General features: G+C 45.4%; 1 protein-coding gene and 1 long non-coding RNA gene across 3 annotated transcripts; one reads left to right on the forward strand and one right to left on the reverse strand.

Moving 5' to 3' along the window:
* Positions 1-500: 500 nt before the first annotated feature.
* Positions 501-87151, reverse strand: RAD54L2 (RAD54 like 2). 2 transcript variants are annotated; one of them, XM_039480802.1, is made up of 22 exons: positions 86907-87151; positions 53593-53796; positions 24229-24427; positions 22545-22684; positions 20016-20150; positions 19418-19653; positions 18245-18427; positions 17799-17932; positions 16298-16494; positions 14952-15294; positions 13867-14044; positions 12796-13047; positions 10780-10898; positions 10341-10459; positions 9065-9164; positions 8646-8851; positions 7754-7929; positions 5658-5854; positions 4575-4771; positions 3424-3513; positions 1944-2036; positions 501-1631 (listed from the first exon to the last, which is right to left on the reverse strand). In XM_039480802.1, the coding sequence occupies exons 2-22, from the start codon at positions 53738-53740 to the stop codon at positions 640-642; spliced, it is 4434 nt and encodes a 1477-aa protein (XP_039336736.1). In that variant the 5' UTR covers positions 53741-53796; positions 86907-87151; the 3' UTR covers positions 501-639. The 2 variants fall into 2 exon arrangements, with proteins under 2 accessions (XP_039336736.1, XP_039336737.1); XM_039480803.1 differs by lacking the exon at positions 86907-87151 and adding an exon at positions 86408-86527.
* Positions 86432-89078, forward strand: LOC120368602. The gene is made up of 3 exons (XR_005582689.1): positions 86432-86712; positions 87818-87978; positions 88337-89078. It is a non-coding gene; the product is annotated as an uncharacterized LOC120368602 (long non-coding RNA).
* The last annotated feature ends 24291 nt before the right edge of the window (positions 89079-113369 follow it).

The raw sequence follows: 113369 nt of genomic DNA on the forward strand, positions 1-113369 counted from the left end.
TCACAGCTCAGCATTCCCTGCACTCCCCATCTCATCCTCCAGCAAGGGCCTGGCACAAGCTGTCAGATTATTGTGTTTTGAATTTTTAAGAGGATGAAAGACAAATCAGTTTTCACATTGACCCCCCACCCCACCCCTTGCCCTTCCCTCCTACACACACGACATATAGCCTGCTCCTCCCCAATCCCAATTAAAAATGCTCTTCATCGAGACCCTCTCCTGGGGCACACCCCCAGCCCGTGCCTCCTTGAGCGAGAAAAGTTCACAGATAAGGCAGTTCGCGCGAGAGGGAGCTCCTCCACACACAGAGATCAACCCAGTGTCTCCAGGCCTGAGAAGGGGCACTGAATCGCAACATCAAGGCTCCCTTTCGGACAACACAGACAGACACACGGACAATGCAGGAGAGGAAGCAAGGGAGGCACTCCTATGGTTTGCATTGCTGCCCCCACTCTTGCAAGTCCGTTCAGGTTTTGTTCTCCCCACCCTCCCTCCCCGATACAATGCAGATCCTTGACATCTAAAAACGTCTCCTCCTCCAGCCCTGCTGCCATAGCCCAGAGGGGAAATCCTGACTCCAGAAAGGTCCTGAAACTTTTGCCTCCTGGCTAAGCTGAGATCTAACAGGAACTGGGCCCATTATTTCCCTGTGATCTCTATTACATCGTCGTCTTTGTCCTCGTCATCATTGGAGCTGCATCCCACCTCTGAGGCCTCCTGGGATTCAAACTGAGGCACCTGGGACCGCAGGAGGCCCCCAGCTGGGTAGCCCGAATGAGGGGACATGTAGCCAGGGTAGGCAGACGCCATGCTCCTGGGAAGGCTGCTAGGCAAAACTGGGGCTGGGAAAGGAGCAAACATCCTGGGCTCAGGCAGGAGTGACTGCGTGAAGGGAAGTGAGTAGCTGGGCAGCATCCCCGTCATAGAGGGGTTTAGCATGAACGAGGGGACGCTGGCGGTGGCTGAGGTAGCAGCAGAGGAGCTGGCGGTGCCGGCTGTCAGCAGAGGGTCAGTAGTCACAGGGAACACCAGCTGAGGGTCTGGTAGTAAATTGGGCAGCTGGTAGTAGGATGAGCCAGTGCCCATGTACAAGGAGTTTCCTGCTTGGGGGGCAAATGGATGGGTTAGGTTGTGGTTTAAAGAAACAGGGGGCATGGTGAACCCACCAGAGACTGGGTACCCGTGTTCGTACGACTGAACAGACGTTGGCAGGTGGCGCTTTTTCTGCTGCCGACGGGCTGGTTCCTCCGGGACAGAGGGCGAGGTCGACTTGCGCTTGTTGCCCCGTAAGTCCAGCACTGAGTGACCATCGGCATGTTGGCTGGTGGCTGGCAGGGCTGAAGAACCTGACGGAGCTAAGCAATGGAGGCCCAATCGCTGCTCAGCTCCCCGGGCTGCTAAGGTGGCCGCGTTGTCTGTCCGGGCAGGACGTCCGTGCACAGTGTTAGTGCTGGGGGAGTTGTGGCGAGACTCCCGGGCAGCGGCTGCCTCGGCATACTGCTGCAGCTCGCTGATGATCTCCGGGCTGTCGGGGGAAATGGGCCGAGTGAGCTCCTCTGTGTTAGGGAGCTTAGGCGATGAGGCACTGTGTCTGCCATTGCTTGTGGATTCCAGAGACAGACCCTGAGAGCCTGGAGGCGACAAGGAGATGGAGTGGGTGAAACAGAGAAACATCCGGGCGCTGGGGAAAGGGAGGACGGGGGGACTGAATAGACTCGGCGTGGGATGCGGGGGGCGGGGAGGGGGCTGCCATGGAATCAGCCAGGGAGGAGACAAAATGTGGAATTTAAAGAAGTGAAAAGAGAGGAAGCTCTTGGGCAGGGATGTAAAGCAAGACCCCTAAATACAGCCCTGGGGAAAACAGTGTGGTGAAACACCCCCCACAGAAACCCAGAGGAGAGCACTCAGGGCGTGATTCCCGTGTAAGGATCTTCAGCCCCTACCTGAGGCAGCTGTTCGACGGTCTTCACTGCCCTTCGGCTTTCCAGTGGTCCGGATAGCAAAAATCCGCCCATCGCTGGTGCGGATGTACGTCCCTGAAACAGACAGGGAGGAAGCAACGGGTCAGACACAGGAACTGCTCCATGCCCAGCTGCTGGCTGCCTGCCTCAGGGAAAGGCTGCAGAACTGGCAGGCAGGCAGGGAGAGAAAAGGGCAGCAGAGAGGACACACCAGCCTCTAATCCCCAAACACTTGATCTCTCGCTCCACATCTGTGAGCACTGCCATGGGGCAATGCTGGTGTCACAGTGCTGTGCCAGTGTCAGAGGCCTACAGGTCCATTACAGACAGGCCAGACACACCCAAACTGTGGCCAGCTGAGGGCGGTGCTGGCAACATGCCAGGGGCCTGCAGACCACACGCCATTTACCTAAAACAGAGCAGATTGTAAAACCAGGATGCAGCAGCTCCTAGGCCTGCACCTTGTCTAGCGACAAGGGCAGCCACAGACTGTGTTCTTGAACACTCTCAGTGCTGGAGTGCCCCTGCACTCAGGTGCACACTGGTTCTCTCCTTTAGAGCCTGTCTCCAGTTTGTCCCTGAAAAATCCCTCCCTCTGCCCCAGGGTTACACACACACACACACACACACACACACACACGGCTCTCCGCTGAATCGTTGCAGGACCTGAATCCCTTCCCGTGCTCCCTTTTCTCTCCTAGGAGAGTCAAACACATTTTCAGGTCATCATCTCTGCCAGTGGCAATGACTCTGGTTCCACTTTCCCTTATGCAGTGATGTTGGTGTATTTCAATGGCACTCAACTAGGCTCTGTTCAAATAACTGAAACATACGGTCCCTGTCGCGAGGGCCCCAACTGATCAGCCCTCCAGTGTTACAGCACTGCGAACAGGCCAAGCCCTGCCCCATCTCTGAGAAACGATGGCTGGCCAGCTGCTCCACCGTTGTTGGGAGAAGGCTTGTGGAAAGAGCTAGAGCTTGCAATACTCTCGAAAGGTGACAAGACGGACTCCACTGGAAGGGAGAATGTGCCGCCACATCTCCTTACAGTCTGACCTGGGACTCTGTTAGTTGCAACTTCTCCACTGGTTGCAACGGTCTAGTAGGTCGAGAGCTATTCATCCCCAAAACATGATAGGAGATTGTGTGTCAACATAATGAGATGGGCAACCCTGGAGCTTGAAATTGCTTCCATCCTCTTCAGAAGGGAAGGATGGCAGACCATTCCCCCCTTGGGCACTGGCGGGAAATTCCAGCATCAGTGGTCTGGTCCCCTTCATCTCCCCATCATGGTTAAACCCACAACTAAGGCCTCTGTTTTTTCTGACTCTTCAAGCTTTGAAGAAGCCTGTTTAGTAAATGCATCTTGCCAGCAGAGCACTGGAAACAGGAATCTGGGGGGATTCTAGTGTATCAGGGCCAGGAGATTAGCAGTTACTTCTTCCCCAAAACAGGGATTTACCTTTAGTCCCCCGAATTATGTGGATGCTCTCACCAGCACTGATTCTCGCCTGCACATCGGTGGATGTGTTTGTGCCTGGAATCACAATATCTGGTGGAGAAAGTCAGCATTTGAGAAGTTACATTATGGGCTCAAGAAGTGTGGGAGAGATCCAGGGCTAAATTCCCTCACCACCCAGCTAGCTTCCTCAATAAATTCTGCTACAGATGAGATCAGGCTTTAATTATGAGTAACACAGAAGGCATAGGAGGCAGAAGTGGAATCCCTTGGGACTGAGAGCCCAAGAAGGAGTGGGGCTCAGGGGAAATGAAAGGCAAGTTGCGCCAGTACACAAGCCCCATCAATTAGAACATAAAAAGTAGGACTGGGCAGAGCACTGGAAGGGGTACCACAGTGCAGCACGTCTGGCTTTTGAAATATGTTTGGCCTGCAAACTGCAAAGGGATCAGGGGGGCCCAATCAGTATTTTGGGGCAGATTCACTGCCCTGTTTTACGTCCTTTGCACACCTGTGGTGCAAAACCTGCTGCTGGGGATTCTGCAGGTATGGGGGAATCCATAACAGGCAGAGCTGGCATAGCTGGCTCCTATGCCTCCCTCCCTGGTAGGCAAAAGTTAGAGAGGGGTAGGGAAAGGGATTGGCTGGAGCCCACTGCACTCTGGCTGTCCCCAGCTGGTGTATGGTCCCCTAGCCACTGTTGCCAGCTGGTGCAAGATAGCACTGCTCTAACCTATGCTGGGGCCAGGACAGAGAATCAGAGTCAGGCACTAGAACAGCCAGAGTTACTCTCTCCCCTCCGTTCCTTGCCATGAGGCAGGGGAGGTGTTGAGCAGCTGCAGTAGAGAAGGGACAGCAGCATTCCTCTTGCCTCCGGTCTGCACTAATGGATCTGAATCCAGCACTTCTGTTTAAAAACCACGGCACATGCTTCAAGGGACACATTTCAGTTCATAATCAGACACTTTTCTTCTTGACACAACCCCCTCAAGGGGCTTAGCCGGCTCCTTAGGCCACAGATGAGACACCATGGCTGTCTGGGACACTGTTCTATCCCCGAAGGATGGACTGCCTGTCTTCCATCTCTGGATCCCAGGACTCTGTCTCAACCAGCTGTGTTCCCAGGGGGTCTTGGTTCCAAAGAAACGACTGACCTGTTGTGGTGACAATCTTCTGAACAAGGACACCAGCTCGCTGCAGATAGTTGATGGGGAAGTTGACAGCAGGGTTGGAACCAGATGCCGAACCCACGCCACCCAACGGGACATGCCGAGGCATCATAGGAATGGGGGTGGACTGAACAGGGCGGACACTTGCCACTGGCTTGTCCTCACCCTTGAAGACTGGTCGCCTAATGGGAAGAGGGAAAAGGAAAGTATCAAACTGAGTTATGTTCTTTTGGAGGGAGAGTCCCAATTGTATTTGGTTCCACCATTCTCAGCCGTTCACATGGGCAATCGTGAGGCTCTGCACAGAGGAAATTGCTCCTGGAGGCAGAAACACCCAAAATGCAAAGCCCTGAAACTCTTTGGTTCTGCTCCCGGTTCTGGAGAGAGGCAGTAGGAATCTCACTGTTCCAGGATCGCTGAGAGAGAATGAAATCACTACATGGCAGGGAGTTTGATCTCTGAGTTAAAGCACAGGACTGGCAGTCAGGACTCCCAGCCTCTATTCCTGACTGTCACTGACCTTGGGCAAATCACTTCACCTCAGTGTCCCCATCTGTAAACTGGGGGGCTTTCTTACTGACGGCAGAGACATGCGGAGTGAAGGCAGATGATGGACACAGTGACTCTGGATATTAGCCAGAAAGGTTGGGGGGGGTGGGGGGAGAGGGCAGGTCTTGACACTCTCACTACCTGTCTGGGCATAGTATCATACTGAGAGATGCAGAATCCATTCTCTCAGCCACAGCCATTGCAATCAGTGACACTCCCCTCCCGCCCCACTGAGAAAGGCTGCAAGTGCCCCCAAGTCTGCAAAGGGAGCCTTCCTCCCTAGTCAGCTGTTTTCCCCACCTTCCTTGCTTCACTCCCCTTCTTCATGGATGCATATTTATAGCTGGCAGGGGAAGGAGAGGGGGCATCACCCACCCTCAGTATTCCCATTTCCAAGGAGCCAAGTGAGAATGCCCAGGGTAACAGGTTAGTCTTCATCTACCCCAGCTGGTTTTCCTGCCCCTGCCTTTCCTCTCGATTGAAGTCCTCAGCAGAACATGGAAAGAAATAAGCACCCACCAATTCCTTTGACTGAAGGCAGGGATGCTTGTTAGGCTCTGGTCACTGGCTGGATAATACTGTGCATAGGACGGACGGGTGTAGGGGATGGATGCTCGCTTCTCTTCCTCATAGCTCTTCTTTGCTGCCTTCTTCTCTGCCTTGGTCAGCTTGTGCTCCTTCCGGTCAATCAGCAGCGACTCATGCTGGAAAGGCTCCTATGGTCACAGCACAAACAAACATACCACAAGAGGGCAGTAGACGAACCCAAATGACAGCAATCCCTCCCTGTCTCCCAGGTAGGATAACATGGCAATTGGCAGGCTCTGGGCAGTATTCTGGGTGGGATCTTGAGGAAGGAGTTCGAAACTAGTGCAATAGGCACATATGGTTACTTCTTGTAAAGAACGTGTGCACGAACTCCACAATGATCTCACCACAGAACACTCCCAGGAACATGCTTATTCACAATACCCACAACACATGCAATATGACAGCATATAAATGGAGCAATTCTACTACTGCACTAAATGCCCCATAGCAGGCTTTCCTTTTAACCATGAATCTCTGTAGAGAGACAGACAGGCAGACACAGTCCTTCATTTCTCCTCTCTTCAAACAGCCCTAACCAAACTACCCCAAATTGTGTTCTTCCTAGATGCCCTACCTACTCCTGAGGGCATTCTGCGGCAAAAAATTAAAAATTCTGTGCACAATATTTTATAATTCTGCAAAATTCTGCAGATTTTATTTGTCAAAGAAATGTGGAAGCTCCAGCACCCACTGGCTGCACAGAAGTGGTAGATCACTCTGCAGCTCCACCCGGGGGACAGACTCAGTGGTGAGGCTGCACCCAACCCTGACAGAGCGCAAAGACTGGGCCTGTCCCAGAAACACCCCAGTGCCCTGCCCCTCTGTGCGAGGTGCACCTAGATGTGGGCAGGCAGGCTCAGCCTGGCAGAATCCAAGTGTGGAGGGGCTTAGTGTGGGAGGATCCAGGCGTGGATTGAGAGGGTTCTGTGTGGGGCCATCTGGGTGTGGAAGGTTCAGTGGGGGATCCAGATGCACAGGGGATCTGGATGTATAGAAGCTTGTTGGGGAGTTCTGGATGCAAAGGTAATGGAATGATGCAGTGGGGTCCAGGTGAAGGTGGTTGGGGCTCAGTGGGTGGGGCCTGGGAAGGTTTGGGTGTGGGAGAGATAGAGCTCGGCAGAGGGTGTGGGGGGGGGTCTCAATGGGGGAGGCAGATGCTGGTGGAGTGGGGCACAGTGGGCTGGCTATCCAGGTGTAGCTGGTTGGGGCACAGTGGGGTGGGGACCTGGGTGCGGGTGGCTCATTAGGGTGGCACCTCAGGGGGGTTCTGAGTGTGGGTGGTGAGGCTCAGCGGGAAGGTCTGGGTATGAGGGTGTCTGGATACATGGCAGTTGGGTGGATGGGGGAGCAGCTCCCTATACAGTGATCCCTCCACCTGCAGCTGAGGAGCGATGGGTGCAGGAAGCGGTGGGGGGAGGGAGGGGAGTTTGCAGAGATTCCTGCAGCTGGGGAGAAATCTGGGTGAGGGTCTGACCCAGCCCCGGATGCTATGCAGGGGAAGAGGAAGTCCTATGCGCTTCAGCTCAGCCGGGACTAGCAGCTGAGCCACCAGTCAGGTCTTCCCCAGTCCCGCCTCCTGCCCCACAGTGATTTACCTCTCTGTCAGCTGCCCTGGGCACCCAAAACATACTGCTGGGGAAGGTCACATGACTGCTCTTGTGGCTTCCCTTTACTTCCCCATCAGAAAGTCGTTTTTCTGCGGGGAAGCAAAGAAATCTGCGGGGGACATAAATTCGGCACATAGTTCCCCCAGGAGTATCTACCAAAGGCCTAAGGAAATCTGCACATGAACCTCAGGTCTTGGTTGGAACAACAGTTTTCCTGATACCTGACACTGATCATGGACTTGTCTCAGAGAAATGCACAGTTCCTTATAACTAATATTGTTTGGAATACTCTTATCTTAACCAAGGCATCACAACACAGGCAGCTCCATTTTCTCCTGGGGCAGACAGTTACTCATTGAGCTCAGTGTCAAACTGGCAATGATATCTGGAAGCAGCATTGTGTGTCTTTGTTCTTACCTTGGTGATAAGGTGAGGGTATTTGAGACAGGCTAGCTGTAAGACAGACTCCTTCATCTTGTTTGAGTCCAATGCCAGCTGGGCAGGATCTGACTCCTCTTCTACGAAGTGCAGCAGGTTCTCCACCTCCCTCCGGGTGAAGTTCAGCACTGGATTCAGATCATCCACAACACGATCTGGAGAAGGGATAGAATGCATCATTCAGAGAAAGGAGGGAACAGTTTACTGCTCTCTGCTGTACTCAATTTCCCAGCTCTTAATCTGTGCTTTCCACAGTACCCTGTTGTGAATATCTGCGGAGGGACAGGGATCATTCCACTGCATTTTGAGACATGGACCATGCAGGTGTTTGAATATTGACACAAATCACGCTAGGGAATGCTTTGCAAGGTGATGTGGGCCATTAACGTCATGGCATACACAAACCTGGAAGCTGAAGATACTGTACATACAATATGGTTGAAGAAGTTCCCCATCTCACACTTGCACATCAGAAGGCTGAAAATATTATGTGGACATTGTAATAAAAAGGCAGCTGCAAAGGTGACGATGAGTAACTGATGAGCCAGAACCACTGAGAAAGACTCAAAAGTTTATAGTGACTAACCAGGGACTCAGGTTTCCAGGGACTACAACCACTAGATTCTGTTAAATTATTTGAAAGTTCTGGATAACAGCTGAGATCCTCATTCTCACCTCCATTACTCAAAAGAGGCTGTACTATTTCCCTGGACTTGATTTTTGTGTATGTGTCAAGATGGGTGTGGGTGTGGGTGTGGGTATGTGTCAGACAAAAGGAAGCATCACCAAAATCATACAGACTCCGTCCATGGACTACAGAATATAAGGAAATTAAGCAAGATTACATATTGGGAAAAGTATTCAAGTCTACCTGACATCCCCTGCTTGGAGACCTGGCGGTCATAGATTTTCTTCTCCAGGGTGTAATCCGAAACCAGTCGGTAAATGTGGCATGGCTTCCTTTGTCCGTAGCGGTACACCCGGCACACTGCTTGTGCGTCATGGCATGGGTTCCAAGAAGCATCAAACACCACCACTCTGTTAGCGCCAATCAGGTTGACACCCAAACACCCAGCTCTTAAACAAAACAAAAATTAAGTTTCAAAATAATTTTTCTTCCCAATCTTCAAAACCTTTATACTTTAAGGAGTTACCATCCTGTGTGGTCTTAAGCCAAATCTTTCAAACAGAGCAAGTGCAAAAAATTCTCTGGTCTGAACAGCCTCCACCACATCAATGAAACCCACTCTTTCACCCCACTCCTCCGTTCCAGGCAGGTGGCCAACTCACCGTGTGGACAAAAGGAAGAGCCAAACAGAGCTGTTGCTCGGGTCATTGAACTGGTTAATCAATCGTTCCCTTTCTGAGGCAGAAGTGCTGCCATCCAGTCCTGGTAAGAAAATTAGAGGGGTATTTAAAAACCCTTTGTAGTGTGGGATCCATCAAAACAAAACAGTTCCCGTCCGGTTCTTAGAGTACCTGCACTGCGAAGAATGCCATTTCCCTGCAGACTCCGCAGAGATCCAGCTAGGGCAGAGCTTCCAGCCATCTCAGGCAATTGAACCAGCTTATCACAACAAGCCCTCAGCTGTCCCAGCCAATGCCCACATCCTCCCAGTCAAACATACACAGTGTAGTCAGCCAGGGAGCTTGGGCTATGGCTAGCTGCAATATTGCATGAGTGCAAAACAGGAGTCTGGCATAGCCCAAGTTCCACAGCGGGCTACAATGCATACAGCTGAACCAAAGACGAGCAGTTGTAGTGCACTAGGATCCTACACAGAGGCTCATCATTCAGGTAAGAAGTCTGCAGTACCAGTCAGAAAAGCCTGAAATACCTGTATTGGTAATAGGCAACAGTATATAATAGACCCATTGAGCTGGGATAGCACAAAAACAACCCAAGTTGCTGGCAAAACCCCACTGGACCAAATAGGAGCATATGCAGAGGAATCAGAGACGAAGAGTGCAGAAAGAGAGTGCATACTTGTGGTCATGGGCAGAACTCACTCATGATGAAGAGATGCTGCCACCCAGACCTTGAGTTAAAAGGAGTTAGAGCAGTTTATACACACCTAGCATGCTTGCCAGGAGCTCTCAGGGACACCATGTCCATCCAGCTACCCTAAACACTCCTGTTGCCCTGGCACAAAAGTCAGCTACTGAAGGGGACAAAGACTAGAACAGAAAACTCACAATCACCAAAACAAGCAGTAAAGATTCTAGAATTAGAAAGTGTCCAAGTGGTGCAAGGGAAGAATGAAGATTTTTTAAAAAGTTTTAAGAAGTGATAGTTAAGCTATTCAGAGAGCCATTAAAAAGAAAAAGGGGGAACTGTGAAATTATCAGTCAGTCTTCATCAAAACTAAAAACACGCACCCAAGATAACTCAGACAAATCAATCTGAAAACAGCTGAGAAAGAAAAACGGATCTGCACGCCCACGGAAAAGCACAGGTAAGTGTGGAGAGAAACTGGAGGAAATCGCTGCAACATCAAGAGGTTAGCCCAGCCGCAGAGGATCAAATAGGGTCCCAGGTGAAGGAAAGAGGACAGTCTGTACTCACTGTAATAGTTGAGATTTCGGACCCAGTTATGAACGCCTTGCACATCTGAGCCTGAAGGATTGGGCATTGGTCTCTTGGCCAAGAACTCCTCAATGACAGACAATGTGGACAGACTCTGGCTGCAAAAATCAAGGTCTCTGCTCAGGAAAGCCCCTAACAGTGTAACTAGAACAACAGAACTCCATCTTTCCCCTGCTAGCAGTCTGAGGGTGCCACGGGATACCCCCTTACCACTGACAGCTATACGGATGAAGAGACTACAAAATCAATGGACAACAAAAAAGATTAAACCAAACAACGGGAAAAGACCAAACAACATTGCATAGCAGTGGGCAGCTGTCATGGGGGAAACACCATCAGTCTCATTCTACCACTGTCTAATCTCCAAACATACCACTGCTCAGGGCTCAGAGGAGCCGCCATTCATACTTCCTCTTACCTGAAGACCAAGATCTTGTCTCCGTGCTTCACACTTTCCTCAATCAGGTGGAACAGTAACACCATCTTGGGCGAGTTCTCCAAAACTCCCATTTGGTAATCACACAAGATGTCCTTGGCCTACCCAAAAACAAGATACTCGGTTACATGGGGAGGTACTCAAGTCACTGGTTAGTTCTATAAAACATACTTTCCATAAGAGGCTCCAGGCTCATGTACCCTATACAAAGAGCCAGATCTCCACATAGCCCTCCCAAGTTCCAGACATATACATCCCCATATTGAGAATAACTGGCCATCGCCCCTGTCATTTAAGTCTGGGGACTGTTAGCTTGAGCATGAAAACTGCTGTTTCCTGTGAATTGTCACAGCAGTCTCTAAGTGCCCTTATAGGACTTCAGTCTACAAAGTCAATGCCCTGAATTGCATCTGGAAGTGAACAGGAAACCAGTGCAATTCTTGGAGAACTAGTATAAAAGGTGAAGATAGCCAGTGGAATCTAGCTGAGGCATTCTGCCAGCTGTAGCTTCCAAGTGATCTTCAAAGGTAGCCCCTTGTGGAGCATGTTACAACAACTCTGTCTCAAGGTGACAGCGGAATAAATTACGGTGGCACAGTCTGGATCCAAGAAGAGAGGCCAGAAGTATCCAGGTAGGTCCAGATGAAAGGGATGGTTTTGGCCACTGCTGACTCCCAAAGCCACAGAGGATCTAGGAGTTTCAAACTGCAAATTTCTTGGGCAATAGGTGGACAAAAACTGTTGAGTACAGGAACAGGAATCACTTCTGCCATAGCCTCAAGATGCCCACTAGCATCAGCACTGCCTTATTCTGCTTACGTTTCAGCCATCTCATTCTCATCCAAGTCCTGATCTCAGCTATGCTGGTGAGAAAACACAGACACTGCACCATCCAGGTCTGATGAAAACAAGGTGTAAAGCACAGTGCCAGCTGTACAGTGGTCACAATTCCCATTAGTAGCCTTTTATACACACTAATCAAGACAGAGAGCAAGACAGAGCTTCGTAGCAGAGATCATCTAGTCCAGTCCCCTGCACTCAAGGCAGGACTAAGTATTATCTAGACCATCCCTGACAGGTGTTTGTCTAACCTGCTCTTAAAAATCTCCAATGATGGAGATTCCACAGCCTCCCTGGGCAATTTATTCCAGTGCTTAACCACCCTGACAGTTAGGAAGTTTTTCCTGATGTCCAACCTAAATCTCTCTTGCTGCAATTTAAGCCCATTGCTTCTTGTCCTATCCTCAGAGGTTAAGAATAATGATTTTTCTCCCTCCTCCTTGTAACAACCTTTTATGTACTTGAAAACTTATGTCCCCTCTCAGTCTTCTCTTTTCAAACAAACCCAATTTTTTCAATCTTCCCTCATAGGTCATATTTTCTAGACTTTTAATCATTTTTGTTGCTCTTTTCTGGACCTTCTCCAATTTGTCCATATCTTTCCTGAAATGTGGTGCCCGGAACTGGACACAATACTCCAGTTGAGGCCTAATCAACGTGGAGTAAAGCCGAAGAATTACTTCTCGTGTCTTGCTTACAACACTCCTGCTAAATACATCCCAGAATGTTTGCTTTTTTTGCAACAGTGTTACACTGTTGACTCATATTTAGCTTGAGATCCACTATGACCCCCAGATCCCTTTCCACACTATTCCTTCCTCAGCAGTCATTTCTCATTTTGTATGTGTGCAACTGATTGTTCCTTCCTAAGTGGAGTACTTTGCATTTGGCCTTATTGAATTTAATCCTATTTACTTCAGACCACTTCTCCAGTTTGTACAGATCATTTTGAATTATAATCCTAACCTCAAAAACACGTTGTGGCAGGTGAGAAAGTCCCAAAACTAAAAGCAAGGGTTTTTTCCACTGGTTTTCTCCAATTTATAATCAGCACACTGCCCCCGACAAAAGGGTCATGGGCCTTTGACCAATTAAGCATTCAGTCCATGTTTATTGAAAAAAAGCCATGAGACTCCTAGCTCTGAGGTTGGTACTCACCCACTCGTAAGTAACTACTTGATTTGCTCTCTCCTGAAAGGGGTTGAAGCCAATGCCCTGAAGGAACTTGCTGTTGGTAGCTTCTCCAACTGGTGATGCCAAAGCATTAGTCTCTGTTTTGACTTTTATTCCCTGTGGCTGACAGCGAGAATTAGTTCCAGCTGTGCCAAGGTCATCCACATCCAGATCCTGCTCATTTGCCAGATTCTCTTTTTGCAGTGCCTCATACAGCACATCTGGGTGATTCCAGATCTGAGAGATGAAGAAAAGGTAAAAAGTAACACTGCACTAGCACAAACCCAACCAAGGTGCTTGTGGATTTACAGCACCTCACATGCAATCAAATGCTAATTCCCCTGCAGGAATGCACCAGCAATTTGTTAATCTAATTATCCCCTTCCAAATTCAGCTGAAAGGGAGTTTGTAAAGCGCCACAAATTAAGCAGGTCTCACCACATTAGAATATTTAATGCCAGCGACTCTGCCTGTGTAGTCTGAAGTCCTCTGTAGTTAACTAGCGTGGACTGAAACTTTGCCTGCTATAGAAGCTAGGCAGATTCCAGTCAACAAGTAAAAAGGAAAGTGCGATTTTGTCACAGCACAAGGTACATGCTGTTTCAACCAAGACATGTTACCAATTTAATTATCTTAAAGCTCCTCTGTTTGGTGACTGATGAATGAACATGCACAAGGCACACACATGTGTATGCGAACACAAAGTGTGCAGCATGTTGTTTGCACTCTGGGAAACAAAGGATTCTCTTGCTATTAAAGGCTGGGACTTGGATCACCTGGGTTCAGCTCCTGGCTCTGCCACAGACTTTTTGCATGAATTTGGGCAGGTCAATTAAACGCTCTGTGACTCAGTTCCCCATTTTTAACATGGGAATAATGATACTACCAGGAGACTATATTACATCATGCACAGGAACTTGCACACTACTGCTTAAGATGCACCAAGATACTGCACTTGTACTATATCTACATCACTCTTCTTGCCAATATTTTGACACAGACTCCTACCCTTTCCCTGTATACTGCAGGAGAAGCTACTCTCTTGCCAATACCCACCTTACAACAGACACAAAAAGCCTTGAGCGGGTTCAATCCCAGCCAGCCACTGTTGCCTGCATCCCGGAACCGGTTCATGAACTCTGTGTAGAGAGCCCGTTGGATTTTTGACAGTCGTACCAGGATGACATGTTCTTCTTTATAGGGAAGCTGAGCCTTTAGTACGTTATGGCCTCTCCTACAGAAGCAATCAAGAAAGGAAGATCAGAAGAGAGAAAGAATGTTCAGGGCTAGCATCTCAGGGGCTGCCTTTGGGGTAAGATTTCTGATGACAGCAAAGAGAAGGAACTCTAGTTGTGAGTGTTTCTAATGCAGGACACTCAGAAGACATTACAACTGAAGCCAAATAAAAAGCACTAAGCTCTATTATCAAAACAGCAAGCATTATAATACCCCAGGATAGTGTTAAGAAAGGGGATGAAGGTCTTGCTAACCGTGGTGCTAAATCAGGAAGGATTCGCTTGTGGCTGAAACGCTGCACTGGAAATTAAGAGACCTGGTGTCTATTTCTGTCTTTGCTAATGACTTGCTCAGGCCACGTCACTTACTCCTTCTGTGCCTCTGGGTCCTCATCTGTAAAATGGGGAGGATTTCTAGTCCCCCTTCTTCTCTCCCCCGTAAGAGTACTGTGATGCTTACACTGTTTGTGATTTGTAAAATGCTTTCAGATCCTTGGATGGAAGATGATACAGAAATGCATCTACCAATCACCTACTAATATTTCTAAAGGAAGTTAGGGAGCACTGTGCTGCCCTCTGCCAGTCCCACAGGACAGTACTGGCAACTTTACACCTGCCACTAAGTCAGGGAGAAGCCCCCAAAGATCACTTCTTAACTGACAGGCTAAACCAGACAAAGTGCCTTTGACAGAAACATGCAGGTGCTAACTTTCAGGTCCTCTCTAAGTTGTCTCCTGTATGTCTACAATCTCCTTAAGGGACAACAGGGAATCCAGGGTAAAAATCAAGCTCAGGAAGACAACAGGAATTTGCTGTAATGAATACACTCCTCAATCAATGTGGCTAAACTATGATCAAGGAGCTGACTGCACAGACTACATTATTGAACACTTGATGTGGACTCACCTCTGCACAAACCCCTCCAGCAGACTATGCAGGACATGACTGCGGTACCTCATGAGACGGACATCCTGCGGCGTGCTGTCAATACACTGCCCGTTCAGGATGGGGCGCTCAAACATGTTGCTGAACTCCTGCCGGGTACCCAAGAAGTCAGGACGGACAAAGTCTACCATGCACCAGTACTCAATCAGGTTGTTCTGGAGCGGGTAGCCCGTCAGTACCACCCGCCGCCTGGAGCGGATGTTCTTCAGGGCCTGGGATGTGCTGGCATGGCAGTTCTTTATCCGGTGTCCCTCATCACAGATAACTACATCCGGGCCAGGGCGGGATAAAGCCTTCTCAATCCCTGAGGGAAAGGAACATTGAGAGTTACCTGGTCAGCTGATGTTCCTGCTTCACGTAGCTCTACAGAAGGAAAAATGAGTAATTATGAAAGTTGAAAAATAATACTAGTTGTTTGTAGTGTTATTGCAGCTGTGCTGGTCCCAGGATATGAGAGAGAGACAAGGTGGGTGAGGTAATACCTTTCACTAGCCCAGCTCCTGTTGATGAGAGAGACAACCTTGCAAGTTTACACAGATCTCTTCTTCAGACCTGAAGGATATTAGAGAACACATTTGAGACTGAGGAAGAGCTCTGTGTAAGCTCAAAAGCTTGTCTCTCTCACCAACAGAAGCTGGTCCAACAAAATATATTAGTTCACCCACCTTGGCTCGCTGAAATTAATTCTTGGCAGGGTGCCAGGATGGCTCTAGGAATTGGGAAAGGGCTACAGGGCCACCAGCTCCAATCTGGCCTAGGTTGGTAGTGACCCGAGTCACTGTCACCTGGTGTTTATTCAGTGGCCTAGGCGAAGCAAGTTGGGAGTCTCAGTCTAGTTCCGAGTGGTTCTTCTTGTACACATCTTTCACTAGCAAAAAGTACTCATTGGCTCCTTTATTTGCAGCCTCAGCAGATAAATCAAGGATTGAATGGGTATGAACACCTTTCTAATTCCAAGAATGATCCTTAGAGAATGGGCCTGGTTCAGATCAGTGATGCTGTTAGGCAGCTACCTATTCTGCACCTGCTCTGCATAAAAACTGGGGGACTTCAGTTTCTAGCTGAGTCGCTCCTGCATCTTTTGCTAGCACTGAATTCATTTAGAACCTACACAGGAATAAGCTGTTAGCAAACATAGTGATCGTGTTAAAGACAACCACCTCTGACGTTGGTGCCTATGTACAATAAACTAACTATTTTCTCCTGCCAAGTGACCATTTGCTTATGGAGCCAGCTGGCCTTAGTAGACTCTCCCAGCTGCAATTCTGTAGACAGGAGGTTATTTCCCAGCAAGACTCGCCTCCTACCTTTCAGAAGCTCCTGTTGCCGGTCCTCCTCATCTAAGTCAATAATGACCGGGCCAGTTTGTTTCTTTGTTTTCTTCTTCCTGCCAGTGGCAAAGGACTTCTTCAGTGAGAGGAGACGGTACATCTCATAGCCCATCAGCAGCACCCCGCCATCTGTCACCCAGTCAGTCACCACCTTTGCACGGGCAGCCGTTGTCCTAGAAAAACAAACGTACAAAAAAATGAGACCTCTTCCTTGGATACATCTAAACTTGCTGAAATGGATGCCTGCTAAGGGAAAGGACCTTTTCAAACAACCTAAAACATACGCTGGCATCAGACCAAACCAGCAGACAAGTGCGATGAAGCCCTTTTACATGAATATCTGGTAGAAACTTCCAACACACTGAGGGTAACATGGCAGAGAAAGGTGAACCATTATAGGATGTTAGTGGCTGCATGAAGAAGTTTGCTGTATATGAACCTAAATCAGATTTCACAGAGCAATGGAATCCTCTTATGGGAAGTGTTAGGAAAGAGACCTCTCCAAAGCACACGTTTGCATGAGGTGCTGATGTATGTGGCTGTCTTACTCTACTACTTATCACACACCTATCCAGCAATCTGAGAGTTAGCTGAATTATTTCTTTTCCCTCCCACCAATATTAAGGACAGGCTCAGATACGAGGCTGTCCACTCCACCTTTCCCATACACCAGAGCATGGTAATCCCCAATCCAATATGAGATGCACATAAGAGGCTCAAAATAATATCAATTGAATAGGAAGTATATTCCTCTCGTGAGGTGAGGACCTCAGTGGCCACGTTTGTGTAAATACCAGGTGAACTATGAGTGCCCTGAGATTAATATAAATCTCACCAGATTGCATGAGACAAAATGACCAAGAGTCAAGCAGAGCTGCAGCAGCCAAAAATACATACTGTGTAAAATGAAAAGGACAATACTCTGCCTTACATGATTTCTCCCTTCTGTGTAGGAATGCTAAGTCATTTAGAAGCCATCAGGCATAGTAAAACTGAGTAAAAGTTAAAATGTCTGCAAGAAGGAATCAGAGAGGAAAGTGAAAATTCCCAGAAAAGCCAAATAGAAGATTCAATAGCAATCATGCATATGGGCCGAGAGGGTGGAGGAAAGTACCCACCACAGACAAAACAATGAACTCCCTACTGGCCAATCCATACATAGCACAAGGTCTGGCATTTGAATTTTTTCATCGCAATGCATGAGGGGAAATGTGGAGCTGAGTTGACAAACATGATGGAGGAGAGTATAAATAAGGAATGAGATAAATTTAACCCCTCATTAAAAGATGCACCTTTTTGATGTATTGAAATCCTCACGAAGTACATATACTGCAGACGTACAGTGGGAGAGAAACTAAAAGGACAGAGCATGGAATCAAATCAGATGAACAGACTGCAGCAGTGCTACAGAGACACTGATAATACAACTCCATGAGAAGCAGATTAATTGCTCAGGAGGGGCATTCATGGCACCTACTTGTGTTCATCATTCAGGATATGGACTTTGAAGAAGCGTGGCTGAATTTCTTTTGGGTTATAGTCAGCAGGGAGGGTTTCAGGTGCAGGGAGCCACATGTTGAATTCTGCCAGCCAGTTCTGGAGAGTGTTTACCTGGGGAGGAAAAAAAATGCACCCAAAGGACTGAGAAAGTAGTTCTCAGACTACAAAATTCAGTCACCTAGCACTTAGAACTCAAAGCTAACTGGGACCTGGGAATCACATCCAACTGTCCTCAGCTAGAAAGAATGGACCATGATACAAAATCTCAAGGATGGAAGGAATGAAAGCAGTGAAAATGCGAGTGAGGGTACCCGAGGGCTCTCTCTAAGGTATGAAGGACCAATCCATCCTCTCCCCACAACAATAAAAAAAAAAACAAGTCCAAATTGGTGGACCTGAGACTGCTTCACACAGGCTACTTACAGGTACAATGGCAAGGACAGTCTTTGCCTCCGTGTGCCGGAAAAGTACATCCAAGAAAGAGATGACCTGGATGGTCTTGCCCAGCCCCATGCTATGGGCCAAGATACACCCAAACCCACTGCTGCTTTTAAATCTCTCCAGGGATTCCACCAGATTATCATACAGGAACCGGATCCCACCAATCTAGAGAAAATAATGGAAGAGTTGCCAAAGAAGTGATGGAAAACAACAAAATGGAAATGTAGCTAGATTGACATATACACTGTATGAGTTTATATGGCATATAAATACACAAGGGGAAATTAGAGATTCATTGCAGTATTTTCAGATACAAGGACCCAATAAAATTCCTTATAAAAATTTTTCTTTAAAGATGATCCTGATCATTCTTATGCTTGTGCAGAGCCTACAGTCTTTGGGTTGGTTTTTTGTTCTTAAATAATTTGATAAAATAATGCTCATCCAAGCATGAGGTAGAGGGGAAAAGTCTCTATTAATACAATGTCATAATATCTGGTTTTGAAACTTTTCCGCGCATCACTCTACTCCAGGGGTCGGCAACCTCTGGCACGCGGTTCGCCAGGGTAAGCACCCTGGCGGGCTGGGCCAGTTTGTTTGCCTGCTGCGTCAGGAGATTCGGCTGACCGCGGCTCCCACTGACCGCGGTTTGCCGTCCCAGGCCAATGGGGGCAGCAGGAAGTGGCACGGGCGAGGGATGTGCTGGCCGCAGCTTCCCACCTCCCCCACTGGTGAGCCGCGTGTCAGAGGTTGCTGACCCCTGCTCTACTCTAATAAGTCTAAATACTTTGCATTTGAAGGAATTTGATTTACAAACAATGAAGTTATAAACATGAAAATATTTGTATTTCTACATATTTTGACAACATAACAGCACAGGCTCTAGGACTAAGACGTCAAGAGCCTGCTTATCAGATAACAATAGTCAAAGAAATATGGGGCTCAGGATCTCCTTTAATTTCTCTCCATCGTTTAACTGTCTGCACTGGGCACTGCCACAAATCCTGGCCACAAGCTTCAGGGAGGCAGCTCTGCCAAGAACATCACTAGCAAACCATCAACCCACATGACATCAACAGCATGGATTTCAGCTCCTGGGATAAGAAGGAGGTTTTGCTGAAGTCCTTGTGTGTTCTGGGCCTCGACTTCCTGTACCTGGTGAGGCTTTACTGCCCGTGCAAGCTGCGGAGCCAGGAAAATGTCCTCTTCATTGGGTGGATGGTTGATGTTGACAATGACCTGCCCCAGAGAATCCGACTGATTGAAGGCGTCATTCACATGAGAGCCACTGCTCTCTTCAGTACCATCCCCATCTTCTCCCTCGTTGGCAGAGTCGCTGCTGTCCACAATCTGGAGGGCCTCATCCTCTCCTGAACTCAATTCGATCACTTCTGTGAAAGAGCCAGAGGGAGGAGGGGGCGTTAACTTTTCACTGGACTTGTAGACAGAAGTCAAATTCTGTTAATTTTCAGCAAAGGACTCAAAAATACCAATTTCAAATGCAGAGCTGAATACTCAAATACAGGGTGTAGCCAGTGCTTGGCCCAACGTGATTTGGCTCATTTTGGGAAGGTTAATTAAGGGCAATTTGGGAGTGGGACTACCAGAATCAGCACTACATTCATAAAAAAACCTTTAGATACATAAAATCTGAAGATAGATAGCTTTGTGGGAGATCTGGCTGGATGCAACTGGGTAAATGGGACCGTCTGGGAGATACATGGATGTGTGATAGATTGGTTGTGAGCCTTACCATCTTTAATGCTATGTAGTATGCCTTTCGTGTCATCTTCACTGCCACTGCTGGTGCTATCCAAGCAGATCACTTCCTCAGCTAGCACCTGAGGTGGAAGCTGAGTGGCCTCCGCTGTTCTTAAAACTATTTCTTCTACACAAAAATAGTAAACAATAGTTAACAATACTAATAATAATTAGGAAAGATACAAAAGTGTTCAGAGTTAAGTTAACATTCCCTTCTACACTTGCTCCAGTCACTCAGTCCTGGGATTTTCCATAATCAACTCTTCCTGTGTAACCTATTGCTATGTCTCAGCTTAGCGGGTCATTTCATTTCCTTTTCCCCACCTCAATGTGCTCAATGCTTCTCTAAACAAGATTCTCATTGTTGGGAAGCTCCCTATTATAAGCCATGTGTGGAGTATATTCCTCACTGAGGGCATGGCTACACTTGCAGATATAGAGTGCAGTGAGTTAAACCCGCCTTTGGAGAGTGCAATAGGGAAAGCGCTGCTGTCTGTCCACACTGACAGCTGCTTGTGCACTGGCGTGGCCACATTTGTGGCACTTGCAGCAGCACTGGGAGCGGTGCATTATGGGCAGCTATGCCAGCATGCAAGTGACTGCAACATGCTTTTCAAATGGGGGGGTGGGGTGGAGTGTGACAGGGAGTATGTTATATGTATGTGGGGGGGAAAGAGTGGGGTTTTGGGGGGCTGAGAGCATGTCAGCATGCTGTCTTGTAAGTTCAGATAGCAGCAGACCTCCCCCTCCACACCCCCCGCCTCTCTCTCTCTCTCACTCGCAGCATTCCACACTAATGGCTTGCCATAAACGGAGCTTTGAAAGGGCATTTCCGCATTCCTACAGGAGTTAAAAACAATGACAAGAGTGGCCACTTGACTTAAGGGGATTATGGGACGTTTCCAGAGGACGATCAGAGCGCAGTAACCCAACACCTCGTTCACACGATGCCTGTGCGTTGTAGCCAAGGCGCAGCAAACGTTATTCCTCTAGCCGAAGTAGAGTACCAGCAGCGCTGTAGCCGCGGAGTCAGAGCGCTCTACATGCCTTGCCAATGTGGACGGAGAGTGAGCTAGCGCGCCCGGGGCTCCTTTATTGCGCTGTAACTCGCAAGTGTAGCCAAGCCCTGAGACTCCAAAGCCCATTTTGTTCCAAAAGCTGAGAAAAACAGGACCATCTTTTAACCATCCAGTGCCATACAACAAGGGGAATAAAGTTCCCTTTTCCTTACTTTGCACTACATCCTGTAGAGAAAGCACAAGTGCTTAGGGCTAAATGGGGCCAGCTGTGGTCATCTTTTCCCGGCACTCTTGTGGTTACTCTTAAGTCTTTATGTTTGTGAATAACATTTTTAAAATGTGAAGAGAGCGTAACTAATACAATGTTGTATCCATGGGTCTGCAGACAGCCTGGAAAAAATAGCTCTGAGAAGTGTGAACTGCCTCATTCATTTCAATGGGTGTTGACTTTGAAGCCTAGCTGTTCTAATTTAAATGTCTACATTGTCCAGTATTTCACTGCTGGTCAAAACATGAAAGAAACAAGTGTGAGCATTTGCACCAACTACTCAGAGTGATGTTTGGTTTGAGTGTGGGACTAGGGCAGGGGTGGGCAAACTTTTTGGCGTAAGGGCCACATCTGGGTATGGAAATTGTATGCCGGGCCATGAATGTTCACAAAACTGGGGGTTGGGGTGTGGGAGAGGGTGAGGGCTCCGGCTGGGAGTGCGGCCAGAAATGAGGAGTCCAGGTGAGGGAGGGGGCTCTGGGCTGGGGATGGAGCAGAGGGGTTCAGAGTATGGGAAGGGGCTCCAGGCTGAGGTACGGGGTTGGGGTGTTGGAGGGGGTACGGGCTCTGGACTGGGGATGCAGGTTCCAGGGTGGGGCCAGAAATTAGGGGTTCAGGATGGGTTAGGGAGGGGTCTGAGGGTTGGGGAGGGGGCTCCAGGCTGGGGCTGAGGGGTTCGGAGTGCGGGAGGGGGATCACAGCTGGGACAGGGGGTTGGGGTGTGGGAAGAGGTCAGGGGTGTAGGCTTACCTCTCACAGCTCCCGGAAGAAGCGGCATGTCCCCCTTCCAGCTCCTACATGGAGGTGCGGCCAGGTGGCTCTGAGAGCTGCCCCGTCTGCACACGCCACCCCTTCAGCTCCCATTGGCCACGGTTTCCAGCCAATGGGCACTACTGAGCCAGCAGTTGAGGTGGGGGTAGCGTGCAGAGCCCCCTGGCTGCCCCTATGCACAGGAGCCAGAGGGGGGACATGCCAATGCTTCCCGGAAGCTGCGTGGAGCAACAGCACACGCGGAGTGGGGAAAGCCCCCCGTCCTTGCTCCCTGTCTGGAGTGCAGGATTGGGGCAAGCCCCCAACCCTGCTCCTCCATGGGAGCTTAAGGGCTGGATTAAAAGGTCTGATGGGCCGGATGCCCATAGTTTGCCCACCCCTGGGCTAGGGAGAGCACCACTTTCTGCTCCTCTTCAGCTGCTACTCTTAAAACTTGCTTTAGTGAACACCCCTCTCTGCTTACCTGGAAGGAACTCTAGCGGTACAGTGGGGATGGCTGCCGGATAATCCTTTCGCTGCTGCTCCAGTCGTTTCCTTCTCTCCAACTCTTCCAGCTGGGCTGCTTTTGTCACAGCCTCAAGCTGATCCTCCCGCAGCAGCTTTCTGAGCACATGGGCAAACACAGAAAATGTTATTTCATTACACCCAGAAACAGTCTATCCTAAATAACTTGGATGGTTTCACAGCTGACCCACGAGAGGAATGACAAGCTCCAGAAAGAATGTAAGCTACACAGACAAAGGACATCATAGCCAAAAGCCATAGCATGACAACTACAATTTTAGGGAAGGCGGCTCGCTTTTTCAACTGCCTGTAACTGCTACTGTTGTGTGAGGAAAGGGCTCATGTTTGACAGGGGCAAAATGCTAGATGGATGGAAAAGGTGAGTGGACAAGTGTGTGTCTATACTGAGATGCCTAGTAGCAGTAAACTTGAAAGGATCTTTCTGTAAACAACAGAGGATATGTATGTTATTTATTTCTATGGTATTAGAGGCCATGTACAGCAGCAATGGCACAACATCAGGGAAATTTGTTAGGAGACAAAGCACATGTCTAAAAGCCTTCAACAGCAAAAGAGGAAATAAGTACTTTCAAGTCACTTTTCTATTCTCCTAGTTCTTTCCAGGAACCATGACCCCACATGCATTCCAAATATGCTTAGGGGTTAACTTAAATACACCACTTTACAGGTAATCCCATGAGTTTTGGAAAGTTCCATTTTTTCCCTTTCAGATTAATGTGAAAGGTGTGAGATTTGCAGCTCTGAAGACTGAATTCCTCTATCCAGAATATAGGTACAGTCTGATCAGTGGCAGTCCAAGATTTCCCCACCCTGCCCTGCCAATTCACTCTAGCCCTCAAATGTAGGCACCTCCTCCTCTATGAGTAAGGAAGTATCTTGGTATCCAGGGCCCACTAAACTATTGTTCCTTGGGTTGAGGCTGCCAACAAGAGGGCTAATTACTACTAATTGCCATGTGAACCAGATCAAGACCACTAATTCTTTTCACACAAGGGGCATCAAACCGCCATCAGCTGGTGTAAGGCTCCACATTCCATTATGACTCCTCTGAGACATCTAGTTCCCCATAAATAAATGTTATCGCAAACATCTTACAGCCCTACATTCTGTCACAGAATATAGGAGGGGATCTAAAAAAATCTCAAATTACTATAATGTAAAATGAAGGAGAAACTGATTTTCAACTTTTTAGTCACTGGCTGTGCCCGGAGCTTTCTTGCAAATAAACACATAAAGCAGTGCAGGGAAAGGATTCATTTTAGGCTACTTACAATATCATCAGCTCTAGCAGAGGAGAGAGACACCCTGAACTCAGGCATTGATTAGAATGTAATGGTGGGACTGATTTTCATGTATTTGGTTTTAAAACCAATATGTGAATTATTTTGCTAATTTCATATATTTGCTGCTGTGGAGCTGAACATGTTAATTTTCTGAGATCTCAAACAGTTTACTTGCACCCCACCACAAGTAAAATGCTTTGGTTTTAAGAGACTGTCTTGTTTGCTACCGAAGCTGGTGGCAAAGGCCTAGAAGCAATATAAATTCAACCGAATAGACTCCACTTTCCCCCATTAAGACTGTGGGACCCCTCTGCCCTTCCCAATTCTATTGCTGCCCACCTTATGTTCCTCCTCATGTGAGAAGGTTTCTGAGCCCTCTTCTTTTTGGTGTCCTCAGAGGCCAGGCTCTTGTGCTGGTTCTGCAAGAGTCGCTCCGCCCGCTCGCTCTGAGATGAGGTAGTTGAAGTAGAGCGTTGCCATTCCCCATCGTCCCCATGCTGAACATGGTCATTGCTGAACACATCTTCCTGGGGCTGGTCTGAAAAGACAGGGCAAGAACAAATTGTAAACAACCATCCCACACTGTCAGGCAGTTTTTTACACACCTGCTAACCCCAGACCAAGCTCAAAGACCAACTGGACTCACTCATCCCTCTTCTGGTTCATTTGATTGTATGTTTCTTTGAAGGCCAAAACTGTGAACTGACCTTTCTGCCCTGAAGATGCTACTGAACACAGTGTTAAAGTTTTCAGGCCAGTATCTGTCTCCTGTGAAAGAGAAGGCTGCACCACTAAAAACAGAGCCAGAGAGAAAAAAAACCCTCTAGGGCCCTAACATGAAAACAAAGTGAACAGATTCTAACTCAGGCACATAGTTTTCTGGCCTGAGACTTCGCTTTCTTCTAGCAGCCAGAATTAGTATTGATTAGGAGAGGGAGCAAAAAGTACCCCATATCCATATATACTGCATTTGGGCAACCGACAAGTCTAGATGCCGCTAAAAGTCAATGTGCGTTAGATGCGTGCTACTAAGGGCTATAAGAACATAAGAATGGCCATAATAGGTTAGACCCATGGTCCATATAACCTAGTATCCTGTCTTCTGACAGTGGCCAGTGCCAGACGCTTTAGAGGGAATGAACAGAACAGGGCAATTATCGAGTGACTCATCCCGTTGTCCAGCCCCAGCATCAGGCAGAGATTTAGGGACACCCAGAGCATAGAGGTTGCATCCCTGACCAACTTGGCTTATAGCAATTGATGGACCTATCCTCCACTAACTTATCTAATTCTTTTTTGAACCCCGTTACACGATTGGCCGTCACAGCATCCCCTGGCAACGAGTTCCTCTTGGGACGGAAGTTCCAACAAGCTTTGTAAAAGGAAAATGGTCCAGCATGCCATGAAAACTGCTGTCCAATTTTAACAGCAGAGGGATAACCTGTACCCCATCTCAGGATCAACTCTGCTCCTCCTATGCAAAGAGTTAAATCAGAGAACTACAGTGACTGGAAAAGGGTCTGCCTTTGAAATAGATACGGGGGGCGGGAGGGTGGAAGGCTGTGACAAGAAAGAGGAAAACAGGCAATATGTCAGTGATACCAGCATCTCTGGAAACTAGTGGAGTCCCCTCTGAAAGGAGAACATTGGCCTGCTAAACCCAGAGTTATGAGTTCAATCCTTGAGGGGGCCATTTAGGGATCTGGGGTAAAAATCTGTCTGGGATTGGTCCTGCTTTGAGCAGGGGGTTGGACTAGATGACCTTTCGGGGTCCCTTCCAACCCTGATATTCTATGATTCTATGCAGAAGGAGAGATGGCTGCGGTAATGAATGTTATATATGGAGATACACCTATCTCATAGAACTGGAAGGGACCCCGAAAGGTCATCTAGTCCAGCCCCCTGCCTTCACTAGCAGGACCAACCAGTGTAACACATCATGCACACAGGTGCCACTAGAGGCTGCCACATTAACACACCAATTACATTAGTCTTGCCACCAATTTATTCCCCTCAAAGCTGGAGTCCCAAGAACAGTATTTTGCTAGCTGAGCAAAGTGAACAGTACTGCAAGCTCAGCCCAGCAGAGATTCCATTAGACATCTCCCAGAACTAACTGCATTTGCCCCCAATCTAAATCAGAATTAGTGCAGGACTTCTGAACACAGCACATCCTGAGCCACAGAATGGGCCATTTTCTATGCATATCCATACTATTAAGCCTTGTCTACGCTAGAAGAATGGTTATCAGCAACAGGTGCCAGCAATAGGTACAGTTTACCTTGTGCTGAACAGGGAACACTGTTTTGCTACAAATGTAGACATAGACAAATTGATCTCAGTGTTATGAACCTGGTGGGTTTTCTAGCATAGACAAGGCTTTAGAGTCTACTACTACAACATGCCTCCCTAAACAAAACAGGCTCACAGACCATGCATTACATTCATTCACAGGGAGAAATCGGTGCTCAGAAAATAAGCCAGTTTCCTGGGCTTCCCAGATAAGAGCTCTGCTATTTGAATAAAGATGCAGCTTGGTCACATTACCCACAGGTCTAACATTGCTTTGTCTTGATTCACAATTATATAACTAGATCAAAAGATTGGATAAAATAGGGCAAAGGGAAACAGCAACAGCAGCAACGTGACCACATTCTACAGGATGAGTCATTAAACCAGTAACTTTCCCAGAGCCAAACAAAGCCATTGGTTTCCCTGCTGCCATCCTACTCTGAGCCCTTGAGACCTGGACACAATTAGAGAGGAAACATAAAGGCATATTCATTTTGGAGAGGGAACCATCTCTCTTTCTGCCCCCTGACAATTACTGATGCAGCACTCGTTCTTCTCTTTGCACTGACTATTCTCCAGCAGAATACCAGTAGAGGGTATTGCAGGGCAAACACAATTCAGAATCTACACAGAGGAAGGTGGAGCTGTATCCAAAACATGTTTCCCTATCTGTCTTTCAGTCTCTCCACATATTTACTTTTCTGCACGTATTTTCCTTCCTCTCTTCTACATTTGCGCCAAACCATCTTTAACACATTAGGTGACACACAGCTGTGCCCAGAATTTTTTAAAAAACCCACTCTTACCTGAGCAAGAATATGTTAAATAAAGCTGTAGGCTCAACACACACAAACTACCAGAAGATACTGGAATCTTGTCTAGGCTACAACCCCCAGTGGCTCTAACACCTGTGCAGCTGAGCTGACATTAGAACCAGTGGGGTTTATTTTTGTTAAATTCCCTACTGTAGAGACAGTTTAGATCTTGTGCTAAACACTGATCTCCCATCAGTCTTGCACTAGTAACACTTTTTCTCTTTGTGACAGAGGGAGTGAAGGAATGTTACAGCAGCACTGCTCCCACTACACATTCGATTGAACTGCTAACCTGAGACAGCTTCAATAAGCAGCTTTTTTCACAATGTAACAATTTGTCAACCATGTTTGTACATCCACAGCTGCCTAACCATATTTACACCGTCAGTGCCCTCTGGAAAAGTCTGGGCAGTTATTCCAGACTGCCTCAGCCAAGAGAGTGCCACCAGCAACATGTGCAGCACTGCACACTGGATAATCCTACCCACCCAGGGTTCCAGAGGAAGGCCCACCAGCCAAACTGGCTGCACTGGCACAGTTCGGGGGGTTTAGCTAAACAGAGTTACAACCTGGATACAGGACAACAGTCATGTGCCAGCCCAGGCAGCTGGCAAGGATGAATCTGGTTTAGCTTCTGTGGTTACTAACCGTGTATCCAATGTGCTGTGTGTCAACACAAACCATATTTAGAACCAACTAGACCGTAAACACTTTAAGACAAGGACCATCTTTTTGTTGTGTGTTTGTACAGCATCTGGCACAACCAGGTCCCAATCCGTGACTGGGGATCCTAAGTGCTATCACTTGTATTAACACAAATAAATAATAGTTATGTCACCAACTGTTTACTCATTCAGCTAAAGACTAGCGTAGATGGAGGCACAATGGCCCTTCTACACTAACAATTAAGTCAAGAGACCTGGTTCTAGTTTGTAAGGCAGATAGGACCGTGACAGTGTTCTGTACCTGGACCTTGGACACACCCCATCTGCATGAGAGATTAGAATCGTTTTCTAACAATCAGAGGACAGCCACATTGTAATTAGGTCTCCTAACTCAGATGTTTAGACCTGCCCATATATGCTCTGTCTGCACCATAGAATTGCACTGTTGCAACTTTTACTGCTGCAAATTAACAGGTGGAAGCTGCAGTGGTGTACAGCATGCACAGCAGGCATCTTCTGTTAGGTGCACAAAGTGTACCACAACCATACACAGCCCCTGCAGCCACTGTTGAAAGCCAGGGGGATTGTTGCAAATATCCCACAATGCAAAATTATAGGTTTTAAGCATTTTTTATTTTCATGTATTTAAATATTCACAGTTGTGGAAAACTATGGGGGGGGGGTGGAATCAGACAATTGTTTAATGCGAGTAGATATTGATATTCAAAAAGTTAAAGCTTTCTACTGTTAAAACACAAACTGTCAACATCACATGTCAAAATATACAAAGTAAATATCCTTAAATCAAACTCTAATAAGTTCTCAAGGAGCATTTTTCTTACTTTCCCAATCAGTAAATTTCTATCATTATTGCTGGATATATTTTTCATGGGTGTGTGTGTGTACAGTGAACCAGCGTTTACCGATATTTACCAATAAAAATCTAATCTTTCCAAGCCTATCTCTGGTGCACAGTATACATTGCACACAGTTCTGTCCTGCACAGCAGCTATAAGTGCACAGAGGAGCATGGACTACACTTGATATTTGCAGACTCCATGGTGAAGAGTCAACTGCTTCCTCTCCAACCCATGGTGTGTATAATAGGCTGGGGAAGGCTATGCCTCCTCAAAAAGCCCCATGTGGCTCCGCTCATACTCTGCCCCAAGGCCCCCTCCTGCTGCTAGTTGGCCCCAGCCCAGGCAGGCTGCTTCTCTTCCGGGAAGTGAAGCCTGTTAGGGTTGGGGCAAGGGCGGATGGGACGGGGCCACCCAGCACTGGGGAAGCCCCCTGTGCTGGGGCTGCATCTCTCAGCATTCCAGGGCTGGGAGGAAGGAGGGTCTCCACGCTACCCACCGGGTACTCCAGGGCTGGGAAGGGAGGGAAGCCACGTGCTGCTGCCCCACCCAGTGCTCCAGGGTTGGGGGAGGAAGGGACATGTGCCACCTGCCCGGGACTTTGGGGTTGGGGGTGTCTGTGCCATCTGCCAGGTGCTCTTAGGCTGGAGGGACTCAGGGCCCCAAGGCTGGGAGGTACTGGGAGGCGCTGGGCTTGGGAGGGACAGAAGGGGGGGCTGAAGCAGAAGGGGGGGGCCAGGACGGGAGCTAGCCTCCCCAAGCCCATGGTTCACCCACCGCCCATGCTGCAACCACTGCCAGACTAGCAGGTAGGCCTCAAGGCCACTTTAGGTGTCGGTGCTCAATGTGGTCAGGAATTCCATTTAATTCTTTTCCTGGGCATGTTTAGTTTTGACAAAAGAAGACTGAAGGGGACCTGATAATCTTCAAATATATTAAGCAGCATTATAAAGAAGACGGTGATCAATTGTTCTTCATGTCCACTGAAGGAAGGACAGGCAGTAATGGGGTTAATCTGCAAGAGGGAAGATTTTGGTTAGATACTAGGAAAAACTTTATAACTATAAAGATATAAAGCACTGGAACGGGCTTCCAAGGGAGGCTGCAGAATCCCCATCACTGGAGGTTCTTGAGAATAGACTGAACACACACCTGAGAGCAATGGTCTAGGTTTACTTGGTCTTGCCTCACTCTGCACAAGGGGCTGGACTTGATGACTTCTAAAGGTCCCTTCCAGCCTTGCATTTCCATTATTCTATGATAATCCCTGGCGATATGTGCCCATACAAATTAATCCACCTCTCTTAGGGAAGGAAAAGAAAACAGTCCCCACCAGCTCGCAGGGTCCAGAGCCTTTGAAAACCTCTGCAGTTTCTACCAGGCCAGCTAATTAGAGAGAAAAAAGACTCTGTTCTCGTTTTAAAATAATCAGCCTCAGCCCTTCAAGCAACAAAGCAGCTTTAGGCCCCTCCTACCCAGAACAGCCTAACAAAGAACTAATTATGTAACCATTACATAAGCTGACACACCCACCCACCCCAGCACACATATACAACCACTCTTTCCTGGTCCCCCGAAAGCTAGCAGGGCCCAGGGGAATACACAAGAAATCTTCCCCACCCCTCCCCTTGAATAGATCATCATGCTGTATAGACAGCCAGCTCTACAACCAGTATCCATCACAGGTAGCCCTTTCACCTAGGTCTGTGATCCGCTACATTTCATTCTTAGCTTTTGCTATCTTCCTCTTTTCTCTCACTCACATTCTCTTTTCTGACCTGCAGTTTCTGCTTCTCCAGGTAATCAGCTCTTTTCCAGTCACTCTACTTCCCCTTTCCTATTTTCCCCACTCAAGCCTACCTTGTGGCAGGGGCAGCGGCGCCTTCCCAAAAGTGTGTGTGGGGCGGGGGAAGCAGGAGCGACCAACAGCTTTTTTGCCGCCCTAGGCGGCGGAAGATCCCGCCCCCAAAATACCGCTGACTACCGGGGCGGTCGCTGATCCGGCCACCGCGGTTGCTGCCCCCCAAATGTTAGTGCCCTAGGTGACCACCTAGGTCACCTAATGGGTTGCACCGGCCCTGGGGGGGAGGGACCCCTGCCCCCTCTGTGGCCCGCTCCATCCCCTTCTTCCCCCCAAGGCCCCATCCCTGGCCAAGCCAGAAGCCAGGGAGCCTGCCCTCCCCAGCCTGTGTCCCCACCCCACCCCAGATCCCCCGCCCAGGGCAGGAAGAGGGACCCTTGCTCCCCACAGCTACCTGTGCGGCTCTTACCCCGACCTTGCTCCGGCTGGGGGTCCAGGCCTCAAAGCCATGGTAAGAGCCACCCGGGCAGCTGTGGGGAGCCATGAACCCTCACCGGCCCTGGGTGGGAGGTCCAGGGACACGGGCCTGGGACTGTTCTCACTCCTCCCCCCGGGCAAATGGAGGGTCTGCAGCTCCCCACAGCTGCTCAAGCTCCCCAGCTGGTTGGGGTCTGGGGGGAAGAGGAGGAGTGGGGCCGATGGTGAAAAGTGGACAGGACAGGCCCCTCCACTTTCAGAAAGTCGGAGAGCCATGGCCCCCTGGCGCTCCCTGTTCCGGCACTCCTGCCTTGTGGGGACTGAACAGAGGACTGCAGAAAACAACTTTCAATGTCACTCCACCGGAGAAGTTTGCTAAAGAGCCAAGTGAGGCATCCCCTCACCCTGCAGGAGTAGCCCAATGCAGCTCAGAAGTCTGCAGTGCATAGCAAAGTCTTTGTTGCAGAGATGCAACTTGTAGAGACTACTGCTCCCAGCAGGCAATGCTTCATCTTGACCTCAGCTGGACAAAGTCGGTCACTACTGCTTAGGGACCCTAAACTCTGATCCCTTGGAAAGCACAGCAGCCTCTCTTAGCATAGCCTATACCTTACTCTCACTGACGAAAGAAATGGCAATTGTATGAAAAGCAATCATTAGAGGGTACATAACCTAATTCCCACTCACTCTCCCTCCTCAGATTTGCACACAGTGTAGACCTCTATAGCTTGTACCTTGCTATGAGTCACGATCATGGCTATACTCTGAGGCACAAAAGTGAATCTTCCAGTCTGTACATGCTCAAGCCCTGGAGCTTTCCTTCTGATGACTGATGCTTCCTCTGGCCTGTCACACAGCACACATATCAACTCCGTTGTCCTCATTAGCACTGCTGATTTATCTAGAAGTTAACAACGCCAGGTCTCTCTTTTGTACCGGTCTCAAAAACTAGAGGCAGAGTATGTCGTAGGAGTATAACAAACAGCTTCACTTGCAGTTCTAGTAACACATTTTTCTAGATATTTATAAAGTGATCACTCACTGTAGTATAAAGGCAGCATCTTTGGGGCCTGCAGAGAGAGGGAACAAGGCAGAGCGCTTTGTATAACAGGACTCCCATCTGGCTCTGGGATGGAGGGATAATATGTTAACAGGCTCTGAAGAAGGTACCACTGAAGACTCTTCAGGACACAGTTATAGGGGTGGAAGTAAGAAAAGGAGAAATCTTGAAGGGAGAGGAGGAGAGCAATCTCCAAATTCCTTCTGGCTGTGAAGGAACCCACAACACTGGAAGTTTAAAAAAAATTAAAAATTCCCTCTCTTTTTCTGAGTTTTTCATAGTGCATCAGTTGCAGATGATGTATGCTACACAAGAAAACTTATTTCCTGGCCTAAAAGAATCATTCACAAGTAAGAACCACCAATCAAACAGGAAAAAAAGGAGACAGAAAGAAGCAACACAAAAATGGAGAAGGAATGAAAAGGGCCAAGAGTGCTTAGAGGCAAACTGGAACATCAAAAGGCCAACTTTGGTGACAGACAATGTATCTTCTAACCCTGGGATTATGCAAGAAGAACGAGATCCCAGATATCCAAAAGCTCTTGTTCTGGCCAGGCCTCACTGCTGCATACACTAAAGCGACCCGAGTTACATAAACACTAAAGAGCACTTATATAAGCTTTTGTATGGAACACACTTACAAACATCGACACCCCGAGCTGAAGGAGGAAAGCAGGTAGCTTGGTCTTGGCTGGAACAGCTATGTATAACTACATCCATCCCATAACAGCCCCCCTCTTAGTCTAGGTGCTAGACAGCACTACTCCCAACACACAAAATTTGAAATGCATGCCACTGTTCAAATAACATCCTCTTCCTAATCTATGCCAAGAACCATGGTCTAATGGCTAGAGCCCAGGACTGAGAGCTAGGGAACCTGCTTTCTATTTCTAGCTTTGACACAGATGTACCATCACCCCAACAGGGATGTTGTAAAGCTCAATAAAATATTCACATAGTGTTTTATGATCCTCAGATGGAAGGACCCAGAGAAATGCAGGGTATTATTATTCAGCATCCCGATTATAAAATCTAGAATGTATTGACTTTTATAACCACTACCCTCAAAATATTAAATGAAACCGCCCTCTCATACACACACAATTCAGGCACTAGCCAATACACCCCAAAATCATGGAACTGTACTCCATCATTTAGTATTAACCCATCTGTGATTCACTCACATTTGTCCTTGCAATCATCCTCCTCCACACCCAATTTAGTTAGACAAAACTAACGTCTGCATGACTCCAATGCTATAAAGCCAGGAAATGTTTCAGTCTCCAGAGCTGAGAAGTTTTCAGCAAGCTGCTACTTCAGTAACTGTATGTAGGAAGGGACTGAAACCTTGCCTTCTGGTTAGCCCAGTTAACCAGTATTCTAGTAACCCAGGATATATTTTTTAAACTAGGCTGCCAAAAATTAGGTATCAAAATAAAAGTGACCCGATTTTACACAGAGCACCTACTGACTTAAATGGAAGTTCAGAACCTCTAAAAATAAGGCCATTTTCATTTAAGTGCTTAAATATGGCATTAGGCACCAAAGTTGAAAATTTCAGCCCCAGTAAACAGAAATATTCCTCGGCTTATCATGTGTCCTGCAAGATGGGTCAGTCTTGAAACTACCATTATTTTTGTAGATCCATGTAATATTCAGGGGCTCGGAAAACAGGATGAGCAGAGAAGGTGAGGGAGCAGGCATTTTGCCTTATGCAATGATTATATAAGGATTAGTTTACTGTAGGAGGTTGGGAGTCATGGTATTAGTTTTATACTAGGATAGCCTCAGGGTAATGAGAGATAATAAAGAGGAGATTATTGCTGCCACACGCTTCCAAGGCCACCAAAACGGCAAAAAAAACAACTACAGCAAATAGAACTTTACATTAATCTTTGCTCCCAGCCCTCACCACAGCCTCATTCAGGGCTTGTTTAGAAAAAAGGATATTTAATCTTGATCAGTGTTTAAAGAGCTGCATGAAAGACAATCCCTTCACAAAGTATCCTTCAGTGTCTGAGTGCCCCTTTGCCATCACTGGTATTGTTTATGGTGGCAATGGTGCAATGAAAGAGCGGTGAAACAGTAATACCTGGCACTTACATAGCATTTTATGTCAAAGGGCTTTAACAAGCATTAATCGATCCTCAGGATAGCTATGTGAAGTAGGTAAATATCATGCCTATTTTACAGACAGGGAAAATGAGGCAATGAAATTAGGTAGCTTCGCTGAAGCCAGAGTCAGTATCAGAGCTGAGATGAGAACTCCTGAATTCCTAGCCCTGGCCCTACACTCAGACCACTAGACTAGACTTCCTTCCTTAAACATAATTTTTACTGGAAAAATGGATATGGTATTTAGAATAAAAAAAACCACAGGCCTCAACTCAATTGCCACTTTCTGCTTCAGTCCATAAAATAATTTCAGGGGAATTCTTAAGGACTTTGTTTAATTAGAAAGACTTCACTTGAAGAAAGATGCAAATTCAAGAGTTTGAGTCACTGTGTCATTGCTGTGCCTTAGCATTTCTCTTGTTCTCCGCGGCCAGAATAACAGAAAGCACCTTGAAAAGCTGAATAAGATTGACATGAAACATCAGAGCTTGGAGAACTATTTGTTTTTGGGTTCATTCTAAAATATTGGTGCTGTTCAGCATACTCTGAGACAGGAGCATTGAACCAATCTGACACAGAACACAAAAGGGCTGCAAAAGTATTCAGAAGAATCACATCAGTCAAAGCCTGAAGAAGCAGCCACGATATCAAGAGGAGGCACCACTATCTACCCCAGACCCATAACATTTAAGATAGGAACAATTGGCTCAATAGATTCCAGAAAGAAAACAGTGTTCCCACAACAAGGACTGGTCCTGCACTGGGCTCACTGAAGGAAGATATTACAATCAGCGCTGCCATAACAGAGAAGGGGCCTTGTGGTTTGGTTTTTTCCATTAGCAGTCAGTCATTTACCTTACATGATGATATACTCAGCTGAAATAGGGTGCAGAGAGTGTACAGTAACACCGCAAAATTTCACCACATGGTGGTACCATAAAAATTTGGAAAATTTCCAGATCCCAAAACATGTTACAAAATGCAGCGCTGGCAACTGGGAACATAATGCTGTGTCCCCAGCACGTAGTGGTTGATCTACCCCTAAAGAGCTGTATATTGAATTAGACCAATCAAGAGCCATTTGAGAGAGAGAGAGAGAGAGAGAGAGAGAGAGAGCCAATCTGTGCAGAACCAGACAGGAGTTTCTATTCCTAGCTCTGCCACTGACACATTGTGTGATCTTGTGCAAATTACCTAACCTCTCTGTGCCTGAGCTTTTCCCCACTACCTCACAGGGGTAACTGTAATGCTGAATTGTTTTCAAGGTACTTTGAGATCCTGAGATGAAAAGTGGCTGCAAAACAAAGTATCACTGATGAGGATTACTAAAATTTAGTAAAAAGCAACAAAGAGTCCTGTGGCACCTTATAGACTAACAGATGTATTGGAGCATAAGCTTTCGTGGGCGAAAACCCACTTCGTCAGACGCATGTAATGTACGTCTGACGAAGTGGGTATTCACCCACGAAAGCTTATGCTCCAATACATCTGTACATCTGACGAAGTGGGTTTTCGCCCACGAAAGCTTATGCTCCAATACATCTGTTAGTCTATAAGGTGCCACAGGACTCTTTGTTGCTTTTTACAGATCCAGACTAACATGGCTACCCCTCTGAAAATTAATAAGTACACAGTGTTCGATCTCTGATCAGGGCTTTATGCCAATACAAATAAATAAGAATGGGAAACTATTCTAACTTAACTTTGTGAAGCATCCTAGAATTCTATTCTCCCTCCCCCCCGCCCATCAAATCCCCCACACACATGATGCAGGAAACCCAAGTCCTGAGGATCCTCTAAATGAATCCTTCCCAAAAACATGTACCATTGCAAACATCCTTGTCATTGGAGAGGGGCTGCTCCAGAACGCCACCAGCCAGACAGGGACTGCTGCAGAACACAAGCAAAATTCTCCCTCAACCCTCAGAGCTGTCTGTGCTCTGACAGCCTGGAATCTAGGACAGAGCTCAAGCCTCAAACTCCAATCCCTGTGCTATACAATGCTGTGCAGGACTAATCTGTGGTCTTGCCCCAGCTTTCATAATTTTCACCAACTAGATCTTTCCATTTATAATTCTTGGTTTTACTCTAACCTGGAGCTCTCCCCATCTCTAATCTGTAACCTCAAGTGTATCACCATTGAAACCACCTTCCCTTCTTATTTTTTCCCCATCTTAAACTCTGTTACCCTACATTGGGTTGCATAAATCATTTATATGTTCCATATTCCTAGTTTATCCAAGTCATTCTGAACTTAATCCCCTTCCCTTTTCTATCCATGCCCTCCCTTTCAGATTTGGTTTACTCATCCTGCCTGCACAGTCACTCTTCCAGATAAAAGGCACATAAAGCGAACAAAATGGATTCTAATAAGACTTCATGAGGCTGTTTACTGGTCCGACACACACTGAACTGCTTGCTTTTACTCCAAACGAGGACCACACACATGGGGCCCTATGCATGATAGGGAACTTAAAGGTGGACCCTGCAGAGTCCATTGTTTCCTTTACATGAGGTTCATGAGCTAGAGCAATAGATCCCATAACCTATATCCTTCCGGTGGGGTAAGAAGAAAAGAGCTCCATCTTTGATATAGGGTCCACCTGATACTAAAACCAAAATGTAGTACAGTAAGTGTAAATGGCTAAAGGAGAAGTTTCTCTCAAACATTACTTCTTCACATTAGAGACCAATTTTAGAGGCTCCACCTCAATGAGGCAAACTATATGTCGATATTCCTTAGCACATCCCCCCTTAATGGGAGAGGGAAAACAAAGAAAAAAAGAGCTGAGCAGTTCTCGGCAGCCAGACACAAATTAGAGACTGCTAGGAAATAGGGAATGGTGCTAGAGAGATCATGTATTGCTTGACCAGTGCCCTGAGGTATTGCAGTTGTCAGCAAGGGTTTAACAAGTAGCAAGTGGCTTCAATACGTTATCACCATCCTCTCTCAGCAAGGATTTCACTAACATGTGTTCTTAGAACTCCATCAGGAACAGAGGAAAAAGCAAGAAATGAATCAAAAAAGGGAAAAGGACAGAGGATACTGAAAATATGACATCCTTGTTCACTAAATAACTACTCCTACAACTCAAAGAGCCACAGAAACTAGAGCTGTGATCCCGTCAGACAGATACAGGAGGTTTTAATCACTTCCTTTACTAAAAATGTCAATTTTACAAACAAAACTAGTAAATGCAAATAAACAAACAAACAAATATCACTACGCAAGGAACGTTTTTCTTAAATTTGCTCAGTCAGAATTATATGTGCATTGAAAGGCCCTGAAAACTGAGCCAAATCCATCACTGTCAGACAAATGCTAAATCAAAAACCATGCCTTGCAAAACTCCCTTGGATCCCAAGCGAGCGATTCTAGGGGGCACTCTCCAAGTATCAAATGCCATATACCAACATGGAGGTATTAAAATGAATAGTGTCACCATAAAGCAGGAAAAGAAAGACTAAAAAAAAAAAAAAAACCTGCATCTTACCTGGAAACTGCTGAGACTCATCCAAGAGTAACATGCTGCTCACAGTACTCTGCTGACTGAGGCAAGATCTCCGTCAGTGACCAAGTGGCTGGTTCAGCGTTTTAGCGGCAGGTCAATATGGCAACAAGTTATCAGCCTCCTCAGCTATTCTAGTCTCAGGGTCCTCAGGCCAAAAGTTTCTAGTCACTCCCAACAGTTTGTTATCTCTGCCAGGAGCACAGTAAGCACTAAAGATGCTCTGCTAGCTTTGTGAATGTGTAACTGGGAAAATGCCCAGTGACAAAGTAGTCCAGGGCGGAACACAGACTAAGTAAAATCCTGGTGCTTCAGGTTCCTGAAAATAACTTTGGTAAATAGCACTTAGTGCTCTGTTCCACAAACCCGGTGTGTGGGAATCTGTGAGCATATATCCTCCAGAACTCAGCTGTGGCTGAGTGGGGTCACTGTTCTATTACTGGTTAAATATGCCTAGTTTCTACCCTCAATAGAAGTGTCACTATCTCCCTCCCTTGCTCAGATACTCAAACTGCACAGTCCAGCGTAAGGTAGGCGCTGGATAGCTAGGAACCAATCACCAGAACTGTTCTGTCCTGTTAGCTTGGAATCAGCACATGTGCTAAATCAGAGGCAGTAACCCCAGCCACTCTTGAGAAAGGGGAAGGTTTTAAAAGGCAGAAGAAGAGCATGTAAGTGAGGGGTGTGTGGGTATGTGGGCAGGCATCTCTTCTCTCTCTGGTGGCTTGAGCAGCAAAGTTGCACGCTGCTCAGATCTGATCCCATTCACTCTGCCTGCAATCCATTTCAACTAACAGCAGCAGAGGCGCAGACCAGAATAAAACAAAACTCCTTACATAACCATTCAAACTCAACTGGGGCCCCACAGAGGGGGAATTCCAACAGGCAACAGGAAATCTACAGCCAGAGATGCACAGAATCTCAACTATACACCAGAGATGATCAGGGCAAAGAGAAAGGGGGGAAATTAGAAAATAAGTAGTCTTTGGCTTTGGAAAGAGTTTTGTTATCTGTGATTTTGCTAATTGCTCACATGGTGTTTGCTAACATAAAACAGACCACTTACGTAAAACTAGAAGACTGGAAAAAAATCACTCAGGAACCTGTAACCACCTTACACAACAGACAACAGAGTAACCTGTTTATTTTTTCCTTACATTAACATGTTTTATATCATACCCCCCGAAGGATCCGAACACAATGAAAATGCCACTAATAAGATTTGGGGAGCTGTAAGAGACAGACCTTTAGTGTTTTCCCCAGGAACTGAAATTACGGGAGGTGTTCGAATATATGGGAGAGGACCAACGAGGCTTGAGACTGCAAAGGTGAAGGTGGGCTGTATGGTATCATAATAAAAACTGAAAAATGTTTCACAACCATTTTATTAGATTTAACTCATGTTTTAAAATCATCCCAGAAATTAAAGTTGGCTACTCAAGCCTACTATGAAGCACAACATCTACATCCTTCTTTGTTTCTTGTTGTAATTTTTGTACAACTCTTTGGTGTCTTCTTGTGTGTCCGTTACTTCCAGTTCTTCATGATATGCTCATGATCAGGCAGAAGGCGACTTCTTTCAGAACACAAAATTCTATTCAATGAGGAAAAAGAACACTCAACTGTAGCTCGTGACTGGGAGTAGCAAGAGGTGAATTCCTACTTCTTTCATCCCAGGAAATATAGCACAAAGATTGGGTCAAACCCCTAGTGATGATAAAGAAGAAGTTGAAGTTAAATCTTCATTAGTTCGTTGTATGATATTCCACTCTGTGTTCAAAATTTTCTATTCTGTCGTGATCACATGGCAGCCCCATTTCTGGTAGTGCCTCACTCCACTCAACTGTAAGTGTTTTATAAGACAGGCATCTATAAAAGCTACATGGAGGTGGAGCAGAAACCAGAAATCGCTACTGTAGATTTATAAGAATCAAGTCTGTGTACTTTTTCAGCTGGCTTAACAAACACTTCTTGTCATCTTCACTTATGGAGTACATTTTCAATGAATATTTCTGATTGATCCAAGGGTAGCTTCTATTGATGGACAGAGATCTATTACTGTTGTAGCAGATGCCTGGATTACATTGTTTAATGACCCAAGTGGTTTCAACAGTAGACTTACAAGAGAGAGAATGGTGATAGTCTTCTCTGAACTTAGTAACAAAAGTAGCCCACCAACCTCACTACTTAGATCTGTCCTATCTTGTTGGATACTTTCCAAAGCCAGTAATAATGGTTGCAATAATTTTAAGACAACAGCCAAGACTTGCTCATGAGAAAGCCAGCAGGTTTTCCCAGGTTTGTCTAATTAGAACTCCAGTCCCAGTGTATCTTCTATTTGTTTCCAAGACATTCCGTCCTTTTGGACTCTTGCTGAAAAAGAAGAGTATAAAAAAGCCATTACATTTATAGCTTTTAATATCTTTTGAAGATTCTGCAGCTTGTACTAGCACGAGCTGGAGTAGGTGGCCTCTGCAATGTATATAGGAAAGATTAGGGTTATACTTTTCTCTGAGTAAAGCTTGTGCTCTACCATGTCTTCCAGAGAAGTTTGCAGCTCCATCAAATGCATAAGCAGCCATCTGGGGTTCAATTTACAAGTATTTAAACTCTTCTAAGATGTCACAGATGCAGCTGATGGTGTCTTCTATAACCTGAACATCTAAACTGCATCTACTAGCCTATCATGGACATCAAGATAACATACACAATGACTTAATACTTGATGCCTATTTGCATTGGTGCATTCATCGGCCACGTATGCACATTTTTTGAATATGGTAAGAAAGTTCTTCATTTTTTCATCTGCTGAGTCTTTCATTGTTGTACCGCATGCTTCTAGAGAGTCAACTGAGTTGTTTTTTCCAGAAAGATAGCGAGCATTTGCCAATCTTGTTCGAAACCAGCGTCCAACTTCAGGATTAACAAGTGACAATGCACTTAACACTGACCTCCAGTTTGCAGTGTGTGGCATCTCTTGCTTAAAAAGAAAGTATGATGCAACAGCCATGTTGGTTCACATAAACTGAGTTGTGTCTCCAGCATTCTTAACAGCCTCATTAAGTTCTTCTAAAAATGGCTTTGACAGTGACTGGCTTATAAGGCTTTCTGCATGTTGAGGCAGTCCAGAGGCATGGTGTTTCCAGTCTTTTCAGATAGGTTGCCAATATTGGCTTAGCTGATCAGTCTGGCAAACCAAGCTCCTCCAATTTTACCATATAAATCCATGATATGCCCACATCTTGAATACTAAGTGCAGTTCTGGTCACCTCTCTCAAAAACGATATATTGGAATTGGAAAAGGTGCAGAGAAGGGCAATAAAAATGAGTAGGGGTATGGAACAGCTTCCATATGAGGAGAGATTAAAAAGACTGGGACTGTTCAGCTTGGAAAAGAGACAACTAAGGGAGATATGACAAAGGCTTATAAAATCTTGACTGGTGTGGAGAAAATGAATAAGGAAGTATTATTTACCCCTTCACTTAACACAAGAACCAGGGTTCAACCCAATGAAATTAATAGGCAACAAGTTTAAAACAAACCAAACTAAGTATTTCTTCACACAACACACAGTCACCCATGGAAATTTTCGCCAGGGATGTTGTGAAGGCCAAAATTATAACAGGGTTAAAAAAAAAACAACTAGATAAGTTCATGGAGGTTAAGTCCATCAATGGTTATTAGCAAGGATGGACAGGGATGCAACACCATCTCTCTCTCTAAACAGGAGAGAAAAGCAGTCAAATAGTGCCTGTGACTCTTAGGGAAAGCCCACACCACCAAGCAAAACACCTGTGCCCCACCCTCTCTCTCTCTCTTCACTAGGATATGGCATCCAAACCTCCTGCTTAGGGAGTGCTGTTCAGTTGTGGGTGACCAGTGCTTAATTTGTAATGAAAGAGGTGCCAGGGCTCAAGCAAGTGTGTTACTTTCATAACTGATGTGGCAAGCCCAAAGATCCCACCAGGGCTATGAACTGCTCAGCCTAGAGGTGCTGGGGCTCAGCCCTGGCAAGCCCTCAAACAAATTAAACACTGGGAAAGACTCCCTCATTCAGGCAGGCTAAGTACAGTTCTGCTGTCCTTTACTCATACAATAAGGATAACAACATTTCATGACCCCCCACATTTAAAATTTTTTATTAAAGTAAATGTTTGAAATGAAATATACACAGGTTGAGAGGGAAGGTAGGTACTGTACATCTGGGGTCAGGCTGGGTTATAGGGGTTACAGACATCGTTTGCAGGGATGAAAAGATACATACATATTGCATAACTGGCATAGACCCAGATTGGGGTGCAAGGGTTTTTAAAGTGTCAGTGGATAAGTGGGCTCGGGTACGCCACCCATGAAATGAATAAGGAGTCCAAGTCAGCATCGATGGAGACAGTGATTTGTAACCCAACACCAGCCAAAATTGATCACTTGGGCAGCTCAGCTCTGTCTGCTGGATACTTAGAGTAGATGTGTTCATGTAAATACAGTCTGATCCTGAAGCCTCTATATCAGGGGTAGGCAACCTATGGCACGTGTGCCAAAGGCGGCATGCAAGCTGATTTTCAGTGGCACTCACACTGCCTGGGTCCTGGCCATTGGTCCGGGGGCCTCTGCATTTTAATTTAAATTTTAAATGAAACTTCTAAACATTTTGAAACCTTATTTACTTTACATACAACAATAGTTTAGTTATATATTATAGACTTCTAGAAAGAGAACTTCTAAAAAGGTTAAAATGTATTACCGGCACGCAAAACCTTAAATTAGAGTGAATAAATGAAGAGTCGGCACACCACTTCTGAAAGGCTGCTGACCCCTGCTCTATACCCACTCCTGGCTCATCACTAGCTGTCAGGGGAGAGCTCATTCAGACCTTGCTTACAAATCATAATTTGAAATTATAAGGTAGGCCAATACAGCCGAAGCAAATGCACCGACATTGTCATAAATAACAGCTGTATGAGGAAGCTAGTCTTTGTTAAAACTTTTCAAACCTATTATGCTTTCTCAGGTATAAGTATTTTCTCATATATTATATATGCTTTTAAAGTGTGTATTAATGTTTCGATTTCAATTCAAATTTCCAACCAAAGACTAATTGGCAAGACTAATGGGGTTTGCTGGGGAAATTCGGGGAAATCCCACTCACCTCTTCTCCCCACACACAGGAAAGTCACTCCTCTCTACTAGCAGGGCTGTCACACCACAACACTGGTAACAGGAGCGAACAAGTTTCACGGCTATGTTTGACACACTACGCAGCTAATGATCATGCATGACTAACCTTGCTACAGAGACCTTCTCCATGTCAGATTCCATTCACAGAAAAACTCAATCATAGTAGAAAGCAATGTGTCTGTGGGTGATGGACTAGAATGAAGCATCCACTGACTAGGGAACTCTTAAATTACTATAATACAAATAAAAACCTCATTCACTGAACATCTGATCATCTTAGACATGATGTTATCACAAGACACGGCAAGGCCCTTTTCTCAAAAGAGGTGGGAGTAGAAAGTATATATATTTCTTCTCTTGTTACTCAGCTAGAGTTAAGCCCCTTTGTTTTCAGTTTAAACAGATTTTTACCGGAAAAAATCCCAGGTTTTACAAAAAGTATTATTCAGTTTTTGCTGATTTTCACCCTACATTTGTATCATTCAAATATATAAAAAAAATTGTTTTATTAGGAAAATACAATACATTGCATGATATATATGTATTACGATAATACATTAGTCTGTGTGTATATGCAAAGCTGCCTGTTGAAGTACGGATATGTATTAGTCTAGAAGATACACACAATAAACAGGCACACACGTGTGTGCATCTGAATCTCATGCCCATCACATACACATTTCAAGTTGTTAGTAGATAACAGTTTAAAGATGTGACACACTAAAATGGGAAGAAAAGGAAAATCTGTATCAGAATACATTTCAGAACAAAGAAATATTTGAAAGTTTTCAAAAAACAAAAACTGAAGAAAAGGATGAAGTTGCATGTAAGCAGTGCAAATGGTGTGGCCCCATGTTTTAATTCTGCAACAAACCACACTGAATACTTCTTCCTCCTGTCCTTCCATCAACCAAAATAAACCTTGCTATTTACCCAGAAAAAAATAAGGTTTTTTTCCCACCAATTTTCACCTCTTTTTGTTGTCGTAGTAATAAACACTGATAAATTCCCGGGAAAAATAAAATAAATTAAAAGCTGAAAATGAAGGTCCCTAGCTACAGTGAAGAAAAATACTGTGGGGACATAATTTTAAGTCTTTCACTGTCACCTGAGAGTGGGGAGCACAAGAAACTAAATACTGCAGCAGTATAATGCAACAATACGACCTCTAGAAAGGTCGCATGTGAAATTGGGGGCAGGGATAGCTCAGTGGTTTGAGCATTGGCCTGCTAAACCCAGGGTTGTGAGTTCAATCCTTGAGGGGGCCACTTAGGGGTCTGGGGCAAAAATTGGCCCTGCTAGTGAAGGCAGGGGGCTGGACTTGATGATCTTTCAAGTTCTAGGAGATTGGTATATCTCCATTTATAAAAATCAGTTTGACAAAACCTCAACTATTTTTTTGTGAACAAAAACAGTCCGCAATATGACACAACTGGTAGACAATACTAGGAGAGGATCAGCAAGAGCAGACTGTGACAGAAAAATACCGGCATAGATATGCGGGGATTCCAGGAGTGAAATAGTATAATATGATCCATTTATGTAAGGACTGAAGTTCACTTAGAGGTCTGTTTCAGAAACTTGAGCAGTACCTACCGGCACGATGTGCAATTACAGCCATTGGTATTAGGCATCTTATTTTCAATGGCGTTAGAATTCAGTGAAGACTTAGAAGCATCAAAATATTTTTACTGCTTTGGAGTATATCACAACTTTGAAACTTTTTAGGACTGTATAGTAATTAGGGCTTGCCTGTATACATCTTATTGAGAAGAAGTTATCAACTCGGTAAAAGAAGGAATTGGATGGTTCAAAGGCTAGGGAATGGGATGCAGAGCCTTTCATCTCCATGTAACTGATTCAAATCCAGCCCAGTCTCGTACTTCCTCCAGGAAAAGTTTGCAATGGCCAACAGGGACAAATATATTAGGGAAATCAAACATGAGGCCGAGGCCTCTGCAGCAGGCCTTACAATACATGAATGGGATCGGTACAAGTGATCCAAGCATGAGCAGAAAGTCTGAGCAAACACATTTATGAAACTAGGAAGTAAGATTTAAAGGCAGGCATCTGAATGACAAGAGGGCGGTTTCCACAACACGTTCGTTATAAGGATGCAACATCAGGAAAACAAAAGACTAGTGCATCAAAGAAATAGGATGCCCTAGGTCTTTCCTTTTCCATGGTTGAATAAACAGCACATTCCCTTCTGTGTCTTACAATGGAGAGTGGAAGTGAACTTTTCCATACAAGGCAAAGAACCAGTGTTGTCATTACCTTTTACCATGACAAATATGCACCACGTATCATCAGCACACTCAAGTAGAGTTCTTGTGCCAGAAACTGTCAGTTCATAAAATGATCTCTTCATGGGAGTTAATTTATTATAGATAAGCCCATTTATGGAATATCCTTTTGTGAGGCCAGTCTTGTCAGAGTAACTAGGAAATTGCTCCTCCACCAATTTCTTTGGATCCAATGTTTTTGTTACATCTCAACTGTATTACACAGACACACAGTAAGAAAGATCTCCACGGCTGGACAATGGCCATGCTACATATTCTCTTCCAGCTGTGATGGTTCCCTCCTTTTCTTTCCTATCACTTCTTACATGTTGTTCACCTTCCAATAAGAACATACGAACGCTCATACTGGGTAAGGCCAGTCTGCCTTCTGACAGACCACAAGAGCTACAGAAGAACAACAGCTACTCTCTACAAGCCAGACCATTCTTTCTCTTTCCCATCTTAACTACTCTGTGCCATCTGTGCTATTCCTCCTCATTCCCACAGCTGTCTCACATGCTGCTGAATTTCTAACAGCTGCTCTCTGCACACCCCATTGCTCATCAACAAGTTGAGGCTGTCTACAAATCTGGATTGCTTGTAAGTTACTGAGAAGAGGACATACCTATTAGCATCTAGTACTAGCACAAACAATATTCTGTGTGCTAGTACTAGATGATAATTGGTATGTCCTCCTTCCATTCCCCTGTTCAAAGGCACTAAGTAACTTGTTTTAGAAAAGGGATTTTATCTAATATGGAAGTATAAAGCCTGAAGTTGCATTTTTATGTCTATTTTTGTGTTACTTGTATATGTTTCCTTTCTCTTTCTATTTCATCTTTGAATCGGTGGTTTTTCTATTAAAGAACCTTTTGGTTTATTTTTACCGCAAGCAGGTCTCTAGTGTGCATGTGTGGAGTGCGTATCCCAAAGAAAGTTGGTAACTGGGGGACTGGTTTCACATCTTTGGGGGTGACAAACCAGTGAGGAACAAGCAAAAGTACTGGTAATTAGAACTCAGGGAGGATGAATTTGGGGAGATTCAGGACTGGGCGGGGGAGGGAGCAGTTTCCTGGTGTCATCTTGCAAGGAGTAACTGGCCTGATAAAAGCCAGGGTGAAACCTTATGCTTGTGGGCTGGCTACTGGTGTCAGGGATCTGAACCATCATGAAGGCCCCCAAGGTCACAGAGCAGTTATGACAGAACCCCTTACTGGTCTGCATGGTCCCCAAAACATCACACCCTCTCCCTAACTTCATCGTCATCATGGAAAAAAGACCACGAGAACATGGGGGTGTACCATGCTCCCACATGGAGAAGATGGGGGGAAGGACGGTTTAGATGCTGCTAATCAATCTATAACCTCTGAACTACATCAAATTCTACCTACAAAATATGCTTCAGCAGCAATTATGTGTACTTTGGTTTTGGGGTTGGGTTGTTGTTGTTTTTTTAAAACAGAATTTCATCCAAAGCCCACTGGGAGTCTTTCTACTGACTTTAATGGTCTTTGGATCAGGCCAAAAATACAAATTTGATCAACTTTTTTCCCCTCTATATCTTTGTTCATGTAATTTTGGTGCGTTTTCTTTCCCACATTAATTCATTTAGACACTCAATTACAGTATCCATGAGCAATCCAACAATTATAAACCAGAGAGTACATAATGGGAAGCAAAAATGCAGTAATGGAACACATTTATCCGTACCTACAACGCCTTTTGCAAGCCAGAAAGCACTATCTCAGCTACAAACTACATACAGTTTCAGATTTCAGCCTCATGCTTCTGAAGGAGGATTTTTAAACTATATTGAGAAAAACAACTTATTTTTAGAATAATGAAGGATACTTTGGCATTTAACTAAAAATATCTTCCTCCAAACCTGCTCTTGCACCCCTGCAACATGTAATATACAGTAAAATAAGTACATCTTTGATTTATCCTGAGCTACCATGTTTTGGTGAAACCAGCATATTCTAGTAAAATGCCTGCTGAAATTAAAGAAAAATTAAACCAGGAGCTGATATTTAGTTTAAGCCCACCCCCCAAAAGGAAGCGTTTAACTATGCTCATCATACGCTTCAGGTAACACTATTGGGGGTGTTGTCTAAAAGACAGAGCAGAGGACTGAGAGTTAAGATTCATGGATTCTGTTCCCAGCTCCATCACTGACTGACTAGGTGACCTTGGCCAAGTAGTACACCTCTACCCCGATATAACACGACCCGATATAACACAAATTTGGATATAACGCAGTAAAGCAGCGCTCCGGGGCGGGGCGGGGCGGGGGGGGCTGCGCACTCCGGTGGATCAAAGCAAGTTCGATATAACGCGGTTTCACCCATAACGCGGTAATATTTTTTGGCTCCTGAGGACAGTGTTATATCGAGGTAGAGGTGTAGTTATAATGCCACCTTGTTTTACTAGATCAGCGAGACCCAACACCCCAATCAGTGGGTTCAAGGGAAGGAGAGCTCTGGTGACATCACCTCCTTTTAAAATAGTAAAGCAAGTCATTACTCCTGGTTCATAACATTTTGACTACACCAGACTTTGTGCCACTCTCTCAGAAAGGAAGCTGCTGTCAGAAAGCTGGGGCGGATAGGGGGAGAGATGCAGTGGGGGAGGTAAGAACATCACTTTTGTTTGGAACTTTCCTTTATAAAAATCACTGAAGACTAGGAACCAGAGTTTGTGCATTTTGAAAGGCTAAACACAGTGAGAGAGACGGACAGACTGGCCTGAAGCATTGTTAGTCTGTAATACCCTGAAAGGGGGGAAGGAGGGGTTAGGGAGGGCCTTGTCCTTCCTTCCCACATCACCATTCAGGCCACGCCTTTTAAATAACACTAGATAATCCAGTTCATGGGGTTAGTTAAAATGCTGGAGTCAGACAGAAAGGTGCCCCCTTATCTTTTAAACCCATAGTATCTTCCTATGTTCCTCCAAGACTTACTAAGGTATATCCTGTATACACTAAAATGCCACCTCCCTCCTTTACACCCCTGGCAGAATATGCTCTACACAGATAGAACACAAGACACAAGTTCACAGAGAAAACTAGCAATACAGTCAACTGGCCCATGCCAGATTTACTAGAAAAGAAAAACAGAAATCAAAATGAAGTACAGAGTGTTCTTCTCAAAACACAGAGAAGGGATTTTCAGTGTCACCACTGCAGACTTAGCAAAATGTCTATATACAGGATATGTTCTTACAGGAGCTGGTGAGGTTCTACAGAACATGTCCTGTACACAGACATTTTGCTGAGGCCTGGTCTACACTACGGGGTTAGGTTGAAATTAGCCACGTTAGGTCAATTTAAAAATGAATGCGTCCACACAACCAACCCCGTTCCGTCGACCTACAGGGCTCTTAAAATCGACTTCTGTACTTCTTCCCAGCAAGGGGAGCAGCACTAAAATTGACTTTGCTAGGTCGAATTTGGGGTAGTGTGACCGCTCTGGACTGCGCTTTGAACTCTGATGCACTAGCCAGGTACACAGGAAAAGCCTCGGGAACTTTTGAATTTCATTTCCTATTTGGCCAGTGTGGCGAACTCAGCAGAACAGGTGACCATGCATTCCCCCTAGAATCGTAGAGCACAGAATGTTTCTGTGCTCCCTCTATCATCTCCGTCCCTAAGGTTATCGCAGATTAGAAGGCAAAAAAAACGCACTCGCGATGACATGATTTCTGAGCTCATGCAGTCCTCCTGCACTGATAGGACACAGCTTAATGCATGGAGGCAATCAGTGGCAGAGGCTAGGAAAGAATTAAGTGAGCATGAAGAGTGGAGGCAGGATGCGATGCTGAGGCTATTGGGGGAGCAAACGGACATGATGAAGCGTCTGTTGGAGCTGCAGGAAAGCCAACAAGAGCACAGACCCCCGCTGCATCCACTGTATAACTACCTACCCTCCTCCCCATGTTCCATAGCCTCCTCACCCAGACTCCCAAGAACGTGGGGGCGGAGGGAGGCTCCAGGCACCCAGCCACTCCACCGCAGAGGATGGCCCAAGCAACAGAAGGCTGTCATTCAAACAGTTTGATTTTTAATGTGGCTACAATAAGCAATGTGACCTTGTCCTTCCCTCCTCCCCCACCCGGGCTACCTTGTCTGTTATCTCTTTTTTTTTCTTAATTAATAAAGAAAGATGGTTTCAAAACAATAGTTACTTTATTTCAAAGGGGGGGGAGGGTGGTTGGCTTACAGAGAATTAAAATCAACAAAGGGAGCATGTTTGCATCAAGGAGAAACACACACAACTGTCACACCGAACCCTGACCAGTCATGAAACTGCTTTTCACAGCCTCTCTTATGTGCAGCACGCCCTGCTGTGCTCTTCTAATCGCCCTGGTGTCTGGCGCAAAACGATTGTCTGCCTTTGCTTTCACGGAGGGAGGGAGGGAGGTGCAATTGACGACATGTACCTAAAACCACCTGCAACAATGTTTTTGCCCCATCAGTCATTGGGAGCTAAACCCAGAATTCCAATGAGTGGCGGAGACTGCGGGAACTGTGGGATAGCTACTCACAGTACACCACTCTGTAAGTCTATGCTAGCCTCGGTAATGAGGACGCACTCCGCCGACTTAATGCGCTTAGTGTGGAAATATGCAATCGACTGTATAAAGTCGATTTCTAAAAATCGACTTCTATAAGATCGACCTAATTTCATAGTGTAGACATACCCCGAGTCTGCAAGGCCAATTCCCTCATCTTGCAAGAATTTACTATACTTTTCTCTGACAAAAATGTAAGACTTACTGTATCAAAAGGATACTGGTAGGTCCAAAATAAGGGGCAAAACCTGCAATCCTACTTACTCAAGCAAAGCTCCCATTGAAATTAATGGTGTTTTTGCCTAAATAAGAACCATAGGACTTACCCCACATTTAAAAAGCAAAACACACACACACACTTACCTGTATTAATAACTCTTTAGATCATTAAAATGAAAGCATCAATATCACTTTATTTTCACCATTAATGTTGCTTATTAATTATTATTATTTTGTATTAGTGAAGCATCCAGGAGCCCTAGTAACAGACCATGACCCCTCTGTGCTAGGTACTGTACAAACAGAGCATTTCACTCATGTTGGATAATGGAAATAGAAAAGGCAGTTTCTAGATATTTTTACTTTCTGTTTCTCATTAAACTAGCATAGTGCTGCAATGTCTGGGCTCCAGAGACTGATGAGGTAAGTTTAAATGCAAGTAAAATATCCCTATTAAACAACTGTAGAAATACTTCTATTAATTCTAGATCACTGGAAATACTTGTTTTTATAAAACAAATCTGAGGCCTAAATGGACCCGAAAAACGCCTTTTTCTGATACACTACATGCAGTTTAGATTCTGGGCTTGTCTACCTTGGGTCAACCACAACCAGCTGGCACAATATTATACACAACAGTCGTAGTCTTCAATTAATGGTAAGTCATGTTGAACATTGTGTCAGTTACTATGATCCATCAGGGCTGTGTATTAATATCTATTTTCCCAGCACAGAGAAGCCCACAAGGTTTAAATACATGCCAATACACAGGATGTTAACTAGCAAGTAAATCACCTGGCATGGAGAGGAGATTACTTATACGCCCAAGCTGTGATATACACCTTTCCTCAGAGTTTCCCACCAGCTGACTTAGAAGTAATGCTGATGGGCTCCAAAGGGACCGCATCCAGTTCTAATCAGCCAAAATAAAAAGGAGCAATGTAGAGTCCTTTAGCAGGGAAAATAAGGAGAAAAGGGCGAGATTACATACCTAGCCTCCCACCAAAATAAATCCTCCTGCTCTACAAATAGTATTTTGCTGGGTGAGTTATAGGCTATTGATAATGCTTTTATATTTATTTATAACTTTTATTATTTACTAGCATGGATCACTATGACATTTGCACAGAGACAGAGCAGGGCTTAAAAATACAAACCCTCCTGATTAATTTCAAAACCCTCCTGGGCTAAAGGCAAGTCCTTCCTTTTGTTTCATCCCCACCTCCATAAACAGAAGAGCCTGAGCCTCCTTTCCAAGCCAGTTTTATTATGGCAGGCTCCACTTTTTCCCTGCCTCCTCCCCCGGTTTCCAGTCACACCAAGAAGTGCTGAACTGTTCAGACTGCTTGCATCACAGATCTGAGGCAGAATGCAAGAAGCAATAAAGTTTGTTATGCTCCTGCACCATAGCAGATGGAATCATCTAATAAAAATATAGTGTTCCCCAAGGAGCAGCTGCAGTGTCTTATACTGCCCAGAAAGAGGAGGAAGAAAAAAAATTCATTGACTTTGGGATCTATTTTCCCTCAACATTCACCCACCCACATGAAATGCTGTTAAATCATTATTCTTAAATCTTCTGGGAAGCAGCAAAAATGATACAACATTTACCCCCTTTCCTCTTGAAACAACCATCCCCACTAGAACAGGGGTTCTCTATTAGCGGTTGAAGAGATTGGAAGTCACGCATCTTCCCTCCTTGGAATCCCAGTGGCATTTTAAAGACAGTCTTTCCAGAACTGAAAGGAGTTCAGCATGGGTCAAAAGTAGAAGGCAACAGACTAACATCTATCTTCCAGCACTGCAGAAAAAGTGAAAAATTATATTTTTCCCCTCACCTACAGCACCTTTTTTTCCACAATAAGGCCCTTCCTTGCCTTAGACACAAATATTCCCTGATTAAATGGGATGTTTGATGGGCTAACAATTACAGAGACAAGGTGGGTGAGGTAATATCTTTTATTGGACCAATTTTTGTTGGTGACAGAGACAAGCTTTTCATCTTACACAGAGCTCTTCTGTGTAAGATTGAAAGCTTGTCTCTCTCAACAGCAGAAGTTGGTCCAATAAAGATATTACCTCACCTACCTGGTCTCTCTAATATCCTGGGATTGACATGGCTATACCTACACTTCATATAACAATCACAGAGGCTATTGCATTCCTCCTCTATCCCTCATTTAGGATTGTACATAGACAGTAACAGGCCCAATTTATAGGATGCTATCAGATTAAGTCAGGGTGTCATGCCCACCTACCTGGGTAACTGTCACATAGAGGACTAGACTCAGCAAATTTTCACTTATCTTCATCTCCCAACCCCATACATGTAACAGGGGGTTCAGCTTACAGAACCCACCGATCCCCACTGAAGGAACTGTCCCCCAGCAAGCCACTGTTGATGGAACCTGCTTCAAGTAAGAACGCATAGTGTATTCACAACAAGGAGAGGGAACTTTCTCAAGATAATACTGCGCTGCCCCCTCCCCACTTGCCAAAAGCTGGGTTCTGTGGGTTTTGGCACAAGTACCCCTATGATCACAGAAGCAGAGAGGAACACAAGTTCACGTTTTTGATCTCCTTATTTGCTTTACAGATAGCACATGAGGCTGGCAAAACAAATTATTTTGGAAGTCTACTTAGTTTTTCACTATTTATGTTATGTACTTCTTCCATTTCCATCAAACTAGACAATGAAAATAGGCTAGTCAGTTTCAAGTCAATTTCACTTTCAATTTCATGCATCATCTTCACAATGCTGCAATTTATGGATTGCAAAATAGATGCAGAAGAATTTTTATTTAAAGAAAAAAACACTTTTCCATTGGAATTTTAATAAATAAATTTTAAAATATATTGGTCTGAGGTTTATTTTTAAAAAACTTAAGTTATCGGGCAAAGTTGACCTAACTGTGTCCTTTTAATAGTGTTAGGCATTTCTTTAATAAGGATTCAAGAATATCAATGTTCTTTACAAACCTGAATGAAGACTACAAATCTGTGCAGCAAAGTATCATAATTTTACAGATTAGGAAATTGAGACCTGGAAAGATTAAAGACAGGCTCAAGATCATAGAGAATCAGCCACAGTGACACATCCAGGAATATACTTCTGAGGTCCTTATTTTCAGTCCCCTGCTCTAACCACAGGCCTCACTGCTGTCAGACTTCTTCAACACAAAGTCAAACTAAAGCAGGAGTCCTATGACAGTTTCCGTTAGAGACTTAAAAATACAGAAGTATATTAGATCACCGCCAGAACGACTAGATGGACAGCATGGCTGTTCCATTATCTCATTCCACCAGTACTAAATGAAGGTTTTCCAAATCCAGGTTTAAATACAAACATAACCAGAAGCCTTGGAGGACGGCATCTGAATGCCAATACTCACAACTGCATCTGTTACAGTACTCTAGATTTCATTTCTTATCAGTTATTCACCCTGAACAGCAAATTTTTGAAATGTGATTAATCCATATCATTTCTCAGAGGCAGAAAACAAGTGACTCTCTATCAATACTAATAATAGGACAGTACCACCAACAAACAAATGAAGCTGAATTCCAGCCACTGCAATCAGAAATAATCCCAGACATCCAGAAAGAGTGAAGACAGAACACCACAGAGGGATTCATTCAATAGTTCAAACAGCCAACATTTTTCCTCGGGAAACGTTTGATGCACGAGCAATCTCTACACTTGAAATGCTCAGCAAAACCCATAACAGAGGTTTGTTTTCTCCCCTCTCTATTTAGATTTTATTTCCATGGGGCTCCCCCAAACCATACATTGAGAATTAGCAGTTCCAGTGATTATGCACGGTAAAGTGTGTGTGTGTGTGCTCACAACCTCACTCACTCACCATTCTCATCAAGTAAGTCTTCCTCGTCATCCCCGTCATTGTCCTCCTCCATTGCCTCATCATCTTCCTCCTCCTCCTCTTCCATATCCTCCTGCTCCAAGTCCGGGTCCAGGTCTGGATCACTCCCTGAGATTGACTCGTCTGACATGATTCCCAGTGGTGCTCCTTGTGCATTACCTGCTCATGGTCTATTGCAAGGCAGCCCTGGATGAGTAGGAAGAAAAAAATCCATTCAAGAAAAACTCAGCCATGCAGAATTTCAGATACAAAAGCCACCCAAGTGCAGCCCATGACAAGTTTGTGTGGTCCCATAACTGCAGTTAACATTTATCCTGGACATCAGAATCCTCTCAGAAGAATGAATCATGGACACAATCGTTAAAGAAGAGATGAGGAAGGCAGTAACCCGCACCCAATCTATTCACAGATGTTGCTTGAGTTATTGCCAGGGCTTGAAAAATTTAGCCAATACTCAAAAATTAAGCAAAGAAGCCATGGTGAAAGATGTCTGTGCTTCCATGACAGAACCCACGCACCAAGGCCAAAACCTGCAGAATGCAAAGAAAACATGCGTACACTGTTTATTGTGTACTGTTATTCCACTTTGGTAATTAAAAATAATAATAATCATCTCTTACTTTTGTAAGCTTTCTTCCCCTTGCTGGCTTCACTCCACCTATTCTTTCCTACAGCAGTGGTAATGCTGTCACTTTCTCTGTGGATTCCTCTTCTGAGTAGGTTTCCTTTTCCCCATCCTTTTCTGTCTCTCTACAGTGTGTTCACTACCTCCTCCTCTATACCATACTTCTCTTTTCTAATTTATATAATCAATTTCACCCCCTCCCTGCCACACACCCAAATCATACCCATCCACTTACACATAAGGTTTGGAAACCTAACTAGATGCCCAGGGAATTAAACGTATTAGCCAAAGTATGATATGAAAGATGGGCTACCTCCATGCTGTGCCCCTGATCTACCCACAATTAACTTTTCACATGTGCTTGCTCCCGTGACCCAAAGTGGATAAATACGAAACAAAATTAGCTATCAACTTCTAAAAGGAAAGTCCTCACAACACAGGCAAAGTCATCTGTAGATAGCATAGTCACTGTGCTCACCAGCAACGTACAAAGATGATGGAGGCTCTGGAACCAGTATCAGAGGCTCAACTGACATGTAGCAACTAATCACTCAAGCCAGAACATTTTGATTGTTATTCTTAGTACACGCAGGCCAGGAGAATCCTCTTGTGAATACTGGCATAACAGACTGCTGCTAAAATATTCATATTTTATATAAAAAATGATGCAAACACCTAAAAAATTCAAATATATTAATATCCAAATATACAACTATTAAAGACACAGGTAACCTTTCAATCTGATTTCAGATGTTGCTGTGTTTCTGAAGCATAGGGTCAAAATGCTAGCTGAAAAAGTCACTTCCAGGTAGGGTGACTAGATGTCCCGATTTTATAGGGACAGTCCCGATATTTGGGGCTGTGTGTTATATAGGTGTCTATTACCCCCCCACCCAACCCCCATCCCAATTTTTCATATTTGCTGTCTGGTCACCCTACTTCCAGGAAACAGAAAGTGGATTGAGTAGATCATTTGACACCTCTTCGTGTTCCAGCAATTCAGTTTCACATACAGACTTCATGTCCCTTGGGATTTTATACTGCAGCCTATTTACTCTAGTATCTGAGTACCTTCAACTTTTCACAGTGGTCTGTGTATCTTATAGGCAAAGACAACCTTCCTTTAATACAACATGAAGAAAGACTGTGACAAGGGTCCGGGATCCATTGGCTGCACCATCCCTTTTAAAGGAAGGAAAGGCGAAGAATAAAAGCTCGGGAGGGGATAACAATACATCAGCCCAAAAAAGACAGATTACAACTACTTCCTGTAGGGAATGGGACAGGAATACTGGCCTGTGGAGAAACTCTCACCTAGTCCCATCTCAGTTTGTCACAGTCAGAGTCTCTGTATACAATGACAAAGTAAACTGGAAGAAAAGGCCAAGGTGATCACGAAGGCACAGGTTTGTCAGCTCAGACCACCTATTGCCCCAGCGTGGATTTCATTACAGATCTTTCTGTTTGGAAGTGCCTCAGCTGTGTTTCAAGGAGAACAGTGTCATATGACAGCTGTATAGGGTTAGGGAATCTTAGTACTGGATAGGGTGGGTGGAAAGCAAAGTGTCAAAGGAGAGAAAATGAAGATAGTGGCAGATAACAACGAATCCATCCTTGGGAAAAAGCTAAAGAGGTGTTCAAACTTGACCCTCTGAAAGGTCACTATTCGACATAACCAGCATGGCCCTACATGTGCCTTATCAAACATTTTCCCTGTTCTTCATGGATTGTCAATCATCTGCTTTTGCCCCTAGCACCCATGGCACTTAAGATTTAAGCAACAATGTATTTGGGAATTGAAATATACATTTTAAAAAGACATGAGTCTCAAACTTTTTTCCAAGCAGTTAAAATAAGCCTGTATGCAAGCTTTCAACATCTACATAAACTTTTCATAACATATGCAGAACTTTCATTTTCTGGTATATTATTATTTGTATTAACACAGTGCCCTAGTCATGGACTTGCTAAGCACTACAGGCTGGACAGCCTGAAAGTTAAGAAACACCTCACAACCCTGTAAAATAAGGCCTGAAAAAAATACAAATCTAACAGCTAAGTGTGTTAAAATTATTCCAGTTAAAGTAATCAGACACTGGGAAGCTGACTGAGGCAAGAGTAATAGTGAGAATGTGTCGGCAAGACACGGAGGGAAAGCAAGAGAACAAAAGAAAATGAAATCAAGGTAAGAGGATGGCTCAGCTCTTGTGATACAGAGCCTTTCATCACTAGGTTCAATTCTAGTCTTTGATGGAAGCAACCAAAAGTTCTTACAGTTCAACAGCTGCTTAGCGGACTAAACAGGATAGGTTGGTTGTCGGAGTCCAGCAGAAGGCAGATACAACACAAATCTCAACTGACTTAAATGGACCCATGGCAATTCACTCCAGCTAAGGATCAGTTCACAGATCCCCAGACTCACTGCCATTTGCTCGATGCTCTTAGGATCAGTGTTTCTCTACAACCGGTCTGTACACCGACGCTGGTCCTTGAGATCTCCCTGGCACAGTCTAGGAAGGCATCTAGCCAGTCCCTGGTATAAAAAACGTTGAGAAACATTGCTCTAGAGCACCCATAAATGACCACAGCAGCTACTGAGAAAAAAAGGAGGGAGCAAGGGAGGAAGCATAAGCCACTCTACTATAAAAAGTTTTTCTTGACAATAAGTGCTGTGCTAAATTCTGATGTTTATTTCAAAGCAGCAATTTATCTGCACCTGTAAGCAGCCAAAAACATACCTTCCAACTGATGCACAGATCTAAAAATATATTTCTATTTTGTTTTAGCTTAAATAGTCAGGTTGCTTTCAGACCTGTAATTGTGAAGCTGCTGGTGTTTCCTGTATAATTCCCAGAAAGATTAGTGCTGCAGCCTCACTGGATTTTTTTTTTTTTGAGGTCACTTAGTGTATGTCTACATTGCATCATGGGTACACATACCTGTAATAATCTAGCTTGCCTGAGTCACAGCAGCAGTGTAGACACGATGGCATGGATTTCAGAACAAGAGTTTGTGTACTGGACTTGTACTTTGCTAGCCTATGTTGAAGTGTGTGCCACCATATCTACACTGCTATTGTTACTCGTGCTAGCTAGGTTATAACTAGTATAGGATGCCTACCCGTGCTATGGTCACACCTTCATTTTCAGTGCATCATAGAAATGCTGGGAAGAAAGGGATCTCAAGAGGTCACCTAGTCAATCCATGTGCGCTGAGGCAGGACCAAGTAAACCTAGACCATCCCTGACACCTTTGTCCAACCTGTTCTTAAAAACCTCTAATGCTGCAGATTCCACAATCTCCCTTGGAAGTCTATTCCAGAGCTTAACCAGCCTTATAGCAAGAAAGTTTTTCCTAACATCTAACCTAGATTTCCCTTCCTGCAGATTAAGCCTATTAGATCTCTGTCCTGCCTTCAGTAAACATGCAGAACATGAAGTGGGTATTCACCCACGAAAGCTCATGCTCCAAAACGTCTGTTAGTATATAAGGTGCCACAAGACTCTTTGCTGCTTATGCAGAACAATTGATCACATCCTCTTTATAAAGGCCCTTTACATATGTAAAGGCTTATCAGGTTCCCACCCCGTCTTCTTTTGTCAAGATTAAATATGCCTATTTTTTTAAACCTTTTCTCAAACTCTTATCATTTTTGTTGCTCTCCTCTGGACTTGCTCTAATTTGTCCACATCTTCCCTAAAGTGTGGTGCCCAGAATTGGATACAGTACTCCAGCTGAGACCTCACCATCCCTGAATTGAGCAGGACAATTACCTCCTTCGTCTTGCATACACACTCCTGTTAATACACCCCAAAATATTAGTCTTTTTCACAACTGCATCATATTGTTGACTCACATTCAATTTGTGATCCACTATAGCCCCCACATCCTTTTCTGCAGTACTACTCCCTAGAGGCTAGCAGTTAGTCACTATTTTGAAACTGTGCATTTGATTTTTCCTTAAGGGCTTGGTTACACTTGAGAGTTACAGCGCTGGTGGTAGCTTTACAGTGCTGTAACTTTCTCCCCATCCACGCTGGCAAGGCACATACAGCGCTGTATCTCCCTGGCTACAGCGCTGCATGTACTCCACCTCGACGAGAGGAATAAAGAGAACAGCGCTGCTGTTGCAGCGCTGGGGTGCCAGTGTAAACAGTGATTAATCTTACTACGCTGTAACTGACCTCTGGAACCTTCCCATAATGCTTTTAAGTAAAGATAACACTCTTTGTTTTGTTGTGATGCCTCTCTTTGTTTTGTTGTGAACTCGGGGCTCCCGGAGCTGCTTATCTAAAAAACAAACACAGCTACTGTTTGCAGTGAATGAGCATAGAATCATAGAATTCAAGATCAGAAGGGACCATTATGATCATCTAGTCTGACCTCCTGCAAGATGCAGGCCACATAAGCCGATCCACCCACTCCTTAGCAAGCGACCCCTGCCCCATGCTTCGGAGGAAGGCGAAAAACCTCCAGGGCCACTGCCAATCTTCCCTGGAGGAAAATTCTTTCCCGACCCCAAATATGGCGGTCAGCTGAACCCCGAGCATGCGGGCAAGACTCTCCAGCCAAACCCTCTGGAAAAGGTTATATCATACCATTGACCCATTGTACTATTTACCAGTGTGGCACTTAATTGATCTATTGACTAAGCCCGTTATCCTATCATACCATCCCCTCCATAAACTTATCTAGCTTAATCTTAAAGTCATGGAGGTCCTTCGCCCCCACTGTTTCCCTCGGTAGGCTGTTCCAGTATTGCACTCCCCTGATGGTTAGAAACCTTCGTCTAATTTCAAGCCTGAATTTCCTGACTGACAATTTATATCCGTTTGTCCTCGTGTCCACATTAGCACTGAGCTGAAATAATTCCTCTCCTTCCCTGGTATTTATCCCTCTGATATATTTAAAGAGTGTAATCATATCTCCTCTTATCCTTCTTTTGGTTAAGGAAAACAAACCGAGCTCCTCAAGTCTCCTTTCATACGAAAGGCCTTCCATTCCTCGGATCATTCTAGTGGCCCTTCTTTGTACCCGTTCCAGTTTGAGGCAGGGGGATCCCTTTGGAATGTCCACAGCTAGTGTTTGCTTGAGGAGAGAAGCAGCATGGCGGGCGCGGGGCGGGGGGGTCTGTTTCGGAGCAGCTGCTTATCTGGTCTGTGAGGAAAAAATCAAAGAAGGCTATTTGCATTTAGTGAATGAGAGAGGGGTGGGGGAAGGGGTCGGAACTTGCAAGGCAGAGAGCTGACACAGTGTCAGCTCCAAAAATCCACTCTCTCTGTCTCCCCCACGCTTCCTGTCACACTCCACCGCACCCCCCTCTTTTGAAAAGCACGTTGCAGCCACTTGAACGCTGGGATAGCTGCCCATAATGCACCACTCCCAACACCGCTGCAAATGCTGAAAATGTGGCCACACTGCAGCGCTTTCCCTACACAGCTGTATGAAGACAACTTTAACTCCCAGCGCTGTACAGCTGCAAGTGTAGCCAAACCCTAAGTGTAGGGCTTTGCACTTTCTTGATTGAATTTCATCTTGTTGATTTCAGCCCAATTCTCCAATTTGTCATGGTCATTTTGAATTGTAATCCTGTCCTCTCAAGTGCTTTCAACCCCACCAAGTTTGGTGTCATGCAAATTTTATAAGCATACTCTCCACTCGTTATTCAAGATTCAATAAAAATATTGAATAGTATCTGACCCAGGACAGATTCCTGTTGGACTCCCACTGGATATAGCCTCCCAGTTTGACAGCAAACCATTGATAACCACTCTGAATACAAACTTTCAAAAAATTTGCACCACCTTATAGTAATTTCATTTAGACCATATTCCCTAGTTTGCTTATGAGAATGTCATGTGGGACTGTGTCCAAAGCCTTACTAAAATAAAGATATAGCACATCTACTGTTTCTCCTGTATCCACTAGGCCAGTAATCAGGTCAAATAAGGAAATTAAATTGGTTTGACAGATTTTGTTCTTGAGTAATCCATGTTGGCTGTTACTATAACTTTATTTTTCTTTGGTGCTTATAAACTGATTGTTTAATAATTTGTTCCAGTATCATTCCAGGTATCAAAGTTAGGCTGACTGAACTATAATTCCCTGGGTCCTTGTTGCTCCCCTTTTTAAAGAGAGATATCATATTTGCCTTTCAACAGTCTTTTGGGAATTTACCAACCCTCCATGAGTAGATAAACTCTACGGAAATCCAAGGGTGTATTTTATCTACATATTACCAAAAGTGCCAGGCACTTTATAGTCAAAGCATAGACTTCTGCCAGAAACACAAAAGCAAACACCGCGGCGCGGCGTGCACGCATGCACACACACACACACACCCCCCATCTATCTAAAAAGACAGCACACTGACCAAAAAGAGGGAGAATGTAATAATTGCTGAGTGTTCCTAGTGTGCTAATTATGAGCTTATTCTTACATAAAGGAGGGGGGCGGACAGGGACACACGGGGGGGGGGGTGTCAGAAAACTGTTCTGGTTATACTAAATGAGACCTACAAGACTTCAAAATACAAGAGATTAAATAATCTAGTCTCAACACTAGTATTTTCCTGTCTCATCTTTCACACCTCAATGTTTGTAACAATTTACAAAAAAATATATTTGAAAGTGGTTAAGAGATCATAGAACACAGAACATAGAACATAGATAGGGAGTGGGTCTTCATAGTGTCTGTATTTCTGTGAATAAAATACAAAGCTCAGAAGCCATCAGTTAATCACAAAAAGTACCTTTTAAAAAAGAGTAGATTCCAAGCTTTTTTTTGATGCACAACTTATTAAGGTACTTTGAAATCAGTAGCAAGTGCATCTTAACAATCTAAACTATTCCGCAGTCTGCGTGATATGCAGGGGTAAAACAGAAGCTTTCTAAAGGATTCCAGTGTAATAAAGATGATAAACTCTTCTGTTCATGTTGTCATGTAGACATCCCTCTTGCCCCGCCTCCACCCAAGATCCTGGCAGCTCCCCTAACAATTTTCAGTTGCATAAACTCTGCTTCTCTGGAGAGCTCCCAGATTGCCTAATAAAACTAGGATACACAGCCTGAACACTGAAGAGGCAGGTACGAATTACACAGACACCAGCCTGCCCTTATTTCTCACACAGATATGACCCAGTTCAGAGCCTTCTCGAAGGGGAATTACATAACATACCCAGATTGCATCTGCCTCTATTGTTTTACAGCAGGGTTATTCCAACCTCTCACACACATTTAATCACTGCTGGCAGGGCACTTTGCAAGAGATAAACAGATTATCTTCAACTGACCAAAGTTACTATTCATCTGGACTTTCCAGCTCTCCCACATTAAATCAATCTGAACCTCCTAGCCCTAGAATGGAAAGAAACACATGGCATCCTGGGCTGTATGCAGGGAGAAACGGAAGAGGGCAGACAGCACCAAGATATATAAACAAAGTCCTCTACATCACAGGATTATATAAAAAAGCCTGCGATTGATCCTGGACAAATTTCAAGAAATTGGGAGGCTGCCGAGTAAAAGGGGCAGGAGGAGCTATTAAATGAGGAAACCCTAAAGCATTCCATTTGCTTACACAATAAAGAGAGAGAAGCTTTCGTATTTACCACTGTTCAGGGAGTCAAAGCCTGCATCAGCTGAACATCAAAATAATATCCAAGACTGTCTCTATCAGGCACTATACCCGCCCTTCAAGGAAGATAAAAGTAGTTTTGTGGTGGGGGTGGTCTGTTGGGTTGTTGTTGTTGGTTTTTTTAAGTAGAATATTTTAAAATGTAATCTTCTTAGGGTAATGAGTGTCTCTTACTGTGTGTTAGCACAAGAGAGGCTCAATCCTGAATTAGGGATGTAGGTGCTTCCACAGCATGAATACGTGTTTAAAGATTAGATTTTTTTTTTTTTAATCTCAGTGTGCAAAGAGTTAAGGTCCATAATTCACTGTCCTTTCCAAGCTTTTCTCCACACTCCTGAGAGCGAGAAACTCACTTTTTCTTTTTTTTTAAATGAGAGTAGGGATTCTTAACTCATCACTTGTCCTCAGGAGCTGGGCCTTTAAGTGAAGCAACAAATACTGCGACAGTCACTGAAACTGTATGCTGTACACATCATCTCTCTGCAATTTCCATTACAGGACCCACCCACATGTAGTCCATGTCCAAACAACTTATTTAATGAAACATGATAAATATAACTGGATGAAGAAAGGTTACAGCCTGGACTGTAGAAGGAACCCTGGTGTTCGCTAAAACTCACTCTGCTTAGGGCAGGATCAAATCTGATCCACCCATTCAGAGGTGGGAAGAACTTTACTGTACAAGGGATAGCCAGAATACTTAAGCATCTGTGCTTCACCGGGACTCTCCCTACCCCATCATGCAGGTGGGATTTGGGTGCGGAGCCTGTGGATCCACGACTGCATATATCTACCATCTAAATACCTGCAGAGGATGTAGGTTCAGCCCTGAAGTAGCACTAGCAGCTGCGATGTAAAGTGGGGGAAGAAGATTCCATTCCCTGATCTCGCTTGAGCCGAGCCCATTATTTGGATTTATGGAAGATTTGTCCCTTAATGTCTGTTTTGTAAGAGATTTTGCCTTGGTTGTTATAATGTCTGGCTATAAATGAAGTGTCAAGAACCCTGGGAAATCCTAGAACCCAAAATACTCCAGACTACTAGTGCATGCTTGGAGAGAAACCTACAGACTGGTATGATGCAATTTTGTAGCAAAGACATTTGTGTAAACAGAAATTAGGGTGAAACAGGTAATTCCAATTAGAACTGAACAAATAATTTTTTGGTTCAATGGCTGAACCAAAAAATCTGGAAAAAAATGTTTCATTTGTAATCCAAACTGATTTCTTGTCCAAAAAAAATGAAATAAAATTAAAAAAAATTGAATTCGGGTCAATCTGAATTTATGTTTTCTAAATGAGACAGTTCATTTAAAAGAAAAGTCAAAATGAACCATTTTGACCTAAAAAAAATTTTCCTCCTTTTTTATTCAGTTAAAACTATTTTCCAAATTCAACCCAAATTCATGAATAGTTTCAGTCATCCTGAAACTGAATTTTTGGGTGAGCAAAAAAATTTCACTCAGATCTAATTCCATGCCAATTCTGCAGAAATTGTTAAGTTTCATCTTTACTATATCACTAGTCTGTTATTGTAATCAGTTGAGGGTAGGGTGTGAGGGGATTATTTTGGGCATGAATATTCCACTTTTGGCCTTCAGGCACTATATAAATAAATAACATCCAGTACTTAATAGCATGCGCAAGTGCAAAACATACAAATAGATCATTAGAGAAGAAGTCATTCATTAAAGTTGCTCATGGGGGAAAAAAATATATTGGTAATGTTTGTGTAATTTCAAAATGACAATGCAATGAATATTTTGCTCTTGAATTTAAAAATGCAATATGAAAGAAAGTGCAGAATGTCAGGACTAATGGTTTTGTTTAATTTAATTCTAACAATTTACCTTACACAATGGATTAACATCGCCACAAATTATATTTAGTCAGTCTTTATATGCTGTGGTGTAAAATAAAGACAAGTATTTGTTCAAAAAAGGCACAAGCATGTTTTCAAACAACATTCACTTAACAGGTAGTCTGTATTTCTAAATAAAGCAAATGCATGTATCAAACTGCTTTGGCTCTTTCACAAATCAATGAGATGGAACTTTTTTTTAGGAAAATGAAAGTTGTAATATTATATATAAAAGTCCTGATTTAAATCAGATCCTTCTGCTGTACTCACAAATGGGATGGACTCAGTTTGCTGTAGCAGACTATTATGAAGCTAAAGCAGCAGTTCTTCACTTGTGCCTTATGGATAACTGGTAGTGCACAGAGCACATGTTGGTGATCTGTGAAGAGATGGCTGCTCACGTGATGCTGGCTCTTATTTCCACCTGTTTAATCACATCAGAAGCAGCTAAGTATACATTAAAACCTAACCCATCATATTAATCATTATTAACTTTCTCTGGAAGTAAGTGATACACTTACTAATACAGCAGAATGAGAAAAGAAGTGGTCTGCGTAATTACAAATGGGAGGGGAGGTTTCCACAACAGTCTCTCTGAAAATGTGGTCCATACTATGAAGAAGTTGGACAGCCCCTATCCTTAGCATTGACATTGACAGTCCTTAGATGAGACCCATCTGCCACCACATTCACAACTGGAAGCAAGCTCTATGTTAAAAGGGCATCTGTACAGTCCACACCAAAATGGTACATTGCTGGTTGAAGAAAACTGACTGTAATAGGCTGACAGTGTGTATGTGGAACACCCCACTCTGGAAGCAGGTGTTTATTCTGCTGGGAAATGGTTATGTGGTTGATGTTACTCACAAAGGCAGGTGGCTCACTACCCCATGCAAAGTGGGAATGGCTCGCTACAAGAATCCAGGGTATTGTTGAGCAGTCCTGAGATAGGTGCCATTGGAGCAGCTAAGCCCAGAGAGAAGTTTTGAGTTGAACTTTATGTTGCTTTACTGTAAAGTTCTGCCTATAGAAAAGGAAGCCACAGGGATGTAATGAGTTGAGGCTTTATATAGTAAACTGCATTTGAGATTGGGAATGGAACCTGTGCTCACACTCACCCACTATTCTGAGGAAGAAAGGCAAACTCCCACCAGACATTGTTGAAAAGAATCTGGTCTCATCCCCAACCAGTTATAAATTGCAAGGGTTCTCACTGCTGTTGGTCAACATGATTTGTAGGGAGCAAAGACTAGAGAAAAAACAACAAAGGGGTGCTTCAGAAACCCACTTCCACATGCCATATTTTGAAGAAATTCAGGACCCAGCCCTTATTATCTTTAGGTACATGGATCATTCAGAAAGATAGCATGACACCAAAGCAGCATAAAGCAGGCTCTTGCCTGGAGAAGTGAAAACAATAAGAATGTGTAAGAGGGGGTGAGGGAAAGAAAAGGACAGCTAATCCTTCCATGCTAATGTGACAAAGCTGGAAGGGAGAGTTTGACAATCAGCATTACATAACAAAAAGAGCTAAGGCAAGTCAACGGCAGCATCTGCAGATCATTACACAACAGAGGCAGCGGCACAGCCTGCTAATCAATCAACTGCTGCATGCCACGCAGAAACTTCTGGTGGCAGGGCGAGTACTTTCCCCCTTATGGCCCCCCACTTCATAAGGGCCAGAGCCACACTACTACAAGCAATGTTGATATTTTGTAACATTTAAAGAGAAAAGTACTGAAATGCTGGTTATTTGTGAGTGAAACCAACAGAAAGGTGCTGATATATTTTTGCTCTAACAACATTGTGTATTTTTAAATATGATTTGATTTTTAGGCATATTAAATTGGACACTAGGATCATTTAAAATGTAGGAGCTTATTTGTATGCAATTCTTCTGCAAGTCCTTCCTACCCTGCTATTCTCACCAGGGCCATCTCTACATGCTCCCAAACCTAAACTGTGGTTAGTGTGTCATTTTGTAGCGCATCAGACTGTGAACTCTTTGGACCAGAAGCCACGGGCCCACACTATCAATCCAGAGTAATTCCACTGACGTTTTTCTGCACTGACATCACTGCAACTCAACAAAAACTGATCCCTTGCCTTTTTAGAATTGCCATGTATATTTTTGGCTCTTGAAATTTTGTCCTTTTAAATATGGTTCACGGGAAACATGTGTTGACCCTTTTCTTTGCGAGTACCAACCTCACCCAACCACTGGCAATAGGTGACCTAATTCTAACCAATAGTGAAAGACTACAGAATTAAAAAAGATTCCCCTGGGAGTTTAGGTTGTATGCATGGAAGGATGGCTTGGAATTGATAAACTGCAAGCTGTGTAAAACAGAACCAGTGCTAGGAGCACACTCCCCATGAGCCGTAAAGGCATGAGGTAGTCTTGGGAGAAAGTCACCGTTGATCAGTAAAGAACTACAAAATTAATCTGTGGCACCAACAGTTGGGATTTGCTGGCATTGTTGTTCATCTCTTTGGCACAAGTGTCTCACAAAGAGACAACTGCTGCCCATAGACAATGGGGAAAATGCATCTTTTCTTACCCTTGGAATCAGAGCCGTAACAAGGAATTTTTGCGCCAGAAGCAAGGGCCGGCTCCAGGCTCTTCGGCAGCAATTCAGCAGCGGGTCCCCGAGTCCCTGTTGGAGGGAAGGACCTGCCGCTAAATTGCCGCTGCCGCTTCATTCATTCTTCGGCGGCAATTCAGCGACGTGTCCCTGACTCCCTCTCGGAGAGAAGGACCCACTGCCGAATTGTCGCCAAAGAACAAATGAAGCAGCGGTGGCAATTCGGCGGCAGGTCCTTCCCTCTGAGAGGGACTCAGGGACCCGCCGCCAAATTGCCACCGAAGCGCCGCCGATACGGTAGAGCTGCCGCTGAAGCGCCGCCGATCATGGTAGAGCTGCACCCCTCCGATTTGCGCGCCCGAGACAAGTGCCTCACTCACCTCGCCCTTGTTATGACACTGCTTGGAATACCTGGTTAATTTGTCCAGAGCATTCACCATTCACATACCTCTCTCTTTTTACCACTCAGGGCTTGGCTACACTTGAGAGTTGCAGCACTGGTGGAGGCTTTCCAGCGCTGCAACTTAGGCCTGGTCTACCCTGGGGGGGGGGGGGGGGTCGATCTAAGGTACGCAACTTCAGCTACGTGAATAGCGTAGCTGAAGTCAAAGTACCTTAGCTCGAATTACGTACCCGTCCTCACGGTGCGGGATCGACGTCCGCGGCTCCCCTCCCCCATCGACTCCGCTACCGCCACTCGCTCCGGTGGAGTTCCGGGAGTTGACGGGAGCGTGTTCGGGGTTCGATATATTGCATCTAGATGAGACGTGATATATCGAACTCCGAGAAATCGATTGCTACCCGCCGATCCGGCAGGTAGTGAATCATAGAATCATAGAATCTCAGGGTTGGAAGGGACCTCAGGAGGTCATCTAGTCCAACCGCCTGCTCAAAGCAGGACCAAACCCAACTAAATCATCCCAGCCAGGGCTTTGTCAAGCCTGACCTTAAAAACCTCTAAGGAAGGAGATTCCACCACCTCCCTAGGTAACCCATTCCAGTGCTTCACCACCCTCCTAGTGAAATAGTGTTTCCTAATGTCCAACCTAAACCTCCCCCTCTGCAACTTGAGACCATTACTCCTTGTTCTGTCATCTTCTACCACTGAGAACAGTCTAGATCCATCCTCTTTGGAACCCCCTTTCAGGTAGTTGAAAGCAGCTATCAAATCCCCCCTCATTCCTTTCTTCTGCAGGCTAAACAATCTCAGTTCCCTCAGCCTCTCCTCATAAGTCATGTGCTCCAGCCCCCTAATCATTTTTGTTGCCCTCCACTGGACTCTCTCCAATTTATCCACATCCTTCTTGTAGCGTGGGGCCCAAAACTGGACACAGTACTCCAGATGAGGCCTCACCAGTGCTGAATAGAGGGGAATGATCACATCCCTCGATCTGCTGGAAATGCCCCTACTTATACAAACCAAAATGCCATTAGCCTTCTTGGCAACAAGGGCACACGGTTGACTCATATTCAGCTTTTCGTCCACCGTAACCCCTAGGTCCTTTTCTGCAGAACTGCTGCCCAGCCATTCGGTCCCTAGTCTGTAGCAGTGCATGGGATTCTTCCGTCCTAAGTGCAGGACTCTGCACTTGTCCTTGTTGAACCTCATCATATTTCTTTTGGCCCAATCCTCTAATTTGTCTAGGTCCCTCTGTATCCTAACCCTACCCTCCAGCGTATCAACCACTCCTCCCAGTTTAGTGTCATCTGCAAACTTGCTAAGGGTGCAGTCCACACCATCCTCCAGATCGTTAATGAAGATATTGAACAAAACCGGCCCCAGCACCGACCCTTGGGGCACTCCACTTGATACCGGCTGCCAACTAGACATGGAACCATTGATCACTACCCGTTCAGCCCGACCATCTGGCCAGTTTTCTATCCACCTTACCGTCTATTCATCCAGCTCATACTACTTTAACTTGCTGGCAAGAATACTGTGGGAGACTGTATCAAAAGCTTTGCTAAAGTCCAGAAATAGCACATCCACTGCTTTCCCCTCATCCACAGAGCCGGTTATCTCATCATAGAAAACGTACCCTTAGTAACTGTCCACACCTGCAAGGCACATCCAGCGCTGCAACTCCCTGGCTGCAGCGCTGGCTGTACACCTGGTCTGCTTGAGGTATAACTAGTGGAGCGCTGGTGATGCAGCGCTGCTCGTCAAGTGTGGCCACACACCAGCGCTGTTATTGGCCTCCAGGGTATTAGGAGATATCCCAGAATTCCTGTTCAGCCACTTTGCTCATCAGTTTGCACTCTACTGCCCTGGCCTCAGGTGACCCGCCCTTTAAATGCCCCGGGAATTTTAAAAATCCCCCTCCTGTTTGCTCAGCCAGGTGTGGAGTGCAATCAGTGAATCTTTCCAGGTGACCATGCCTCCACGCGCCAAACGAGCCCCAGCATGGAGCAATGGCGAGTTGCTGGACCTCATCAGTGTTTGGGGGGAGGAAGCTGTGCAGTCACAGCTGCGCTCCAGCCATAGGAATTATGATACCTTTGGCCAGGTATCAAAGGCCATGCTGGAAAGGGGCCATGACCGGGACGCGCTGCAATGCAGGGTTAAAGTAAAGGAGCTGCGGCGTGCCTATTACAAAGCCCGCGAGGGAAACCGCCGCTCCGGCGCTGCCGCCATGACCTGCCGTTTTTACAGGGAGATGGACACAATACTTGGGGGTGACCCCACTGCCAATCCGACGACCACAATGGACTCTTCTGAGCGGGGTGGGGGACAGGAGGAGGAGGGGGGGAAGGAAACCGAGAGTGAAGGTACTGGGGTGGGGGGGAGACACCCCAGAGTCCCAGGATGCATGCAGCCAGGAGCTCTTCTCAAGCCAGGAGGAAGGTAGCCAATCGCAGCAGCCAGTACTTGGTGAAGGACAAGCAGAGGAGCGGGTTATCGGTAAGCGGCTTTTATTTTCAGGATGGAAATGTTTCGGGAGAGGAGGGGGGGTTAGGGCTGCATGCATGCATGCCTAGATGTGGAATAGCCCATTGATGTGGTATATCACGTCGCGGTAATCTCCTCAAAAGTTTCAGCCAGAGCGTGGGCAATGCGCCTGCACAAGTTTATAGGGAGAGCCACTGTGGTCCTTGTCCCAGTCAGGCTAACGTGTCCTCGCCACTGTGCCGCGAGGGGTGGGGGGACCATTGCTGCACACAGGCAAGCTGCATAGGGGCCAGGGCGGAATCCGCATTGCTGTAGAAGACCTTCCCGCTCTTCCCTGGTGACCCGCAGCAGCGAGGTATCTTCCAGGATTAACTCCTGTGGAAAATGTTGGGAGACTGTTCAGTGCAGATGCCCCCTGTAGCTGTTTGCTGTCCCCAACGCACAGAAACCCCTGCACAGCCCTGAAACAATCAGTCCCCCTTACTCACCATTTCGTGGCTCCTGTTGGGTTATGTGTGCTCTGTTTGGTATGGGAAAAGTATGCTAAAGTGAAGACTGTAAACTCCTTCAGTGTGTGGGAATTACTGTCTGGATGAGATTATGAACAATGCTACCCCTGTTAACTGTTGCCATTTTTGCCTTTCCAAAAATGACCTTGACTGCTGGACTGCCCATCTCCTCGACTGCACAGAGACTACAAAACCTCAGGAAGAAGCCGCGAAAAACCAAGGAAGACATGCTGAAAGCAGTTATGGATCACTCTGCTAGAGAGAGTAAAAACCTGCAGGACTGGAGAGAAAGGGAAAGCAGGATCCGCCAAAGAAACGCAGTGGCCAGGAGGAAAAGCACAAAGCAGCTGCTAAGCATCCTGGCACGCCAAGCGTACTCTATCCAGTCACTCGTAGCCATGCAGGCAGAGCACTACCGTGCTGCCCCCAAAGCTTTTTCCCTTGTGCCCCAATGTCAGCTCCAAACCCCCTTCCCCAGCATCCAGGTTCTTACCTCCACCAGCTGCCTCCAACACCTGTACGTTCACCAAGCAGTCCTGAGAACTACGACCCTTACCCGCTGCACTCAACCCCCATCACCATGCAGTATATGCACCCTGAAGTGCAGTAGTCATTGCACAGCACTCCAGACAGGACATATTCAAACCTGTGACTGTACAGTTCACCAACCCACCCACCCCCGCCCTTTTAGGTTCCCAAAATGTTGTGTGTCTGTCAAGGAAGTTATTTTCTTTTCAATAAAAGAATTCTTGGCTTTGAAAACAGTCTTTATTATTGCAGAAAGTCAAAGATACCTTAGCCCAGGAAAGAAACAGGCACTGCAAATCATTTTAGGGAAAAAAGAATCCTACTAACAGTGTAACCACTGCACTTCACTCCTGTGCAAGGCAGCAAACATTACTGTTGGCTTTCAGCCTCAAATTCCTCCCTCAAGGCATCCCTAATCCTTGTAGCCCTGTGCTGGGCCTCTCTAGTAGCCCTGCTCTCTGGCTGTGCAAATTCAGCCTCCAGGACTCGAACCTCGGTGGTCCATGCCTGACTGAATGTTTCACCCTTCCCTTCACAAATATTATGGAGGGTACAGCATGCGGATATAACCGCGGGGATGCTGCTTTCCCCCAAGTCTAGCTTCCCATACAGAGATCTCCAGCGAGCTTTTAAACAGCCAAAAGCACACTCCACAGTCATTCGGCACCGGTTCAGCCTGTAGTTGAACCGGTCCTTGCTCCTGTCAAGCTTCCCTGTATAGGGTTTCATGAGCCAAAGCAGTAACGGGTAAGTGGGGTCTCCAAGAATCACAATGGGCATTTCGACGTCCCTTATTGTGATCTTCCTGTCTGGGAAAAAAGTCCCTGCCTGCATCTTCCTGAACAGGCCACTGTTCCGAAAGATGCGTGCATCATGCACCTTTCCAGGCCAGCCTGTGTTAATATCAATGAAACGCCCACGGTGATCCACAAGCACCTGGAGAACCATAGAGAAATACCCCTTCCGATTAACGTACTCGGATGCTAGGTGGGGGGGTGCCAGAATAGGAATATGCATCCCATCTATCGCCCCTCCACAGTTAGGGAAACCCATTTGTGCAAAGCCATCCACAATGTCCTGCACGTTCCCCAGAGTCACGGTTCTTCTTAGCAGGATGCAATTAATGGCCCTGCAAACTTGCATCAACACGATTCCAACGGTCGACTTTCCCACTCCAAACTGGTTCCCGACTGACCGGTAGCTGTCTGGAGTTGCCAGCTTCCAGAATGCAATAGCCACCCGCTTTTCCACCGTCAGGGCAGCTCTCAATCTCGTGTCCTTGCGCCGCAGGGTAGGGGTGAGCTCAGCACACAGTCCCATGAAAGGGGCTTTTCTCATCCGAAAGTTCTGCAGCCACTGCTCATCATCCCAGACTTCCATGACGATGTGATCCCACCACTCAGTGCTTGTTTCCCGAGCCCAAAAGCGGCGTTCCACGGTGCTGAGCATTTCCATGAATGCCACAAGCAATTTAGTGTCACACGCGTCAGGCGACTCGATATCATCGCCGGACTCCTCACTGTCACTTTGGAGCTGAAGGAATAGCTCAACTGCCAAACGTGTTGTGCTGGCGACACTCATCAGCACAGTCCTCAGCAGCTCGGGCTCCATTTCCCACAGAAATCGCGCTTCACAGAGAGAGAGTAACACACAGCAAGAGACTCACAATGGCGCCAAACGTGGCCGGAAAAACTGTGACTGCTGGGATGTGAAGCAATACACCACGGGGCGTTGGGACAGGAAGCGGAATGACCCGCACCCTTCCATCCCCTTCCCACAACCCACGGCGCCAAAATGGGACGAAGGGCTCTGTGGGATAGCTGCCCACAATGCACCTCTCAATACAGCGCTGCAAATGCTGCAAGTGTGGCCACACTGCAGCACTGTTAACTGTCAGTGTGGCCACACACCAGCGCTGTCCCTACACAGCTGTACGAACACTGCTGTAACTCCCAGCGCTGCAACTCTCAAGTGTAGCCAAGCCCTCAGCTAGACAGACCTGATTGGTAGTGACTGACTGTCACTTCCTTTCACCCATTTTCGTGCCTAACAAGGGCCAATCATATGGCACAGAGTCATTGATAAAGCATGATCAAGTTGTGGTTATTCTGTCCCTTAGGTCATGTTTCTGCATTTCACTATCCAGAATGTTAAGGGGGGTTTTGGTTTCGATACTGCACCATTCCATCTCCTCAATATTGACTGAAAACTAGTTCTTCTTGGCTCTGAATTTGAATGGAAAAAAAAATCAAAATTCCATCAGCTTCTGGCTAAAGGAAATAATGAAAAAACTACTCCTGCCACTACCTATGACTTGGCAAAGGAAACTTCTGCTCAGGCAAGAAATAGACTTCTTGGTAAGAAACATACATGACCTTGGGTAATTGGTCACCATCTGACCAGTTTTGAAAGAAAAAAAAATCTGTCATCTTCATATTATAAGCTTTCATTTATTGTATGGCACCTCCAAACTGGTTCAGTTGTGCTCAATGATCAGACACACAAGAATTCCCCAATGATTAAAAATGATTTTGACTAAGTTTCACACTAAGTTAAAAAGCCATTTAAGGATTTAAAACAGGGGTTCTCAATTGGGGGTCAGGACCCTCAGGGGGGTCACGAGGTTATTACATGGGGGGGTTGCAAGCTGTCATCCTCCATCCCAAACCCCGCTTTGCATCCAGTATTTATCATGGTGTTAAATATATTTTTAAAAAGTGTTTTTAATGTATAAGGGGGGTTGCACTCCGAGGCTTGCTATGTGAAAAGGGTCACCAGTACAAAAGTCTGAGAACCCCTGATTTAAAACCTTTAGAAACATGAACTTCATGCAGAATCATTCACTCCCTAAGGAATTCTGCTTCCTGTGACCTTTCCATGATAGCACATGCCTCTTAGGCAAGTTAGTTCAGCTGGCTCCCAACACATGTAGTTACAGCCTGATGCCCGGTTCCTAACTTTTTCCCCCACCTTTAAAAGATGAAATAAGAGAAAATATGGATCCTCCACCACCAAGCATACACACAAAGACTAAACACACACCTGTTCTGTAAACATCCATGTCTTTGCTGAACCTTTGCTCACATGTAAAGCAATGAGACTGACGCAGCTTACAACATTTTTCGATCCTTAAAAATGAAAGTGTAATCTACCAAGGTGAGGCTTCCTTTTCCCAAGCTCCAAATCTTCCTGACTCGAGAAACACACTTACATTTTTTTTGTCAAGCTTACAAATAAAAGATCCAGCTCACTTCTGCTTATCCTACACTACGTACCAGATCAAAAACACTTCTTTAGAGAATCACATGCATACCACAGAAATGCTCTAATCAGAGAAATACATAACAACAGAAACTAAGTTATAGTACCTCTCACAATGTCCCTTTAAAAATGTCAATACTGGCTTTGCACACTTGAGTTCTACTTTCAGGCAGAGTTTTAAAAACAGTACAATGCAAGTTGTTCAGTACACTGACATATATTAATATAATGAAGCTATTTTAGGGGGCACCAGAGAATTTTCCTAGATTCCATAGCCAAAAGGGACCACTACGGTCAACTAATCTGACTTCCTGTATAATAAAGGCCATAGAACTTCCCCCAAAATAATTCCTAGAACATATCTGGGGCCATTATCTATAGGAGCATCAGGTCCATCTGCAGATAGCTGGTTAAAATCTTTAACAGGGAAGATATCAATATATGCTGATTTCCATACACTTTAGGGCAGGGTGGATTTGATTATGATTAAATCATGATTTAAATCACTAGTTAGGAAGACTCAATTTAATCATGGTTTTCAACATAAAAGTGCATTCTTGTTGTTTGTTATAACCTTAATACATGTTCTTCACAACTCAGAGACAGATGTAGGTTTCATTTTTAGAAGGTACACATGATACATTTTTAAATAGATATTTATTTTGAAAATTTTTCAGATTAGTTTTACAGCTATATCAGAAAATGAATGACTGTTTGGTTATTTCATTTACCGAAGGTAACTGAAGCAGAGATTTATGAAGTCATTGGGAGGTGAACTGTCTCCAATTCAACAGGTTAATCATTAATATTTGGAGGAATTTCTTGTCACGCTGTATTAGGAGGAAACCATCACCAGATACAGATTTAAATTGTTTTATTTAACGAAAACAACAACGTTAAGTATTTTGGATTTTTTTCTTCAACAGCAAACATAATATTTAAAAAAAAAACAAGCATATGTCCCTCCCTTCTCACATATATCTCCAGACTTCTTCTCCATGTCCAGATCTATTCCGCCCCCAACAATCTTGTATTCATTGAACTTTTTGAAACTTTGGACTTTCTATCTACCCAATGGGACTTTGTGGACACAAATTTGCAGAGGGGCAATAGAGCTGAGGTCTGCTATTTCTCATCTCTATATATTATTTATTTAAAAACATTTTTGCTGTTAACAAGCATGTTACCTCTGGAGAGAAAAATCCACAGTTTGAGAACTGCAAAACTAAACATCTCTGATGGTATCTTCTAGACTGAGCACTGAGTCCCATTGGGTAGATAGAAAGATTAACCCAAATAATCTATACAGAAGCCTGTGGAACCCCATAAAATTGGGTCCCTAATCTATGAACTACTGGAACTCATTTACAAAACTTTCTTGAACATTACATGAATATATTGTCTCATACTATAGAATTAGAATTTATAATCCCCATTCCATACGAGATATCTTTGAGCTATAATGTATCTTAATTAAAACTGTCTTTAGATAGGTTTTTTTCCTCAAAAAGCATTTTATCAAAAAAATCCGATTTAAATAAAAAATCCAATTTAAAAAAAAAAATTTAAAATCACTGATTTTTATCCACTCTGCTTTAGGGATTTTATATGTTACTGCACCAGATTATAATGAGTTTTTTATATTAATATAATACATAATCCAAATTTTAACTCCTAAAATTCAGCAGCAGAAAATCTCATCTTACAAGACCACCAGACTATGCTCTTCCCAAGCCACTACCCTAGGTGCAGGAAGGACAGGTGAAAGAAGAACTATGCAGTAGTATGGAAGAGTAGCTTATAAGTGATCTTCACTTATAGAAGTGATCTTCAACAGCTTTCAAGGGACAACTTTTTTTTTAAAGTCCATTTAGTGTTTGTAAAAGGTGCTGACAGCCCTAGAGAGTTCGCTTTATCCACAAAGTATAAAATGAGCAGTAGCTATGCAAACGTTCCCAGAATACCTCATCCATGTGCCATAATCCTAAACTAGAGATATCACACATAGCAAGAGTAATATCCCAACACTCGGCCTCTGACATCTGCTAAAACAAAGGTCAGGGCGGAATTTCCTGTGCCTATCCCTCTCTTCTTCCCTCTTCCATGAATTATTAATAACTGGATTGAGGTTGCCAAGTTATCCACCCAGTCGACCTAACATTCATCTAACTGTAAGAACTTTTGGTCATTGTTCACCTGGACTGAATTCAGAGATTTTAATAATAACCATAACTTTTCTTTTCATGGGAGCTCATGTATGCTTAACAGCACTCTTCTCTATAAGTAACACCATATTCTATTTCATCCACAATTTTCTGAAGAAAAAAATATATAACAAGACTTCCTAATGGATATTTTCTATGTCTCTCTCACATCGCAAAAGCAGATTTAAAAATAAGAATATTTCATACAAGTAGCAGAGATGAACGTCTCCATATCTCATTCTATTAAGATGAGCAGTTTCCTGCCCACCCTTTCTTGGACATAATTTTCAAACTAAGCATTCTTCGCAGACTTATTAAATCTGGTTACTATACAGAAATAAAACTCATACCACCTGTATTGCTTTTAAGAAGAAATAATCTGTAAGTAATAAACAAAACAGCACAACAAGTAGGGATAAAATATCAACAGGAAATAGAAACCTAAAAGGCAGAGAATATCAATCAGTTTCACAAAATAGACATGATTAGGATTTATGCTATTATTTACAGTCACACCTAAAAACCCCAACTGACAGGGAGTTTCTATTGTGCTTGATGTTATCCACACACAGAGTAAGAGACAGCCCCTACCACAAAGAGTTTCCTACCTAAGGAGTCCGCTAATGGTTTAGTAGTAATAAAATTATTCCAACAATGAGCCAGAATGGCTCTATAGCAGCCAGTTGCCAAGTTATAGTGTTGTGCCCTGCCATGCAGGGAACCCAGTTTGGAATTCTAGTTCTGGTCTCTCCTCATCTTCGCCAGCAAAGATAGCTTGCTTGGGTGTTGGGAGAAGAGGGGGTTTCTCATGCTGTTCTACAAGGGCTTCCTTGGATAGTTAAGGAGTGTAACTGATGGCTTACAAAGAAAGTCCTTATCGACACTTGAAAAGATGGTCACTGTGGCTACTGAAAGGGAGAGGAAGGGTTAGGTGGGGACAGTTCTGGGATAAGGAGAAGGGCCAAACATTTCAAGAAAAAAAGAACAGCACTATTCTATGTATGTCTACACTATGAAATTAGGTCGATTTTATAGAAGTCAATTTTTAGATATCGATTTTATACAGTTGACTGCGTATGTTTACACTAAGCACATTAAGTCAGCGAAGTGCGTCCTCACTACCGTGGCTAGCATCGACTTACGGAGCGGTGCACAGTGGGTAGCTATCCCACAGTTCCCGCAGTCTCCACCGCCCACTGGAATTCTGGGTTAAGCTCCCAGTGCCTGATGGGGAAAAAACATTGTTGCAGGTGGTTTTGAGTACGTCATCAGTCGCCCCTCCCTCCATGAAAGCAATAGCAGAAAATCATTTCACACCTTTTTTCCACGCAGATGCCGTACCACGGCAAGCATGCAGTCCACTCAGCTCAGCTCAGCAACACTGCCATTGTTGTGTCCTGGGTGCTTCCTGGGTGCTGTTGGCAGCAGACAATGCAATAGGACTGCAAACCATCGTCATACACCGCTTCCAATGCAACTCGGCTTTCCTGGTCTCCTTCAGACACCATACCATAGCAAGCGTGCAGCCTGCTCAGCTCAGCTCACCGCCACCACCACTGTTGTGTCCTGGGTGCTGCTGGCAGCAGATGATGCAGTAGGACTGCAAACCATCGTCATACACCGCTTCCGCTGCAACTCTGCTCTGCTGATATTGCCTCGACAGCGAATTTCTCCATGTTGTCTGTCATGGGCTCCTGGGTCCTCAGGAAATTTGCACAGTGCTAACTGTCGTCTTCCACCACTTCTGCTACAACTCTGCTCTCCTGGTGCCATTAATCCACCTCACAGGTCCTCTCGTCATTCGGTATAAATATCTATTCTCATGGCATCCATCATCATCCACCAATTCTGCTGCAACTCTGCTTTCCTGCTCTCCTTCAGACACCATACCATGGCGAACATGGAATCCGCTCAGCTCACCGCTGCTGTTGTGAGCACTGTAAACACCTCGCGCATTATCCTGCAGTTTATGCAGAACCAGAATCTGCAAAAGCAGGCAAGGAGGCAACGGCAGCGCGGTGACGAGAGTGATGAGGACATGGACACAGACGGGCCCTGGCAATATGAACGTCATGGTGGTAATGGGGCAGGTTCATGCTGTGGAACACTGATTCTGGGGCCGGGAAACAAGCACAGACTGGTGGGACCGCATAGTGTTGCAGGTCTGGGGTGATTCCCAGTGGCTGCAAAACTTACACATGCATAAGGGCACTTTCATGGAACTTTATGACTTGCTTTCCCCTGCCCTGAAGCGCAAGAATACCAAGATGAGAGCAGCCCTCACAGTTGAGAAGCGAGTGGCAATAGCACTCTGAAAGTCTGCAACATCAGACAGCTACCAGTCAGTAATCAATTTGGAGTGGGTAAATCTACTGTTGGGGCTGCTGCAATCCAAGTACCCAACGCAATCACTGAGCTGCTATCAAGGGTAGTGACTCCGGGAAACGTGCAGTCCATAGTGGATGGCTTTGCTGCAATGGGATTCCCTGTGGTGGGGCAATAGACAGAACTCATATTGCTATCTTGGGACTGGACCACCTTGGCAGACAGTACATAAACCGCAAGGGGTACTTTTCAATGGTGCTGCTAGCACTGGTGGATCACAAGGGACATTTTACCAACATCAACGTGGGATGGCTGAAAAAGGTACATGACGCTCGTGTCTTCAGGAAGACAGAACCTTAATCTACATTGACATGAAGCCAACGGTCAGAATGGCAAGGCATTTCCTTTTAACTTGGTCAAGAGGAACTTGCTTTAGTTACCATCCTCTGAAACTAGAGACTTATGCTCAGCACCATGAAGGAAGGGAGAAGAGGCCTACTCTATCCCTCTCCCATCCTCTTTTTTTGTGTTCCTTCCATTCATAAATAACTCTAGTGCCTGACTTTGCTTATGTTATTCCAGGCAGGATTTATGTAGTGGAATGTGGTGCACTTTCAATATATTTAAAGGAGGTCTGCAGCAAATAAGACTAAAAAATTTAAACTCTAACAGAAAAATCCACAATAGCAGATTTAGGAATACAGAAAATATGAATTATTTGCAGATTTAATAGAGTTTTCCATGTGTTCTACATCACAGTTAAGCACAACAAAAAACTGAAAGCCCAAGGGAAGAGGAAAGGGCTTGATGTGGCTATAAGTCACCTCATGCCCTCCCAATTCTTGACTAATGCAGAGGCCAGCGATGTCCCTGACATAAGACAGCCTTAAAGGGCTGCCTAAATTATGGCAATCTGTCATTGCAGACCCGCCTCCTCCAACAATTAAGCCCACCCCTACTGCAGGGCCTTTTGCTGCCTTTCACAAAGATTGTGCCAGGGTGAATTGTCTCCAGACCTGATCCTGGGCTCTGCCAGTCCTTTTCTGATGCCAATGCAGCATACTAGGGTCACAGAGAAGGAGCGAATCAATCCCCAAATTTGTGTTCTTCTAATTTAAGTACTTGTAAAACAGATTCAGCTAAAGGTGATCAAAGAGGGGGCTAAGAGAAAGAACACATTTACTTCCTCCATTATTTGCCCCACTTGCAGTGACAGTAAGGACAAGGTGAAAAATGTGTTTACAACACCTCCCTCCCTTCTTTCCCTTGCTGCCTCTTCTTTGGTGGCAAAGTGGCAGAGAGGGAGATAAAAACAAAAGAGAGGGTCCCTTTAAAAAAGAAAATCAGGAGGTGAATTGATAAATATCTTCCTGCAAATCTCTTTTTGGTGAGGCTGTCTGCAGAGAAACCTGGGAAAAATACCTGGGTATAGAGAGAATAAAATATTTTCCTCCACTTTATGAGCATAAGAACGGCCATACAGGGTCAGACCAAAGGTCCATCTAGCCCAGTATCCTGTCTTCAGATGCCCCGGAGGGAATAACAGAACCGATAATCATCAAGTGATCCATCCCCGTTGCCCATTCCCAAACAGAGGCTAGGGACACCATCCCTGCCCATTGGGGCTAATAGCCATTGATGGACCTATCCCCCATGAAATAATATCTAGGAGACAAAGGGAAAAAAGGTAGCTCCAGACCTCAGGTGGATAGAGTATTGATGGAAGCAACCTTTAGCTGGTTCCTTGCAGAGAGAGAGGCTTTTAACCTTGCCCTTAATGTCCTTTTGGCTTCCAGTAGACAGGACAAAATGGCAACAGACCCCAGCTAATTTCTTGCAGTTGCCCAGAAATCTGTTAATTTCACTCTGATGCTGCCTGATAAAGCTATGAGCAAACACAAAGACAACACTGCCTCATTCTACATTTGAGTCACATTCACAAGGCTACTCAACAGCATAGGGACTGGCAACAATTTTTCAGTGAAAGATTAAATTCTGCAGAAATTAATTGGCTTAGGCCCCCATACTTTCAACATAACCCTTCCCACCAACTACTGGTGAGTGGCCTTTGTTAACGTACACACGATTCCTGAGGAAGAGAGGGAGGGTGGGCATTGCAGCTTGTTAAAGAAGTGAGTCATGGTGGTTGTGATTTTCCCCCATTTCTTCCCAAAAGCCCAACCCCATAAACCACACATTTAGGGGGGAGGTCACAAAGGTTTATGAAACCCAAACTAAGTGGTTTACTTCATAAGCATAACTATTCCTCAGGTAGAAAAAAGTACATGCATTGGAAGAAAAGTTTCCAATACTATAAGTAAAACACCACCACAATAATCAAGTCCCCAGTCTACTAACTAGAGTTTAAGGACAGAAGAGACCACTATATCACCTAGTCTGAACTCCTGTATACCACAGGCCACTAAATTTCACTTGGTTACCCATGTATTGAGCCCAACAACTAGGGTTTGCCTAAATCATGTGTTCCAGAAATGCTTTAAGTCTTGATCTGAAGACATCAAGAGACGAAGAATCCACCACTTACTTCACTTAGTAATTTGTTCCAGTGATTAATCACCCTCACTGTTAAAAATTGTGCCCAATTTCCAATTTGAAATGGTCTGGCTTTAACTTCCAGTCTTTGGTTCTTATGTCATGTCTTTCTCTGTTAGAAAGAAGAGCACATAGGCACCCAGTATATTCTCCCCACGAAAGTATTTATAAACTGTAATCAAGTCACCTCTCAATTTTCTTTTTGAGAAGTTAAACAAATTGAGCTCTTTTAGTCTCTCATTGTAAAGCATTTTTCTTCAGCCCTTTAATCGTTTTTCTGGCTCTCTTCTATACCCTTTCCAGTTTTTCAACACCCTTTTAAAAATGTCAGCGCCAGAACTGTCTCACCAATTACATCATTTCCCTATTCGCCACTCCCATTTCTACATTCAAGGATTACATTAGCTCTTTTTGCCACAATATCAGCGCTGGGAGCTCACGTTCAGTTGCTTGTCCACCAAGATTACTAAATCCTTTTCAAAGATGCTGCTTTCCAGGATCTAGTCCCCCAGTCTGTAGGTATGGCCTGAACTCCTTGTTCCCAGACGTATAACTTTGAATTTGGCTGTATTAAAACATATTGTGTTTGAATGTTCCTCACTTATCAAGCAACCCAGATCATTTTCTCTGACTGCCCTATCGTCACTGTTCATCACTCCACTAATATTTGTGTCATCCACAAATTTTATCAGCAGTGATTTTATATTTACTTCCAGATCATTGATCAAAATGTTGAATAGCATCAGACCTAGTATCAATCCTTGTGGAACCCCATAAGACACATCCCCATTCAATGACAATTCTTCATTGACAACTACTTTTTGAGACCTGTCAGTTAGTCAGTTCTTAATCCATTTAATGAGTGCTTTATTGATACTGTATAGTGCTAATTTTTTAATCAAAATGTTGTGCAGTACAAAAGTCTATTACATTTATACAGTTACCTTTGGCAACCAAATCTGTAATCTCATTGAATGAAGTCAGGTTCGACAAAACTTATTTTCCATAAACCATGTTGACTGGTATTAATTATATTTCTATCCTTTAATTCTTTAACAATTGTATCTCATATCAACCATTCCATTATTTTGCCTGAGACTGATTCAGGCTAACCAGCCTTCAGAGAGCTGGGTCACGCTGCTTACCCTTTTGGAATATTTGCAAAATATTACTCTCCCAGTTTTCTGAAATTTCCACAATATTCCAAGATACACTAAAAATTAACATCAGTGGCTAGAGAGCTCTTCAGCCAACTATTTTAGGACTCTTGGGTGCAAGTTATCTGGGCCTCCTGATTTTAAAATGTTTTTGTCTAGTAGATGTTGTTTAAAACCCTCCTTAGTTACTAATGGACTGGAAAGTATGTCATCAGCCTCATGTGATACGGCACATCCTGCTTCTTTCCAAATACAGAAGAGAAATATGTATTCAACACTTAATTTTTATGCAGCATTATAAAAAAAATTATTATTTCCATCTAGTAATACCAATGCTAGGATTGCTCTGGTTTCTGATATACTGAAACTCCTCCTTACTGCCCTTCACCCTGCCTGTCATGGATTTTTTCCTGATGTCTTTAGCTTCCCTTATAAATTTTCTACACTTCATAACTTCTAATTGATATTGATTGCTATCTGCTGCCCCATTTGATAGACATTGCTTTTTATTTCTAATTGCTGCCTTCACTTCAGTCGATTATATGAATTTATTCTCTTCTTGTGTAATTCCAGTTCTTTATTAGATCAAGCAAGATTTCCACAGAGATTGTGACTGTAGCATTATTTGCCTGTAATCTGTCAAATTATTACAAAACCTCCTTCCATTTTTTATAAATTTAGTACCTCCTTTTAGATTCCCTTGTTATGTAAAGCATGTATTATGTTTTGTGTCTTATGTCCTGATCAAAGTTCTCCTCATATTCAGTGAAAGTTTCAATATACATATGGTATTTGGATGCAGTTGTAGGTATTTGGGGCTTTTCTGCACTTTACTCCTTTAACTCTGCATAATTAAAGCAACAAAAAAAAAATCCCAGAGCAGACGCAATTATACTGGTCATTGTATCTTATTTCCATTTAGGAAATGAAATAAGCCATAATTGTGTCTACACTAGGGCTTTGCCAGCAAAAAGTCATGTGAGCAAAGAAAATCACACCCTTTACCAACAGTTATGCCATTAAAACTTTTTACATGTAGACCAGGCCACAATCTTCCTGTTAGTTCCATTAAGCGCTGTTGTGAACTACAGGCAGCCGTTCTCCTATTTTCAACCAATCAAGAGGTTGATGCTAACTGTCGAAGAAATTTTGAACTTCCATCACATGCTTTAGGGCTGCAGTAAATGTTCCTTTAAATACTGTACTGAACACACAAAATTTTGAATGACTACTCCTAAGAAATACTCCCTTAGCTTCATATCTGAGCAACTGGCAAAGATCTTTTTGTCATGATTTTCTCTACATTCTTGAGGGAATCTTCTGCCATTTGCATACAATTATTCAGCAGTTTAAGTAGAACACACGTTCCCTCCATGGATGCTTGCCACCATTAGAGAGTCCTCGCTCATGTTTGACCAACCATCTTCCATTAATGTCAATGTTGATTCTTCTGGTTCTTCCTTTACCTTTTCCTCTATTTCTTCACTTGCAACACACAGTGGTGGACGTGCAGGTTTAAGTCTAGGACAAAAGTACATATCCAAGACAAAATACTTCAATCACTTCTATATATTGCTCATTTTGGAAAACAATGAAGGTGACATTATTAATATAAAAAGGATGCAACTTTCTTGTCAAGTTCAAGTTATTTTAATGGCATTATTGCCAACTAATCTTTGACATTTTGAGGCATCAGAGTCACACAGAGACTGGTCCTGAAGTTGAAACTCAATAGTTGCTAGAAGATCCTAAACAGGATTTGAATCATCACAGCAACATTGCAATGACACCAAAGGCATTGAATATGTCTCACTTGCAGTTTTAAACTCATCAATGTTCTGCTCTTCCACTTCAATAGACAAAATTGCATTCAATGGCACGTTTGATCTGGAAGAGTTTAAAGAAACCAATTTCTGCACTTTTTGAGATGAGCACAAATCCGTTCTAATTTTCTGCCTAATAATCCTTGAAAATGTTTACATTTTACTTTAGAAAATCTCAGTTTTCATTATTTCAGTGCATTCAATTGCATGTTTCCTGACACTTCCTTCAACTTACTGAATCAAATAGATGCATTCAACAATGTTTAGTAATCAGTAAATGCTAACTGCCTGTTCACAGTACTCACCAACAGCTTTTGTACTTACTAGTTAGGATGAGAAAACGATGGAATTATTTCAATATACTCCCCACCTTACTCTTATTAAGTATTTTTTCGAAAATATGTTAGATGCACAAAATTTGCAAACTTATTTCTAAACCAAGTTTCAAGATATCAAAGGTGTTTCCCCTCTTTGAGTATTAAATCCATGGCAAGCTTCAAGTTTTTTAAAATTAACCCTTTTTTGTTGAGTAGAAGATAGAGCATCTGAAACATTTCTTAACTCAAGAATACCCAAAAGTAATTTCACTAATTTGCTACACAGAATTCACATTTAGAATGAGCACAGAAAATTTCCCCGCAGAATTATTTCCCAAAAAGTTATAAATGCCTGAAAGTAGCAGAGTTAAAACTACAGCATAACTTAACTGCATGATTAGGAAGAACTGCATTATAATGTCTTTGATCTGCCACCTATAAATGTTATTTAAAAATAACACAACATCTGTGGTCAACAAACTTTCTGTTTTTAAATTTCAGCTCAAATCTTGAAGGAATACTTATTTCAACACCACTCCCCCCTTACCCTAATGACCCAGTCATATTTAGAATAGTAGGTATTTGAAACAAAGAGTATTTTGGGGCACTCAAAACAAGATAGAGCAAGACAGACAGACAGACTTGCAGGATACAGCACCTAACCAATGAGAATAAAGGTGAAATTATGGCATAGCAATGAGGAAGGGGCAGACAGTCATTTGTAGGAAATATTGGTGAAACACAATACACTCACCCACCCACCATAATATACATATAAAATATATAATTTATAGAATCCCAAAAGACCCTACAGTGCATTCAATCTCACCACTAAAATGCAGCCACATCTGCGATGGAACAGAGCCATTTTTTTAAAAGCATACCACTTACATTATGCTATAGTTCAGTATAAAATATAGTAGCATATTACATCCAAGTGAAATTTCAAGGGGAATTTAGGGAGGCAGAAGTTACCCAGTAACTCTGGCTGGAGTCTGGCCAGTACACAATGGCTAAATACTCATATTCTTCATTAAAAAGGCTATTGGATCTTTAAACATAAGTGGGCTCAATGATTACTGGTGGCACCCCAACCAACAGGACTGGGATATTGGTTCAGTGCTGACTCACACCACATACTGAATCACCAACACCTCTTCTTATAGGAGCACCCGGGTTCTTCCTGGAGACCTCCCATTCAAATAGCAGGGGCCAATAATGTCAGTATTGTAGCTCTTCATCCTACTGTTTTCAAAAATTATAGCTTTATACCTGGGAAAGGTACTTTCAAATTACTAGACATAGGAGCATCCCAGTGAATAAGCACATTACCTGGATATTTCTAGTAGGACTACCAACAGCTGAATAGTTAACCAAATGCAATGATGATAAGTAAGATAACTATTAACCACTTAAGATGAAGGGGGGGGAAGTGACATTCTGGCCCTTTTCAATGAAGAGTCTTGACAACGTAAACCCCTGCTGGCTTGACGAGTCTGCAGTCAAGATGGTGCTGTTGTGTTTTAACTAAGAGATGTAAACTTTTTTAAAAACAAAAACTTCTATTCTAATAAATTCTATATAAATCCATGGGAAGACATATTAATGAAATGTACAATTGTCTCACGGATGTGAGCTTCTACTGTCTTACATCACAAACAAGAGGCATCAGTGAAAATCAACTGTACATTACTCAACATAAATACAAAATTATGGATTGGTGAAGAGGAAAATCAAATGAAAAAGTTACAGCACCACAGAATAATGAACAGCCTCCAAAATCCATCCACAAATATCACAAAAGGTCCTCACAGTCCATCCAACAATATCACAACAAAATACTGGAAACCCAAGTTGTTGTTTTAAGTATCTGTTTACTAATACTATTGAATGTGAATAAACAATGACATTTAAATTATAAAAATGTTTTACACATAGAAATTGCTAGACTGGATCAGACCCAAGATCCATCTAGGCAGGTATCCGACCTCTGACAGCAATCAGTACCAGATGCTTCAAAGGAAAATGTAAAAACCAAACCCCCCCCCCACACACACACACCTTAGATCTCATCCTGATCGCTAATAGTTAGAGATTAACATAAACCTTGAAGCATGAGGTTTAATATCCCTTACATTATTATTAATTATAACTCTGGATAGCCTTGTTATCCATCCTAGCACTTTTTAAATCTTAGTAAGTTCTTGGTCTTAACTCCTTGTGGCAATGAGTTCCACAGTCTAATTACATGTTCTGTGTAAGAGTATTTCCTTTTTTTAGTTTTGAATTTGACACCTTTTAATTTCATTGAATGCCCCTTGTTCCTGTGTTATGAGGCGAGGAGAACAAGGAAGCACAATTAATTTCTTACATGCAGATCGGTTTTCTGTTTGAAGAGCAAGAAAGTGTATTCTGTTACATTACTATCTATTCACCCTTATATAATCTCCTTGGGGCTGTCCCTGTTCATTTAGGAGCAGGAGCCTGATTTCCAAACTGTTACCTTCCCTGCCTCCAGTACGCACCTCGCCCCGTCTCCAGACTACAGGTCCAAATTAAAAGTTCTACTTCCTCTGCTTCCACTTCACTCTGATCGTCCGCAGCTTCTGCCTAACTCAGCGTGGCTTCAACCCACTGCTGGGCTACCAGACCCTCTTCCTGCGGGGGTTCCGGCCCGGCGCACGGCTCTTCACTCCCCGGGAAGCCGGTTTCTCCCCTCCTCCAGTATAATCCCACGGGGCATAATTCACGTTGTCCAGGGCCAGGCTGCCCATACTTGTGCCCCGCCCCCCCTTGGACAGTGACACACAACGGGCTCCAGTGTCTCCAGGTATTTGTCAGTCCCCAGCCTGCCCCATTACTGATGTCCCGCGTAAGGCTTGGCCCCCTCTTCCCCAGGGTGGGCGCGGCCCCGGCCTCTCCGGGGGCCTCTCCCCCGGGGCCCTGCTCCCCTGCCGCCAGCCCCGGCGCCTCCATTGTGGCACGTCCCCCACCCCGTGCCTTCAGCGGCAACCCAGCGCTCACCTCCCCGGCGGGGCTGCGGGCCGGGCCGCGGGGCTCGGCGACTCCTCCCGCTGCAGGTACCTTGCCGGCCCCGGGAGCGGCTCGGCTCCGCCCGCGCCTCCTCGCTCCTGCCTCGGCTCCGCGCTCAGGCTCCGCTCGGGGTCCGCCTCGGTAAGCGTCCCCCCGGCCAGCGTAGCGACAGGATCCCCCGGGCGGCAACAGGCGCCTCGGCAGCAAAGGTTCCGCGGGGAGGAGATAGGTTCCCACCTCCCAGGGGGCGGGAGAGATGGCAGCAGGAGCCCCCTGGCGGGAGGCGCCTGGTGTTCTGAGGGAAGAATTCCTGCTGGGCCTAGTTTCCCAGCGGGGGCCAGCCGAGACTCCTGCCCCCCTCCGGTCCCACAGCCCTCCACATGGCCACACCCAAACTTTGCCACAGAAGGGCTGGGTGGCAATCAGTCCTGGAACCAGAGGGCATCACCCACCATGCAGATAAACATCTGACCTCCATCTTGAACCCACACAGGCCAAATACTCCAGTCTCCCTTGGTTGTTTATTAGGAAGTGATGGATCCTTGAGTTCACATTGGACTGCAAGGCCCTGTTGCTCAGATGTGGCCTCACGCTGCACATTCTGAGACAGCAAGTGGCTGCATATGAAAATTCAACAGGCCTCATGGGCTCTAGGAGCATTGCATTTTGAATATCCCAGCTCTATAAAAAACAATTCACCCCATCACATTAGCGCTGGCTTTACAGCCCTGAAGATGCACTTGACGCCTAATGATATCTGAGTGATGGGGTTAAGTCAACCCCTACAATTGCTGAGAGGCAAAACAGACAGGAAACACCCGACCACTATTCAGAAGCAATGTCCATTAAGTGCAGAACTGAGAGCAGGAAACTGTGAATTACAACACTTTAATTCCATCTAGGGGCTGGACCTGGTAATGTCAGACTGCTTATTTCTAGCATTACCAATGCTGCCTTACATGGCTCCCGTGAATTGTGGCTAAGGTGTACTCACTGCTCTGAAGTACAGAGTCCAATTGATGGTGCAGCCCAGAATTGTCATCCAAATGATGTTATCTAGGAAGTAAGTATTGCATTTGCATTGAACCATTTATAAGACTTTATTGTGCTGCTTTGGAGTGTGAGTGTAGCAAACAGCCAGGTAGTGCTATTATTTAATGAACACTTACTACGTGCTTGTCCCTGTAACGTATAAACTGGGACCAAGCTGGAAGTCCAAGGAAGCAAGAGTAAGCCCACTAGGTTTACTATGGGCCATATTGTATAAATTATGCAGTGGGACTGTCTAGTTTGTATCTTATACAGTACGAAGCTAGACTTCCACTAAAAGGAAAAAAATAGCAAAATGAACTGCTTATTCTGGAAATCAAGTTGGTGGCCTCTCCCATATCACTGTAGCTCAACCTCTTCTTCCTTTACAGAGATCATATACGTTCCAGAGATGCAGGAGCCAAGGAAGGAAGAAAAGCAGCCTAAGAATAAAGGGCCTCAGACCACAGAAGGGCAGACAGAAGAGTGCCTCATAAAATAAATAGTGTGCCCCAGGAGGTTCTTCAAAAAAATTAATGAGAAGTATTACAAAGAGGCTTCACTCTCTTCCCCACGAAACACACACAAATCAAAAACAGACCTATCAAGAACTGATCTCCCTTTTTACAGAAATAAGATACTCCCTCTTTGTGTTGGGTCTGTGGCCCCTCCCCCATGCACAATGAGATGCAGAGTGGAGCAAATAAGTTAAATGAGACAGGAAATCCCTAATCAGAAAGGATGGTGAGGAGCTATTACATTCACAGTGGGAAAACAATATCACATTTTATACATTTGTTCCTACATTGGCAGATTACTATATTATGAAGTATGGCCCAGTGGAGGGGTGGCGTTTTCAGGAGACCATTCTTGTAAAGCATACAGAGATACGGATAATACACTGATTTCTGTAAAGACACCTAGGGACTGCAGGCAACAGTGCAAGGCCATATCATTCATTACGCTCTCAAAATACAAAAAGGTGGAAAGCGACTGCCCCGTCAGGCTCTCTCCCTACCAGGGCCGCCCAGAGGATTCAGGGGGCCTGGAGTCTTTGGCAGCGGGGGGCCCCCGCTTCGGCAGCAATTCGGCGGCGAGGAGTCCTTCCACTCTGGGACCCGCCATTGAAATGCCCCGGAGACCCGCGGCAGGGGGTCCTTCTGCCCCAGGACCCGCCGCCGAAGTGCCGGGTTTTCAGGGCACTTCGGTGGCAGGTCCCGGGGTGGAAGGACCCCCTGCAGCCGAATTGCCGCTGAAGAAGCTCTGGCGGCCCGGGGCCCCGTGAGAGTTTTCGAAGGCCCCCTGAGCGAGTGAAGGACCCCACTCCAGGGGCCCCAAAAAACTCTCATGGGGGCCCCTGCAGGGCCCAGGGCCTGGGACAAATTGCCCCACTTGCCCCCCCTCCCCCTCCGGGCGGCCCTACTCACAGCTGCCAAAGCAATAGCTTACAGAGTGCTTCCTCATAGTCAGCAATAGTTGGGAAAGATCTTCCAGAAACAAAGTGTGGCGTTAAGAGAAGAAAGACTCACTGCTTATTTGCTAGTTGTTGTTCAGCCTTTATAGGCAAAAATAAGGAACAAAACCTGGACCTGTATTATAGCAGGGACCTGGCAGTGACTACTATAAGGTTGTGTACCATTTTCCATTCTAAGCTCCTGTTTTTGCTTGCTCATGACCTTCACCTTGGGAAGGATGCACTACATGTGCATGTGCAGCTAGCTTCACTTTACAGTGAGCTAATCACCTAAATTGTAGGCAATGACTTAGCTGGCTACTGGGGAATTGCAAGGAGGAAAGGTGTGGAGAAATTCCCCTTTGTAAGGCTGTAGAACTACCCTGCAGCTGCTACTCCAGCCTAAGTGCTGAAGTAGACTCTGTGGCCCTAGCACACGCAGCCCATGCACATAGTTGAGGAGAGGTCCAAAAGATTTGTGTAGCAATAGATTTTTCTCTGGCATTGTCATGTTCCAACTACTCACTGTTGTGCAGTGGGTCCATGCAGAAATACTGTACAATGCACTTGCAAAACTTCCTGTTCTATTAGTAGAAATATTCCTTAAAGCAGCTCTCACTCCATCCCAGAGAGCATTCTGGGAGTGTCATCTCTAGGCCAGGGCACATCTCATTGGCAAAGAAACTCTGCCTGCACTTGCACTACACTGCCTTAACATTTCAGGATGCACCTGAATACCACTAGATTTTCCCATACTTGCTTTGCCAAGATGTTAAATTAGCTGGCACTTGGTGGTGGCAGATGAGAAAATAAATGGAGGGGATACTGGTTCCCATTAAGTGCAAGCCATAAAGACACTCTCAAGACGTGGCTCAGAGTACTGCTCTATGGCGATGGCAGCTGGGAGTCATCAACTTACTCTCCATTTAAAATAACCAATAAATTGCTAACCCCATCACTGGCACAGCCACATTGGGTTCAAGGGGAGCATAAATCACAGCAATCTATTCCTAAAGTATTCTTGTGACAACACTGTGGGTATTACAGCACAACTCGCAGCTGGTGAATTTATCCTACCAGTGTTTGAGGAAATGGGCTTGACTATTATTATGCCATGAGCAACTACAGCCTCTCTTGCATCATGGGGCACTTGGCCTTGTTGAAGTTGTCCTGGAGACTGGTTTCTTTCAGGAATGCAGCCTGCATTCTGCAGCCCTAAGATAGGCGAAATTCCTGCAGTGAATGCAATGGGAGAATTTTGCCTGTGTAATGTCTACAGGCAGGGTCCAGATGTATAACACAATTGTATGGAACTGCAGATGACAGCATAATTTACTGTTTAACCCTGTTGCTGCATCACTCCATTTGCTCTGTTTAAGTCCAAACAAATCCTGCCTCCTTCAGTACAAAGCTTCTCCACCTACCAGGGCTTTGGAGTTGTGCTCCGGCTCTGCTCCAGCTCCAGGCAAAAACCTGCAGCTCCCCTGCTCTGGAGCTGCTCCACGCTCCAGCTCCAGGCTCCACTCCAAAGCCCTACCACCTACCATTTTGTCTACCTTCCTTCTTCCTCGCTGTTTCTTTGTTCTGGGGTTTCCCTAGAAGAGTGAGTTCAGTGGATTTCCTGTGGCTACTCCTACCCTTGAAAGGATAGAATGGGAGGCAACAGAAGGAAGCACCTGCCACCCTGACCTGCTCTCATGGGTGGTGGGGTGCTCACAACTGAGCTTTAGCAATCCAGACTGCGAGCAAGGGAAGTTTGCAGTGGCTTCTATGGATATGCCTACACTGCAAAAAACCACCTGCAGTGAGAGGCGTGAATCTCAGAGCCAAAGCTACAGTGTGAGCAGGAATGGCTACACTTCCATTTTTAGCATGATGGCTTGAGTCCAAGTCTGTAGACCTGGCCTCTGAGACTCGCTGCTGTTTGGTTTTTTGGTTTGTTTGTTTGTTGTGTGTAGACATACCTTAAGTGGTTTCCTTCCTGAGAGGACCATGACAGAAGTGGAGATAATGGGATGCGTGGTTCATAGCAATGGGGAAAGCCAACATCAGAAAGGGCCACAGTACACCTCTACCTCAATATAATACTGTTCTCAGGAGCCAAAAAAAATCTTACCGTGTTATAGGTGAAACCGCGTTATATCGAACTTGCTTTGATCTGCTGGAGTGCGCAGCCCCTCCCCCCGAGAACTGCTTTACCGTGTTATATCAGAATTCATGTTATATCGGGTCACGTTATATTGGGGTAGAGGTGTACTTGTAACAACACATGAGGTAGCAACTGCCAAACAGAGCTTCTTTGCCTTGCTGGAGCTGCTGACCTCCACAATCCCCAACCTTGCATGACAGAACATTGTCTCCACTCAGAAGCAGCAGCAACAGCAACTATGATCTCCCTTCTGCTTCCTGTAGTCACATGGATAAGGTAACTAACTCATTATCCTATTCATCTCATGCTGCAAACAGTAGTCTCTTCACCTCAGTGAAGATTGACTTCTGAAGTCAAGTCAGGAGCTGCATCAACCACCACTCTGAACTCCTCCCAAAATATGACCCCTGCCTCAAGGAGCTTACAACCTAGATAAGATAAAGAGCAACAGACGGACAATGTATTGGCAAAATGTCAAACTTCCTCAGATGTCAAAGGACAAATATCTTGTCCTCCCCAGTTCATCCCTGTTACTCAGCCAACCTGCTCCACTTTCAGTGATCCAAAGCAACCTCTTTCCACCCAGTAGCTCAGCCTAAAGAAGAAATAAGTTAGACTCACCTGAAGTGTCTAGAAACAGTAGGGGGGAATAGCTCAGTGGTTTGAGCATTGGCCTGCTAAACCCAGGGTTATGAGTTCAATCCTTGAGGGGGCCAGCTTCTGCTGGAATTCCCCAAGGGAGCAAGCAGGGGGCCCTGAGAGCTGGTACCACTCCCACACAGGGTCCAGGGACAACTTCATATCACTCTTCTGCACACAGCTGAATGGGTGTCTCCCAGCAGGGGGTCCAGGGCAGGCTTGTCCCTCATGCCCATTTCCTGCCTCCAGGCTGCTCTAGGACTCCTGGTATTGTATGAAACCCTTAGCAGGACTCAGACCATGATTTTAAATTCTCACTTGCCAATAGTTAATTGCCATGATTCCTAATATAACATTAAGCATTGCATTGAAAGACTTTATGTCAACTAGTTCTTAACTTGTCTCATCTTGGAATGATGCTGGGGTTAAAGTTGTGGCTGTCCAGCTGCAGGAACATTGAATTGGCATTGCTGTTTTCAGTCTGGATGTCACAATACTCAGCCTGTACCCACAGTGTTTCCAGAAACTTTCATATGATTGTGGCTAAGATGTAGGTTTCTATTCTTCTAATGCCTGATTTTAAATCAGTTGCCTTTAATACCAAAGATCATTTACAATCCCCTTGAATTGTGGGCTTGTCCTTGATTTAAATGCTTTCCATAGATGATGTGGCATTGTGTTACTTTGGACATTTGGAGGTTTTATTTGGTTTGAATTCTGGAATTTTAAATTGTAGATGCCTCAAGTCCAGCGGTGGGCAACCTGCAGCCCATCAGGGTAATTTGCTGGTGGGCCACGAGACAGTGTTTACATTGACAGACCACAGGCATGGCCACCCGCAGCTCCCAGCAGCCACAGTTCACTGTTCCCAGCCAATGGGAGCTGTGGGAAGCCACATTGTTGGCTCTCAGTCAATCTATCATCCACTATAACATCCAGGTCCTTTTCAGCTGTACTACTACCTAGTCAGTTATCCTGGTATTTTATGGTTGTACATTTGATATTTCCTTCCTAAGTGAAGTACTTTGCATTTGTTTTTATTGAATTTAATTTAATTTAATTTAATCTTGTTATATTTGTCAAGATCGTTTTGAATTCTAATTCAGTCCTCCCAAGTGCTTGGAACCCCTCCCAGTTTGGTGGCTGTGACAATCCAGGGCACAATCCAGACCAATGGCCGGCTGTGTCACCCCTACCCTGTAACTGAGGTGCCCTTTACAGTGCCTTGCTGCTGTAACCTCCACACTGGACTGCTCACAAACAGCCTACAGGATGTAAATCACTCCTAATTATGACTCTGTCTGCTACAGCTAGCCAGCCCCACCTTGGTTCTTACCAGCCTTAAAGATTACCACAGTCTCAGATTTTCCCTCAGAAATGTATGTCCTGTACTGCCCAGCCCTCTCCTGGACACTACAAATATATTAAATTTGTTATTCCTTTAAGGAAATAATATGCACTCAACTTGTTCCCCAAATGCAGTTACCCAGACACTTCAACTTGAACACACTGGATTAGATAAAACAATAAAACAGGTTTATTAACTACAAAAAGATAGACTTTAAGTGAGTAAAAGTAATGAGGCATGAAAGTCAGAAATGGTTACAAGAAAGATAGGTACCAGTAAATGCTTTTTCTTTAACTTTACAAACTACATTAGATTCAAAGCAAAGTTCTCACCACATGCTTTCAGTAGTCTTACTGACCAAATTCTTTAGGTTAGGACCCCTCCCTCAGAGCCCAATGGCTGCTTCCTTTGTCTTTTCAGGTGCAGCACATGCAATGGGAAGGCAGGGGGGGTACCTTGGGGTGTCTACCTCTTCTTTTTACCCCTTTTATCTTTACCCAGAGACTCTTAGCTGGTCTGCCTCCCACCTCCTTCTGGAAATCAGAACAAGTGTATATATTCTTGATGTATAATGTAATACCTCTTCTTTTTACCTTCCCTATCCTTCCTGAACAAGCTGTAGCCCTCTAGACCAATATTCAAGTCATGAGATTTAACTCACCAAGTCTCTGTGATGCCAGTTGACATAATTTAGCTTATGTACAAATACTTCCAGTTCCTGTTTATTCCCCAATCTCCTTGCATTTGTATATAGACATCTAAGCTGTTGATCAGATTCCCTCACTCATTTTCCTCTTGTTGTTCCTATGACCTTATTGTGATTTTCCATGTCTAACCCCAACATCCAACCATCTGTTAAAAAGTCACCTTTTTTACATGTACCTGTGAAGTTTTGTCACCTTCCCCTTTTGAACCTAGTTTAAAGCCCTCTGCATTAGGCTGGTGAGTTAGTGCGCAAACATGCTCTTCCCCAGGGCCGGTGCAACCATTTAGGCGACCGAGGCGGTCGCCTATGGCACTAGGATTTGGGAGGTGCCATTTTCTTCAGCAGCGACCGCGATGGCCGGATCTTCGGCCGCCCCAGTCGCTGCCGGCATTTAGCTGGGGCAAGGGAGTGCAGGGAGGGCTGCCTGCAGCAAGTAAGGGGTGGAGGCAGCATGCAGGGGAACTCCCCACCCCAGCTCACCCCTGCCCCGCCTCCTCCCCGAGCACGCCGTGGCCACTTCACTTCTCCCGCCTCCCAGGCTTGCGGTGCCAATCAGCTTAGGCGCCGCAAGCCTGGGAGGCGGGAGAAGTTAAGCGGCCACAGCGTACTCGGGGTGCTCGTGCTCGGAGCAGGGGTGAGCTGGGGCGGGGGGGTGCCTCAGGGTGGAGCGTGGTGGGTGGGGAGCTGCCGCAAGGGGGGCGCCTCAGGGCAGCGGGGAGGAGCTGCCGTGGGGGGGCGCGCCTCAGGGCAGGGGTGGGGGTGCAAGGTGGAAGTTTGGGCAGGGGCGCGAAACATCCTTGCACCGGCCCTGCTCTTCCCCTAGTTGGTCAGGTGGACCCCATCTCTTCCCAGCAGACCTTCTGGAACAGCATCCCATGGTCAAGGAAGCCAAAGCCCTCCCATTGACACCATCTGCAGCCATGCATTCATCACTAGGATGCACATGTCCTTGCCTGGGCCCTTAGCTTCAACTGGGAGGATGGGCGAGAACACTACTTGCACCCCGGGCCCTTTTACCCTCGCTCCCAGAGCCCTGTAGTCACTGCTGATCTGTTGATTAGCAGCATGGGATAGTGATCAGAGGGATAGATGAGCCTTGGCAACCTTTCCACAATATCTCTGATGCAGGCTCTAGGAGGTAGCACACCTCCTGGGACATCAAGTCAGGCTGACTGATGGATGTCTCTGTTCCCCTGCAGAAGGGAGTCCCTGGCCACCAGCACTCTACATCTCCTTCTCTCAGGGGCGGTGGCAGGAGCCTTCCAGCCTTGAAGACAAACGTCTGCTCTTCATCAGCCATTAGAGTCTTCTCCTCACCTCTTGTTGCCAGTATGGCATCCTAGTTCTTCACCTCAATGGACTGGGGACCTGAGTGGGGGTGAAGCACTGTCAACTGCCCAAGGTGGCCAGCAGCCAGTCTCCTCCTCACAGAGAAGCCAGTTCTCCTTCCTCTTCCGGAGCTGCTGTAGTCAACTAGGCTCCTCCATCCCAGATATCTCTGTGTGCATCCTGTCGAAGTCCTCACACTTCTGGTTGCTACACAGATAAGCCACCTCCTCTTGCAGCTCTCTTACCAGCTTCCTGAGAGACTCCACCAATAGACACCTCTCAAACCTGGTGGTTCCCCCTGCCTGGCTTTTTCTGGTCTCCAAAGGCAGTTTGCCTGTCTGACAGGGGCCTCCCACAGGCGCAGGCAGAGGAAGAACTAGCAGTGGTGTTGGCAACATGCCATTTCCCTCCCATGCAGGGTTCTTCCTGTACCTTCAAGTTAAGGAAACAAAAAGCAACACAAGTCTACCTCCCTGCCTCCTTCCAGTGGTGAACATGGAAAATCCCCAGTGGAAGAACAGAAACAGAGAAAATGTCAGACTATTTTCAGAAGAGTCAAGCTGTCTAAACAAAGGGTTCTATTCTATTGCCACAAACAGAAGACACAGCTGGAGGAGTGGGGGCAGAAAGGACTTTTGCCTTTCCCAAAGACCCTGACCAAACCCAAAGACTCTTGGCAGTGGTGAGAACGCCAAAGGGGGATGGCATTTAGGCATTTATTGTTTTGCCTAGATCCGTAACTCTCCTGTGCTGTCTAAGAATTAAATATATGTGTTTAAGAAGTTCCTTTGCAAAGTTTGCATTCCTTGCTTTAACTGCCACATGGTCCTCAATGGGTTAGACTGTAAACCAGAGCGACCACAGCTAGATGGGACTCTGGGAGAATGTGCACAGAAGCTGGAGAGATTTGGGAGCTTTGGGGCCTACAGCAGTTGGACTACAGAGTCCTGCATCCCAGGAAGAGGGTCACACAAAATAGAAATAACGCTTTCGGAGCCCTGCAGTTGGAAGCAGTGATGGACTCTGCCTAGACCCCTTGGGCTTAGGCACACATGGGATTCAAAGGTTGGATCCAATTATAAACAGACTGGTGACCATCCATGTTGGGGACTCAGCCAGGAGTGTGACACTGCATTACTTCGTTCATTTGAGACCTGTACCTTAGTTTTAATTTAGACTAATACTTGCTATTATACTAGTGAGGATGCCTAAAGGTATGAATGCTAAAGTAGGGAGCAACAACATTGGTGGGGAAGTAATTATGAGGAAACAAGCCCTCAGTGAAATGAACTAAAATGGTGAAATGTTTGCAGATTTTTGTGGAATGGACAACATGGTATCATATATCATACTTTATTGACAGCACATCTGTAATCACTTAGGTAACATTCTGGCTGGCATGCTGCAGCTGTGTCATACTTTTTTTACCTTCAGAAGTAAATGCTGTACCCTCGGTGGCATTTCTAAGTTTTGTATATTGCAGTCAGTGATTTATGGTCTGTTTCAGCTTTTAAGCTATGACTGTACAGCCACATGCAAGACCTTTCCAAAAGGTCTTGAAATCAGGAAGGCCAAATCACATTTGGAGTTGCAGCTAGCAAGGGATGTTAAGAGTAACCAGGGTTTCTTCAAGTATGTTAGCCACAAGAAAAAAGATCAAAGAAAGAGTGGGCCCCTTACTGAATGAAGAGTCAACCTAGTGACAGAGGATGTGGAAAAAGCTAATCTACTCAATGCTTTTTTTGCCTCTGTCTTCACGAACAAGGTCAGCTCCCAGACTACTGCAATGGACAGCACAGCATGGGGAGGAGGTAACCAGCCCTCTGTGGAGAAAGAGGTGGTTCAGGACTATTTAGAAAAGCTGGATGAGCACAAGTCCATGGGGCCGGATGCTCTGCATCCAAGGGTGCTAGAGGAGTTGGCGGATGTGATTGCAGAGCCATTGGCCATTATCTTTGAAAACTCATGGCAATCGGGGAAGGTCCCAGATGACTGGAAAAAGGCTAATGTAGTGCCCATCTTTAAAAAAGGGAAGAAGGAGGATCCAGAGAACTACAGGCCAGTCAGCCTCACCTCAGTCCCTGGAAAAATCAGGGAGCAGGTCCTCAAGGAATCAATTCTGAACCACTTAAAGGAGGGGAAAGTGATCAGGAACAGTCAGCATGGATTCACCAAGGGCAAGTCATGCCTGACTAACCTAATTGCCTTCTATGATGAGATAACCGGCTCTGTGGATGAGGGGAAAGCAGTGGATGTGCTATTTCTGGACTTTAGCAAAGCTTTTGATACGGTCTCCCACAGTATTCTTACCAGCAAGTTAAAGAAGTATGGGCTGGATGAATGGACGGTAAGGCGGATAGAAAGCTGGCTAGATCGTCGGGCTCAACGGGTAGTGATCAATGGCTCCATGTCTAGTTGGCAGCCAGTATCAAGCAGAGTGCCCCAAGAGTCGGTCCTGAGGCCGGTTTTGTTCAATATCTTCATTAATAATCTGGAGGATGACATGGATTGCACCCTCAGCAAATTTGCAGATGACACTAAACTGGGAGGAGTGGTAGATATGCTGGAGGGTAGGGATAGGATACAAAAGGGACCTAGACAAGTTAGAGAATTGGGCCAAAAGAAATCTGATGAGGTTCAACAAGGTCAAGTGCAGAGTCCTGCACTTAGGACGGAAGAATCCCATGCACTGCTACAGACTAGGGACCAAATGGCTAGGCAGCAGTTCTGCAGAAAAGGACCTAGGGGTTACAGTGGACGAGAAGCTGGACGTGCCCTTTTTGCCAAGAAGGCTAACGGCATTTTGGGCTGTATAAGCAGGAGCATTGCCAGCAGATTGAGGGACATGATCATTCCCCTCTATTGGCATTGGTGAGGCCTCATCTGGAGTACTGTGTCCAGTTTTGGGCCCCACACTACAAGAAGGATGTGGAAAAATTGGAAAGAGTCCAGCGGAGGGCAACAAAAATTATTAGGAGGCTGGAGCACATGACTTATGAGGAGAGGCTGAGGGAACTGGGATTGTTTAGTCTACAGAAGAGAAGAATAAGGCGGGATTTGATAGCTGCTTTCAACTACTTGAAAGGGGGTTCCAAAGAGGATGGATCTAGACTGTTCTCAGTGGTACCAGATGACAGAACAAGGAGTAATGGTCTCAAGTTGCATTTGGGGAGGTTTAGGTTGGATATTAGGAAAAAACTTTTTCACTAGGAGGGTGGTGAAGTACTGGAATGGGTTACTAGGGAGGTGGTGGAATCTCCTTCCTTAGAGGTTTTTAAGGTCAGGCTTGAGAAAGCCCTGGCTGGGATGATTTAGTTGGGGATTGGTCCGGAGAGTCTATGATTCTATGACCTAGCATCCCTTCTGTGATTTGCACTTACATTTTCTCTGCCACTCTCATAGCTCTCACTCCCATTATTCATTACAAGCAGACATTAAGTCCCCCATCTCTGTAGCATGACAGCTCCAAGCCCTCCTTCTGAATCATCTGTGCAGAGATGGATTTCTTTCAGCCGTGTGAAAGAACTTCAATTCTCATATAGAAGTCAGTATTCTCTTCAAATCCTTGACCTCTCTCTCTTCTTCTGGCATCCTGGGATACTGTCTTTCTAAAGGAGTTTTCACAAGTAAGTTTTTCAAAGTAGGTATGAACTTACTGCTATAATTCAACATTCTTTGCAAATCTCTGAGTCCCACCATAGTCACTGTTATTTGACTTTTGGAACAACTTGACTATATTCCTATGTGTGCTCAATTCCTCTCCAAAGTAAGCAATTTCAGTTGTTTGAAACTGACGCTTGGTTTTGGTTGGTATAAGGTTGGTTCTTTCTGCAATTTCCAGTGTTCTCCATAATCATTCCTGATGTCCAGTAGGGTGCTGCTGTAGGCTATTATGTTCTTAAAGTATATTCTCACTCCTGCAAGACGTTCGTTGTTTGATTACATACTTCTGGGGCTGTGCATACTCTGAAAGGCAGTCACAAGAAGCAGTATCTTCCTACTGTTGCATTAAAAGAGCAAATAATGGAGTTGTCTGTGTCCATGGGAACCTGCCCATTAATCTAAATGACTAAAGAATTTAGCTCTTGCTATCTCAGCAAACATTTCACTCCTGGTGGTCAAATGGGAAAGCACTTTTAATGGTCTTGTCCAAGTTCTTTGAGCACAATGTAGAATCTAAATCTATTCTTTTTGTTCTCTATTATTGCTAAGGAAATGAACATGTGGTTTCTTTAGACTTCTTGAGGTAGTTTAACCTTTTACAGGATAAAAGTTCTCTAATTCAATTTTTAGTATTCAAGGCATCAGCATTAAAGCCATCCCACTCCTCTGTGTCTGGGATTTCTAGCTGGTGAATAGTATTGCCCCTCTTCCAAGCAGTAGCAGATACCCAGTTCCCAAGAAGCATCTCTGATTCAAGAATTGACTAGTTAGATTGAGGCAGAGAGCAACTCCTTTGAGGCTTGCCAAAGTTCCCCCCAAAATACCTTGTATCAAAAACTACTATTGCCACAGCATTTTCTTCCAAGACTAAAAACTTACAATTTTCTTTAGAGCATGAGCAAGACTATCATTATGGCACTATCTGTTAATTCCTGCCATAACAACAGTATGTGAGGGGATAACTTTGAATTATAATAGCCCTCCATGTAGGTGCTATTATTGATGGGCCCACCAGTGCAGGTGATATTACTTACAAAGGTGCTTTCATCTCAAAAGCCTTTATTAAGTATACACACAGCATCACTGAAATGCAGACACCCCCCATGCACCAGCTGGCTCCCACACTGAAGCCAACATACTGCACAACAGAGGGGAGGATTTTGGTGTGCACCGTGTGTATAGCCCCCCACTCCTAGCTGGCCTGTCAGGCATCTTATATGACACCCATGCCAGCAGCTCCCACTATTCCTTCCTGCAGCTGTGTCATTCTGCCACACTGCTGCCTTGGCTGCAGGGAAGTTCAGGCAGTTACTTGCATTTTTTCCTCCTGCCTCGGGCTGCTATGCCTATAGAGACTTGTTGAGCAGGCAGCCCATCTCCCTTGCTGTTCACTGCTCCCCAGGCTGAATCCAAGTGGAGAAGGATTTGTTAGTGATTTGTTAGTTTTTTAGCATATTAGGGGATCACTTTCTGATTCAGAAAGTTGAGGAAGCAACTAAGGGGTCGTCTATTTTGGATTGGGTGTTGACCAGCAGGGATGAATTAGTTGCAAATGCAAAGGTGGTCGGGAACTTGGAAGGAAGTGATCATGATCTGATAGAATTGAAGATCCTAAGGAAAGGAGGAATAAGAACAAAACAAGGGCACAACTTCAGAAAGACAGATTTCAGCCAACTCAGAGAAATAGTAGGCAAGGTCCCATGGAAAGACCAATTAGGAAGAAAAGAAGTTGAAGGGGGCAGGCAGTCCTATGCAGAAGAAAGATAAGAAGAGCCACAGGAGGCCAATGTGGCTGCACAAGGAGCTTTGGGGCTATCTAAAAGCCAAAGGGGATACATACAGGGAATGGAAAGACAGGCATGTCGCCAAGGAAGTATACTTGGGAGTAGTGCTAGCATGTAGGGACAAACATCAGGAAAGCCAAGACAAAGAATAGTCACAGCTGGCAAGAAATGTTAGAGACAACAAGAAGGGGTTCCACAAATATGTCAGACAAAAAAAGAAAGATCACAGATGGTGTGGGCCCACTGCTCAATGGAGAAGGTGAGCTGGTAATGGAAGATGATAGGAAGGCAGAGCTGCTCAATGCCTACTTTGCTTCCAAAAATAATGTGACCAGAAGACTAGCAAAGTTACCATAGACAATTAAGTGGAAGGGATGCAGATCAGGATATGTAAAGAACACAGATTTCCTGACTAATTTGAATGAATTCAAGTCAGTGGGGACTGGTGCTAGTCACGTCAGGGTGCTGAAGAAATTAGCTGAAAAAATCTCAGCATCATTGGCAATAATATTTGCAAACTCATTGATGATGGAAAGTTCCTGGAAGACTGGAGAAGAGCTAACATAGTGCCCATCTTTAAAAAGTTGGGGAAGGAGTAGCTGGTGAATTATAGACCAGTCAGCTTGACCTCGATACCTTGGAAGCTACTAGACTAACTAGAGGAATATATAAAACATTCAGTTTGCAAATACCTAGAGGATGAAGAACTGATCACTAGCAGCCAGCATGGACTTTCTTAGAACAAATCATGCCAAGTCAGCTTGATTTCTTTATTTGGCCTTGTCTACACTACAAGACTATTTCGAATCTACTTAAGTCGAATTTGTGGATTCAACCTTATGAAGTCGAATTTGTGTATCCACACTAAGGACACAATTCGAATTTCTGAATCCACATTAACAGGGCCGGCATCGACTTTGGAAGCGGTGCACTGTGGGAAGCTATCCCACAGTTCCCGCAGTCCCCGCTGCCCATTGGAATGCTGGGTAGAGCTCCCAATGCCTGCTGGGGGAAAAAATGTGTCGAGGGTGGTTTTGGGTAACTGTCGTCATCGAACCGTCAATCACGCCCTCCCTCCCTGAAAGCGCCGGCGGGAAATCTGTTCGCGCACTTTTCTGGTCAGTGACAGCGCGGACGCCACAGCACTGCGATCATGGAGCCCGCTGCGATCATCGCTGCACTTATGGCCGTTGTCAACTCCTCGCACCTTATCGTCCACCTCTTCCACGGTCAGCTGCTGAGAAATCGGGCGAGGAGGTGAGGAGAGTGGCGCAGACCTCTCAGAAAGCAGGGTACGCCGGGCAGTGGAGATCATGGTGGCAATGGGTCACGTTCATGGTGTGGAACGGCGATTCTGGGCCCGGGAAACAAGCACGGACTGGTGGGACCGCATAGTGCTGCAGGTCTGGGATGAAACAGAGTGGCTGTGAAACTTCAGGATGCGTAAGGGCACTTTCCTTGAACTGTGTGACTTGCTGTCCCCTGCCCTGAAGCGCCAGGACACCCGGATGTGAGCAGCCCTGAGTGTGCAGAAGCGAGTGGCCATAGCCCTCTGGAAACTTGCCACGCCAGACAGCTACCGGTCAGTAGCGAACCACTTTGGCGTGGGCAAATCTACCGTGGGGGTTGCTGTGATTCAAGTAGCCCACGCAATCGTTGAGCAACTGCTCTCAAAGGTAGTGACTCTCGGAAACGTCCAGGTCATCATAGATGGCTTCGCCGCGATGGGATTCCCAAACTGCGGTGGGGCTATAGATGGGACTCACATCCCTATCGTGGCACCAGCCCACCAGGCCAGCCAGTATATTAACCGAAAGGGCTACTTTTCAATGGTGCTGCAAGCACTGGTGGACCATAGGGGACGTTTTACCAACATCTTCGTCGGGTGGGCGGGCAAGGTTCATGACGCGCGTGTGTTCAGGAACTCTGGTCTGTTTAGACGCCTCCAGGCAGGAACTTTCTTCCCGGATCACAAAATAACGGTTGGGGATGTGCAGATGCCTACAGTGATCCTCGGGGACCCAGCCTACCCGCTAATGCCCTGGCTCATGAAGCCCTATACAGGCGCCTTGGACAGTGAGAAGGAACTCTTCAACTACCGGCTGAGCAAGTGCAGAATGGTGGTGGAGTGTGCTTTCGGACGTCTCAAGGGGAGGTGGCGGAGCTTACTGACTCGCTCGGACATCAGGGAAAAGAATATCCCCGTAGTTATTGCTGCTTGCTGTGTGCTCCACAATGTCTGTGAGAGCAAGGGCGAGACCTTTTTGGCCGGATGGGAGGTTGAGGCAAATCGCCTGGCTGCTGTTTACGCTCAGCCAGACACCCGTGCCAAAAGAATATCCCAGCGGGAAGCGCTGTGTATCCGGGAGGCTTTGAAAGCAAGTTTCCTCGGAGAGCAGGCTAACCTATGACTCTCCACTTGATTTTAAGAGATGCTGATCCTGGGCCTGTGTCTCTATGTGTTGAGTGAGATCTGCAGTTACATACCCCGTTCTCCAAGTTTCCCCCACTTCCCAAACACGTTTTAAAACAAATTAAACGGAACAGTTATTGTTAATAAATCTTTCTTTTACTTTGCATTTCTGTTCTGGGTTTGAAACATGGACGCATACTGTGCTGGGTACGGTGTGCACTGATGTACAGACCGCTTGTACAATACAGGACGGACAGCCTCCTGCTCCTACATAGGTCTCTGGGGTGGGGGACGGTTTCATAGAATCATAGAATCATAGAATTCAAGATCAGAAGGGACCATTATGATCATCTAGTCTGACCTCCTGCAAGATGCAGGCCACATAAGCCGATCCACCCACTCCTTAAGCAAGCGACCCCTGCCCCATGCTTCGGAGGAAGGCGAAAAACCTCCAGGGCCACTGCCAATCTACCCTGGAGGAAAATTCCTTCCCGACCCCAAATATGGCAGTCAGCTGAACCCCGAGCATGCGGGCAAGACTCTCCAGCCAGACCCTCTGGAAAAAGGCTAACAATATCCTGTCATTGACCCATTGTACTAATTACCAGTGTGGCACTTTATTGACCTATTGACTAAGCCAGTTATCCTATCATACCATCCCCTCCATAAACTTATCTAGCTTAATCTTAAAGTCATGGAGGTCCTTCGCCCCCACTGTTTCCTTTGGTAGGCTGTTCCAGAATTGCACTCCTCTGATGGTTAGAAACCTTCGTCTAATTTCAAGCCTAAATTGTTTCAAGTGGTTGTGCATGTAGGGGTGGGTTTGCTGGAAGGGGCGAGTGGGACCGTCTTTGGATAGGGATTTGGATGCAGGCTCTGGGCTGTGGGTTTGGGCATAGGAAGGGGTGATGGGTGTGGGGGAAGGGTGAGTATCTGTCCGTGGATGAGGGCTCTTGTTGGGGCTCAGGGCAGCGGAGAGGATCGCGCCTACGGTGGAAGTGCATGGTAAGGGCAGCATGCCTTAACATTAGGGGGTGGCAGGCGCTAGGACCGTAGACAAGCGTACACATCACAGAATGACCTGGGGCAGCATACACCACACAGAGTGACCCTGGTGACTACTGACTGCAGTCTGTGTGTGCCCTGCAGTTGATCCTGTCCCCGATACTCTGTACCCTGCTAATGTAGGCTATCCCGTGCAATTATAAATCCCCTGTCCCCCCCCCCACATACACACAGTCTTGTGACACGAAAGACGTGACGGAAAGAGTGAACAACAGCAAACAGCTTTTATTAATCTACTACATAGTGGGGTGATGAAACTTGGATTTTGGACTGGGTGATCCTGTAAGGGAAGCGCTTCTACACAGTTATAGCGTCAGAGGTGTGTGGTACATTAGCGCTCAGCTGTGGTGCAGTGACAGTTCTCAAGGCCCCTACCGCCCCTCCGTCTTGTAATTTTAGGTGAGGGGGGGACAGGACTTCTTGGTGTTGGAGGGTGGTTGCAGATACAGTGCAGGGGGGCTCTCTCCTCCTGCCTGCGGTCCTGCAGAACATCAACAAGGCGCCGGAGCATGTCCGTTTGCTCCCTCATTAGCCCAAGCAGCGTTTGAGTCGCCTGCTGGTCTTCCTGCCGCCACCTGTCCTCCCGTTCGCTGTGTGAGCGCTGCTGCTGAGAGAGGGTCTCCCTCCAGTGGCTCTGCTGGGCCGCCTCGGCTCTGGAGCAGGCCATCAGTTCTGCGAACATCTCGTCCCGAGTCTTTTTCTTTCACCGCCTAATCTGAGCCAGCCTCTGCGAGGGGGATGCCGGGGCAGTCCGGGAAAGAGCAGAAGCTGTGTGATGGGAAACAGTAAGTGATTTCCTTGAACAGATACATGTTTGCGAACAGTGAACACAGTGTAGTCAGTTTCTCTGAACAAGACCATACAGGGCACCAAGTTCCACGAGATCTCAGGACAAGTTCGAGATTTCGAATACGCCTCATTGGCGGCGCCATTGCACAGGAGAGCGGACAAGCGGGGAGAGACAGCTGAATCCGTCTTGCAGACAGTCCTGGTAAGCCTTAAAGTAGATAATGCTTATCATTTAGTGGATAGCTGTGCTCTCCTGCTAAAGGCAATCTGTAAAGCAGAAAGGCTGAGCCTTTTCCAGCCCCTCCCCCCAGTGCACGGGAAAGATCAATGTATGCTTGTTCTCTGTGGCCTCCAGCACGTGGCTGTTAAGCGAGGGTCGTTGTTATGCAACCTAATTTAAAACCATTAACAGTAGTAACAATACACTAATTGCCCTACTTAGATGCAGCCTGTCCAGAACGACATCACCCTGAGGCGGGTCACTCGGAGTCAGAGAGAGCGGATGCTAAGGGAAGCCCTGCACAGACCAGGACCATATGCAGCAATGCTGGTGGAGGCGATGGTTCCTATGTACATTAGGATGTCCTGGCGCAGAAGAGTGTGCTTCCACGGAGCACCCAACAAGGCACCTCTCCCCAGGAACCTCCTGCGGAGGCTTTTCGAGCTGCTCTCTGAGACCTTTTTTGAACTGTCCCAAGAGGATTATTGCTCTATTCCTATATGTGTGGACCTACTTTTTCTATAGTTTGAGATTTTAAATTTTTTATATAGTATTTCTATTTTTTATATACCTGTTTTTTAAAAAATAAATGTTTCCCTGTTTGTAGCACTTACCGCCTGATCCTTCCCCTGATTCTGAGTCCGGGTTAACGGGCGGGGAGGGTTGGTAGGGGATCTCTGTGAGGGTGATGAAGAGATCCTGGCTGTCAGGGCAAGCGGTATTGTGTTCGCTGTCGCCTGCGCCGTCCTCCACAAACCCTTCCTCATCTTCCCCATCGGCGAACATCGCCGAGGAACTGTCCAGGTACATTATGCCATCGTCAGAGTCCACGGTCACTGGTAGGGCAGTGGTGGCAGACCCACCGAGAATGGCATGCAGTGCCTCGTAGAAGCGGCATGTCTGGGGCTGTGCTCCGGAGCGTCCGTTTGCCGCTCTGACTTTTTGGTAACCTTGTCTCAGGTCCTTGACTTTCACGCGGCACTGCATCGCATCCCGGCTGTATCCTTTGTCTATCATGGCTTTGGAGACCTTCTCGAAGGTCTTTGCATTCCGCTTGTTGGAGCGCAGCTCCGAGAGCACAGACTCCTCGCCCCACACAGAGATCAGATCCATGACTTCCCGGTCAGTCCATGCTGGGGACCTCTTTCTATTCTTGGATTGCCCGGACTCCTCTGCTGGAGAGCTCTGCATCGTTGCAGGTGCTGCGGAGCACGCCCCGATGTCCAACCAGGACGTCAGATTCAAAGTGCCCAGACAGGAAAAGGAATTCAAATTTTCCCGGGTCGTTTCCTGTGTGGCTGGTCAGAGCATCGAAGCTCGGACTGCTGTCCAGAGCGTCAACAGACTGGTGCAGTGTGGGATAGCTCCCGGAGCTACTAAGTTCGATTAGCATCCACACCTAGCCTAATTCGAGCTAGCCATGTCGAATTTAGCGTTACTCCACCTGTCAGGGTGGAGTACCAAATTCGAACTAAAGAGCCCTCTAGTTCGAATTAAATGGCTTCTTGGTGTGGACGGTTGAGCGGTTAGTTTGAATTAACGCTGCTAAATTCGAATTAAAGTCCTAGTGTAGACCAGGCCTTTGACAGTGTAATTGGTTTGGTGGATAGAGGGAATGCGGTGAACATAATATACCTGGACTTTAGCAAGGCTTTTCACAAAATCCAACATGGCATTCTGATAAGTAAACTGGAAAAATGCAGGCTTGGCAGAATTACCATTAAGTGGATACATTATTGGTTAAACAACTGCAAACTACAAGTAACTATTAATGGAATGATGTCAGATTAGAAAGGGGTCTTGAGTGGGGTTCCACATGGATGTGTTCTGGGTTTGGTGTTACTTAACATTTTTATTAATGATCCAGATGTAGGAATAGAGAGCATGTGACTGATTCCCCCCCGGGATGCCACCTGGAACTGGGGTACCACTGAGCCCCCCTGTCCCACCAGCCTGGGCTCCCTTTTACACTGTACTGCTGTGACAAGCTGCCAATCCCCCTCCAGGCTCCAGCCTGCACTTTCACCAGCACACATACAGGTAGGGACACACCCAGCTGCAGTTACATGCAGACATTCTGACCAGCTGCTGCATGGGAAGGCTCCAGCTAGGGTATTTCCCAGCTATTGAGGCACACACCCTCTCGAGTGTAAACCCAGAATTATACCATCTTGCGCTGCACAGGGAACTGTACAGCATAAGCTCATGAAATTTGCCCCTTCCCTCAGTGTGGAGAGGAAATATACAACAGCTTTCTGCCCCAAGTTATGACTCCCACACACTGGTTTTAGATAAAGCAAAACCAAGTCTATTAACTACAAAAGATAGATTGTAAGTGATTATAAGGGATAGCAAACAGACTAAAGCTGATTACCTAGCAAATAAACAAAAAGCTCAAGCTAAGCTTAATATAATACATAGATCAGATATGAATAGCAAATTCTTACCTTAAGTGATGGATACAAGCAGGCTGCAGATTCTTAAGGGGCAAGCTGCACTTGCTTACAGCTCGGAATTCCCAGGTGTTCCATTCACAGGCTAAAAATCCTTTTAGCCTGGGTCCAGCACTTCCCCCAGTTCAGTCTTTGTTCCTCAGGTGTTTCCAGGAGTCTCCTTGGGTGCGGGAGTCAGAGAAGAATCACAATGATGTTACTTCCCTGCCTTATATAGCATTTACATATGGCAGGAACCCTTTCTTTCAAAGCTTGGTTCCCATGCCAGTCAGTGGAAGAATACTGACATCCCAAAATGGGGTGCAGCACCAAGTGACCTGGTCACATGTGCCTGTAGTGTCACAGCAGCCATTACTCAGCAGCTGTCTGTAGCATCCTCAGGAAGGCTCCCCAGGTGGGAGATAAGCATTTCCTAAGGCCTATTCTCCTAATGGCTATTGCACTGAATAGGCTCATCCCCACCCACAGTCTAGAATGAAAACATCTTGTCTAGTGGGCATTACCCAGATGCAACTACGTGTGAGATACAGATACATAGTAAGTATTCATAACTTCAGCTACAAAAGTGTTACATGCATACAAATAGGATAATCCTATTCAGCAAATCATAACCTTTCCAATTATACCTCACATGACTTATCTTGCATAAAATACATCATAATTATGTCATACTCATATCAATGTCACTATGAAGAATGTGGGGTTCAGTATCAGAGCATACTGATCAAATTTGCAGATGACACAAAGGTGGAGAGGGGTTGCAAACATTTTGGAGGACAGAGGTAAAATTCAAAGGGATCTTAATAAATTTGAGAACCAGGCAATAGACAACAAAATGAAATTCAACAAAGACAAATGTAAGATGCTACATTTAAGGGAGAAAAAGCAAATGCACAAATACAGAATGGGGGAATAACTGGCTTGGCAGCAGCACTGCTGAGAAGGATCTGGGAGTTGTGGTGGATCACAACATCAACATGCATAACCAGTGTGATACTGTTGTGCAAAAAAAAAAAAAGGCAAATGCAATTTTAGGTTGCATTAACAGAAGCATAGCATGCAAGTCATGGGAGATGATAGTACCACTCTATTCAGGACTCATTAGGCCTCAGTTGTAATACCGTGTCCAATTTTGACCATCAATGTATAGAAAGGATGCAGAGAAACTGGAAAGGATCCAGAGGTGAGTGACAAAGATGATTAAATTAATGGAGTGCAAGCCATATAAGCAAAGGGTACGTCTACACTACGGGACTATTCCGAATTTGCATAAACCGGTTTTGTAAAACAGATTTTATAAAATCGAGTGCGCGCGGCCACACTAAACACATTAAATCGGTGGTGTGCGTCCATGGTCCGAGGCTAGCGTCGATTTCTGGAGCGTTGCACTGTGGGTAGCTATCCCGTAGCTATCCCATAGTTCCCGCAGCCTCCCCCGCCCCTTGGCATTTCCGGGTTGAGATCCCAGTGCCTGATGGGGCAAAAATCATTGTCGCGGGTGGTTCTGGGTACAGCCTCACCCCTCCCTCCCTCCCTGACAGCGGCAGACAACCGTTTCGCGCCTTTTTTGCTTTGCTTGGTGAACCGTGCAGACGCCATAGCACAGCAAGCATGGACCCTGCTCAGCTCCATACCGCAATCGTGGATGATTTAACACCTCGCGCACTCGCAGTATATGCTGAACCAGGACCTTCGAACCGAGGCGAGTAAGAGGCGGATACGGCAGCGCGGCGATGACAGTGATGAGGAGGTGGACACAGAATTCTCTCAAACCGCGGGCCCCTGCGCTTTGGAGATCCTGATGGTAATGGGGCAGATTCTATCCATTGAACGCCAATTTTGGGCCCGGGAAACAAGCACTGACTGGTGGGACCGCATTGTGTTGCAGGTGTGGGACGATTCCCAGTGGCTGCGAAACTTTCGCATGCGTAAGGGCACTTTCATGGAACTTTGTGACTTGCTTGCCCCTGCCCTGAAACGCCATAATACCAAGATGAGAGCAGCCCTCACAGTAGAGAAGCGAGTGGCGATAGCCCTGTGGAAGCTTGCAACGCCAGACAGCTACCGGTCAGTCGGGAATCAATTTGGAGTTGGAAAATCTACTGTGGGGCTGCTGTGATGCAAGTAGCCAAAGCAATCACTAAGCTGCTGCTACAAAAGGTTGTGACTCTGGGAAACGTGCAGGCCATAGTGGATGGCTTTGCTGCAATGGGATTCCCTAACTGTGGGGGGGCGATAGATGGAACCCATATCCCTATCTTGGCACCGCAGCACCAGGGCACCCAGTACGTAAACCGGAAGGGGTCCTTTTCAATGGTGCTGCAAGCACTGGTGGATCACAAGGACGTTTCACAAACATCCACGTGGGATGGCCAGGAGGGTTCATGACGCTCGCGTATTCAGAAGCACTACTCTGTTTAAACGGCTGCAGCAAGGGACTTACTTCCCAGACCAGAAAATAACAGTTGGGGATGTTGAAATGCCTGTCGTTATCCTGGGGGACCCAGCCTACCCCTTGATGCCATGGCTCATGAAGCCATACACAGGCAGCCTGGACAGTGGTCAGGATCTGTTCAATTACAGGCTGAGCAAGTGCAGAATGGTGGTGGAATGTGCATTTGGCCGTTTAAAGGCTCGCTGGCGCACATTACTGACTCGCTCAGACCTCAGCCAAACCAATGTCCCCTATGTTATTGCTGCTTGCTGTATTCTCCATAATCTCTGTGAGAGTAAGGGGGAGACCTTTATGGCGGGGTGGGAGGCTGAGGCAAATCACCTGGCCGCTGATTACGCGCAGCCAGACACCAGGGAGATTAGAAGAGCACACCAGGAAGCGGTGCGCATCAGAGAAGCTTTGAAAACGAGCTTCATCAATGGCCAGGGTACAGTGTGACTGCTGTGTTTGTTGATGAACACCCAACCCCCTTGATTGACTCAGTCCCTGTAAGCAACTCCCCCTCCCCCTTCGAGTACAGCTTACTTATGCAAATAAAGTCACTTATATTTAAAAAGCATGAATTCTTTATTGATTCATTATAAAAAGAGGGAGAGAAGTAAGGGTGTGCTTTGGGAGGAGGAAAGGAGGGATGGAGAAGGCCATTAAAAAAAATTCAGAGTAACGGCATCCTTCTGGTTGGGCTGTCCACGGGGGTGGAGTGGCGGGTGCACGGAGCCTCCCCCCACGCGTTCTTACACGTCTGGGTGAGGAGGCTAAGGAACATGGTGAGGGGAGGGTGGTTATACAGGGCTGCAGCGGCACTCTGTGATCCTGCTGCCGTTCCTGAAGCTCCACAAGACGCCGGAGCATGTCAGTTTGATCACGCAGCAGCCCCAGAGTTGCATCCCGCCACCGCTGATCTTCCTGCCGCCACCGCTGATTTTCCTGCCGGTCTTCCTGTCGCCACCTCTCATCTCGGTTGTCCCTCCTGTCCTCACGTTCACTGGCCTCTTTCCTGTAATTTGAAACCACGTCCTTCCATTCATTCAGATGAGCTCTTTCATTGCGTGTAACTTCCATAATATCCGAGAACATCTCATCTCGCGTCTTCTTTTTCCTCCGCCTTATCTGTGCTAGCCTTTGGGATGGAGGAGGGATGGTTGAAAAATTTGCAGCTGCATGAGGGAGATAAATATTTAGAAAGATACATTTTACAGAACAATGGTTATACTGTTTCACAGTGAACATCACTATTCACCTAGCACATGTGATTTCCCTACAAGGTCACATTTTTCATCTTAATAGTGACCGCTTGCAGCTCTGGGTTTACAGATCTCACAGACACATCAGGTCCAGGCATCAGAATTCAGCTTGCATGCGGCCATGGTAAGCCACTGTCTCAGTGATTTACCCATCCCCCCCAACGCATGGCTAATACCACGCTAGCTCCCTGCTAATCAACAACCTTCCTCCCCACCCACCGGTGACCAAACAGAAAAGATCAGCGGCCTTTCACTCCTCCCCTCCCCCCGCGGCGCTACGTGCAGGAAAGTGTCTTTTTTAAGCTGCTGCATTCCACGAAACCAGTAGAAAAATGGCCACCCCCCTTACTTAAATTCCTGATTTTTAACCAGGTTATCCTGAACGATATCACTTTGCTGAGGATAACAGAACAAGATAAAGAGCGGATGCTTCTTGAATGCCAGCAGTCCCGGGACCATACGCTGCGATGCTTTGCCACGCAATGATACCTGATTACTTGCTACATGCATGGCATGGTAAAGTGTCCTACCATGGTGGGCGGAACAAGGATGCCTTGCCCAGAAACCTTCTGCAAAGGCTTCTGGAGTACCTACAGGAGCGCTTCATCGAGATGTCCCTGGAGGATTTCCTCTCAATCCCCGGACATGTTAACAAACTTTTCTAAGTAACTATACTGTCTGCGAATGCATCCCAAGTCCTCTGGGCAAATCAATCATTAAAAAAGGCTTGCTTAAAAAACACTGTTTGCTATTTGCAAAGGTACACTCACCAGAGCTCCTTCCAGGGCGTCATTCTCTGGAATAGTTGCTTGTGAGGGCTGGGAGCAGGGTAATTCCGTCAGGGTGATAAAAGCTCCTGGCTGCTGGGGTTCACGGAGTGCTGTGTGCTCTCTGCGAGGTCTTCCTCTTCTTCTTCCTCTTCATCTTCCCCGTCTGCATAATCCTCAGACATGGCAGAGATTACAACCCCCACCTCGGAATCCACGGTCAGGGGTGGGGTACTTGTGGCGCAGCCCCCTAAAATTGCGTGCAGCTCAGCATAGAAGCGGCATGTTTTTCGACCTGCCCCAGACCTTCCGTTTGCTTCTTTGGTTTTCTGGTAGGCTTGTCTGAGCTCCTTAACTTTCACTCTGCACTGCACGGAGTCCCTGCTGTGGCCTTTATCCGTCATCGCCTTAGAAATTCTTTCAAATACTTTTTCATTTCGTCTTTTGGAACGCAGTTCTGTTAGCACTGAATCATCTCCCCATATAGCGATCAGATCCATTACCTCCCGAGCGGTCCATGCTGGGGCTCTTTTTCGATTCTCAGGAGACAGCATTGTTAACTGTGCTGATGAGCTGTGCGTGGTCACCTGTGATGATGAGCTCTCCACGCTGTTGAAGCAGGAAATGAATTTCAAAAGTTCGCGGGGCTTTTCCTGTCTACCTGGCCAGTGCATCCGAGTTGAGAATGCTGTCCAGAGCGGTCAGTGGTGCACTGTGGGATAGCTCCCGGAGGCCAATACCGTCGATTGCGGCCACACTAACCCTATTCCGATATGTTAATACCGATATTAGCGCTACTCCTCTCGTCGGGCAGGAGTACAGAAACCGATTTAAAGAGCCATTAAAATCGATATAAGGTGCCTCCTAGTGTGGACAGTTGTGGCGTTAAATCGGTTTTACGCTCCTAAAACCGATTTAAACGCCTAGTGTAGACCAGACTAAAGACTG

The sequence above is a fragment of the Mauremys reevesii genome, linkage group 7, assembly GCF_016161935.1.
Source record: "Mauremys reevesii isolate NIE-2019 linkage group 7, ASM1616193v1, whole genome shotgun sequence".
Classification (NCBI taxonomy): Eukaryota; Metazoa; Chordata; order Testudines; family Geoemydidae; genus Mauremys; species Mauremys reevesii.

Bases quoted from the DNA above. Each gene is read 5' to 3' on its own strand.
- RAD54L2 (XM_039480802.1), bottom strand. From the start codon at position 53,740: ATGTCAGACGAGTCAATCTCAGGGAGTGATCCAGACCTGGACCCGGAC. The intron at 19,654-20,015 runs GTAAGGCTCACA...GCTCTTTCACAG, and splicing joins ACTACATAGCATTAAAGATG to AAGTGATCGAATTGAGTTCA. The intron at 7,930-8,645 runs GTAGACTTGAAT...TCCCTTCTCCAG, and splicing joins CTCCAAGCAGGGGATGTCAG to ATCGTGTTGTGGATGATCTG.